Source organism: Macaca mulatta, chromosome 1 (genome assembly GCF_049350105.2).
Source record: "Macaca mulatta isolate MMU2019108-1 chromosome 1, T2T-MMU8v2.0, whole genome shotgun sequence".
Classification (NCBI taxonomy): Eukaryota; Metazoa; Chordata; class Mammalia; order Primates; family Cercopithecidae; genus Macaca; species Macaca mulatta.
In genome coordinates this window covers 4,727,240-4,871,418 of record NC_133406.1, presented here as the reverse complement: position 1 = coordinate 4,871,418, position 144,179 = coordinate 4,727,240, and the positions used below count along the sequence as shown (strand labels likewise).

The 144,179-nt window shown below is 44.7% G+C and overlaps 1 protein-coding gene and 1 pseudogene across 4 annotated transcripts; one reads left to right on the top strand and one right to left on the bottom strand.

The window, feature by feature from the left end:
• The first annotated feature begins 84,062 nt into the window (after positions 1-84,062).
• SPMIP3 (sperm microtubule inner protein 3) lies at positions 84,063-134,516 on the top strand. Of its 4 annotated transcripts, XM_077998168.1 has the most exons (7): positions 84,063-84,320; positions 84,617-84,793; positions 91,079-91,318; positions 103,748-103,816; positions 114,414-114,509; positions 118,781-118,953; positions 132,509-134,516. In XM_077998168.1, exons 4-7 carry the CDS (start codon positions 103,761-103,763, stop codon positions 132,625-132,627), a joined length of 444 nt encoding a protein of 147 aa, XP_077854294.1. In that variant the 5' UTR covers positions 84,063-84,320; positions 84,617-84,793; positions 91,079-91,318; positions 103,748-103,760; the 3' UTR covers positions 132,628-134,516. The 4 variants fall into 4 exon arrangements, with proteins under 4 accessions (XP_077854294.1, XP_028705074.1, XP_028705073.1 ...); XM_028849241.2 differs by lacking the exon at positions 118,781-118,953 and having other exon boundaries at positions 132,509-133,199; XM_028849240.2 differs by lacking the exon at positions 91,079-91,318 and having other exon boundaries at positions 84,181-84,320.
• Positions 134,517-137,434: 2,918 nt separating this feature from the next.
• LOC713637 (homeobox protein TGIF2 pseudogene) lies at positions 137,435-143,427 on the bottom strand (annotated as a pseudogene).
• Between the last annotated feature and the right edge of the window lie 752 nt (positions 143,428-144,179).

Genomic DNA, 144,179 nt, shown 5'->3' with positions numbered 1-144,179 from the left:
TGAGATCGCGCCACTGCATTCCAGCCCAGGTGACAGTGTGAGACTCCATCTCAAAAAAAAAAAAAAAATCTTCCCATGCCTTCAGGAGTAAATTCTTTACAACATTCAAGGAAATAAATAGTACCAAGCTTACACAACTATTCGAGAGAATGGAAAAGGAGAGAACACTTCCCAACTCACTGTTTGAGAGTGAACAAATTCATTACCAAGAAGAAAATTATAGGGTCAATTCTCTCATAAATACAAAAGAAAGAAAAAGAGAAAGGGAGAAGAAAGGCAGGAGAGGAAGGAGGAAGACAGGGAGGGGGGAGGAAGGAAGGAAGGGGGAAAGAAAGGGGAAAAGGAGGAAGGGGAGGGAGGAAAGAAGGGAGGGAAGAAAGAAGGAAGGGAGGGAAAAAGGGAAAAAAAGGGAGATAGGCAAAGTCAAGCCAATCAACATCAATAAAATATCCCAGAACATCATATCATCCATAGTGGGGTTTATTCTAAGAATGCAAAGTTGGTTTAATATTCACACATATGAAATAGGAATGTATCAGAGTTTAATTTCCTGCTTCATTGAATTCCTGCCATAGAATGTCTCTGTTCTTAGTAAATATAACGTGAAGTATTTAGGGGTAAAAGGACATGCTATCTCCAATTTAGTCTAAAGTGGTACCGAAAATAAGTAACATGCTCATATATATGTGTGTAAAGAGAGAATGATAAAGCAAATGAGGTAAAAAGTAAACAACTGGTAAATCTGGGTAAAGGGTTATAAGAGTTCCTTGCACAAATCTTCAATTTTTATATGTTTTAAAGGATACCAAAATTAAAAGTTATCCAAAAAATAGGGTAATTCACCTTGTAGACAGAAGAGAAAAATCATATGATCATTTCAATAAATGCAGAGGATAATTTGATGAAATTCAGCATTCATTATGACATAAATTCTTGGCAACCTAGAAATAGAAGGACACTACCTAAAACTGATGAAGGGCATCTATATAAAACCTACAGGAAACGTTGTATTTAATGGGAAAATGTTGAAACTTTTTCTCTGAGGCGAGGAATGAGATCACGATGCTACTGTCACAACTTGTATTCAACAGGACCTCCCGCAAAATACAAACCTATCCTAGAGAAACAAGGCTTCTTACTCACCCACCAAAAAAAGATGGAGCTAAATTTAGGTGGTCTTTGATAATCTGACGTTAGATGGGCCGTTCCCTCTCTCCAAAGGTGAAGTGGGTGAAGGGAAGGAAGTGTGCTTGGGGGAAATCCTTCCAGATAGAAACCAAGATCAAAGAGCAAGGGTCTCCTCTAACAATGTTCAAGGTTCTTTGAAGAAAGTTACAAAATACTATCAAAAGGCATAAAAGAAATCCTGAATAAATGGAGAATTAGACCGCATTGATGAATGAGAAGACTACATATCATAAAGATGCCACTTCTTCAGAAACTCTCCACAGTTCTCTAAATCTGATGAGTTCAGATAAAACTTGACATGCTGATCCAAGAAAAAAAAAAATGTATATGGGAGAACAAAGGCCAAAAATAGCTAAAGTCCATTTTGAAGGCAAAGAACAAGGAGCCAGGCACTCACCTGTACAAGGAGTGGCTCACACCTGTAATCCCAGCACTTTGGGAGACTGAGACAGGAGGATTCCTTGAGCCCAGGAGCTTGAGACCAGCCTGGGCAACATAGCAAGACCCCACCTCAAAAACAAAAATTATCAATGAAACTTTAAAAGAAAGGAAACAACCTAGAATATAGAAATAACTCTCAAAATTCAACCATAAAAGGACAGATAATCCAAGTAAATAATGGGAAATACTGGAACAGGCATTTCACAGAAGACCTACAGATGGCAGTGAGCATGAGAAGGGACTTTAGGTTTCCCTACCTATGAGGGAAAGGAATGTTGGAATCACAATGGGATATTTCTGCACAACTATAAGAGTGACTTATAAAATACAGCGGCAACCCACATGTTGACAAGGCTGTGGAGAAACTGGCTCACTCATACCCTGCTGGTGTGCACCAGCTCTTGGCATTTCCCACCCTCTCTGGTTTTGCCATCCCCACGGGTTAAGGGGGCATCTCCTTGCCATTTGGTACATTTCCCTGACGACTAGTGAGGTTTGGCATCTCCTGTGTCAAGGCCCATTTCACTTTCCTCTTTGGTAAAACGTCTTCCATTCATTTTCTAGTTGGGTCATCCATCTCATTCTTCTTGATTTGTAGGATTTTTGTTTGTTTTTACTAAAGACTGGATAAGTCCATATCTTCTCTCGCTCTGTGAGTTGCCTTTTTACTCTTGTGTGTGTATTTTTTAAAAACAACCAAAAAAGATTGTTCTCACAAGCTTGTACATGCAGAGAATATCTCTAGATGGACAGGCAAGAAACTGGTACTAGGGGCTGCTACTGAGGAGGGAAGTGAAGTGCCGGGGAAAGGAGGTATAGGAGATACACTTTTCTCTGTGTCCTTTTGCATACTTTTTTTGCAAATCTTCATGGGCAAATGCATGTGTTTTACACTTTGAGACAAAGGAAAGACACCAGATAGCCATCATTAAGTAGATGCTAACTTTTCCTCTAATTGTGTTTCACAATAGTTGCAGTGGCAAGAAAAAGGCTAAGGGTCCCTGTCCTAGCCAGTACCTTTCATGATTGAGCCTGTGCCCTCTGGTCCTCTCAGTTCAGAGAATGCATCCCCTGGCATTCTAACTGTGGGGCAGTACAGTGCAGCATGGTAGCAACGAGAGCAGCTTCTGCAGTCAAACTACCTGGGTTGTCACCCAGCTCCTCCACCATCTCTTGTATGACCTCGGCAGAGTTACCTGGCCTTTCTATGCTTCCGCTAAGGAACACGGCAATTCCTACTGTGGTCATTGTCCCTCGATGGTCCCCGCCTCTGTGGCAGAGGTGATGGGACCTCACTTCCACCATGAGGTGACAATGGACTGTGGCTTCCATCCTAGCACACCTTCCCTCACTCCCTTGCTGTGAAGAGAGTCAGGTCCCATGTTGCAAGCTGCCCAGTGGAGAGGCCCACATAGCAAGGAACTAATGTCTCCAGCCAGCAGCCAGTAAGGAACTGAATCCTGCCAAAATCCTGCTAACAGCCAGTGAGTAAGCTGCGAAGTGGATCCTCCCCCAGCCCAGCCTTGAGATGGCTCCATCCCAGGATCATCTTTGACTGCAGCCTGGCGAGAGACCCTGAGCCAGAGGGACCCAGCTCAGCCAGGCCCAGATTCCGGAGCCACAGAGACTTGAGATAATCAATTGTTGTTTTAAACCTACAGCAACACAAAAAGGAACAGAAAGACTAGGAAATGTCTCTCCTGAAAAATGCATCATTCACCTGTCCAAAGCAAGGGGTCAGACAGACCAATGGGTTATACAGAACCCCTTCCAGTGAGGGGACCCTATGAAGCTCTCAAAATACAACAGTAAATCCTTGATGTTTAAACAAAGTGCTCAAGGCAACTGGTGACTTGGTGAATTGAATTTCCTGGTTAACTGGATGAATCTTTCTGATGGGATCTTAGAGCTTCGTTGTACCTCACAGATCATTACACACATAAGGAAGCTGAAGCTGAGAATAATTACCTTCTGCAAGTCGTGAGGCTTTCTCATGGCAAACCCTCGCACAGTGCCTGCCACACAGTAGAAGCTCAATAAATAACTGTTCAAAGAAGGAAGGAAGGGAGAACAGGTGGCAGGGAGAGAGGAAGGGAATCTTTGCCTCTCTATTGGTGAAACTTCTTAAATTCTTGGCTGCAGTGCAAGGAAAGCTTGGACTCATAGTCAGGAGACTTGAATTCAAGTCCCAGCTTCACACTTAGATGTGTAGCCTGGGCGACCCCTTGACCTCGCACTTCCCACCTTATGCCTTACCTGCCCAGGTGCAAAACAGGAAAAAATAATACTTCCCATGTCCTAAAGTCTCAGTGAGATTCCAGTGAAATCTCATATGGGAAGCACTTTCTACATTGCAGAGTGGTATACAGATTTTGCTCTCCTTATTTCTAAAATGTGCTGTCCACTGCATTGTCTTAAAAAGCAAACTATAAGAACATCCAGGCCAGGTGCAGTGGCTCATGCCAGTAATCCCAGCACTTTAGGAGGCCAAAGGGAGCAAATTGCTCAAGCCCAGAAGTTCAAGACCAGCCCAGGCAACATAGTGAAACCCTGTCTCTAGAAAAATTAGCCAGGCTTGAGGAATGTGCCTGTAGTCCCAGCTACTCAGGAGGCTGAGATGGGAGGATCAATTGAGCCCTGGAGTTCGAGGCTGCAGTGAGCTGAGATCGCACCCCTGCACTCCAGCCGGGGCAACAGAGCAAAACCTTGTCTCAAGAAAAAGAAGAAGAAAAAGAGAAAGAAAACATCTCCCCAGCACACAGGAGAAGGCTGCTGTCTGCGGGAGGGAAATCCATTTGCATCTTCATCTAACATCATTCACTGACACAAATTTTAAATGAATTGCAACGTCATGTATAAATTACAGTATATGTACACTGTATAATATTACACAGTTAAGAAGAATAAGGCAAAGCTACGTGCACTCGCATGGAAAGATCTCCAAAAGCTGGTGTCCTGTGAAGACAACCAAGCTGTTGAATAATATGTACTGTATGCATGTATATTTTCCTATGTAAAAATAAATGCCACATACATGTGTGCACATGCGCACACACACACACATATGCCTCAAATTGAGAGGAAGTCTGAAGAATTCATCCATCAATTGTAACAGTAATTGTCTCTGGGAAAGGTAGCGCAATTGTGTGTGAATGTGGTATTTCCATTTCTCATGAAAACTCACACACACACGTTTCTTGAATTTTTTAATGTGTATGAATTAATTTCAAATTTTGAAAACAAAAATGTTAAAGTTAAACATAAATAATAAAACCATTGAAAGTTGTACATAAATACCTGATCTCCTCCACATGAGAAGGAAAAAACTTTGTGCAAGCAAAGTATAAAACATAAAAACATAAAGCAAAAAAACAATGTGAAAAAAATTATGAAAGAAAATATTTCTATTTTCAGACACAAGTGGCTCATGCCTCCCAGCACTTTGGGAGGCCAAGGTGGGTGGATCACTTGAGGTCAGGAGTTTGAGACCAGCCTGGCCAACATGGTGAAACCCCATCCCTACTAAAAAATACAAAAATTAGCTTGGCGTGGTGATACACACCTGTAGTTCCATCTACTTGGGAGGCTGAGGCAGGAGAATCACTTGAATCTGGGAAGCAGAGATTGCGGTGAGCCAAGATCGTGCCACTGTACTCCAGCCTGGGTGACAGAGCATGACTCTGTCTCAAAAAAAGAAAGTATTTCTAGAATTAATTACATTAAATGCTCTGATGTCAAAAAATAAAGAATATTTAAAAGTAAAGAAAAATGCTTAGCCTGGTGTGGTGGTGTGCACTTGTAGTCCCAGCTACTTAGGAGGCTGAGGTGGGAGGATCACTTGAGCCCGGGAGGTTAAGGCTGCAGTGAGCCATGTTTGTGCCACTGCATTCCAGCCTGAGCAACAGAGCAAGACCTCATCTCTACTAAAAATCAAAAACATTAGCCGGGCATGTTAGTGTGTGCCTGTACTCCCAGCTACTTGGGAGGCTGAAGCAGAAAGAGCACTTGAGCCCAGGAGTTCGAGGCTGCGGTGAGCTGTGATTGCACCAGTACACTCCAGCCTGGGTAGCAGAGTGAGGTCCTGTCTCAAACAGGAAAAAAAAAAAAAAAGTTAACAAAAACTGGAAAATAATTTAGCACCAAATATGACAAATATGACCAAAAAAACCCTTTATATTATAAAGGATTACAATGAAAAAAAGAAAAAAATAAATAAAAAGCAAGCCCTGTGCCTTCAGCCCGACTTTGGTGTGTAGCACACATTTGAAATTATCACCCATGCCCTTATTTACCGACTGGAAAACGGACATGAAGCTGGTGAGTCACATGCCCCAAGCAGACAAGCTGCACACCCTGGGCTCGCCTGTCCCAGCAAGGCCTCCTGCGAGGGGAGGGGGGACCAGCCGCTTTCCACCCACCCCCTCCATCACCTCCCCTGAAATCCTCACACCCTGCGTCTTCCCTGGATCTTGGCAGAACCCAAATTCCTATCCTATTTGAAATTCTTTCTGCTATTTCAGATTTCTCTTTGGGGATGAATTGAGGTCTGCCTCCAAAAAGGAGAAGTCCAGGTACAAGAAAAAAAGTCTCCAGAATTTGCCACACACGAGGTGGCCTCTGGATCCGCGGGAAGCTCAGTCCCTCTTATATTTTTATCTCAAATGATTTCACCACCCTTCCAGCCTCGCAGGGAGAACCCGTGGCGTGTCGCCGGCTGCTCTCTCTTCCTCTAGCTGGAAGGGGCATCGGGCCGGTTCAGCCCCAGAAGGAAAGCGAAACCGACAGGAGATGAACAGCCTCTCCAAAGTCGCGTGGACACGAGCCATCATTCCCAACCCACCAAAGGACAGGGCATCGGCCCGAGGACCCTGTGTGCATCCCAGAATGGCTACATTGGACATGAATTTTGAGAAAGAATCAGTCTCCGAGGTTCTCGATGGTGCTTTTGTTTCCATCGGTGGCTCTCCTGTGCCCACCCGGAGCGGAAGGCAGGGACTCTATGAGGAAGTAGGGGCTCTCTCCCCAGGCCCCACACACAGTCTGACAGCCCTGCCTCCCATGGGCACCCCCACCCCTGCCCCAGTGCTGACTGGGCGTGGGAGGACTCCTAAACCACCACCACCACCTGTCCTAACATCATGCGGAAGAAGGGGGGAATTCCTGCACCTAATAACTCAAATCTGGTAGTCAGGCTGATTTGGGACAGGGATAGACAGTTATTTTCAAAGAGAATATTGGATTAAAGTTTACAATTAAAAGATCTTGTCAGCCAGGTGCGGTGGTTCACGCCTGTAATCCCAACACTTTGAGAGGCTGAGGCAGGTGGATCACTTGAGGTTAGGAGTTTGAGACCAGCCTGGCCAACATGGTGAAACCCCATCTCTACTAAAAGTACAGAAATTTAGCTGGGCGTGGTGGTGCACGCCTGTAATCCCAGCTATTCAGGAAGGTGAGGCAGGAGAATTGCCTGAACCCCCGAGGCAGGATTGCAGTGAGCCGAGATCGCACCACTGCACTCCAGCCTGGGTAACAGGGCAAGCCTCCATCAAAAAAAAAAAAAACAAAACAACTAATCATCCCTTCAAGCACTTATAAACATCAGGCTCCTAGAGAGTGTATGGGAATTGAGTGTGGACAGATCATTAGTATGCCACCCTTGCCTCTGGAACAGGTGATGACTCGTAAGAATGAGCTGTTCAGTGTGGGGCAGGGGACGGAGCATGCATTAGGGTCAGACAGAACTAGGTAGAGTTCTAGACAGAGCTCTGCTGCTTCCTAGAATAAGACTTGAGCACATTATCTAATCTCTCAGTATTTATCTATAAAGTTGGCATAATAATGAAAATCTCCCCCAGATCTTGCAAAGTCAGTGACGTAGTACCGTGCTTGGCATAGCATAGTGTTGGGCACATATTAGTTAAGATTGCAGTCTCCAACCCTCCTCCTTCAGTTTCTTCATCTCTCAAGTTTGCTACTGTGTTGGCTTTACCTACCTATAGCCATGGACTGAATGTGTGTGTGTCCCCAAAATTCATATGTTGAAGCCTGACTCTCCAATGTGAGGGTATTTGGAGGTGGGACCTTTGGGGGATAATCAGGTCATAAGGGTGGGGCCCTGATGAATGGAATTAGTGCCCTTATGAGAACAAACACAAGAGCATTCTCTCACTCTCTCTCTGCCACATGAAGATACAGTGAGAAAAAGCTGCCTGCCAACCAGGAAGGGGACCCTCGCCAGACCCTGGATCTGCCTGCTCCTTGATCTTAGACTTCCCAGCCTCCCACCTTCAGAACTGAGGAATAAAATGTTGTTGCTTAAACCACCCAGCCTGTTAAGAAGCCCAAGCCAAGACACTATCTCACAAACCCAGACTGCCTGACATATAAACCCAAGAGCACCATAGAGAAACATTTCCTCATAAGGATTGTCAAGTCTCTGATTGAAAAAATCAAAAATTATATTTCTTAAGGTGGGTGGATAGACTGGGAATGTGAATGGACTCTACAAAAATGAATGATACACCTTTGCTTAGATCTGGAATATGCTGGAAAATACTAAGTCAAAGACCAAGTCCTCCTTTGCAGATGTCAGCAAACTTTGACCCAAGGGCCAAATCTGTTTCCCCTGCTGCCTGTTTTTCTTTTACACTGGAACACAGCCATGCTCATTCACGTATGTATTCTCTATGGCTGCTTGTGCACTAAAACCCCAAAACTGAATAGTAGGGACCGAGCATGTATGGCATGCAAAGACTAAAGTATTGACTATCTGCACCTTTCCAGAAAAAGTTTGCAAACCCTGATCTACTGAATACATTTGAATCTTCTATCATAAGTGTCCATAAATCTGAGGCTGAATGCTAGAAATTGAACTATTTAGCTCTAGAGTCAGTTAAGGTTTACAAGGTTGGAAATTGAGACCAAATGAATCTGAAGGTGAGAACCAAGAGGCTTCTGCCTCATTACTGTGTAGTTCTGAAGTGAACTGTAGATCAAAATAAGGCTTGAAAAGAAAAAAAAATAAAAATGAGTTTTTTAAATGCGAGGCAGCACAACGGAATTGAAACAGGACTAACCTGAGAGTTAGCCAGCTGTGCTGTAGTGCTTGGTCTGCCACCAATGAGGTGTGCGATGGGGGCAATCGCTTCATTTCCCAGGGGCTGTTACATGATTTGTAAAATGAAGGGCTCACTCATTCACCAAACATTTCTCAAACTCCTCCTAGGGGGAACTTGCTGTCTTAGACACGGACGTCTGGACCCGCTGATCTCTAAGATGCCTTTCCAGCTTTAGAGCTCCATTTAAAGTGTTTGGTGATACTGGGGCTTTGCGGAGTGGCGATGTGAGGCACCGGAGTTAACGTGCACACAGCGCTTTTGGTTCTGCGGTGTTTTAATGATATTCACCATGGTGGTAATTTATCGCCATCTCTTCTTTCCAAATAGATCGCGTATTAGTGTAAGTCCAGTCCACTGAGCCAGCTCCTCCCATCTGTGAGGGAGGAGGCAGCCCCCAGACAGCTGTGGACGGGAACTTCACCTTGAATTATGTAACAGTAGCAGGGGATGGGCAGATTGGCCTTCTCAATTATGCTTCCTTAGACTGGCATTTACATGAGTTTGCAGACCCTAAACGCTCACCAGCAGACACAGTGAGGATGGCTTTATCCCTGGAGTAATTAATCCATGTAGCAAAGGCATCTCCAAGGTGCTGCCAACAATCTTGGGATAATTGAGACCTGACAGCAAATAAATCCCCCAGAATCAGGACCGCTTTCACTATCCCAAAGCCCCAAAGTGAGAACCACCTTCCAAAAACTCAGAATCCAAAGCCTGTTAATCCCCTTTTGTGGCGAGCCCATCCTCCTGGACTGCCTGCCCTGCTCTCCTCCCCGATAATACCCATTCAGGGCAGTGACCCCAGTTGGCAACCCAGAGCCGCGTGGGCTGTGGTCAAACAACACCCAGATGAAAACTGCAGCTGATGACCTGGCCTTTCGGGTCAGTAGCTGCTGTGCACAGCTCTCTCCCTGCCTCCTGAAGTTCAAATGCCAGCCTGATTTCTATCTGGAAGCATCCCAGCCCAAACATGGAACAAAAGTTCCCTCTGACAAGCCCATTCGAGTTCCAAAGTATGTTTTTATGTTTGTTGGCAAATAGAACTGTCACCAGCAACAATAACAACAGTGTTTTCCCTCGACTGAAGCTACTTCATTTCTTCACATTTGTTCCAGGGCTGGAACTGGACAGATGAATAATGTAGGCTAGGCGGCTGGCCCAAGTCCTGACCTCGTGCCTCCAAAAGCAAACACAGAGGTGAAAATGGAGACTTGTTTGAACTCTCACTGCCTAATTTAAAAAAGGAAAGGAAAAAAGAAAAACAAACCTCCCACCATCCTATTTCATCAGTGTAGACACTGATGGCTTTTGTTTTGTTTTGTTTTGTTTTTCTTTTCTTTTCTTTTTTTTTTTTTTTAAATTTCATACTTTTTGAAACATGGAACTACAGCCCTCTACTGGTGCAAGGAATGAAGCCAATTTCTCAATCATCGAGGCTACCCTGCCATCTTGTGGCCATGTGAGGGATGCACAGGTGTAGATCAATTTCTCAGCATCATGAAACATAGTCTAGGTAAGCCGTTGGAAGGGTTCTTCAAAATATTTACATGGGCTTTCCTTTAAGACATTTCAGGAAAACATCTTGTATCGTTTGGGGAAAACATCAGTGGGATTTGGAATCAGAATGTTGGTTCCGCATTTAAGCTCTATCAATGATTTGTGACTTCATCCCTGAGCAAATCATTTCGTGTTTAGGAACCTGTTTTCTCATCTGTAAAATGGAGGTCATAATCAATGTTTGATTCTTGGAGTTTTGTAGTGTTTATGTAAGATCATGCATATGAAGAGTGCCTTGTCCACTTTAAAATCACATACACATGAATATCTTAAAAATCCCTAGAGAAATAGATTCTATCATCATACTTGGTAAAACTTTAGAAACTCGAAATCTCTTTCAATGACTAACCTGACTATAGTTGAAAGCCCTGGCCTCAGAATAAAGAGAAGGACTTTACACTGTCTTATGCTTTCCTAAAGATACATACTGCCAAGTTCTCTCCGTTTTCATTTTTCTGATTTAAGTCAAGTCCGTTTCTTCGGCCTTGCTTCACAGGGCCAGCCAATGAATAATGGGGAGTGTAGATGCGTCTTGGAAGGTGAAATAAGTTTGCTTACATGGAATCACAAAGGCTCATTAGTGTGGGGGCTTGGGTATTTGGCTCCCTCGTCTTTTGGAAAAAGCCCAAACCTGACACAGCAGCTAAAGGAGCCTTCATAGGATGTCGGTGCTGCACGATGCTGACGAGATGACTCATCACACACTAGATGGGTTTGGCCACTGCTTCTGTGCAGCTGTTTGCAGAAAGCCAAAAATTTCCGGTGCCAAGCTGGGGGCTTGGTGAACAAACCCAAATGTTACTGTCCTCATCCCTTGCTAAATTTCAGGTCTGCTTGGGTCCGTGGCCCAACCAGTGTTAAGTCTGCTGATGAAAGTCCAAGGCACTGTCCTCTGTGCCCTCTAGTTACTGTGTCCTCGAGTTACTGAATTTATCATTCATCTCACTGATGCATAAGGTAGGCTTAGGGTACATTTGGCAGCAGGATCAATAGTTTTGCAAAGAAAAAATAGATGCCAGCCAAAGGAACATCAAATCCTTGGGCGAATGATGAGGACAGATGACTCATGTCCAGGCCATCTTCCCTCCGGGCTGGGCTCCGCTGCCTCCATGCTCACCTTCTGTTTCCAAGTTTGGTTCACTAGGCCCATCCTCAGGAAGCCTCCTTTAGGATTCAGAATGAGTCACCAGCCCTCCAAGTGTGCTCGCTGGTGAGGATTATAGGAGTGGGAGGTAAGCTGTGTCTACAGGACATCCTAGGGCACATCTGGGGGATGGAGGTGAAAGGTTATCCCTCTGCCCTGCAGAATGAGGGTCCCCTCTCAATCTCCTAGAGGTGATGTGCCAGAACTCTGGAATCAGAAGGCACTCATGCCTCCTACCTAACTTTTTTTTTTTTTTTTAATACTGAGTCTTGCTCTGTCACTCAGGCTGGAGTGCAGTGGCGTGCTCCTGGCTTACTACAACCTCCACCTCTCAGGTTTAAGTGATTCTCCTGCCTCAGCCTCCCGAGTAGCTGGGATTACAGGTGCCCACCACCATGCCCAGCTAACTTTTGCATTTTTGGTAGAGATGAGGTTTCACTATGTTGGCCAGGCTGGTCTCGAACTCCTGATCTCAAGCGATGCGCCTGCCTTGGCCTTCGAAAGTGCTGGGATTACAGGTGTGAACCATCACACCCGGACTCTTCCACCTAACTCTTACAGGGCTATCCCAGAATCTTCCAGAGAGACCACCCTGTGGATGCAACCTGGGGTTTTCTCCTCCACAGGCCACGTCTGAAAATAGGAGGTTCTTCCTCTCTTCCACACTGCGAGAGAGATAGCAGTCAGGGAGAGAGATCGCAGTCAGGGAGAGAGATCGCAGTCAGGGAGAGAGATCGCAGTCAGGGAGAGAGATCGCAGTCAGGGAGAGATCGCAGTCAGGGAGAGATAGCAGTCAGGGAGAGATAGCAGTCAGGGAGAGAGATCGCAGTCAGGGAGAGAGATCGCAGTCAGGGAGAGAGATCAGTCAGGGATAGAGATCGCAGTCAGGGAGAGATCGCAGTCAGGGAGAGATCGCAGTCAGGGAGAGATCGCAGACAGGGAGAGATCGCAGTCAGGGAGAGAGATCGCAGTCAGGGAGAGAGATCGCAGTCAGGGAGAGAGATCAGTCAGGGAGAGATCGCAGTCAGGGAGAGATAGCAGTCAGGGAGAGATCGCAGACAGGGAGAGATCGCAGTCAGGGAGAGAGATCGCAGTCAGGGAGAGAGATCGCAGTCAGGGAGAGACATAGCAGTCAGGGAGAGAGATCGCAGTCAGGGAGAGATAGCAGTCAGGGAGAGAGATAGCAGTCAGGGAGAGAGATCGCAGTCAGGGAGAGATCGCAGTCAGGGAGAGAGATCGCAGTCAGGGAGAGATCGCAGTCAGGGAGAGATCGCAGTCAGGGAGAGATAGCAGTCAGGGAGAGATCGCAGTCAGGGAGAGATCGCAGTCAGGAAGAGATAGCAGTCAGGGAGAGATAGCAGTCAGGGAGAGAGACAGCAGTCAGGGTTTTCCTTCAGGAAGGTGCAAGAGGGTGAGATTTTCTTCAGAGATTTTCCATATTCTCTTTAAACACTTAACAGGAGCCAAATGAGAGTGGAATTAAAAGTACAATGGACAAATCGGAGCTGAAGCACCTACTGTCTAACAAGAGCAGAAGCGATGACGGCCACAGTAAGACTGCAGACCGCTATCGGAGTTTTCTGTGATAGGTGGAAAAACATTGGCCTTGGAAACTCACACATCTGGGTTTGAGCGCCAGCCACGGGGCCAAGAGATTCCAGAAGGCCAGAGGTGGGGACTGTCAGAGTGCACTGCTAGACTAACTGGATGTCTTCACATACACAACTGGCAAATGGACCCTTGTAAGATTGGAAAATTTGACAGCAAAACAACAGAGAAGGGGACACTGCCTGTTTTACATACAAACCAATGAATTAATTTATTTGAAGAAATAATCTCATTTTAGGATACTCTTTTTGATTTATTTAGGATGAACCTATTAATATAACAGGTAAAATAAGTTACCTGTCCTCTAAACTCAACCTCACAAAAGTGTGAGAAGGAGTAGGAGTCAGGGAATTAGAGGGAGGGGTGGAGTTTAGGCAGAGACTAGAGTCTCTTTAGACTTTCAGTTTTCCAGATCATATATAAATCACTTTTTTAAAACTTTTATTTTAGGTTCAGGGGTACATGTGCAGGTTTGTTTTTTTGGTTTGTTTATTTTTGAGATGGAATCTCGCCCTGTTGCCCAGGCTAGAGTGCAGTGGCGTGATCTTGGCTCACTGCAACCCCTACCTCTTGGGTTCAAGCAGTTCTCCTGCCTCAGCCTCCCAAATAGCTAGGACTACAGGCGCGTGACACCACTCCTGGCTAATTTTTGTATTTCTAGTAGAGACGGGGTTTCACTGTGTTGGCCAGACTGGTCTCGAACTCCTGACCTCAGGTGATCTGTCTGCCTGGGCCTCCCAAAGGGCTGGGATTACAGGCATGAGCCACCGCGCCCAGCTGTGCAGGTTTGTTATATAGGTAAACTGTGTGTCACTGGGGTTTGGTGTACAGATAATTTTGTCACCCTGGTAGTAAGCCCAGTACCCAATAGATACTTTTTCTGCTCCTCTCCCTCCTCCCACCCTCCACTCTCAAGGGGGCCCCCCTGTGTGTTGTCCCCCTCCTAGTATCCATGTTTTCTCATTGTTTAGCTCCCATTTACAAGTGAGACCATGTGGTATTTGGTTTTCTGTTCCTGTGTTAGTTTGCTTAGGCTTATGGCCTCCAGCTCCATCCATGTTGCTGCAAACGACATGATCTCATTCATTTTTATGACTCCATAGTATTCCATATTGTATATGTACCACATTTTCTTAATCCAGTCTGCCGTTGATAGGCATTTAGATTGACTCCATGTCTTCACTATTGTGAATAGTGCTGCGATGAACGTATGTGTGCATGTGTCTTTATGATAGAATGACTTATATTTGTTTGGGTATGTACACAATAATGGGATTAACGGGTTGAATGGCAATTCCTTTTCTAATTTTTTGGTAAATCACCACACTGCTTTCCACAGTGACTGAACTAATTTACACTCCCACCAGCAACGTATAAGCATTCCCTTATCTCTGCGACCTCACCAGCATCTATTTTTTTTTCTTTTTAATTATAGCCATTTTGACTCATGTGAGATGGTATCTCACTATGGTTTTGATTTGCATTTCTCCAGTGATTAGCAGTGTTGAGCATTTTTTCATATGATTGTTGGCCACCTGTATGTCGTCTGTTTAAAAGTGTCTGCTCATGTCCTTTGCCCACTTTTTAATGAAGTTGTTTGTTTTTTGCTTGTAATTCTAAGTTCCTTACAGATTCTGGGTGTTAGACCTCTGTCGAATGCATAGTTTGCAAATATTTTCTCCCATTCTGTAAGCTGTCCATTTACTCTGTTGATAGTTTCTTTCATTGTGCAGAAGCTCGTTAGTTTAATTAGATCCCATTCATCAATTTTTGTTGTTACTGATATGGTTTGGCTCTGTGTCCCCACCTAAATATCACCTTGAATTGTAATGATCCCCATGTGTCAAATGGGGATTATTTGAACCAGGTGGAGATAATTGAATCATGGGGATGGTTTACCCCATGCCTTTCTCGTGAGAGTCAGTGAGTTCTCACGGGATCTGATGGTTTTGTAAGCGTCTGGCCTTTCCTCTGCTGGCACTCATTCTCGCGAGAGTCAGTGAGTTCTCACGGGATCTGATGGTTTTGTAAGCGTCTGGCCTTTCCCCTGCTGGCACTCATTCTCGCGAGAGTCAGTGAGTTCTCACGGGATCTGATGGTTTTGTAAGCGTCTGGCCTTTCCCCTGCTGGGACTCATTCTCGCGAGAGTCAGTGAGTTCTCACGGGATCTGATGGTTTTGTAAGCGTCTGGCCTTTCCCCTGCTGGCACTCATTCTCGCGAGAGTCAGTGAGTTCTCACGGGATCTGATGGTTTTGTAAGCGTCTGGCCTTTCCCCTGCTGGCACTCATTCTCGCGAGAGTCAGTGAGTTCTCACGGGATCTGATGGTTTTGTAAGCGTCTGGCCTTTCCCCTGCTGGCACTCATTCTCGCGAGAGTCAGTGAGTTCTCACGGGATCTGATGGTTTTATAAGTGTCTGGCATTTCCCCTGCTGGCACTCATTCTCTCTCCTGCTCCTCTGTGAAGCGACGCCTTCTGCCACGATTGTAAGTTTCCTGAGGCCTCCCCAGCCATGTGGAACTGTGAGTCAATTAAACCTCTTTTCCTCATATTTAAATTATCTAGTCTCGGGTATTTCTTCATAGCCGCATGAGAATGAACTAATACAGTCACAATTGCTTTTGATGTCTTTGTCATGAAATCTTTGCCAAGTTCTATGTCCAGAATGGTATCTCTGAGGCTATCTTCCAAGGTGTTTATAGTTTCAGGTTTTACATTTAAGCCTTTAATCCATCTTGAGTTGATTGTTGTACGTGGTGTAAGGCCGGGGTCTAGCTTCAGTCCTCTGCATGTGGCTCGCCGGTTCTCCCAGCACCATTTGTTGAACAAGGAGTCCTTTCCTGATTGCCTGTTTTTTCAGCTTTGCCGAAGATCAGATGGTTGTAGGTGTGCAGCATTATTTCTATAAATCCCTATCTAATGAACAATTCTCAGGTTGTTAATAGATAAATGTAACTCCTAGGCCCAGCCCCTAGGGCTAAGTTGGCTGTTCACATTAAAATGGTGATCCTGGAGTCTGGCAACAATTAAACAACTGTGCTCACTCCTATAATCCCAACCCTTTGTCGGCCAGCCTAGAAAACATAGCAAAGCCCCGTCTCTACAGAAATAAAAAATAGCCGGGGCCGGGCACGGTGGCTCATGCCTGTAATCCCAGCACTGTGGGAGGCCAAGGCAAGCAGATCACCTGAGGTCGGGAGTTTGAGACCAGCCTGACCAACATGGAGAAACCCTGTTTCTACTAAAAATACAAAAGTCGCTGGGCGTGGTGGCACATGCCTGTAATCCCAACTATTTGGGAGCTGAGGCAGGAAATCGCTTGAACCTGGGAGGCAGAGGTTGCAGTGAGCCGAGATCACGCCATTGCACTCCATCCTGGGCAACAAGAGTGAAACTCTGTCTCAAAAATAAATACATACATAAATAGCTGAGCATGGTGGTATAATCCTCGCTACTCAGGAGGCTGAGATGGAAGGCTTGAATGAATCCAAGGTAATAGTGGGCTATGAGTGCCCCCCTGCACTCCAGCCTGGGCAACAGAGCAAGACACTGTCTCTAAAACAATAATATCCAGACGAATGGTGCTGTTATTTCTCTTCTTATCCACACATCTCTCATCGTTGGTTTTAAACATTTTTCAATGTCTAGCATTCATATTGTTAGGCCTAGTAATTCTCCTGCTATACTATAATCTCTCCTAAGTGTGAGAATCAACTTAACTGCTGGCATCAGAATTTTTGCTGAGAAAAACACGCTATAGTCAATGGTTGGGTGGGAAATGAGCTCTACACTGAAGGGTCTGCATGTCAAGCGGTCTCACCAGTGCCCAGGATGAGGTCACAGCTCTGCATTACTCAGGAGAAGGACCAGAGAGTAGAGAGTAGAAATGGGAAGGAGGAAGAGGACTGCTAAGTGGCACCATCTCTGGACCCCCAAAATCTTCAGCAGTGTTTTCTAAACACAGTATTGCTTTTTGTGAGTGATTTTCTGTTGTGAAATCCAAAGAAGGAGCCCGGTTTTATGGCAGGATAGACACAGCCTAGGAGCGGAAGGCAGCCCCCAGCAGGCCACACCCCCGTCAATTGGCAGCAACCTTCAGGATGACTTTGGCTTCCATCAGAATTGGGAGTTTTGAGACAATGTCACCTGGAATGTCATGATCTCAACTGACATCTGGGCTTCTCAGAGATTAGCCCAGGAATTGGTGTACAAGGATGTTTATCACAGAATGACATATAACATTGAACAATTGGAAACCTAAAGGTACAACAGTGATCTGGTTACATAAATTAAGGGCAAGCTAAGTGAGGAAATAATATGCAGCCATTAAAAATTGTGTTTTCAAAGAACATTTGATGACCTGGGAAAACCCTGCTATAAGGTCAAGAAAAGACAAAAAATTCAGAATATTACTGTTGGTATTAGTTCCTTTTTTTTCGTAAGTGCCTTTTCTTGACTTTAAGACTAAAATTTTGACATAGATGACCCCAGAGTTTGTGGGATTATAAGAGTTTGTGACTTCTTTTTTTCTTCTCTGTGCTTTCCAAACTCTCCATAATGAGTGGAGTAATTTTAAAATCAAGGAAAATAAACATGACTTTTAAAGAGTGGGAGTGCAGCTTGTTTGTGTTCTTCGGTTTACTTGGCAGAGACTCAGGAGAGATGAGCAAGAAGGATGTTGCCCTTAAGTAATGTTTGGTCGTGATTTATTTACACTGTACCTGTTTAGGTAGAGATAACAATTGCTTAGCGGAGATGAGAAGAGATATTATCTTTACGGGATCACCAGTGTTTTCAGGGAAAAAAGAAAGAAAGGAAAATCAGAGGGAAGAGATAGGAAACAGAGGGAAAAATATGTTTAGGCTTTTTTTTAAAAACAGACTTACAACTATCCAGTGATTGGCCGGTCGCAGTGGCTCATGCCTGTAATCCCAGCACTTTGGGAGGCCGAGGCGGGCGGATCACGAGGTCAGGAGGTCGAGACCATCATGGCTAACACGGCGAAACCCCGTCTCTACTAAATATACAAAAAATTAGCCGGGCGTGGTGGCGGCGCCTGTAGTCCCAGCTACTCGGGAGGCTGAGGCAGGAGAATGGCGGGATCCCGGGGGGCGGAGCTTGCAGTGAGCCAAGATGGCGCCACTCACTCCAGCCTGGGCCACAGAGCGAGACTCCGACTCAAAAAAAAAAAAAAAAAAACCAGAACTATCCAGTGATGTCTTCCTTTCTTTCTGTCTGTCTGTCTGTCTGTCTGTCTGTCTATCTGTCTATCTGTCTTTCTTTCATGAAGCCTTGCTCTGTCACAATACAGGCTGGAATGCAGTGGTGTGACCTCGGCTCACGGCAACCTCTGCCTCCTGGGTTCAAGTGATTATCTCACCTCAGCCTCCTGAGTAGCTGGGATTACAGGCGCCTGCCACTACACCTGGTTAATTTTTGTGTTTTTCACCATGTTGACCAGGCCGGTCTCAAATTCCTGACCTCAGGTGATCTGCCCACCTTGGCCTCTCAAAGTGCTGGGATTACAGGCGTGAGCCACCATGCCTGACCAATTTCTATTGCACATTTTTGTGTTTCTAGTTCTCTTTTACCAAGTCAAAGAAGTGGAAGTTGGATTATGCGTGTTTTGGCAATCATGCTGGAAAGAATTTACATGTGTGTGTGCACGCACAGTGAGGCAAGCCCTACTCTCTGTCTTCCACGAATTAACTGGTATAAGTAAGGACAAATAGTTTGGGAGACCTTGACCCCCGCACCTGCCAAGCCCCACAGAGTTGAGGAAAGCTTGATCATGGTGCACAGCAGAGTGGAATGTGATGGTTTTCAAATCTTCCTGCTACCAGGCTCAGAGTTGCATGAGGCCGGACCTGGCATATGATGATCCCCGAAATATTTAAGGAATAAATTGTATCAGACAGGGCTGGGTGCGGTGGCTCACACTTGTAATCCCAGCACTTTGGGAGGCTGAGGCAGGAGGATCACCTGAGGTCAGGAGTTTGAGACCAGCCTGGCCAACATGGTGAAACCCCATCTCTACTAAGAATACAAAAATTAGCTGGGCGTGGTGGCAGACGCCTGTAACCTCAGCTACTTGGGAGGCTGAGGCGAGATGATCGCTTGAACCTGGAAGGTGGAGGTTGCAGTGAGCTGAAGTCGCACCATTGCACCCCAGTGTGGGCAACAAGAGCAAAGCCCAGTCTCAAAAAAAATAAAAATAAATTAAAAATAAATTAAAAAAATATATATATATATGTATATATATATATTTCAGACACTCTGGGTCAGTCAGAAAATGCATCCAGCCCAGTGCCCCATCCCAAACTGTGCTACCACGAAGACATAGCTGATCTTCTTGATATTGACCACCAAAGAATAGGATCACACTCCCAAGACATCCCACAACTAATTTTGGAGACCATGGCATGACTTGGAATCAAGTACAAGTTACGCTGCTTCTGCCCGTGCAACCCTGGCCAAGCACATCACCTCTCCAGACCCCACCTTCGCAAGCATAGCTCAGGACTCAGGGGTTTTCAAGGTGGTTTCAAGCACTAATAGTCTATGATTCTTTGCCTGTAAAATTTACATGCGAGAGATCGTGTGCGTGTGTGTGTGTCTGCGTACGTGTGTGCATGCGTGCATAATGCTTATTTGCCCAAATGGAAGATAACTTAATGCATAGATGACAATTTCAGTGCTATTTAACCCTAAGGGAAAAATGAAAAGAAACACCATTTGTTGGGCATCTCTTGAGTCTCTGGGACTATTTTTGGGACTATTCTTAGCATTTGTGCCATATTACCACCTTTAATTCTTACAATAACCCTAATTATTCTCTTATGTTATTATACAGTGTGCAGTTTTGGACTCTGAAGCTCAGATGTGAAATATCTAGTTCATCTGGGCATTAACAGCCACAGATAAGAAACCCAGACAAAGCCCAAAACAGCAGATCCCCAGTTCAGTGTATTTGGGAGAAAGCAAATCCCCAAAGGGCAACATATGCTTGGTCACCTAGGGAGGCTAAGTTATATTGAAAACTAGGAAACCACTGGTAGTTCAACTTTGCTATTTATCTCAACCCCCCAGAATTGAGGCAACCTTGATCATGGTGCACAGCAGACTCTAATGCGAGACTTCGAGCAAAAGCCATCAACACTCTTTGGGCCTGAGTTCCCACGTCTATAAAAGAAAGGAATTGGGTGAGAGGATCTTTCCTACCTATTCAGTTTTTCAAATAGTTAAGAGTCTCATTCTGTTGCCCAGGCTGGAGGGCAGTGGCACGATCATAGCTCGTTGCAGCCTCTAACTCCTGGGATCAAGCAATCCTCCCACTTCAGCCTCCCTCAGTAGCTGGGACTACAGTTGCACACCACCACACACGGCTAGTTTTTTAAAAAATTATTTTTTGTGGAGATGGGGGTCTTCCTATGCTGCCCAGGCTGGTGTCGAACTGATCCACCCTCCTTGGCTTCCCAAAGTGCTGGGATTACAGGCGTGAGCCACTGCACCCAGCCCCTCTTCCATATTAAACGTCCATCATTTGCCCCAGACTGTCAGCTTTCACAGGGTGCCTCCAAATTCCAGAGACTGTATCTCGTTGAGCAACTCCACGTTCACCTTTCATGACTTTTCTGAGTTTACTTCCTCCTGGCATTACCAAGCGCTAGCCTCCTTCTGTCGAGCTGTGTGGTTCAATGACTGCTGCAGAGACTGCGAGCAGAGCCGGATGCCAGCCCCCATCTTCCAAGAGGCCCTGTCTTGCCTGACACAGACAGGGGCTGCATGCTGACCTGTCCCCACAGTTGCTCCGTGTCGCAGCCCTCCCTGGCAACCTTCCCCAGCGACTCGCAGGTGTTGCCTGCCACCAGCTCTCAGACACCGCCTGAAGCGTCAGCTGGCCCTGGTGCCTTTGCCATTGGGAATACTGGCACCAGCGCTGCAGAGTACACGGAGCTGTTGTACCCTGGGGCCTTCAAAGGTGCCTTGCACAGACGACGTCCCACAGGGAGGATAGTCTCACCCCATTTCACAGATGGGGAACTGTGACACAGGACCTCCTCATCTTCCAAGAAGGAACAAAAGCAAGGTGTCAGCCAGGGCAGAAATAAAAGCTCCAGCACTCTCCCAAAGCAAGGCAAGCACTCATCATCGGTCATGCGTCTTTTTACCTTTTGAAACTTTGTCGGATTTATATATAGCCTCCATCTTGTCCCTCTGAACTCAGCAGGGCTTGTAATCAGTCACTGGGCTGAACACCTGGAACTCTGTGGGGATTATCATTAGAAGGATGCGAGGCCAGGTGTGGTTTTGGACCAGAGACCTATTGGAAAAGGGAGGATTTCTCACTTTCCAAGTTTACTCTGCTCAAGTTAAAACAATTAACCTCCTTTCCCCTTCAAACAACTGTTCTCCACAGCTTTCTACCAGCAATCTTCAACCCAAAGACATAATGTCAAAAGTGGACTCTCTCCCTTTCAGAACCTTCAGATGAAAAGGCAGATCAGACCTGCCCTTGGGGCTTCTTTCTGCCATTGTTGCCTTCTCTTCCCCACCAACTTCACCCCCTCCTTCCAGACACCAGGGCCTCCAGAGAGCAGCATTTTCTCTAATGCTGGGGTCATGGAGCGATGGTAGCAAAAATGGGTTTTGCATAGTTAGGCCCCCATTGCTCTCCTTGCAAGAGTTTGCCAGGCTCGCCAGCAGGAAGGGAAAGGCAAATGGCAAAGGCATTCCCAGTTGGGGTCTTAGTTCTCTTGACGATGTAGCTCTCAGCACAGTCCCCTTCTTGGGCTGTACCCTCTCCCAGACACACACGCGCGCATACAAACACACACACACACACTCAAAAACTCTTGGTGACATGAATATTTTCAGGGAATCACATAGCTCTTCTTACATAATACTATAGCAAGCATGAATTGAGTCCTTATTCCATTCTGGGCATTGTGCTAGGTGATTTTCACGCACTAATGGCTTCATTAAATCTTCACAATAATCCTGTGCAGAAATACGTGGCATGAATTTGAGGCCCAAGAATTGAATGAAATAACCCAGGTCACACAGATAGTGAGTGGCAACGCCAGGGCTTAGACCCAATCTTATCTGACAGATGAGCTTGCTAGCCGTTGTAGGAGATCCTCTCTGTGACTTAGCAGGTCAACAATAGCTGTCAAGGCATTTCGGGTCTGTATGAGGCAGCCCTAGCCACCTCTTGGCACCTACGTGCCTGAGAGCGAAGCTGGCACTCACCCATCTCACGTACACTGACTTTTCCTGAGGTTACACGGAGGGACGGAGATGGCCTGCCACCCTCTGAAAACACTGTCCCATGTAGGATTTCAGATGATGAGAAACAGCTGGTCACAGAAAATTAGCTGATCATCTTGCAGACTTTATCTAACCCAGTGGTTTTCAAACCTAGCTGTACATGAGACAACTGGAGAGATTTGTTTTAAATCCTGAAGACCAGGCTGTACCAGGTCATAGAATGCGTGTTTATTTCCCCTCTGCCTTCATACGTTGACACCACCATCCTCAGTAGAATGGTGTTTGGAGGTGGGGCCTTTGGGAGGTCAAGAGGTCACTGGGGTGGAGTTCTCATGATGCGATTAGTGCCCTTATAAGAAGAGACAGAGGAGAACTTGCCTCCTCTCCCTCTGCTCCCTACCACGTGCTCTTCCGCAGGAAGATGGCCGTCTGTAAACCAAGAGGAGGGCCCTCAGCAGAAACCAACCATGCTGACACTCTGGTCTTGGACTTCCAGCCCCTAGAACAATGGGAAATATGTTTCTGTTGTCAAGCCATCCTTTCTATGGTATTTTTGTTATAGCAGTGCAGATTGACTAAGACATATCTCATGCCAATTAACATGTCGTTGGGACCCAGTCATCAGAATTTTTTTTTTTTTTTTTTTTTTTTACAGTATTGCTCTGTCACCAGGCTGGAGTGCAGTGGCACAATCTCGGCTCACTGCAACCTCCGCCTCCTGGGTTCAAGCAATTCTCCTGCCTCAGCTTCCCGAGTAGCTGGGACTACAGGTGCCCACCACCATGCCCAGTTAATTTTTGTATTTTTGGTAGAGATGCAGTTTCACCATGTTGCCCAGGGTGCTCTCAATCTCTTGACTTTGTGATTCGCCCACCTCAGCCTCCCAAAATGCTTGGATTACAGGTGTGAGCCACTGTGCCCAGCCCCATCAGAATTTTAAGATAATATTTAATATTTTCAAACAATCACAGATTTACCAAAAAAGTTGCAAGTACAGTACAAAAAACTTTTCCTGAACCAATGGAGAGTGATTTGCCAAGCTAATCCATCATCTTCCTCACACGTTCTAGTGTTTATTTTCTACAAACAAGGATGTTCTCCTATGTAGCCTCAATATAAGTAGCAAGATCAGGAAATTAACATTGTTACATCTCTGCTAACTAACCCTCAGATTCCATCCAAGTTTCCCCAGCTGTCCTAATAACATTCTTTATAGCAAAAGGATACAGTCCAGAATCCTTTGATCAGTCATTGACCAGGTGCCTTTAGTCTCTTTCTTTTTATTTTATTTTTTAGAGATGGGGTCTTGCTCTGTTGCCCAGGCTGGAGTGCAGTGGCACAATCATGGCTCACTGCAGCCTCTAACTCTTGGGCTCAAATGATCCTCCCTCCCCAGCCTCCCGAGTAGCTGGATTTACAGGCACACACTACCATGCTTGGCTAATTTGTTTTTTAATTTTTGTAAAAACAGGGACTCACTTTGTTTCCCAGGCTGGTCCTGAACTCCTGACTTCAAACTATCCTCCTGCCTTGGCCTCCCTAAGTGTTGGGATTATAGGCATGAGTCACTGCACCTGGCCCTTTTAGTCACCTTCATTTTGGAAGAGTTGTTCAGTCTTTCCTTGACTTTCATGACCTTGACACACTTGAAGATTATTTTGTAGGATGTTCCTCAGTCTGGGTTTGTCTAACATTTCCTCACAGGGAGATTTTGTTTACTCCTCTTTTGGCAAGAATATCACAGAAACGATGTTATGCTCTCATTGCAGCCAACTGGGTGGCTCACAATTTTCATTTGTCCCATGATTGCTAAAATTCACTTGGATCACTTGATTAAGATGAGGCGTGCCAGCCTTCTTCACTGTAAAGTTGCCCCTTTTCCTTTGTAAATGAATTAGTATTTTGTGCTGAAAGATAAGAGGTGGGTTGTGTGTGGGAAGACTGACCAGCCATTGGTTATTTTTAACATCATGATTTCAAAGGGCAGGTGATTCCGAACTACAATCAATTTTGAGAACAAGTGGCCTAACTCCTTCCTGTGAGGGCCCCCATGACATGAGTTAATTATAACAAGAGCTAAAATTCATTAGCTAACATTTATGGAGCCCTTAACTTTATATGCATCATTGACATCATTACAGCCACTTACAGTTATTATGCATTTATTCAACAAATTCTTACTGAGCACCTACTATGGGCCAAACACTGTTCCAGGAACTGCAAATACAGCCATGATCAAGAAAGACACAAACTCCCTTTTCTTGTGGAGCTGACACTCCAGTGGAATGCCACATGCCAAACACCGTGCTAATTACTTTCTGTTCACAGTAACGATGACAAGAACAACAATAATAATAGTGATTTACTTTTATTGAGCACTTACTGTGAACCAGACCCTTAGCTCACCCTTACAACAACTCTATGAGGCAGATACTTTTATTATATACTTACGAACTACTCTTTAAGTCAGGGGTAAAAAAAGGCTATAAGCCTCGTAGAAATGCAGTTCACACCACATTTGATACAGTAATGATGTTCCCTCCAGTCCCAGCAAAGATGGCTACAGACACTCAGGTTTTGAAAAGTTCTAGTGAATTAACAAAATACCACCTTACACACAGCAAGCTGGCAAAAATTAGAAAGTTGGACAATATCAAGTGGTGGCAAGAACATGGGAAAATGTGAACCTTTGAGCATTGTTGGTTGAAATATCAGCTGGGGCAGCCATTTGGAAGAGAATTTTCTATAGGTATTCCCTAGGACCCAGGGAAACTATGCTTGGCATATACCCTGGAGAAATTGTCACACAAGGTCACAAAGAGACATACACAAAAGGATCACACAGAGTTGTATGTACTGCAGAGTTGGAGGTAATCTGGGGGCCATACTAGGAAAACAGACAAGCAAAATAAGCTGAATACATTTGGCTAAATGCTTTGCAGTAGACAGAAGAAATCACTTAGACTGTACACATGTATAAATCTTAAAAGTATAAATGTTAAGTCAAAAATGTAAGAAACAGAATATTTGTAGCATAATAACATGTATAAGACTTTTTAAACAATATACAGCTGTGCGTGGTGGCTCATGTCTGTAATCCCAGCACTTCGGGAGGCCAAGGCAGGCAGATCCCTTGAGCTCAGAAGTTTGAGACCAGCCTGAGCAACACAGCTAAACTCTGTCTTTACCAAAAATACAAAGAATTAGCTATGCATCGTGGCATGCGCCTAGGGTCCCAAGCTGCTCAGGAGGCTTCAGTGGGAGGATCGCTTGAGCCTGGGAGGTCCAGGCTGCAGTGAACATCGATCAATTGCACCACTGCACTCCAGCCTGGGCAACAGAATGAGACTCTGTCTCAAAAAAAATGCCTATCTATACAAAATACTGCATATTATGGAGGATGTATACATATATCTGTGTGGTGGAAGGTGGATTGGAGGGAGAGGCATGCATTAAATATATAAGTCTGGGTATGCCTGGGAAGCGGAAGGACAATGGGATTGGAGCTGGGTTACAAAGAGGGACATAATAATTAACTTGAAAATAGAAGAGGAGCCTTGTAGGGACCATGATAATAGCATGCTATGAATTGATAATTGCGATCAATTTGATTCTGTGCCTGGGAGCAGAATAGAGTGGGGGAGGCAGTGCACGAAAATATTTGGGGAAAGGCTACATGAACACTCCAGAAAGAGCTTCTTTATACACAACCCTCTTCTAACCTATGCCCATGGAGAGACTGAGGTCTCTGGGACAGTCTCGCCTTTTCACGACCTATTTATCTCATGAAAACCATCCTATATCGATGTCATCCTGACCCCTACCTGAACCACCTCAGTACCCTCCTGGACTTTCCTTACAACAGTGTTCTATGATGCCCTTCCTGGTGATGGAGGGTCAAGACCTGAGGCTACTAGACGCTGGAAGAGACAAGGAAGGAGCCTCCCCTAGAGGCTGCAGAGAGCTGACACCTGGATTTCAAATTCTCCAGGACTATAAAAGCACATCTTTCTTTTGTAAACCACCAAGTTTGTGGTAATTTGTTAAGGCAGCCCTAGAAAACTAATACAGTTCCTCAATAAATACTTGTAGAATGGAAAAGCAAAGGTCTACAGGATAAATATCCAAACCCCTTAGCATAGGAGACAGCACCGTTTGGAAATTAACTGCTGCGTTCTGGTAGTCTCGCCTACCAGTGAACATGCCCTGCCCTCATGTCTGCCTTTGCAGGTGCCCTTTCCTCTGTCTGAGATGCTTTTCCCCACCTGGACCCCACTGTGCAAGGTTCTTCCCTTGTGGGTCTCTGCGCACCAGAGCTCAGGGAAGATTTCACAGTGTCCCAAGATATGGGTGAAGAAATAGATTTTTTTGGAGAAAAAGAAGCCATGGTCTTCTAACCCTCCCTCTGAAAGGCATGGGAGGGCCTGGGTGCCAAAGGGCCTGCAGGAGAGGAATATATGCCCTTCTGTCTTTTTGTGGACCAAGTGTGAGAGAGCAGCTGTCAATGGACTCAGGCTGGCAAAGGTCATTTGGGGCCAAGATGCCAGAGGCAGGTGCAAGTGGTTTCCAGGAGCTGTCTGGGGAGTGTTGCAGACCCCCAGCAGGGCAAGGAGGTGGGGAATACAGGGATGGAGGAAGCCTCTCTCCTCTACAAAGTTGAACTGGGATGCAGCCCCTCCTGCTGGGAGAAAGGTAGCACTAGATGATTTTTTTTTTTTTTTTTTTTTTTTGAGACAAGGTCTTGCTCTGTCACCCAGGCTGGAGTGCAGTGGCTCCAGCCTGGTAGAGACGGTATCTAAGTATGTCAACTGGGCTGGCCTTGAGCTCCTGGGCTCCAGTGATCCCCCCGCCTCGGCCTCCTGAAGTGCTGGGATTACAGGGGTGAGCCACCACACCTGGCTCTCCCAGCTGACTCTTGGTACAGGCAACAAAGAGCTCCTGGCTCACTTTGGTACAGCTGTGCTCCTGCATCTCAGTCCTCAGGGAAACGCCTCTTGTTCCTTAGGTATCAACCCAGCCCTGCCTCCTCTGGAGCTTCTCCCTGGCTCTCCCCTTTTCCATCCCATCTATTGGAGCTGACTTGGTGGCAAGGTCTCCACCTGTTTTGTTTTGTTTTGTTTTGTGTTTTTGGACAGGGTCTTGCTCTGTTGCCCAGGCTGGAGTGCAGTGGGGCCATCATGGCTGTTCACTGCAACCTTGAACTCCTGAACTCAAGCAATCCTCCCTCCTCAATCTCCTGAGTAACTAGGACTACAGGCAAGCTACCACGCTCAGATTGTGTGTGTGTGTGTGTGTGTGTGTGTGTGTGTACACCCATATATATATCTGTTACCCAGGCTGATCTCGAACTCCTGGCCTCAAGCAATCCTACCACCTCGGTGTCCCAAAGCGCTGAGATTACAGGCATGAGCCACCACGCCCAGCCAATCACCTGTATCCTGAATCTGTTTTCTTGATAACTTGTTTGGCGTCTGGCCTCATCTTTCCTGGAAGTAAACATTCCCTCAATTTTGTCCTCCTGTTTCTAGACACTGTTTGTAGGTAGCTAACCCTGCTCCGGGCCTGACTCCTCTCCTTTCCTTATAATCTTCCCATAGCTCTCCCACTTTCCCTGGTGATTTCAGCTCCTAATAGTACCCCCATCCCGCAGCACTCTGGACTTCCAGGAATCCCTCTGTAAATCCATGCACCCAGCACTTCCTCAGCAGGCATTGCTCAATGCCTGATTGCAGCCGGGCACTGTTCAGGGGAATAAAGTAGGAATAAACCCAACATATAGCTTACGGTCTAATGGAGGGACGGATGTTAAAGAAACAATGACCACAGAATTTCAAAGAGTAATGAACTGTATGAGATAATCAAAGAATACCATGGGCAAAAGAATGGCCCCTCATTTAGATAGCTGGTGGGGAAGAAAGAAGAAGGTGTCTTTGAGGAAAAGACATCAAAACTGAGGCAGGTGATGAATATGTTGGATGGAGAAAGAGAAAGAAAATCAAGAATCAAGTGCCACGGCCCTGAAGTAGGAAAAGGCTGGATGTGCCTTATGGAGAGAGGGGCAATTCGTGTGGGTAGAACTGACTGGGACACAGCCGGGAGAGATGCCCTGGGGAAGGCTGGGTCACGTCTGCAAGGCTTTTCCACAAGGTTACAGGTTTTATATTTCTTTTTTTTCCTTTTTTTTTTTTTTTTGAGACGGAGTCTTGCTCTGTCGCCCAGGCTGGAGTGCAATGGCACCATCTTGGCTCACTGCAACCTCTGCCTCCCAGGTTCAAGCGATCCTCCTGCCTCAGCCTCCCGAGTAGCTGGGATTACAGGTGCACACCACCACACCCGGCTAATTTTTTTTTTTTTTTTTTTTTTAGTAGAGGTGGGGTTTCTCCACGTTGGCTAGGCTGGTTTTGAACTCCTGACCTCAAGTGATCTGCCCCCCTCAGCCTCCCAAAGTGCTGAGGTTACAGGTGTGAGCCACTGCGCCTGGCTGGTATTTTAGATTTCATCCTAAGTGTAGGAAAGCCATTGGGGTCTCAGGTGGAGGAGAAGGAGGGCCATTCTCTGGTTTTTATTATACAAAGCTTGCTGGGGCTGCTGAATGGGCAGGAGTTTGGTGGGCACAGTGGGGAAAACAGGGCCCGTTTCCATAACCCCAGAATATGGGAGGTCTCTTCATGACTGCATTTGTGAGTCATGTGCCTTCATCCACCTGTATCTTGCTTTGTGATTGTGTTAAAAAATCACTCTGTTTCTTCCCAAGTTTAAAAAAAGAAAGCAGGGACAGAAGTATTAGCCCACTTCCCATTAATGGTCTGAACAGCTGCTGAAATACCCCTGAGTGCAATAAAGACACTGAATGGGATAAGAACAGGTATGACCATCTTTTCCTACCCAGCAAATGGTAATTTCGGTGGGTTGGCATCAACTCGTCTATTTGGCAAGAATCCTGTTGGGGTCTTCTGCTGAGTGGACAGTGTGACAAAGGGCCAAACAAAGGCACGAGGATGGGAAGTGGTCACAGTAGCAAGCAGCCCGGGGAAGAAAGGGCCAGACCCCAGCGTGTCCTCACACCAGTGGATACCTTCTGATGTCTTTACAACTACGTCCATCCTTTATACCACAAGGGTGCTTCTCCAACCCCATGGAATCATTTTCAGGTTTTAGAAGCCTCTTTCTGCTCTACCCAAAGTAATGTTCCCAGGACTTACCTGGGACTTCATGGCCCCCACACCAGAGACCAACTGGGATCCCTCCAGCCTCTCTGCCTTCCTTTTCTCACACGTCACCTGCAGCCCAGCACCCACCAGCTCCTCTGAGGGAGGCAGCAACTGAACTACAAAACAGGGGGGTGCCAACTACAGGTGTAAACTGTTTTCCTGCCAGTAAATCAAGACACATACACAGCATTGTCGGAGACCGTCTTCACCAGAGGCTCTTGTTGACTATCCTGTTTCAGCCATATGTGCTACAGAGCCCAGCAGGGTCATAATGATTTCATCATGGATACACATTAGAACCTTCTGGAATCCTAAAACCATCCATGCTTAAAATATAGTATATCCGTAAACGAAAATATTATTTGGCCATAAAAAGGAATGAAGTACATTTGGCCTTGAACAATGCAGGGGTTAGGGTCACTGAGCCCCTGCACAGCCAAAAATCTATGTATGTGTTTTGATTCCTCCTAAATTTAACTACTAATAGCCTACTGTTGAACAGAAGTCACATAGTCAATTAATACACATTTAGTATGTTGTATGTATCGTATACTGTATTCTTACAATAAAGTAAGCTAGAGAATAGAAAATGTTATTAAGAGAATCATAAGGGAGAGTAAATATCTTTCCTATTGGTTAAGAGGAAGTGGATCATCATAAAGGTCTTCACCCTCATCATCTTCATGTTGAGGAGGCTGAGGAGGAGGAGGAGGGGCTGGTCTTGCTGCTTCAGGAGAGGCAGAGGCAGAAGAGGGGAAGGGGGGAGGGGGAGGCAGGAGAGGCAGGCACACTCGGTGTAACTTGTATTGAAAAAAATCCTTGTATACATGGGTTTCACTCATTTCGAACCCTGATTGTTGAAGAGTCAACTGGACTAACATGTGCTACAACCTGAGTGAAACTCAAAACTATTACGCTAAGCGAAAGAAGCCAGTCACAAAAAACTGCGTTGTACAATCCCATTTAAATGAAAGATCCAGAATGGGCGAATCTATGAAGACAAAGTAGATTAGCAGTTGCCTAGGGCTTGGTGGGGAAGTAAATAGGAAGTGACTGCTAATGGATACTTTGGTTTCTTTTGGAGGTGATGAAGATGTTCTAAAATTACGTCGTTGTGATGGTTGCACAACATTGTAAATAACTAAAAACATACTGAACTCTACACTTTCAAAGAGTGGATTTTTTTTTTCAGACCCTTGCTCTGTTACCCAGGCTGAAATGCAGTTACGTGATCATAGCTCCTTTCAGCCTCGACCTCCTGGATTCAAGTGATCTTCCCATCTCAGCCTCCTGAGAGGCTGGGACTACAGCGCACACCAAAACACCCAGCTAATTTTCCAATTTTTTGTGGAGATGGAGCCTCGCTCTGTTGCCCGGGCTGGTCTTGAACTCCTGGGTGATCCTCCTGCCCCAGCCTTTCAAAGTGCTGGGATTACAGGTGTGAACCACCATGCCCGGCTCAAAGGGTGAATTTTATGGCATGTGGATTATAGTTCAGTAAAGCTGTCAAAATACATTGATGACTTTGCTCCACCCCACCCCAATTAAATCAGGATGTCTCGGGGCTGAAGCCCAGGTATCAGTGGGTTTTTAAAACTCCCCAGCTGACAGGGAAAGATTTATTAAGAGATGTAAAATCACAGCTAGATAGGAAGACTAAGTTCCAGTGTTCCATACCACTGTAGGATGACTGTAGTTAACGGCAATATATTACGTAGTTTCAAATAGCTACAAGGAAGATTTTCTGTTGTTGTAGAAACGGTCTTGCCCTGGCTGGTCTCAAACTCCTGGCCTCAAGCCATCGTCCTGCCTCAACCTCCCAAAGTGCTGTGTTACAAGCATAAGCCATTGCACCCAGCCATAGAGGGAAGATATTCAGTGTTCCCAACACAAAAGAATGATAAATGTTTGAGATGACGGGTGCGCTAATTACCCTGATCTGATCACTATATGTTTTAGATATATAGAGAAACAATACTATGTACTCATCGAGTATGTACAATTATTATATTTCATTTTTCTTTTTTTTGAGACAGAGTTTTGCTCTTGTCGCCCAGGCTGGAGTGTAATGAAACTATCTCAGCTCACTGCAACCTCCCCCTCCCAGTTTCAAGTGATTCTCCTGCCTCAGCCTCCCGAGTAACTGGGATTACAGGCATGCACCACCACGCCCAGCTAATATTTTGTATTTTTAGTAGAGACAAGGTTTCTCCATGTTGGTCAGGCTGGTCTTGAACTCCCGACCTCAGGTGATCCGCCCACCTCGGCCTCCCAAAGTGCTGGGATTACAGGTGTGAGCCACTGTGCCTGGCCTATATGTCAATTTTTAAAGTTAAATTAAATTAAACTTTTTTAAAAAGCTCCCGGGTGATTCTAAATATGTAGAGGTAGCTGAGAACCACTGGTCTGGTCCAACCCTCTGGTAGGCCCCTGAGGACACGGGGATCTGCAGAGCTGTTGTGACTCTCAATGTCATTTAGTGGAGGCAGGACTAGAACCCACGGTTCCAAAGCCAGGTTATCCCCAGCCCTTCTCTGTGCTCAGGCCCCTGATTGAATCCTGACCAGCCGCTCTTGGGCCTCCCTAACCCCCACGACATCTTTTGAATTGTTCTCTTTCCAAAATATTCAAACTGCTTCACTTGTTAATATTTCTCTTCTAAACCCACGGCCCTCTCCTTGACATTTCTCTAGCTTGTTCATGCTTCACATCTCCCACCTATTATGCAGGCCGGCTTCTTTCCTTCCAGTCAATTTCTTATCCATTATGAATTTGCATGTACAAGTGCCCGAATTTACATTTAACACACACAATCGGTTCTGCCTTCAGTTGAAAAGTTCTACCCATTCAAACTTTACAGTCGGAGAGGAGAATCTATTCATTGCAGGAGGCTAGATCCCTCAGGGAAGCCAGTATAATTGGCTGTTCATAATTCCCATTTCGAGTTATATGGCTGTTTAAACTTTGAGGAATCTTAACTACAAGTTAATCTTCAGGGTGAGACTATGAGAGGCTTATAGCTGATGTCACTGTTAGAGATGACCGATGTCCAGAAACTAGAAACCTGTTGCAAGCTGGGCTTGATTAGATAGCTTAAGACGAAAAATAAAAAGGCAAAGCTGAGTGCTTTCAAAAGAAGAGTTTAAAAAACTGTTTAATCTACATTTTTGTACATAATATGTTTTGTAAATACATTGGGGGTTTGTGCTTCCTTAGCACTAAGACACTTGTCATACTTTCTCATCTGGAAAGAGCAAAGAGAAGAGTAGTATTTATTTATATTTGTATTCTTTCTCTCCTTTAGGGCTTTAAAAGGAGAAGTGTTTTCTTCTTCATCTTTCTTTTTGTTTTTGTTTTAGAGACAGGGTCTCTCTCTGTTATCCAGGCTGGAGTGCAGGGGTGCGATCACTGCTCACAGCAACCTCCGCCTCCCAGGCTCAGGCAGTCTTCCCTCCTCAGCCTCCCAAGTAGCTGGGACTACAGATCCCTGTGACCACACCAGCTAATTTCTGCATTTTTTGTAGAGACGGGTTTTCGTCATGTTACCCAGGCTAGTCTCGAACTCCTGAGCTCAAGTGATCCGCCCACCTTGGCCTCCCAAAGTGCTGGAATTACAGGCGTGAGCCATCGCGCCGGCCTCGTCTTCGTCTTTCTATCTGCGGTCCCCTCTCCTCGCTTTCTCTATTGGAATCCAGCAGAGAATCAGGGCTCAACAAATGTTTTGGACGAAACCCACAGCAGCGAATCTCAGATGGAGGGAAGGGAGTGAGAAATGGGGATGGAAATAGCATAATCAATATAGTCAATATTATTACTATTATTTTGGAGACAGAGTCTCGCTCTGTCCCCAGGCTGGAGTGCAGTGGCATGATCTCGGCTCACTGCAGCCTCCACCTCCCAGGTTCATGCCATTCTCCTGCCTCAGCCTCCCGAGTAGCTGGGACTCCAGGCGCCCGCCACCAGGCCCAGCTAATTTTTTTTTTTTTTTTTTTTTTTTTTTGGTAGAGACAGGGTTTCACCATGTTGCCCAGGCTGGTCTCAAACTCCTGAGCTCAGGCGATCCGCCCGCCTCAACCTCCCAAAGTTATAGTCAGTGCTGTTATATTACAAGCCGCATCACTCAACAAGGATCCGTGGAGCTCCTCTTCTGTGCTGGGGACGGCTGCGGTGACTGAGGCTGGTTAGTCACTGGACACAACCAGTCACTCTCTCAAGCCGCCTCCGTTCTATAGAAAGCAAACCGCCCCCACGTTGCTGATGGGGAAGTGAGAACTCCCATGAATCCCAGGAAAAGTCAGAGAGATAAAAATACAAATGCTTGCCCCATTTTCCCACACTCCTCATGGCTCTTTCCACAGTTCCTTTTCCTCTGGTCATTGATGAGAGTGAGAAAAAAAAATGGCAAGGAAAAAAAGTCCTAATATCCGAATAGTCACATGAAGTTTTCATCACGCAGTCACCTGTTTTGTGTCATTTAACCTCACAACCTGTGGAAGTGACAGCATTGTTTCCCTTCCTTGGGTAAAGGAGCCAAGATCGCAGGGGACCTGCGATTTGTTCAGTCGCCCAGCGGATAAGACACAGGGCTAGCCGTGAACCGCCAGATCAGCAACGTCCCCGTCCTGTGCCTTCACGTCTTACCACATGGCCTCGCAATGAAACAAGCAAGCTCTGGAGTCCACAAACAGATCTTGAGACAAAAAAAAGAAAAAGAAAAGAAATAAAAAGCAAACAGGAAGCTCCGAGGACTGGGAGCGGGAAGGGGAAGATAGTATATCTCGGCCCAAAGACTGGAATCTTGGCTCGAACACTGCAACATCACTCTCAGAAATGGATGGAGGCCATGCGCGGTGGCTCACGCTTGTAATCCCAGCACTGTGGGAGGCCACAATGAGGGGATCACTTGAGGTCAGGAGTTTGAGACCAGCCTGGCCAACATGGTGAAACCCTGCCTCTACCAAAATAATAATAATAATAATAATAATAATAACAATAATAATACAAAAGTTAGCCGGGTATGGTGGCATGTTTCTGTAATTACAGCTATTCAGGACGCTAAGGCGTGAGAATCACTTGAACCCAGGAGGTGGAGGTTGCAGTGAGCTAAGATTGCACCACTGTACTCTGTCCTGGGCAACAGAGTGAGACTGTCTCAAAAAAAAAAGAGAGAGAGAGAGAGAAAGAAGAAAAGAAACAGATGGAAAATTAAGTGTTTATTTGAAAAAGAAAAAAGAATTGATGGAAAATATGGCTGCAAAAGCAGCAATGAACTGGTTGAAAGACTGAAGCTCTGTCGTTAGATTGAAAAGTGAGGTGATTCCAATATTCAAAAGCTTGGGACTTTTGTGGCTGACTGAGTTGTAGGCCTCATCCAAGAGATTGTCCAGGAATGGAGAAAAATAGCTTTATTTGAAGGCAGTGGTATAAAGAAAATAATAACAAAGTTGTTTTTTAATCCTAAAAGAGCAAGTGTCCAGGACAGCCCAATTTGTAAGGAGGTTCTTGAGTAAGGTCAGTAACAAAACCTCCTGGGAGGATGAAATGCATGCCACTCTGCCTCTCCAGCCTGTAGGGACTGACGGGCCCCCAGCAGCCACCCAAACTCTGTTTCATTGGCTCTTTTCCCAACATCCTTGACAGAGGAGATCTAACTTTGCAAAATCCTCTCCAAGTGTTTCGGGGATCTTGGGTTTTGTCGTATAAGTTCATAAAGAGTTCTCTCATGTTCCTTGGCCCTGGGCCCCTCTGTTTTTTGCTTGTGAAGCCCTTTGAGGGCTGCTGTACGTCACCGTCGCAGCTGTGTGGCAAGTCTGGAGTCACGCTGTTATAACCACCCAATGGGTGCTTCCTGCCCACTGCACAAACAAAATCCATTCACAGAGACCACAGCATTGCAGATCACGAGGTCAGGAGATCGAGACCATCTTGGCCAAAATGGTGAAACCCCGTCTCTACTAAACTACAAAAATTAGCCTGGTGTGGTGGTGCACACCTGTAGTCCCAGCTACTCAGGAGGCTGAGACAGGGGGATCATTTGGAGGTGGAGGTTGCAGTGAGCTGAGATCGCACCACTGCACTCCAGCCTGGTGACAGAGCAAGGCTCTGTCTCAAAAAAAAAAAAAAAAAAAAAGAGTTTAATTGACTCGAGGCCAACCATGCCACATGGGAGATGGAGTTATTACTCAAATCGACCTCACTGAAGTCTCAGACGTTAGGAGCTTTTGAAGGATAGTTTGGGAGAAGGGGTGGAGGTGTCCGGGCAATGGATGCTTGCTGCTGATTGGCTGGGGGTGCAATCATAGGGCTGTGGGAAATGGCCCTCCTGTGCCTGAGTCCCTTGTGGGTGGGGCCACAGGAGGGGTTGGTGGGTCTAGGTGGAGGCATTGGTGTCAGACATGAAAAAAAAAAAAGACTGAAAAGATATCCCAAAGGCCAATCTTAGGCTCTAGAATGGTGATATTATCTGCAGGAGTAATTTGGGAGGTTGCAAATCTTATGACCTCCAGAATAATGATTGGTAATCATGTATGTCTACACCTTAGCAGAATTCAGGCTCCTGCACCCCGCTAGCCTGGTGGTCTCTCATTACCTTTACAAAAGCAGCTGAGTTTGGGGAAAGGGCTGTTATCATTTAACTCCCAAAGTTAGCTTGGCCTACGCCCAGAAATATTAATAATTAATGGCCACTTGAAGGCTAAAGGCAAGATGAGGGTTGGCTAGATCAGATCTCCCTCACTGCCATAGTTCTCTCACTGACCTGATTTTTGCAAAGCGGTTTCATTGTGTTTCTTGTAAAGGTGGAGTAGAAAGTCCCTCTCCCTCCCTCCCTCTGTGTCACATTTTATTACTTGGGTAGTGAGCACTAAAAAGTGTGAGTCCTGGGTCTTGCGTGAAAAGCTTGCAGTTTCAGGCCGGGCGCGGTGGTTCATGCCTGTAATCCCAGCACTTTGGGAGGCCGAGGTGGGCAGATCACCCGAGGTCAGGAGTTCAAGACCAGCCTGACCAACATGGTGAAACCCTGTCTCTACTTAAAATACAAAATTAGTTGGGGATGGTGGCGGGCGCCTGTAATCCCAGCTGCTCGGGAGGTTGAGGCAGGAGAATCGCTTGAACCTGGGAGGCAGAGGTTGCAGTGAGCCGACATCATGTCATTGCACTCCAGCCTGGGCAACAAGAGTGAAACTCCAAAAAAGAAGAGAGAAAGAGAGAGAGGAAGGAAGGAAGGAAGGAAGGAAGGAAGGAAGGAAGGAAGGAAGGAAGGAAAGGAGGGAGGGAGGAAGGAAGAAGGAAGGAAGGAAGGAAGGGAGGGAGGGAGGGAGGGAGGGAGGAAGGAAGAAGGAAGGAAGGAAGGAGGGAAGGAAGGAAGGAAGGAAGGAAGGAAGGAAGGAGGGAGGGAGGGAGGGAGGAAGGAAGAAGGAAGGAAGGAAGGAGGGAGGGAGGGAGGGAGGAAGGAGGAAGGAAGGAAGGAAAGGAGGGAGGGAGGGAGGAAGGAAGGAAGGAAGGAAGGAAGGAAAGGAGGGAGGGAGGAAGGAAGAAGGAAGGAAGGAGGGAGGGAGGAAAAGCTTGCAATTTCTGCCTGCAGTGCTTCTCTGCAGAGACACAAGTCCATGACGCTGGTGTCATGGTTCCTTTTCACTCTCCTTGTTTTTGTTGTTTCAGTTCTTTTCCCCCATATATCAAACAGTCTCCCCCTCTACTCCAATCAAAAATCCCCGTGCCTCTTCTCCCACCACCCTGCAGACTCAGACAAGACTGCGTCTCAGCTTGCTCTCAGGCTGAGAGCACTGATAGCTTGGCTCTATCTAGCAGACAACAGGAAGCCTCTGAAGGGCTGTGAGCAGAGAAATCATTAGGAAGATGCATCTTGGCAGTAGTTCCTCAAATGAATTAGGCGAGAGTGAAACGTCTTGATTCTCAGAGCAGACTCAGCGTGGGACGGCACACTGGTGCCACCTGGAGGCGGCCGGCCTCAATTACAGACGCAGTTTACAGAAAGCTGACAAAACCCTTCTGAAACCGTATCTGAAACACAAAGTCATCGAGTGACTTTTTAGTGCTACACGAAGAGTGGTCTGTTTATTAGGGCTAAGCCAGCAAGGAACAAAACTTCAGGGAAGTGACCCTGCTAGAGACTCTAGGACTAGCCTGGCCCTCCATGTCCTCCCTGGGGAGAGGCTGACTTAAAAGGAGGTTCTTGAATTAGTTGTTTTTGTAATAAAATCTCCCAGGATAGGCTGGGGAGCCCCCACCCCACCACCACCACAGAAATCTATTTTGCAACAGATTTTCAAACCAACATATTTGCCAAAACACAGGCTTGTCATTTTTCAGGGGAAGGGGGAGAACTGGTTCTTACTTCAAGTGAAAACCACCACACAGGAAAGAGAATGTGTCGCTAGCACAGTGGCTCATGCCTGTCATCCCAGCACGTTGGGAGGCTGAGGTGGGCAGATCACCTGAGGCCGGCAATTCGAGACCAGACTGGCCAACATGGTGAAACCCTGTCTCTATCAAAAATACAAAAATTAGCCAGTCGTGGTGCTGGGCACCTGTAGTCCCAGCTATTCAGGAGGCTGAGGCAGGAGAATTGCTTGAACCCGGGAAGTGGACATTGCAGTGAGCCAAGATTGCACCACAGCACTCCAGCCTGGGTGACAGCGAGACTCCATCTCAAAAAAAAAAAAAAAGAGAGAGAGAGAGAGAGAATGTGTCCCCAGACTAGAGACAGGGTGTCACAGGTGACAATGGCAGTCAGAGCCTGCCCTGTTAGCCTGCTCGGGTTTTTCCAGTACTTTTTTTATTTTCACTAAAGATCCTGTGATTTGCAACACAACCTAGGCATTCACACGTAAGGAAAACTAGAAATTGAAATGAAGCAGTTTTCAGAATAAGGATTAGACTCCAGAATCCCAGATTCTTTCTGCTAGCATCCACTTAATGACATACTGAAGTATGGAATTCCTGTAATACTAAGTTATTTGTTTCTTCTTTCAAAAAAGGGGTAAACTATATTCCTTATCAGTTTTCTCCAAGTTACTAAGTCCTGGGAAGTTTATCGTGGCTGCATTTTCTCTTGCCCTTGGCTTTACCTCCTCCCTAATATCTAATGTTTTTTTAAGAAAGTTTCTCAGTGTAGAAAAACAAGGTCATTTCTCTGAGTCTTTGCCAAACCTGCACTGGACCTTTGCTTCTGGAGGAATGGGAATTTAAAAGGAGCCCAAGATGGTCGTCCGGATTTTCATAAAAAGGAAGAGCTTTGCTCACTCACTTGACACTCGCTGCAACCCTGTGAGGTTTATATTGTTACGCATGTTTTAAAGGGGATGAAATAGATGCTCAAAGAATAATCTGCCCAAGGACACACAGCTGGAAAGTAGAAAAATTAGGATTTAAAATCCCAGGGTTGCCTGACTGCAGATTCCCCTTGCTTCCCACAGCACTGGGCAGAGTTCCTCTTCCTAAAAGTCTAGGGAGGCCGGGCACAGTGGCTCACGCCTGTAATCCCAGCACTTTGGGAGGCCGAGGCAGGTGGATCACCTGAGGTCAGGAGTTCGAGACCAGCCTGACCAACATGGTGAAACCCCATCTCTACTAAAAGTGCAAAAATTAGCTGGGCATAGTGGCGGGCACCTGTAATCCCAGCTACTCGGGAGGCTGAGGCAGGATAATCGCTTGAACCCGGGATGCGGAGGTTGCAGTGAGCCAAGATCGTGCCACTGCACTCCAGCCTGGGCAAAAGAGCGAGACTCCGTCTCAAAAATAAACAAATAAATAAAAAATAAACACAAAAATAAAATAAAAGTCTAGGGAGACGAAACCCAAAGGGTTAAATAAAGCAGGGGGAGCCCTGAGGATAAAAGAAAAAAGGGTTGGATCTGGGTCTGCAGGGAGGGGCCAGGATGTGGACAGGGCCAAGGCAGGAGATGCCTACTGGGAAAAGGAAAGTCTGGGCCCTGGAGGGGGTGTGGCCACTTAGAAGTCAGATTTAAGGTGGGAAAGGAAACTTGCACAAGGTCAAATGGTTAGGAGGAGGCACTGGGAAGGAATCACGCCTTAAGGACTTTCTGAAAAGCCAGGCTCAGATTCTTTGCTCTGCCACTCTGATCCTTGACTTTCCCCACATCTGCCTCATTTTAACATTTTCATTGTATTTCCATATGATTTACTTTGTATTCTCCTTGTTTCTTCCCATTCCAGTCCACTGCCTTTTTCTATTTGGTTTTACTCAGTTGTGGCTATTCTAGAGGAACCAGGGGAAATACAGGCCTCTCTTCTTCGGACTGAATATCATGTAACATCTTCAACTTCATTCTTCCATTAAAGGCAAAGTATGTGCTACAAAATCAAAGTTCACATTCTGCAATCAGCTTCCAAGAGAGTGAAGTCGACTTTACCCTGTCTTTTCCATGTTTTTCTTCTAAACTACTTCTGAGCCTTTTCTTCCCTTCTGTCCCCTTCGGAGAGGTGTCAGTGTGGCCGGGACTGAGCTGTGCAGAGGTGGTGGGAGGTGTCCCATGGAGACGGTGCTGCACGGTTCCATGGAGCAAATAAGTAAATTGAACAAGTAAATGTAGAGAGGACCATGGGGGCTAGGTTAGAGCGGTGGCCAGAAGAGAAGGGGGAAGAATGGAAATAACCTTAAGGTATTGAATTGTAATCAGAAGTACATTATGAACTCATAATTTAAAAATACATAAATACAAAAATATAAATATATCTGTGCAGATATAACTATATGAGCACATATATAGAGAGGTGTACACACACACACACACACACACACACACACACTTACAAACAAATCTTAGCTCTATCAGCCAAGCAAGCCTAGAAGCAATATCATCCCAGCAGCAACGAGCACGTGGAACATCTAATCTTGGTTTCTAAATGTCATTCTGCACTGAAAGGAACCAGGAAATAACTGATTCCTGGGACGGTGCAGGAACTAGGTAAGCCTGGAATATCTGATTGTACTAGAAAGGGAAGACATTGCTCAAGAATGATGTGGACAGAGCCGGGTGTGGTGTGTTACAGGAGGCAGTTAGTCAGACATGAGCAGGGCAGAGAGGGCACGTCCCCGCCATGGCCCCAGGACCCGGGATCTCAGACAACCATAAGGTGATGGCCAGGCAGTTGTCACACTGTCTCTCTAAGATAATAATTGGTCACAGCTGTCTCACCAGGGAAAGGCAGTCTCCCAAGAGATAGCAAAAACCTGAAACTGGTGACCAGCAGCTTCCCAGTAAGATCTCGGGAGTTGAGTGGGTGAACACAAGCGTGTGCTCTGAGAGGCAAGTGGTGGGGTTTAACGGGTCTATGACCTTCCTCTAGGAACACTCGATTGGTAAGGGAAGAGCTCCTCAAGTGAGCGTGCGTACAGCGTCATAAACACGCTGTGCACATGGCCCTCCCAGGTGCAGACAGCCCGCCCCAAGGGGAGAATCAGGGGAGAAGGGATACAGCCCCCGTCGGAAGCACGCCAGCATAAAAAACCCCAAGTCAAAGGTTACACTGTGCACTCACATGTCTCTAGTTGCCTGCTTGGCCCTCTTCCAAGCATACTTTATTTCCTTTTGTTCCTGCTTTAAAACTTTTTAATAAACTTTTACTCCTGCTCTAAAACTTGCCTTGAGCACTCTCTCTCTCTCTCTCTCTCTCTCTCCCCCTCTCTCTGCCTTATGCCCCTCAGTTGAATTCTTTCTTCTAAGGAAACCAAGGAAGCAAGAATTGAGGTTGCTGCAGACCCGTGCAGATTTGCTGCTGCTAACATACTTTGGTGCTGTGACTTGGATATGTTCCCTAGTGGTAAGACCCCTCTTTGCCTCGCCTTCTTTGGCTGGAGGTGTTCAACCCCTAAATGCAGTTTTCTTCTCCCTCTTGCTCTCCTGCTTACTAACCAACCCCCAGAATTATTCCTCTCAGCCACAGTGGCTCTGCTTCCCCCGGCTGATCCCTCAGCTCACCCTGACAGGTGGCTCATGGAGGTGAGGAGGAACTTGGAGTCTGCACCAAGTAGACCTGAGATGCTAATGGCCCTCCTGCACAGGAGGCTGGTGAGAGTGGTAGGGCTAAAGCCTAGGGACCGTGCAGTGTCTGGGATTTCCTCTGCTTTTTCAACTAAAATCAGCTGTTTCCCAAAAACCTGCACTGCCTATTCTGTTTTCTCTGTGTGTGTTTTGAAATGGCCTTGTGCACCCACAAGACTATCTGCCTGCGGGGCAAGGCTGCCTTTCCCAGGTTTCACTTTGCACACTGCAAAACTTCCTTCTCTGCCTCACACACACACACTCCCTCTTACTCGTGCATCTGCGGCTCTTGCTGCACTCGCTGGGCAGCAAAGCCACAGGCTCCCTTGTGGATGTCTCCTGAGATTTGTACTTTTTTACCCCACCAGCTAGGACGACCTCCAACTTTTCCCCTGTCTGTTCGCACACTGCTGGGATGGACACTAATTGGAACCCCAGCTCTGACAGCTCCCGATGACCTTACCGTACACTTCTTGTTCCTGTTATGCCCCAGGACCTAGTTTTCTGGTGGCTTTTGAAGCAGTTTGTGCACCTGCATAGGACCTCACTCTGTGGCCCTTTAAGGACCCCACCTACGTGTGTGTGTGTGTGTGTGTGTGTGTGTGTGTGTGTGTGTGTGTGTTTGGTTAGCATCCCTTTGGCAGGAGGAAAAATTCTTCCTTTGCCATTTGTGAGTTCTTACCACCAAGCTCCAAGTCCTCCACAACTTCTTCTGTGTGAATAGAGCAAATAAACGTTGCCCTCTCAAATCTAAGGGCTGCTGTTTTTGCAAGCAAATCCCTTCCATGAGCATCCCTCTCGCTTCCTTGCACTTCTTCCTGTAGCCTCCATTTCTCTAATCGCTTCCACGCCCGTCTCAATATGCAGCAAGATCTTCAAGGTCATATTCAAAGGGAGGGAAGTCCAGCTCCCTTGAGGCATTTAGCTGAAAAACAGGCTTCTCATCTACTGAAAGAACATGGGAAATGGAAATCTGAGAAAAGAGATAACCAGTTTGTTGTAGAATGCTCCGGGCGAGAGTCACTGTGAGGTCATGGAGACAAGGATCTAGGCTGGCTCAAGCCTGCAGGTGCAAGAGACCCACAGGACAGAGATGAAGGTTTCTTCCAGGTGACCATTACCATTAAACAGAGATGAAGGCAAGGTTAGGGGTGCACAGTAAGACCAGTTCATTCCAGAACCCCAAGGATGAACAGGGGGTCCTTGGTTCAGGACCGTATTTCCTCTGTTCTCGAGTGGGTAATTGTGACAAGATGGGATGAAGGTTAAGGGGACATGGTAAGGCTGGTTTATTCCAGAACCCTAAGGATGAACGGGGGATGCCCTGTTCGGGATAGAGAAGTAAGAGGGGACACCTTCTTTTTCCTGTTTCCTTTTTTGTCTCCTCTGTTCTCTCTTCACAAATGGGTAATCACATCTTCATACCACGGGACGTGCCCCCTGGTTGTATCCTCCAGAACCGGGAAAAGTTTGATCCTCTTCAAACCTAAAAACAGAAAACGAGTTTTCCTTTGTAATACCATTTGGCCTCAAAACGAACTAAGAGAAAATTACAAAAGTCAGCCTTAGAACCTAGTGCCCCTGTGTAGGAAATCCTCCAATCAGCCTCCTCAGTCCTTTGTAACCAAAAGCAGAATAAGGACGACAGGGCTAAGGAGAAGGGGAAATGCAGGCACAAGAGGCAGGCTCAAGGACTGGCTGCTTTACAAGCTTGCCAGCCCACTCCAGGTTGCCCTAAGGACAGTCCTTCAGGTAACTGCCACTGGTGTGGGAAGCCAGGCCACTGGAAGGCAAACTGCCCTAATGAGATAAATGGGAAAAAGCCCGGCACAGCTTGGCCCTTTGCCACAGCTCTGCCACTGGAAAGGAACTGCCCTGAGAGCTGAAGGACCCCCAGGACCGGATCCCAATCCTTGATGGCCTTGAGCTGAAGGAGCTCTCTGCTCTGGCTGGCTTCTAAATCAGACATTGTCATCAGCAAGACAAAGCCAAGGACAACTCTAGAGGTAACAAGTAAAATTATAAATTTCCCTTTTGGGTTCAAGAGCTGCCTAGTCTATGCTAATCTCCTTCTCTAAGCAACTCTTCTCCAAATCCTGTCAGGTAACAAGGCAAATGTCACCCCCTCCCTCTAAAAGAGAAGATTCACTTCCCTTTGGGGCAAAAATATACTTTCCAAAATGGGTGACTGCTTACTATGTACCCAACCTCTGAATTCGCCTTCCTCTCTAATTGCCCTATTTCTCCCAAAAAGCTACCTAAATCTTAACTTCAACCTGTACCATCCTACTTCAGGGGTGTAAAAATAGCCCACACTTATTTGGATGAGCCCTAGCAAAAATCTAACCGAGCAATCTCTTGAGGGGGAACAACTTCTACAGTATGTAAATAATCTTCTCCTTTGCTTCCCCTTCACAGGACGCATACAACAACATGCAGTACAAACTGTAAATTCCTAACAGAAGGAAAATGACTTTTGTCTAATTCAAAGGTTATAAAGGTAAAGAGGTACTTTGGTTAAGGAAGGTTATAAAGAAAAGAAATTTTATATGAGAAAGGATCTTTTGTCATAAATTGGTGTCCTAAAGAAAAATAACTGATTGTTTTAAAAAAAGGGATGCTTAGGACAAGTGAGAAAGTCCAAGCTTTTCATAGATGATCTGTGTAAGTCATGAAAAGATTTGTGAAAGGGAATTTATAAAAGAAATATTTTAAATTTTTGTTTTTTTATTATTATTTTTACAATTTTTAATTTTTGTGAGTACATAGTAGGCATATATATGTGTGATGTACATGAGATATTTTGATACAAGCATACACTGTGTAATAATCACATCAGGACAAATGGGGTATCTATCACTTCAAGCATTTATCCTTTCTTTGTGTTACAAACAATCTAATTATAGTCTTTAGAGTTATTTTTAAATGTACAATAAATTATTGTTGGTTGTAGTTACCCTGTTGTGCTATCAAATACTAGATCTTATTCATTGTATCTAACTATATTTTCATACCCAATAATCATCCCCCTTCTACTCCTCCACTACCCTTCCCAGACCCTGGTAACCATCATTCTAACACAAATGTGAATTACAATATTCTAATGTGACTTTAGAAATGTTTCACTTCTCAGTAGTTTTGTGATGTGAACAAACATTACCAGAAACAAAAGATTCTATTTTTTCTAGTAAAATATCCTAGAGTAGAATTTCAGATATCATGTTGGATTCTTTTCATGTTTATTTGGATGAAAATAAGGTATGTTAAGCAAGTGTAATTATCTCATTTCTATACTGCTTGTATACTTTCTTGAGAAGGTCAGAACTATTTCTGCTCTGATAAAGATAATAATGTTATATACACCTTCACAGAGAACAAGCATGGCTTTTAACCAGTTAAATTAAATTGAAATTCATACTACTAAATAAATGAATAAATAAGTAAATAAATGGAGGAAGGAGAGAAAGTTCTTTCTTACAGTAGAATGCCAAGTAATTAATGTAGAAGGCATGATGAAAATAGCAAACCACCATATGACACTAACATGGTTATCATTTATTCAGATAGGGATCATCCACAAATATTAAAGCTGGTGGGTGGAAGTTGTTAAGGATCAGGATTTTAGCATAATTTTAGAAAATCTCCCCACAAAATGCTTATCAATTGCAAAGGTGAAAATGGTGACTCCATGGAGGAGAAACATGGAAGACACCAACATGACCAAGCAATCAAGATTAACATAACCAGCGATGGGACAGGACAACATCATGTGCTGTGATGTGCCGAGCCCAAGATCCTGTCCATCATTTTCCTGTCAAGAACTCATGGCAAAGTCTGACCAAAATGAAATATCAGATGGAACCAGGTCTAGGGCCATCCTACGGAACAAAAGGCCTGCACTCTTAAAAACTGAAGGATGTGGGGCCAGTTGCAGTGGCTCATGCCTATAATCCCAGCTCTTTGGGAGGCCAAGGTGGGCAGATCACTTGAGCCCAGGAGTTCGAGACCAACCTGAACAACTTGAAACCCTGTCTCTAAAAAAGATACAAAAATTAGCCGGATGTGGTGGCACATGCCTGTAGTCCCAGATACACAGGAGGCTGAGGTAGGAGGATCACCTGAGCCCAGGGAGGTCAAGGCTGTAGTGAGCCATGATCACCCCACTGTATTCCAGCCTGGGTGACAGAGTGAGACTCTGTTTCAAAATAAAAACAAAAACAAAAAACTGAAGGATGTGGAAGACAGGGAAAGACTAAGAAATTTTTCCATATTGAAGGAAATCTCCTTCCTTCTATTTGGACATGTGACAACTAAATGTATTGCATGCTCCTGGACCCTGAAAGGGAAAAGAGACATGGTGAGCTGAGCCAGAAAAATTTGAATGGGGTCTGTGGATTGGGTAGCAGTGTTGTGCCCATTATTATTTCTGCCTTGGAGGGTTCGTATAAGTTTTCTAGCACTGTCATAACAAATTATCACAAACCACATGGCTTTAAACAACAGAAATGTATTCTCTTGAAGTTCTGGAGGCTAGAAGTCCAAAATCAGGGTGTCAGTAAGCTTGGTTCCTTCTGGAGACCTGATGGAGAAACCGTCCCATGCCCCTCTCCTTGCTTCTGGTGGTTGCTGGCAATACTTGGGGTGCCTTGGTTTGTGGCAGCAGATCCCCAGTCTCTGCTTCCGTCTTCACGTGGGTATCTGTGTGTCTCTGTGTCTCTCTTTGTCTTCACCTTTTCTTATGAGGACACCAGTCTGTGGGATTTAGGGTCCACCCTAATCCTTGGATGAATTCAACTGGAGATCCTTCATTACATCTGTAATGACCCTATTTCAAAATAAGGTCACATTCTGAGGTTTCAGGAGGATGTGAATTTGGGGAGAACACTATTCAGCTATTACAGGGTTATATCTAAAAATAAATTCTGGAGTGTTTAGAGGTGCTGGACATTATGATTGCAGCTTCCTCTCAAAAGGTTCAGAAAATGATAAAAGGGGCTTCAAGAGTTCTTTGTGTACTGTTGAAAGACAAAATTACAACAAATTTAGTTTAAAGATCTTAACTGGCTTTTATGTATGATTCTAAAATCCAGCTACACCTTATTCTGTATAATAGAATGAGTGCTCCTTTAAGCAGATAATACGGTTTGGCTGTGTCCCCACCCAAATCTTATCTTGAATTGTAGCTCCCATAATTCCCACGTGTTGTCAGAGGGACCCAGTGGGAGGTAATTGAATCATGGGGGCGAGTTTTCCCGTGCTGTTCTCGTGATAGTGAGTAAGTCTCACGAGATCTGATGGTTTTATAAAGGGCAGCTCCCCCTGCACACACTCTTTTGCCTGCTGCCATGTAAGATGTGCTTTTGTTCCTCCTTTACTTTGCACCATGATGGTGAGGCCTCCTCAGCCATGTGGAACTGTGAGTCCATGAAACCTGTTTTTCTTTATAAATTACCAAGTCTCAGGTATGTCTTTATTAGCAGTACGAGAACAGATGAATACAGCAGAGCAGAGGAAGTTGGCTTTATAGACAGAAAAGGGCCAAGGAAAGCAGAAACAGAACAAAAAGTGGATTGGTTGTTTCAAACTTACTTTCCTTGTAAAGATTCAAGTAGGGAGGCTTCCTTGTCGTGCCAACTAAAGTGTCTGGGGGTTTGGCTATTATCTCTCTCACTCCTGATTTCTCAGGAGGTCAGATAAACAACTTAGTTTCAGCTTGGGGACGTGGCACTTCAACATGAAGGACTCTGTTTTGGTTTGGTCATTGGGCCTAGCGCAGGAGCTCAGTCCAAACCATATGGCCTCCTATAAATTTTATTTAACAATACTGTTCTTGCAACTTTTCTGTACACTTAAAACTATTTCAAAACAGGTTGAGTGTGGTGGCTTATTTCTGTAACCCCAGCACTTTCGGAGACTGAGGTGAGAGGATTGCTTGAGCCCAGGAGTTTGAGATCAACCTGGACAACATGGTGAAATCTTATCTCTACAAAAAATACAAAAAAAAAAAAAAAAAATTACCCAACTGTGGTGGCCTGTGCCTGTGGTTCCAATTACTTGGGAAGATGAGGTGGAAGGATCGCCTGAGCCCAGGAGGTTGAGGCTACAGCAGTGAGCCATGATTGCACCACTGCACTCCAGCCTGGGTGACGCAGAGTGAGACCCTGTCTCAAAAAACATAAATTATTTCAAAAAATTACGTAGTTTTCTGTTTGTTTACTTGTTTGTTTGTTTGTTTGAGATGGTGTCTCGCTCTGTCACCAGGCTGGAGTGCAGTGGTGAGATCTCAGCTCACTACAACCTCCACCCCCTGGATTCAAGCAATTCTCCTGCCTCAGCCTCCCAAGTAACTGGGATTACGGGCACCCGCCACCACGCCCAGCTACTTTTTGTATTTTTAGTAGAGACAGGGTTTCACCATGTTGGCTAGGATGCTCTCAATCTCTTGACCTTGTGATTCACCTGCCTCAGCCTCCCAAAGTGCTGGGATTACAGGCATGAGCCGCCTTGCCTGGCCTGTGTAGATTTTTTTAAACCTGTTATTGAAATTATTTGAAGATTTTCATTGAGAAACATTTGGGAGAGAACAAGGCAAGATTTCAAATGTTTGCAAATCCACAGGTTCTGCCACTGTCCTTGTTTTGTCCCTGTGTCCCCGCAGATTGGGAGTGGCCCTCCCCGAATGAGTAGAGAGTGAGAGCTCTCAGTCTTTTTATCTAAATGCCTTGTTCTTTGTCATTTTCATTGCTCTTCAGGAGCTTTGAGTGTTGATTTGGGGTGGATAAGATACCTGTGCAGAGGGAACTGATCTAGAAATCGGTCGTGACTATGAGAGACTTTGTTCAAGTCAAATGGAGGATTGGAAGTGTTGTCCATGTCATAGAACCAAGGACCCAGTGCTGAGCTCCCAGGGCTAGGACTGCCAACTCTGGAGAAATCCACAGCCATGCATAGTTCTGAGGACTGCCCATTGCCCTGTGTGTTGAAGGACTTCAGATTTTTATTTTTAAATTCAACTTTAGAGTTATGTTTAGCCTTATCACTCTTACTCTATCTTTCCTGGTTTTCTTTTCTCTTCTCCTTCTTCCATCTTCCTTTTTCCCTCTTCCCTCTTCCTCTTCCGCTTCTTCTCCTTCCTTTTCTCCTTCTTCTTCTTTTTGAGACACTGTCTCGCTCTGTTGCCCAGGCTGGAGTGCAGTGGCACACACATGGCTCACTGCAGCCTTGACCTCAAGGGCTCAAGCAATCCTCTCACCTCAGCCTGCTGTGTAGCTAGGACTACAGGTGTGCACCACCATGCCTGGCTAATTTTTAATTTTTTGTAGAAACAGGGACTCACTATATTGTCCATGCTGATCTCAAACCAGTGGGCTCAAGCAATCCTCCTGCCTCAGCCTCACAAAGTGCTGGGATTACAGGTGTGAGCCACTACGTTCAGCTTTCTTTTCTTTTTATTCCTATCAAATAAAGTAAAATGCAATTCCTTTTTGCCCATTACATATATTTCTAATCTCAATCTAAAATCTGTCTCCCCATGTTTCAAGCTTTTAATTTAGCTAATGAAAGCTTTCACCTTTTATTTCTTCCACTTTAAATCTAAGGCATTTCATCTTATATTTTTCATTACCTTTCAGATTTAGTAGATTATTTATTTTATTTTTTAGATTTCACTTTTTTTAATTTGTTTGTTTTACTGAGACAGGGTCTTGCTCTGTCATGCAGGCTGGAGTGTGGTGGCACAATCATGGCTCACTGCAGCCTCAACCTCCTGGGCTTAGGCGATCCTTCCACCTCAGCCTCCTGAGAGCTGGTGAGACGGGATTGTTCCCTTGACTCCCTTTGCAGGCAGGAACTGGAGTGGCTTGTTTCACTCAGCCCACCACTGGCCACTTCTCATGGGAGGTGGCATGTGAGTGAGTGAGTGCAGGAACTAGAGCGAACGAACTCTGGAGCCAGCTGTTCGCTCCTCTCTGGCAGCAGCAGGCTCTGTGCAGGCCCTGCAGCAGCGTCCAAGCATGTTACAACCAATTGCTCTTCAGTTCTGCCGTCTGGGGACAGCCAAGTGCCAACCAGCTCAGTGGAGGGTCGGGGTGGCAGCCCCTGCCCTCTTGGCACCCAAGTTCTTGTCCCATGTCCAGGAAGAATCAGGTCACACGAAGTGTTTGAAAGGTGATGAATGCAGAAGACTTTATTGAGCAGTGGGCGGCTCTGGGCAGAAAGGGAGGCTGGAAAGGGCATGCGAAAGTGATGTTTTCCTGAAGCTCTGCTGTCTTTGGCTGGGCCCCTCTCTGAGGCCACGCTGTCTGAAGTTGGCCACATCTATCTGTAGTCTCTGGTGCTCAGTTGCTTCTCTGCTCACCACTCAGCTGCTTGTATCCCCAACACTCAGCTGCTTGGATCCGCGACACTCAGCCGTTTGTGTTGCTCTGCCAGCCGAAGTCTTTTAGAGACACAGGATAGGGGCGGGGGGAGGCCCAAAAAGCCGCATTTGGGCAGAAAAATGGGATCAGCTGTTTTCACTTAGGGCCACAGTTCCAGGCTTAAGGCTGGGGTTAAGCCAGGAGCCCAGCCCTTCTGTATCGCTGAAACTAGAGGAGTACATCACCGTAGCCGGCTCATGTTGGTATTTTTTGTAGAAACGGGTTTTCACCATGTTGTCAAGGCTGGTCTCGAACTCCTGGGCTCAAGCAGTCCACCTACCTCAGCTTCCCAAAGTGCTGGGATTACAGGCATGAGTCACTTCATCCAGCCTGTTTTTTCTTTCATTTACCTTTAACCTTTGATCTTTCCTCAAGCTCCCACAGTCCCTTTATTAGCACACCCTAATTTCCTTTCCCTTTTCTTCTTCCTCTCATACAGTGATTGGCTTTGACACTGTCTGTAAAGGAGGGTGGTCTCAGGGGTGTTAGGAGTTCAGAGCTGATGACATGGAAGAGGTTTTTTCCTCTGACTGTCTTTTTTCCTCTGACTGTTCCTCTGACTGTTTTTTCCTCTGACTGTCTACTTTTTTCCTCAGTCTGGCTCACTCGATGGCCCCACAGCATCTTGGAGGATGCCTCAGAACCTTTGCTCTGCCTTTGAAGGCTTCATCTATTTCAGGGCCATAATCCTCACTGAACTGTTATATTTATATATATATATACACACACACACACACACACACATATATATATATATTTTTTTTTGAGACAGTTTTGTTCTTGTTGCCCAGGCTGAAGTGCAATGGCTCAATCTCGGCTCACCACAACCTCTGCCCCCTGGGTTCAAGTGATTCTCCTGCCTCAGCCTCCCAAGTAGCTGGGATTACAGATTTGCGCCACCATGCCCAGCTATTTTTGTATTTTTAGTAGAGACGGGGTTTCACCATGTTGGGTCAGGCGGGTCTCGAACTCCTGACCTCAAGTGATCCACCCACCTTGGTCTCCCAAAGTGCTGGGATTACAGGTGTGAGCCACCATGTACAGCCTATTGTTTATATCTTACATAATCTAATCCCTTGTGTTTTAAAATCAGTGGTGTTCAATATCTAACTCAATTTTGTTCAACAATCCACACCAGTGACACAGCTATGTGTCATGAGCCAGGACAGGAGCTCACGGCACAGCAGCTTGGCCTGGCGGCAGGTGACCCGGGGGCCCTGAAGCTTGGAGAGGGTCTCTGTAGGGGCACTAAGGGAGGCTTATTTTCCTATCTGTATCTCATCTGCTTATTTCCAAGTTGTAACACTCCCCTTCCTGGTGGGCTATGAAGGGAGTTTGGTGTGTGGCTCTCCCAGGCTTCCTTCCCTCCTTATGACAGTGCTGGAAAAACTGGCCAGTATGGCTGTTATTCTGGATGGTTTTTTAAATGACAATAATTGGTGCTGATGGGGGAGTTTCAAAGACTCTCCCTTTTTCTTCTTAATTGCAATAGATCTTACCACCAAGGCCAAGGAATCAATGTAGTTTGATTCTACATTAATTGCACATTCAGGTTCTGGGGCAGTGCCCACCAGATGGGTCAGTAGACCCAGTGGAATCAATGTGAGCCAGACATGGACCAGAACTGCATTTACTGTCTGAACCCCACTTGCCTCCATTCTAACGGGCGTGTCATGGCTCTGAGGATGAGCAATGTCGTTATGTAAGAAAGTAACCGTAAGGATCAATGGGGAAAGCCTGGGGAAAACATTACTACTTACAGCCCTGATGCTGCCGGGCTTCTCCTCTTGAGGATCCAGCCTCTTCTTCGGTCACTGGATTCTGGGCTTGAAAAATATCTCAGGCCCCCCCAAAAAGAACAAGGGATTGTAGCTTTTTAATTATTTTTTACAATTTTTTTTAGAGAGAGTCTTGCTTTGTCACCCAGGGCGAAGAGCTCACTGCAGCCTCAAATTTCTGGGCTCCAGGGATCCTCTGCCTCAGTCTCCTAAGTATCTAGGACAACAGGTGTGTGTCACCACACCTGGCTAAATTTTTTTTATTTTTTGTAGAGATAGGGTCTCACTATGTTGACCAGGCTGATCTCGAACTACTAGCCTCAAGCGGTCCTCCCACCTCAGCCACCCAAAGTGCTGGGATTACAGGCATGCACCACCATGGCCTGCCTGGAATCATGTATTTTTATTATGACAGCTGCCCTCATCCATCCTTTAATTTTTGCTTGTATAAGTTGATCAGTGCTCATCCACATGATGGCCCTCCAAAGCGCCCTAGGAACACCATGTCTATGAAGCATCTCCAAAGCTGTGTGTGAACTTGGTCCTTTAGCTGATCTTCTGATCTTGCCACTCACTATAACCATTGTGCCCCCGCACTTCTGACAGCAAAGTGTAACCACCTGATCCCTATTATTTGGGGATCCGATCATCCCCGTTGTCACAGAGATCCCAGTTCTATAATGACCATCAGTGCTGGTCTATCGAGAACAGCTGAACCACTGAGACTCGCCAGACTTTTCAACAATGCTGGTGTCCCTCTGCCCAGTTCATTCCCGATCACTTCAGGAAGTGGCATGTACTTCAGACTCTCCTGCAGAATATCTGGTGAATTTTCCAGCCTCACATTGTGCGAATATGCTCGAGTATACCCACTTCTCTGACCTTTGTGATCTTTTCTTCCACCGTGTGCCACAATAGTTCTGGCACATTGACTTGGTTTGGCATGGATCATTGCTCTCTCCAGCCTCCCCGAAGCCACACTAGCAACACAGTAGTTCTTCATCCTGGGATCCTTGCCAGAGTATTAAATCTTGTATCCTGAGAGAATGTTCTCATATCCATCAAATTTCCCTTGCCCAGCTCTGCACTCCACCCCTGTGTTAAAAATGTACCGAGGATCTGTTTTATTCAGGTACGGTGGGACAGCAGACCTGGAAATGACTGTCCTGAAGGAAGTTCATACTCACACATCCCTGAAACAGGAGGTGCAGCGCACCATGCAGGGCCAGTAGGGAAGGACCAGGGATGCTCAGGAGTGGTAAGAAGAAGAGGGAGAGCAGGCCAGAGCCTTCCTTGGGGTTTTCTCAGGAAAGCATGGGTGAGGCAGAGTAAGTATGCCAAGTAAGTATAGTGTTGGATAGTCTGAATAATTTCAGCTGGCTCTGGGCTACGGGGGTGATCCCTATTTGTCCAGTGACTGCCCTGGGGCAATTTAGGGCGAGGGGAATATTAGCTTGGTGTGTGAGAGTTTTTTTATTTTATTTTATTTTATTTATTTGAGACAGGGTCTCACTATGTTGCCCAAGCTGGAGTGCAGCGGCTAGTCACAGGCACAATCAGAGCACATGGCAGCCTCAAACTCCCGGGCTCAAGGGATCCTCGTGCCTCAGCCTCCCAAGTACCTGGGACTGCAGGCACGCACCACCATGCCAGGCTGGTGTGTGAGAGTCTGATAAAAGAGACGGCTGAGACTGTGGCTTTGGATTGGCTGGTTTGTGTATCAAATGCACGCTCACAGGGAGGTCGCCTGCTATCTCTAGGAATTAGCTGGCCCTGGGAGCCTGTCCAGAATGAAGGCCCCAAATGCCAGAGCATTCAGAGTACAGAAAGTAAGAAAAAACAGTCAGTACAGCCCCCAACCTCCCACCCTAACCCCACTCCCTGACTCTGCGCTCTCAGAGCCTAGCCCTGTCTGCACTCTGCTGGCTCCTGCCCACTGAGGTAAGCCTGACCCTGCAGCCCTTTCAGTGTATCGTTCTTTTTCTCCCTTCACAGGTCCTGCACCTCCCCAGGTGGGCTATAGAATATAGTTATTGACCTAATGGTTAAGAGGGCAGGTAAGGACAGACCCTGAAGAGGGTGCCTGCTGTCTTGCAGGGACATGGCCGCTGCACTGTGTTCAAATAAATGGGGTGGGTGCTAGCCCTTAGTATGGAGGAGGGAGCCATTCCCTGGGCTCAAAGGGTTCTGGGGAATCGGGATTTTCAAGTACATTGATGCATGTGTTTCAATCTCATATGTCCAGGTTCCACTTTCTGCTCATCAGAGCCCTGACCTGGGCAAAGCAGAACTACCTAGGATGAGAGTTCAACACTTTGTAGAATTCCGCTACTCTTATGGTTAAAAACTGGGCCTGATCCTCAGCTTTTTCTGCCCTCTGGTGACTGAAGATGAGGATTCCCTTATATCTTGCCAAGAAGGTCTCTGGTTTTCATACCTAGGTGGTCATTTGTGCCTTCACTGTCAGCCTTTCATCTTTCAAAGCAGCAGTTGCCCCTGCAACAGTCATCCAATTCCACTGTCCTTCATTCTCCCCATGTTTCTCAAATGTCTAATACATTTCAATGGCTACTGTATTCCCCTCCACTCATTTGCCATCCAAATTCACTACTGGCAGAAGTTTTAACAATTGCACCACTGCCTTTTACCAGGGCTAGGCTGTGCCTCCCCTACCAGCAGTTATGAAGTCCTCATGGCCAACCAGAAACACAGGTGACTCAGCTGCAGAATCCCATCTTAACATCTGCTTTCTTGGAATATTCCTTTTGAAATTAATTGTTTTAAATTATTTGTAGAGGCAGGGTCTCCCTATGTTGCTCAGGCTGGTCTCAAACTCCTGGGCTCAAGCCATCCTCTCGCCTCAGCCTCCCAAAGTGTTGGAATTGCAGGTGTGAGCCACTGCAGCAGGCCATGTCGAAATATCCTTGATGTCCCCAGTTACAGGTTGATTCCTGGGGAAACAGGGTCTAAGATGGAAGTTAGCATGCAGGACGCCTGCTGGAGTTCTCTTGGGATTAACACCCCAGGAGAAAGGGTGACCTCAGCTGACCCCGTGGGCCTTCAGAGTTGTCAAGATCTGGGGCACAGGGTCCGAGCCTTTACACCTCTGCAATGAACAGTCATCGGATACCGACTGCCCTTACAAAAGGACATGACCTTAAGGAAGAGGATCTCTGCAGCCAAGAGCAATTTCTGGAGAGGACAGACAGCTGAAGGCTCTCAGCCAGCAGCACTCCCAGAGTCCCTCAGATTTGCAGGGCAGTCTGGATGGTGCACCACGCCTCCCCATACCTTGCAATCTGGGCATGATTTATCTTAACTTATTCATCACCCATCAAGGTGCATGCTGCCTGCTTGGACATATGGTCTCTCTTTTATGATTATTTAACCTATATTTATATTTCATGCTTCATGGCAGAATTATTTAACTTAAGGGCCTTAAATATTCCTCACCCAAAACGCAAGGAAGGGGATGGGGAACATTATCTTCCCATGGGTCGTTTTTCTAGAGACAAATGTACTGACCTAGATGGAATAATTCTCATCTAATGAGCTCAGAACAGAATCTGGAAGGTCAGGGTACAGAAGGCTGATCATTTTGATTAGAAATACTTGAGAGGGATTGTTGGATAATCCCACTAACCATGAATCTAGAACAATGTGACACTGCGTTAAATTTAACATTTCACCTTGGCTATGCTAATCACTTGGTAAGTTAGTTACCGTTTGAGGTTCTAAAAGTACGTAAAAAGTCAACGAACCTGGCTCAGCAGCCGAGGCTGAGGCAGGAGGATCACTTGAGGCCAGGAGTTTAAGACTAGCCTGGGCAACACAGCAAGACCTCATCTGTTAAAAAAAAATGAATGAAACTACCCTTCAACCATTCTGGTTCGATTCTTAAAAAAGTTTTGTGGGGAGGGGTAGTTCCTTTTCACAGAGGGCATTGATTAAAAAGCATTGATCAATAATGAATGATGATTCATTTATTCATTTAGGGCCTGGCTAGGCCTTAAAGGTATTTTTCACAGGAAGTCTTTGCCACAGAGGAATTTGGCTTATAATTTCACAGCCACTGATAGGGTGTCCAGGTCACTTGGTTTCACTTGGTCTAGGCCATCCCAGGTGTGAATAAAAAGAAATGGTCTCAAAGTTCAGCCGAAACCCATGGGCCGTGAGGCTGCATAGGGCCATTTTCACACCCAAGACTGGAATGCTGTGCGTACGGGAGCCATTGTCCGTCCATGGTCTACAGCGATTCCAGTGCCTGCAGTTCGACCAATGCTCCCAGGGTGCTCAGTGCAGTTCACATCAGCCTGTGCGCAGCAAAGTCCAGAGAAGAGCCCTCAGTTTGTGGTTTTGGGTTGTTGTTGTTGCTGTTTTTTTCATTTTGCTTTTAAGTCAGAAGAAAAAGAAATCAATTTTTTAATTAAATGTTATTATAACTACAAGAGTATAGTAATCTGCTTGTGCGTATCTTGTGATTTCCCTCTCTCCCAAAGTTCTTAACAGTAAAAGAGCATTGATTTTTGAAGATATAAAAGAGAGGGAGGTCTAGGTTGTGAGTTGCATGAACCCCATTTGCACATTGATGCCTCTGAGGTACAGAGGCGTTTGTATCTGAGGGTGGCAAGATTTAACAAATAAAAATACAGGTGCCAATATTTAATTCAAATTAAACTTGAATTTCACAGAAATAATGAACAGGTTTTGGCATAAGTATATCCCAAATACTGTATAGCATCATGTAGAGTATGTTCCAGGTCTTGCAGGGGCCTGGATTTTATCTGGCAACTCTATCGTCTTTTCAAGTGAAAACTGTGGTTATGCAAAGGACCTTGCAAGGTGAGGAGACCAGCAATTTGCCTGCCCATGACAATCTGAAAAGGGGTAATGAGCTCCAAGAACTGTGGCAGGAGGATAACAAAGAGGAAGACCGCTCGACAAAATCAAACCACCTAGTCAAATACAAATACATGTCAAAGGGAGCTTACGACATTCTGTCACTCAAAACACACTGATAGAACTGGGTTGGCAGACAACTGAGACAGCGTGCAATTGGCAGCTTACAATGAACAAGCCCTGATTTACAGTCGGGGAGGAGCAGGGTGAGGCACGGTGGTGGTGGCCATGTTGATTTCCGGTGAGCAATGGAGGAAGTTAACGTTGCCCTGTGGTTTTAGAATTGTTAAAGGTTGAGCAAGCCTCCACTGTGATCACTCTACTCTCTATGGGAAGATTGATTCTCCACAAGAGGGGCCCTGACTCAGTGCAGAAGGGAGATGAGAAGAAGAATATAAAAGACATCAAGAAATGACAGCCCCGAAGAAGGCAATCATGACATCCAACCTACAAATCCTCTGAAAACTTAAACTTGCCTTCCCTGGCCAGGACACAGGCCAATGTATATTCACACATATCAAGGGTTTCCCTGATTTCTAAGTCCCTGAAGAGGTTCAGTGGTGTTCCCAGTTCTAGGTGTGATTTGACAAATTTCTAATGAGAAAATTATAAATGAAAGTGTTATTTTTGGCCATAAGCAATGATTTATACCTGTATTCCCAGTGCTTTGGGAGGCTGAGGTGGGAGGATTGCTTGAGGCTGGCCAGGAGTTCCAGACCAGACTGAGCAACAAAACCCCATCTCTACAAAAAATTAAAAATAAAACGTGAGGTGGGGCACAGTGGCTCATGCCTGTAATCCCTGCACTTTGGGAGGCTGAGGCAGGTGGATTGTTTGAGCCCAGGAGCTCAAGACCAGTCTGGGCAACATAGTGAGACCCCCCACCTCTACAAAAAAAAAAAATACAAAAATCAGCTGGGCATAGTGGTGCATGCCTCTAGTCCCAGCTACTTGGGAGGCTGAGGTGAGAGGATCACTCGAGCCCGGGAGGTCAAGGCTGCAGTGAGCCAAGATCACACCACTGCACTCCAGCCTGGGACACAGAGCGAGACCCTGTCTTAAAAATAAAATAAAATTAAATAACATAAAAATTAGCCAGGCATGATGGTACATGCTGAGGAGGCTGAGACTGGAGGATCACTTGTGGCCAGGAATTGGAGGCTGCAGTAAGCTGTGATCATGCCACTGCACTCTAGCCTGGGCAACAGAGTGAGACCCTGTCTCTTTAAAAAAAAAAAAAAGTGCTATTTTAAAAAAAGCTCTTGCGCCTCAGTTTTTATTATTTGCAAATCCCCACTTCACTGTGACTTTAGAATCTAATTCAGAAGAACAAGTTCTGTGACCTTGGAAAGTCACTGCTGTTTCCTTGGTTTCTGTCTCTAAATACAGGGGGATGAACCAGCTGATTATAAAGTTGTGTCTCATCAGCCTGGCTAACATGGTGAAAACTCATTTCTACTAAAAATACAAAAATCAGCCTGATGTGGTGGCAGGTGCCTGTAATCCCAGCAACTTGGGAGGCTGAGGCAGGAGAATCACTTAAACCTGGAAGGCGGAGGTTACAGTGAGCCGAGATCACGCCACTACTACACCCCAGCCTGGGTGACAGGGCAAGACTCTGTCTCAAAAAAATAAACAAATTAGAAAATAAGGTTGTGTCTAACATGTGCTTCTATGACTCCATGATCATGGAAAGAGTATTTTCTGATGGCCCAGTCTACATTTAGGAGAGGACATTCAACCTTTTTCTTTCTTTCTTTCTTTCTTTTAATTTTTTTGAGATGGAGTCCCTGTTTCTCAGGCTGGAGTGCAGCAGCGCCGTCTCAGCTCACTGCAACCTCTGCCTTCTGCGATCCAGTGACACTCCTGCCTCAGCGTCCTGAGTGGCCGGGATTACGAGCATCCACTACCACACCTGGTTAGTAATTTTAGTAGAGATGGGGTTTTGCCATGTTGGCCAGCTGGTCTCGAACTCCTGACATCAAGTGATCTGCCTGCTTAGACCTCCCAAAGTGCTGGGATTACAGGCATGAGCCACCGTACCCAGCCTCAATCTTTCTGTTTGAAAGCATCATTATCCCTCCCTCAGAAAATAGGGTGGTAACTGTGGCACGTTCCAAGTACAACTATAAATAGGATATTACTGGAAAGTAATTATGGCATGAAGAGTTCTAAAATGGTCCCCATGATCTCTGTCCCCTAATATTACCCTCAGGTTATATAGCAAGGATGAAGGACTTTTGCAGATGTTCCATCAGAATCACTGATGGATACAATTCTGCTCTTTGCATTTCATCCCTTTGGCCTAAGGCCCAGATGCCAATAAAGCTAGTGAAGAAAGTAATAGATAAACCTTGTAAGTCATTCATTCTTCACTGTGGATAGGGTTCCAGGTGACTTTAAATTAACCAAAAGAATATCCTGAGTGGGCCCGAGTTAATCATTGGAAGTCCTTTAGAAGAGGAGAGCCGGGGGTGGTGGCTCACACCTGTAGTGCCAGCACTTTGGGAGGCTGAGCGGGGCGGGGGCATCACCAGAGGGCAGCGGTTCGAGTCCAGCCTGGTCAACGTGGTGAAACCCCATCTCTACTAAAAATACAAAGATTACCCAGGCGTGCTGGCACATGCCTGTAATCCCAGCTACTTAGGAGGCTGAGGCAGGAGAATTGCTTGAACCCGGGAGGCAGAGGTTGCAGTGAGCTGAGATCACGCTATTGCACTCCAGCCTGGGCAACAAGAGTGAGACTCTGTCTGAAAAAAAAAAAAAAAAGAGGGCTGAAAGTTTCCCTGGGGTCAACCCTCCTGCTAGCCTTGAAGAAGCAAAGCACTGTACATTCTATAGCTGCAAGGAAATGAATTCTACCAACAAGCTGAATGAAGCAGATCCATCCCCAGTTGATCCTCCAGATGAGAACTGCGACCTGGCCACACATCAACAACAGCTTTGTGACACCCTGAGCAGAGGACTCTGCTAAGATATGCCTGGATTCCTGGCCAATTGAAACCGCAAGATAATATATATGTTGTTTTAAGGCAAAAATAACAAATAGAAATAAACATGTCATTATCACTCACGTATCTGGGTAATGTTCCTTGTGTGGGAAAATAGAAACATAAAGTAAAACACCTTAAAAGAAATGACTTTCAACTCTCTTTCTACCTTCTCTAGATTTTCTCTGTTCCCAGGTTAGGTTGGACTTTGGGGTTATTAGGAGCAACCCAGTAAGACTGGAAGCAGTATTTGTACAAAACCATAGCTCTCAATAATCACACCAGCATAATTTCTCACTTGGATTCTTTTTCTTTTTCCTCTTGCACTTAGGCCAGTTGAACTGGTTTGCCCAGCTTGGAATTGTTCATATATTTTTGATTAGCTTTTGAGAAGACATTTAAAGAGCAGTGGCAAGGTGGACTGGGGAAAGACAGGACAAGACCACCTCTAAGTGTGGAGAATGTCCACTGTCCAAACTCTGCGGCAAACAGAGGAACATTTGCTAGGGAACCATTCAAAAAACTCATGAATCAGAGATGATGGCTACAGAAGCACATTTACTTTATTCAAACATTTCTTTAGTGGTTTTAAAAACAAAGTTTGTTTTCTAGTTGGCGAACATACCACAACTATGACTCAATCCTGACTCAGAGCTTCCTGACCAGTCGACTTTTGGAGAGAAAAAAAACAATTCAGGCTGGTGAAGGTGGAGTCACACTGATTTGGCTTCCAGAAACCTCATTAAAACAGCCTTCTTCCAACAGAAAATGTGACTTTTCTTCATCATTTCCTTGTTTACTTTCTTTTATTTTTAAAAAAGTACATCCCTTTTGGAGGAATTTCAAGAAAGTTTCAAAGTTGAGCCAAGTATGCTCTCTGTGCCCCTATTCCCACATCTATAAAATGATGAGGATTAAATAATCAAATCCATGAGGTGCTGAGAACACTACCTGGGATAAAACAGCTGGTCAACTAGTGTTTGCCATTATTAGTATTTTACTAAAAAGCTTGCCAAGATCTCTTTCTGGTCTCACTTTCCTGTACCCTCCAAACTACAGGACTTACATGTCAGCCACGCTATATGCCTTACATACTGGTTGTTGTTGTTGTTGTTGTTGTTGTTGTTTGAGATGGAATCTCGCTCTGTCACCCAGGCTGGAGTGCAGCGGCTCAGTCTCAGTTCACTGCAAACTCCACCTCCCGGGTTCAAGCGATTCTCCTCCCTCAGCCTCCTGAGTAGCTGGGATTACAGGCACCTGCCACCACGCCTGGCTAATTTTTATATTTTTAGTAGAGATGGGGTTTCACCATGTTGGGCAGGCTGGTCTCAAACTCCTGACCTCAGGTGATCCACCCTCCTTGACCTCCCAAGTGCTGGGATTACAGGCGTGAGCCACAGCGCCCGGCCCATACTGGTTGTTAAAGGTTAAATTATGTTAAACGTTAAATTATGTTAAAGGTTAAATTATGTCCTTCTCACCTTGGCCCTAAAAATAACGTACATGTTAAAGTTCTAACTCCCAGTACTCCAAAATGTGACCTTATTTGAAAGCCAGGTTGCTGCAGACATAATTAGTTGAGATGAGGTCAGTAGGATGGACCCCTAATCCAATATGACTTCGGTCCTTATAAATAGGGGAAGTTTAGACACAAAGACACACACACACAGAGAAGACACTGTTCAAGAGACACAGGGAGAACACCAGGAGCACTAGGTGAAGATGTAGGCAGAGATCAGGGTGACGCTCCTACAAGCCAAGGAATGCCAGAGACTGCCACCAAACTGCCAGACCTGGGGGGGCGATGCTCCCACAAGCCAAGGAATGCCAGAGACTGCCACCAAACCCCCAGAGCTGGAACAGATTCTCCCTTGCAACCCTCAGAAGGGATAATCCTCCTGCTGACACCTTGATCTTAGACTCCTAGCATCCAAAACTGAAAGAAATGTCTGTTGTCTAAGCTTCCCAGTCTCTGGTACTTTGTTACAACAGCCCTAGCCAATGAACACACTTGTACATGGCTTAAATTTTCCCACCTCCTTGTCTATAACCTTTCATTGGAAAAACCTCCCTCATTGCTGCTGGGGGAAAATTGATCCATACGTCAAATGCCTTATTCGCCTGCTTAGATATCTGCAATCACAGTTAACTCATTTCCTATCGGTCTCTATATATGCCACTCATAGCTTACCACAATCCGTGTGTATTATTAGCTTATTGGAACTATGGCTGTCTATCTGACTAGGTATATTATATGTCTTGCTATATACATTGTATAGAGTATAAGTCACAACCCAATTATTTCTCTCTCTCTTTCTCTCTCTTTTAAGAGACCAGGTGTCACTGTGTTGACCAAGCTGGTCTTGAACTTCTGAACTCAAGCAATCCTTCCACCTCGGCCTCCCAAAGTACTGGGATTACAAGCATGAGCCACTGCGTCACTGTGCCTGGCCAACCCAATTTTTAAGGACAGATTTGTTTTTTTAAAGCTAACCTTAGGTACTTTTTAAAAAATCAGTTGATTAAAGGAAAACTTCAACCAAATTAAATGTAAAATAATTTAATGGAGTAATGAATGACTCACAAATCAGGCAGCATTTGAATGTGACATGTTTGCTGTGATGCTCTGTGCAGCCACATTTGACTCCGGGAGCTAGCACCCTCTCTACAGTTTCCTTGTCTTCTAAGTAGGGCAGACTTGTAGGTTTCATTTTGTAGTAAGATTCTCTTTTTTTTTTTCCTAGGGAATTTTTTTTTTCCAGCCTCTCTGTCGCCCAGGCTGGAGTGCAGTGGCGCCATCTCGGCTCACTGCAAGCTCGGCCTCCCGGGTTCACGCCATTCTCCTGCCTCAGCCTCCTGAGTAGCTGGGACTACAGGCGCCCGCCACCATGCCCAGCTATTTTTTTGTATTTTTAGTAGAGACGGGGTTTCACTGTGTTAGCCAGGATGGTCTCGATCTCCTGACCTCATGATCCACCCGCCTCAGCCTCCCAAAGTGCTGGGATTACAGGCGTGAGCCACCGTACCTGGCCTTTCTAGGGATGTTTTTCACTTAGAGTGTTTGTCCGTATTTTTTTGGAGTCACAAAGGGAAATACAGAGGAGATACAGTGAGATGGTACAAACTTCCTTTTGTGGTGAAGGCAGCCGTTCATTTCCCATCTTAAATGTGATCACTTTCCTGTTCCTAGTGTCCTGCTAGAAGGCCACGTTCCTTCCAGACCTACTGATACCCCTCTAATCTCTGATCGGCAATTCAATGTAGCATGCATTTGTTGGGGGCACCTTGGGGATACGGTGGGGAAATGTGTTTTAGTCATGGGCAGATATGGTAGCCTCATTCAGTGAGAAGTTGATGTGAGAACTGGTGGTCTCATGTTTCCCGTGTGTGTGTGTGTGTGTGTGTAATTTTTGGTAGAGATGGGGGTGTAGCCATGTTGCCCAGGCTGGTCTTGAGCTCTTGGCCTCAGCAATCCTCCTGGCACAGCCTCCCAAAGTACTGGGATTGCAGGTGTGAGTCACTGTGCAAGGGCCCGAAATCTAGATAAATGGCCCTATCTCCAAGACCAGAAATCTCGGCGTTACCTTTGATTCCTTTCTTCCCCCCATGACCACCCCATTGGCCTGAGCTGTGTTGATTCCACCTCCTATGTATTTTCCCAGCCTGTCTCCGTTCCTGTCCTTATTATCAATGCCTTAGCTTGGGACACCTTCAATTTTCACTTAGAGAGTGAAACTGTTTTCACAAGGATGTCCTTGCTGCCTGTTGCCTATAAACCGCTGTCCACACCCTAAAATGCAAGTTTAATCACATTGATTGTTTGTTATGTGCCAGAGAATGTGGAAAACATAGCACTCATTTAATCCTCATAACAAGTGAAATGATTTCGTTTTTCACAGTTGAGGAAACTACTGAGAACGTGAGGCACTTTCAAAACTTTCACAGTTAATAGATGAGAGAACCAAAATTCAAATCCAATCTGGCTCCAAAACATAACTAAGCACTACATTGCACTGCCCCTTTAATAACTCCCAGGGATTTCAAAATAAAATCCAAACTCATTAATGTGGTAGGCAGAGGCCTTCGAGGATCAGAGTCCTGGTTCTCATTTCCCGAATTTTCCCTCTCCCTACACTCCCACCAGACTGAACAGCTGGATCCTGCTCACTCACCTCTGTCCCTCTGCACATGTTGTCTGCTCTCTCTGGAATGTGTCTCTACCTCTCCTGCCGGCCTCCTTTTATCTTCATGGTTTATGTGTATTGAGCATCAATTTTGTGGCAGGTACATCAATTATCCTGTTTATTCATCATCATAATTCTGTAAGAGATACTCATCTTTGCTTGCTTGTTTTTTGTTTTGTTTTTGTTGTTATTGTTGTTTTTTGAGACAGAGTCTCACTCTGTTGCCCAGGCTGGAATGCAGTGGCAAGATCTTGGCTCACTGCAACCTCCACCTCCTGAGTTCAAGCAATTCTCCTACCTCAGCCTCCTGAGTAGCTGGAATTACAGGCCCGCACCACCACACCTGGCTAATTTTTGTGTTTTTAGTAGAGGCAAGGTTTCGCCATATTGGCCAGGCTGGTCTCAAACTCCTGACCTCGTGATCCACCTGCCTCGGCCTCCCAAAGCGCTGGGATTACAGGTGTGAACCACCGCACCCGGCCTACTCATCTCTGTTTTATAGCAGTAGAAACTGAGCCTTGAGAGGTTAAATAAATTTCCCACGGACTTACGTGATAAGTCAAACCAGGTTTGTTGTGGCCAACTTTTTACTCAATCACTTAAAAAAAATCATCTTTTTTAAAAAAGGTATTACATGCAAAAAAATCATCCATTTTAAGTGTGCAGTTTGATAAATTTTGGTAATTGTATGTAACCATGTAACCACCACTATTAAGATATATGATATCCAGCTCTTAATGGAATGGAAAGAAAAGATACATAATATTTCTTTTATTTTAAAAGTTCCTTTGTGCTCCTTTTATAGTTGATCCCTCCTTCTGACCCTCAAGCAACCACTGATCTGATTTCTGTTACTGCAGTAAAATCATACAGTTTGTAGCCTTTGTTCTTTTGTGTTTGACTTCATTCACTCAATGTCCTTGGAATTCATTTATATTCTCATATGTATTGATATTTTGTTCCTTTTTATTGCTGAGTGGTATTCCTCAGTATGAATATGCTAGAATTATTCATTTGCACATCAACAAATGGGCATTTAAATTTTTTCCAGTGTTTGCCTATTATGAATAAGACCACTTTAATCTTCATATACACATCTTTGTGTGGACGTATGTTGACATTTCTCTTGAGTAAATACCTAGGAGTGAAATCGCAAGGTCATGTGGTCAGTCTTTGTTTAACTTTACAAGACTGCCATGCTATTTTTCAAAGTGGCTATACTATGTGGCATTCTCACCCTGAGTTTTAATTCTACTTTTCCAATATTTATACTTTGTATTTCTTTTTCTTATCTAATTATACTGGCTAGGACATTCAGTACAATGTTAAATAGAAATGGTAAGTGCAGATATCCTGAACTTGTTCTTGATTGTAGATAGAAAGCATTGACAGCTGTAGGCTTTTAATACACATTCTTAGGTTGAACAAAGTCCCTTATATTTCTAGTTTCCTAAAGATTTTCATCTCAAAAGAGTGATGATTATGTCACATGTTTTTCTGCCTTTATTGAAATAATCATATGGTTTTTCTCCTTTATTCTCTTAATAGTGTAAATTACACAAATTCATTTTTAGATGTTAAATCAATCTTGCATTCCAAGGATAAATACCACTTGATTACAACGTCTCATCATTTTTATATATTATTTGATTCAATTTGGTAGTATTTCTGAGAACTCTTTTGTGTTTATGTTTATGAGGAATATTGGTCTCATGTTCTCTTGTGATCTCTTTGGTTTTCAAATCAGAATAATATTAGCTTCATAATATACCTTGGAAAGTGTTCTCACCTCTATTTTCTGAAAGGGTTTGTGTAGAATTGATATTATCACTTCCTGAAGTATTTTAAAGAATTCGTCAGTAAAGCAATCTACCCTTGGGGTTTTCTTTGTGGGAAAATTTTAAATTATAAATTCAATTTCTTCATTGATATACTGCTGTTCATGCTTTGTATTTCTTCTTTAGTCAATTTTGGTAATTTGTGTTTTTGAAGGACTTTGCTAAATTCACCTGGATTGTCAATTTTATTGGCATGAAATTGTTTATAATATTTTCTTATTAACTTTTTAGTTTCTGTAGGATCTGTAGTGATGCCTTATTGTTCATTTCTAGCATTGATAATTTGTGTCTTTTCTCTTTTTTTGAAGAATCAACTTTGGGTTTACTGATTTTTCTCTATTTTTCTGTATTCTCTTTTATTGATTCATGCTCTAATTTTTGTTATTTCCTTCTTTCTGTTAGGTTTGGGTTAAATTTGTTCTCATTTTACTAGTTTCTAGGCTTATAATTTATATCATTGATTTGACACCTTCCTCCTTTTCCATTATAGGCATTTGAAGCTATCCATCTTTCCCTAAGTACCACCTTTACTTCATCTCATCGATTTTTGATGTGTTATGTATTCATTTTCTTTTGGTTCAAAATATCTTATAATTTATCTTTTGATTTCTTCTTTGCTCTAATAATTTTTTAGAAACATATTGTTTAATTTTCAAGCATTTAGGCTTTTTCTAGTTATTTTATTTTTATTTGCTTATAATCTATTTCATTGTGGTCAGACAACATACTTGGTTTGATTTCAATCTTTTGAATATTGCTGAGACTTATTTTATTATCTAGAATATGAATTATCTTGGTAAACATACCATTTGTGCTTGAATTTACATGCTTCAATTGTTGGGGGGTTCCATCAATATCAATTAAGGTGGTTTGTAATGTTGTTTAGATTTTCTATGTCATTGCTGATTTTTTTGTCTAGTTCTTCCATCAGTTGACAAGAGAAAGAAGTGTTAAAATTTCTAACAATGATTGTGAAATTGTTTACTTACCTCTTTCATTCTGTTGATGTTTTATTCCTGTATTTGAAACTCTGCTACTCAGAGCATATACATTTATGTCTCTCCCAATGAAACACTATAAATCACTACAAAACGTCTCCCTTTATCTCTGGTAATGCATTTAGTTTTTAATCTATTTTATTTGATATTAATATAACCACTTCAGCCTTATTATGCTAACTGTTGATATGGTATTTCTTTCCAGATCTCTTTATTTTTCTACTTATATTTATACTATTATAATATAATACATTCTACTTATATTTCTACTTATATTTTCTACAATATTTATATCAAAAAGGAGTATCTTGTAAACAGCATATAATTGAGTCCTATTTTCTTTCTGTGATATCATGAAATACATATTTAGTTTTCCTCCCTGTTTTCTGGCATGTAATTTCTCAAACCATTGGAATCTCCAAAATGATAAGTGTCTTTTTGTATACTAATGATTTTACTGATGGCTGGGGTCTTTTGAACAGCCTCAGGATGGGGACTGGTTGCTAAGGGAACAAACCATGTGGTTAGAAGGTTGGAACTTTCATTTCTACCCCCTCCACCTCTAGTGAGGAAAGAGAGGCTGAAGGTTGAGTTGATCACCAACGGCCAATGAGGTAATCAATCATACTTACTTAATGAAGCTTCCACAGAAAACCAAAAGGGCTGGGTTCAGAGAACTTCTAGATAGTCGAACATGTGGAGATTCCTGAAGGGTGGTGCATTTGGAGAGGGCACGGAGGCTCCATGACCTTTCCCACATACCTTGCACTGTGCATCCATCCATCTGGCTGTTTATTTGTATTCTTTGTAATATCCTTTATAATGAACAAGTAAACATATATGTTTCCCCAAATATTGTGAGCAGTCCTACCAAATCAATTGAACTCAAGAAGAGGGTCATAAAATCACCAATTTATAAGCTATTGATCAGAAGTACAATCAGCTCTCTGCATCCCTGGGTTCCACATTCCTGGGTTCAACCTACCATGAGTTGAAAATATTTGGGAAAAGAAAACCAATAAAGAAAATAACAATATAACAATAAAAAACGCAACATTTAAAAATACAGTATGACAACTATTTACATAATATTTACATTGTATTAGATATTATAAGTAATCTAGAGATACTATAAAGTGTATAGAAGGATATACATAAATTATATGCAAATACTACAGCATTTTATAAAAGGGACGGGAACATCTGCAGATTTTGGTATCTCCAGAAAATTCTGGAACCAATCCCTGCAGATGTCAAGGAATGACTGTGTAGGTGACCACTTATTACTTGCAGTTGGCATTTGGAGTGGAAGCAATCTTGTGAGACTGAGCCCTCAACCTGTGGGATCTGATGCTATCTCCAGGTAGATAATGTCAGAATTGAGTTGAGTTATAGGACACTCAGCTGGTGTCCACTGAAGAATCTTCCTTGGGCATTGGTTGCTAGTGAGGATTGCTGACCAGAGGTCATAGACATGATCTGTATTGGCAAGTAGAAGTAAAACAGAAGGGTTGTTTTTTCCTTTCACACTTTCATTCTGAAAGTCTCTGCCTTTTGTTGGAGTGTTAAGTCTATTAATTTTAAATGAACTACTGATATGGTTTGATTTGGGTCTACTTTTTTGTTATTGTTCTTTGCTTATCTCATCTGTTCTTTATTCCTCTGTTCCTACATTTTTGCCTTCTCTTGGAGGAAATATCTCAAAAAATGTTAATTATATTTTAGCTGTCTGCATGGATTTTTAGCTAAACATTTCACTTTTTTTTTAGTGGTTGCCCTAAGGATTACTATATGTATATGGGCATATATATACACACACACACATATATACATACATATACATATGCTTGTGGGCATGCATACACACACACACACACACATATATACACAACCTTTCATAGCTCTCTTACAGTTAATACATACTATTTTCTGTAAAGTATAAAAATCTTACAACTTTGTAAATCTGTATTTTCCCTTTATTCTTTATGTTATGGTTATTACATGTATTATATCTATACAAATTTAAAACTCCAAAATACATTGTTATAATTTTTCCTGTAATCAGTTATATTTTATAAAGAAATTAAGAGAAAAAAGGCAAAAGGAAAAATAAGTTTGTATATCCCAATTATTTGCCATTTCCAAAACTCTTCTTTTGTTTCTGAGGATCCACATTTTCCTCTGGTATTATTTCTCTTTAGCCTGAAGAACTTTCTTTAGCAATTCTTGTAGAGAACATCTACTGGTAATAAAGTCTCTGTATCTTTATTTCACCTAAATTCTTAAAGAATATTTTTGCTGGATATAAAATACTGGATTGACAGTTTTTTCCCAGCACTTTAATTACACTGTTTCACTTTATTCTAGCCTCCAGAATTTCTGATGAGGAATCTGAAATTAATTAGATCATTGTTCCTCTGTATGTAATATATTATTTTCTCTTGCTCCTTTGTTTTTGTTTGTTTGCGTTTTGGGTTTTTTGTTTGTTTTTTGTTTGTTTGTTTGTTTTTTGTTTTGGTGGTGGTTTACATTGTTTTAGAAACAGAGTCTTTTTTATTATTTATTTGAAGAGACAAGGTTCTAGCCAGGCATGGTGACTTATGCCTGTAATCCCAACACTTTGGAAGGCTGAGGTGGGAGGATCACTTGAGCCCAGGAGTTTGAGACCAGCCTAGGCAACATAGTGAGACCCTGTGTCTACAAAAAATTTTAAAAATTAGCCAGGATATGGTGGTATGCACCTGTAGTCCCAGTTACCTGGGAAGCTGAGGTGAGGGCATTGTTTGAGCCCAAGAGTTCAAGGCTGCGGTGAGCTATGATTGTGCCATTGCAGCCCAACCTGGATAAAAAAGAGGAAAAGAAAAGAAAAGAAAAGAAAAGAAAAGAAAAGAAAAGAAAAGAAAAGAAAAGAAAAGAAAAGAAAAGAAAAGAAAAGAAAGAAGGAAGGAAGGAAGGAAGGAAGGAAGGAAGGAGGGAGGAAGGGAAGGAAGGAAGGAAGAGAGGGAGGGAGTGACGGAGGAAGTAAGGAAGGAGGGAGAGAGAGAGAGAGAGAGAAAGGAAGGAAGGAAGGAAGAAAAGAAAGAAAGAAAGAAAGAAAGAAAGAAAGAAAGAAAGAAAGAAAGAAAGAAAGAAAGAAAGAAAAGAAAAGAAAAGAAAAGAAAAGAAGGAAGGAAGGAAGGAAGGAAGGAAGGAAGGAAGGAAGGAAGGAAGGAAGGCAGGCAAGAAAATCTCATTATGTTGTACAGGCTGGTCTTGAACTCCTGGATTCAAGCAATCCTTCCACCTCAGCTTCCCAAAGTGCCAGAATTACAGGCATGAGCCATTGTGACTGATCCTCTTGCTTCTTTGAAAATTTGCTCTTATCTTTTTCTTTCAACACTTTGATTATGATGTGCCTTGGTGTGGGCTTCCTTGTGTGTGCATTAGTGGGTTGTTTTTTAGTTTGTTCAGCATCTTTGTTTGCAAATTTATATCTTTCGTTGAATTGGGGAAATCTCAGCCATTTTAAAATCTTTCTGTACCATTCTTCTTTTCCTCTCTTTCTGTTATTTCAGTTACATCCATGCTGGACTGTTTGATACCTTCTAACAGATTCCTGAGGGCTCTGTTTATTTTTTGTCTCCTCTAGGTTTACACCTTAGATAATTTCTATTTATCTCTCTTTATGTTCACTTACTCTTTTCTTTGTCAAGTTCATTTAGATGTTACATTCATTTAGGACACTTTTGTTTCAGAAATTTTATTTTTCAGTCTATAAGTTCCATTTGGTTCTTCGTTATTGTTTCTATATCTCTGTTGAGATTTCTTCTCTGCTAAAATTTTCATTCATTGAAAACGTGTTTTTTTTTTTTTCATTTATAACAGCTATAATCGAGTTTCAAAATCCTTGCCTATTCATTCCAACATTTTTCCATCCCAGGCAGAATTTTTCTTCTGAGAATTAGTTCAATTTTCTTGGTCTTTGTGTGTCGGGGAATTCTGGATTGTATCTTAGACACGATGAATGTTCAGTCTTAGAGGTTCTGTGTTTTGTTTTTCTCCCCTCTAGTGAGTGTCATTTCCACTGTTTTAGCAGGTAACATTCTGGGTTTAATTATAAACTGTTTTAAGCAGCAGCTGTGGTTTCAGTTGAGACCTTTGGTTTGTAACTCATCTACCTTGAGTCTGTCCCATTTGTTCCTGCTTTAGGAGTGAGTCAGAGATATGGATACATTGATTTAGGAAAGTCGCTCTTCGGCACTTGCCCTTCCATGACTTCCTGCCCCTGTTCTATTTAGCATTTAGTGTTTTCTGGCACCACCCTTTTGGCTCCCCAGGCCAGCTGTCAACCCAGGCTAAAGCCACAAAACTCCCAGTCTCCCCTCCTCGCCTGCTCCGAGATAACTCTCCACTGGAATCTGTTGGCCTCTGTTTACTCTCCAGTACCTCCAGGTAGTCACCTTGGTGTTATGCTCAGGTCTTGCCATCGTTTTCTGCATAAAGAGTCATCCAGTAGATGTTAGTTTTTATATCTGGAAGCAGAATAGACACATTTTTCTTACTTTGGGTCAGTGTTCTGAACTCGATTTAGGCATTCCCTGGGAAACTATCCCTGGCTTTTAGGTCTAGGAGAGGTTTAGCCTCTGTATGCTTTCCTAGCACCCTGTGCTAGCCTCCAGCGTTCCATACCCATTCACTCATCCATTCATTCATTCACCAAATAACCGTGTTCCTAAGTCCTGAGAGAACCACATGAATAAGAAAGTGTCCTTTCTCAGATATGAACAGACACTTCTCAAAAGAAGACATTTATGGAGCCAACAGACACAAGAAAAAATGCTCATCACTGGCCATCAGAGAAATGCAAATGAAAACCTCAATAAGATACCATCTCATGCCAGCTGGAATGGCGATCATTAAAAAATCAGGTAACAACAGATGCTGGAGAGGATGTGGAGAAATAGGAACGTCTGTACACTGTTGCTGGGAGTGTAAATTAGTTCAACCATTGTGGAAGACCGTGTGGTAATTCCTCAAGGATCTAGAACTAGAAATACCATTTGACCCAGCGATCCCATTACTGGGTATATACCCAAAGGATTATAAATCATGCTACTACAAAGACTTATACACATGTATGTTTATTGTGGCACTATTCACAATAGCAAAGACTTGGAACCAACCAAAGTGTCCATCAATGGTAGACTGGATTAAGAAAATGTGGCACATATACACCATGGAATGCTATGCAGCCATAAAAAAGGATGAGTTCATGTCCTTTGCAGGGACGTGGATGAAACTGGAAACCATCATTCTTAGCAAACTATCACGAGGACAGAAAACCAAACACCGCATGTTCTCATTCATAGGTGGGAACTGAACAATGAGAACACTTGGACACAGGGCAGGGAACATCACACACCAGGGCCTGTCAGGGGGTGGGGGGCTGGGGAAGGGATAGCATTAGGAGAAATATCTAATGTAAATGACAAGTTGATGGGTACAGGAAATCAACACGGCACATGTGTACCTACTTAACAAACCTGCACATTGTGCACATGTACCCTAGAACTTAAAGTACTAAAAAAAAAGAAAAGAAAAGAAAAGCATGTCCTTACTCAAAAAACTTACAACCAGCGGAGAAAGAAAGATGAGAAAATCAGAGGGTTACCATAAAATTACGGCACCTGAGCCAAACTTCACTGGTCATTGAAAACTTTCCGGAGCACAGGAATCGAGGAGTGCTGGGGAGAATGAACAGTTAGCCAGGCAGACAGCACTTGTGTACGTGTCTGTCTCTTTTCAGATTCTAGACTCCTGGAGGACATAGTCCACATTTTGCTCATATTTTATGCTCAATATTTAATGATTATTTAAGTAAACAAATGAGTAGAATTTTACAAGCGGTAAACGAAATAAATGTCATAGCAAATTGGAGCAATAGAGGCATGGAAACAAACTTTCCAGTGTGTTCAGGGAACTACAAATCGTCTTTGGAATGTGGCGTCTGCGGGGAGCTGCAGTTGATGAGTCTGCAGCCAGCTGATAGAGGACCACATTGACGATTTGTTGGTGGACTCCTTTCTCCGAGGTTTCACGTTCTGCAATTTCAGTTACGTGAGGTCAACCACAGTCTGGAAATATTAAATGGAAAACTCCAGAAATAAACAATTCGTAAGTTTTTCAATTGCATGCCATACTGGGTAGCCTGAGGACATTTCATGCCATCCCACTCTGTCCACTCGGCACGTGAATCTTTCATTTGTCCAGCATTTCCCCACTGTCTGCACTCCCTGCCCTTTCATCTCCAGCAGCTGTCTCAGTTATCAGATGAACTGTTAAGGTATTACAGTGCTCGTGTTGAAGCAACCCTTGTTTACTTCATAATGGCCCCAAAGTGCAAAAATAGTGGTGCTGGCATATTGTTATAATTGTTCTCTTTTATCTTGAGTTATTGCTTTTTTTATTTTTTATTTTATTTTATTTATTTTTTTGACGGGGTCTCACTCGGTCACCCAGGCTGGAGTGCAGTGGCACAATCTTGGCTCACTGCAACCGCTGCCTCCTGGGCTCAAGCAATCCTCTCACCTCAGCCTCCTAAGTAGTTGGGACTACCGATGCAGGCTGCCATGCCTGGCTAATTTTTGTATTTTTTGCAGAGACAGGTTCTCACCATGTGCCCCTCGCTGGTCTCAAGCTCCTGAGCTCAAGCAATCCACCCACCTCGTCCTCCCAAGGTGCTGGGATTACAGGCGTGACCCCCATGCCAGGCCAGTTACTGTTATTAATCTCTTACTGTGCCTCATTTACAAATTAAAGTTTATCCTACGTATGTATGTATAGGGAAAAACATGACTATCACATTAGGGGCAGGATTTAAAAAGAAAAGATAAATAAAAATAAAAATATAGTATATATAGGGTTTGGTGCTCTCCAAGGTTGGAGGCAGCCACGGGGGCTCTTGGAACATATCCTCGTGGATAAGGGGGACTAAGCAGCAGGCCAGTTAGCAGAAACAGCCACCTCCACACAGCCACCGTAAGGAGTGACTTCTTGTAAGGAGTGACTGTGAGCAAGTAATTCCCAAAGCAGTTTCCTAAATTCCACAGGTGTCAGTAAAAGGGACTTTAAAAAATACTTTTAGCTTCACGAATAAGGAATGGATTAATTCTCTGCAAATATTTAAAACCTTTGAAGTCCTTTGCAAGCCCCGTTCTTCTGCTTGGCTGCTGAGGGCCACGCCTGTTCCTGAGGATTACCTCTCCTAGACACCAGCCCGCCTTCCACCACACCTCAGCCCTGGGAGGCCTGGTGACCAACGGGGAGTGCCGGGCTCCGAGGTAGAGAGGTGACACTCAATCAGCTGAAGTGTCCTAGTCTATGAAAAGGGTAGGATTTCTCTTTGCCGAAGAGACAGTGTGGGAAACTTAGGAGAAAATAGCAGGAAAAGACATTGCTGCCCAGGTGAACACACATCTCCAGGTGGGGTTTCCTCGGCCTCTGAGGCCTTGCATCTTTGGACGTTGAAGGCGTCCCTCATGCACCACCTGGAATGGATTCTGCGAGTGGAGCTGCACTACTAAATGAAAACTTTCCATTACATTATTGTGAATAATGGACTTGGGTACCTTTTTTAAAGCAAAGGATGTAACATTGCAGGAAAGGCAAAGTAGAATTAAAGAAGAGGAGAGGTAACCATTTGTTTTTCTTTGATGCACCTAAGTAATTTTTTAAATGTTTTAACTCACAAGGTTGAAAACTGATGGCTGATAAGATAAATTGAACTCCATGTTTTGTTCAGCTTGATCAGTGCACTAGAATTTAAGAAAGCTCCCATTAAAAATCTGGTTTCTCTTGAAGTATGGGAAGACCTGGCAACACTGGGCCATAGCCCCACAACAGCACCAAGAGTCCAGAGCTGAGTGGCAGCTGCTCCCTCTGGTGGGGTTGGATGCCCTCCAACCCCTGCAGGGCACCCCTGTTGTGGTCACTAACCACGTCTGCTCACTTATGCATATCTGCCGGGCTCCTGGAGCATCTAAGTTTTCTGATCCCTGCCTCAAAGACTTCCCAACTTCTGCAACCTTCGTCCCTTTCCTTTCCTGGTTTCTTTCCAGCCATTTCACTCACAACAGGCAAAAGTGGTTTTCCTGCCCTGAGAATCTTTTTAAATTATTCTTGCAAAACAGACCAAGCATGGTGGCTCACGCCTGTAATCCTAGCACTTCGAGAGGGCGAGGCGGGCAGATCACTTGAGATCAGGAGTTTGAAACCAGCTTGGCCATCGTGGTGAAACCCCGTCTCTACTAAAAATACAAGAATTAGCTGGGCATGGCGGTGTGTGCCTGTAATCCCAGCTACTTGGGAGGCTGAGGTAGGAGAATTGCTTAGATCCGGGAGGCAGAGGTTGCAGTGAGCCGAGATCATGCCACCACTCCCACCTGGGTGACAGAGCGAGACTCCATCTCAAAAAGAAAAAAAAAAATCATTATTGCAAAGCATATTAGATAGATCCCTGATAGGGGTCACTGACCTTCCCATGAGGTATGAACAAGAAAAGACCAAGGGTTAGGGTTAGGGTTAGGGTTAGGGTTAGGGTTAGGGAAGTGAGGTTTTGCTCTAGATCTGCCCGCGGCCTGTGCTATAACCACTGTTTACTCAGCGACTAGCACCACGCCCAGCATGCTCCATCGGTAAGCTCCGAATGGGTGGAGTAACTTTACTGTGGTCTTACGCAGTTTACTCATTTAACCAAATGGTCTCCGAGGTTTGTCCAGCCCTATTTTCTGTGATTCTGTGGGCAAAGATTTCCTGGTGGCTTCATATGACTGAATGCAAGAATAATGGGCAGGGACTGAAAACTCCACCCAATGTCTGTTTGCTTGTTGTTTCCATAGGTTATTGGGGAACAGGTGGCATTTGGTTACATGACGAAGTTCTTCAGTGGTGATTTGTGAGATTTTGGCGCACCCATCACCTGAGCGGTAAACACTGCACCCTATTTGTTGCCTTTTATCCCTCATCCCCGTCCCATCCTTCCCCTCAAGTCCCCAAAGCCCACTGTATCATCCTTACGCCTTTGTGTCCTCATAGCTTAGCTCCCACATATCCGTGAGCACGTACGATGTGTGGTTTTCCATTCCTGAGTGACATCACTTAGAATAATAGTCCCCAGTCTCCTCCAGGTGGCTGCAAATGCCGTTAATTCATTCCTTTTTGTGGCTGAGTAGTATTCCATCATATATATGTATACACCACAGTTTCTTTATCCGCTCATTGATTGACGGGCATTTGAGTTGGTTCCATGAGTTTGCAATTGCGAATTGTGCTGCTATAAACACGTGTGTGCAAGTATCTTTTTTGTTTAATGACTTATTTTCCTCTGGGTAGGTACCCAAGAGTCGGATTGCTGGATCAAATGGTAGTTTTACTTTTAGTTCTTTGAGGAATCTCCACACTAAAAACTCTGCCCAATGTGAATTCCACTTGCCTGTTAATATTTGTTGCTTCTGTGTTAAGTCTGGGTGCATGGGAGTTTACAAGATGTGGAGTTTGGCTTCTGCAAATGATGAACAAGAAAGTCAATAATTTTAAGACAGTGGGAGTGCAATAGGATCACCCCACAACCCTGCCGGACCTCCAGGTCCAGACCTGTGCCATTATCACTTCGTGCTCTTTCACCTCTGACCTTCCTTTCTGAGAAACTCTCAGTGAGTCTTGGAGACAGAGCTCTGATCACCGTCTCGGGATGGCACTTCTGCTGCTGGTCATTAGATGAGCGGTGCCTCTACAATTGTATTGGTCACAAATGGACCAGCTAAATGGACCACAAAAAATCGTCCACAAATGGACCACAAAAAAGCCAGCTAAAGTGCTGGCTTTCCTGGGAGATTCCGTCAGCATCCAGAGGCCTAATATCAGCTGCCCTCCCGGATGCTGACTTTGCTCAGAGGAATGAAGAGAAGGGCTGGGGAGGTCAAGAGGGGAGGCTCCACTTGCTGGGGCTGGCCCTGCCTGTTCTACAGTGGTTACCAGGCAACTCTGAGGTTACATTCAACTCTCTTGGGAAGGTAATTGCAGGTATGCACTTTACTTTCATATGACTTTTTTTCTGGTTTTTGTTTTCGTTTTTGAGACAGGGTCTCACTCTGTCGTCCAGGCTGGAGTGCAGTGGTGCAATCAGAGCTTGCTACAGCCTCAAACTCCTGGGCTCAGGGGATCCCCCGACCATAGCTTCCCAAGCAGCTGGGACTGTAGGTATGTGCCACAATTCCCAGCTAGCTTTTTTAAATTTTTGTTGTCCAGGCTGCTCTCGAACTCCCGGCTGAAATCAGTCCTCTCACCTCAGTGTCCCAAAGCGCTAGGATTAAGGCATGAGCCACTGTGCCCAGCCACTTTGATATAATTGTATCTCTACATTAATGAATTGTGTTGAAAACTCTGTCTCAACAGAAGACAGGTCAAAGTTCAGTCAGACAAGAGAGGAGATGGTCCCAGAGGGACCGGCCTAAGGTGAGGTGTCTTGCAGGCACAGCACCGCACCCTCACTTAGCCCTCCGGTCAAGGCAGTTGTCATTTCTCTGCAGGCTGCTAGAACAGTAGGTCCATGCACTGAGGAGAGAGGGCCTGCCAAGAGGAAGCCCGGGCCTGGGGCCACTCAGCCCAACATCCTGGGTGTTGGAGCCCACCCAGCCTCACCGCTCAGCCACTTAGACTCATGCACAGGTCCTAGGATTCATTCTGATCCGAAGCAGGAGGATGTGACAGCCTTGACCCCAACTCTCGGGGCTCAACATGCAGCCCATGGTATTTGTTGTCCAGCATTGGTGTGGTGCCTGACAATGATAACCAGCGTCCGGCTTATCCCTGAGACTGAGCCTCCCCCCTCAGTGTGTGCTCTGGTTCTTATTGTCAGCCCCTGGATTTGTCCTTTTTCTAGTAGCTGCCCAGCACCCCCCACGCCTCCTAGATTGGAGGCCCTGTGCAGCCTCCTTTGGGGAAGAAGAAGGATGTACAAACATTTGCCAGGTGACTTTAGCGTCCCAGCCAGAATTCCAGACCCTGGGCCACAACTTTTCCTTTTATATCCTCATGGCAGTTGTGCAAGGCTGATCTGGTCCCCCGTATAAATGAAGAACGTTGATGCTATTGAAGCTCAGAGATAAGGACATTTCCCAAGGTCACCCGGCTGGGGAGTGGAGGAGCAGGGTTTGGAGGCCTGGTCAGTCTCACCTGAAAGCGTCATGTTACTCCTGCTGCACTCGGGCCTTTCCTGGACTGAAGTGCGGCTCCAAACTGCATCCGAGTCTGGGCTCTCACTTGCCAGCCGCCTCACTAAGGGCTGCTCCTCCTGGATTTGCCACGGCTCTGTCTTCTCCCTTGTTTGGGGTCCCTCACTGTGGTCAACCTTGCATCCCACGTGGCCAACCAGCCCTGGGGAAGAAGCAAACTCTGGGCCTGAAACCAACTTGGCCACTTCATAGCTTGCTCCGTGACCCTGAACAAATTTCTTAGTTTCTCTGCGTGTCAGTTTCCTCATTTGTATAAAACCTACCCCATAGAGTGGCTGTACAGATGTGAATCTGAATACCCTTTAAAATCCGGAATTTAAAAGCTTTTTTTCCAGCAATATAGTGAGATACTATCTCAAAATAAATAAATAAATAAATGAATAAATAAATAAATAAATAAATATATAAAAAAGTAAAAGCTTGTTTCTCTGACCATGAGCCTGAACTTAATGTTTAAAACTCTTTGTTTTAGGGCCGTGCGTGGTGGCTCCCGTCTATAATCCCAGCACTTTGGGAGGTCCAGGCAGGCGGATCTCCTAAGGTCAAGGGTTCAAGACCAACCTGGCCAACATAGTGAAATCCTGTCTCTACGAAAAATAAAAAAATTAACCAGGTGTGGTGTCACATGCCTGTAATCCCAGCTACTCGGGAGGCTGAGGCAGGAAATCACTTGAACCCGGGAGGCAGAGGTTGCCATGAACCAAGATCGCACCACTGCACTCCAGCTTGGGCGACAGAGCGAGACTCTGTCTCAAAAAAACAAAAACAAACAAACAAACAAACAAAAACTCTCTGTTTTAAAACTCAGCTTGTGTGTGTGTGTTTTGTTTTTTTTTGTTTGTTTTTGAAACCAACAAGACTGAGATGACACTTGCAGAGGTTTTCACAGATGATACTGCTATTGGAATCAGTAAATTGTATTGTGTATAACATAGGATATAACAATGTCATGCTGGCGTTTGTTATGAATGCAGCCATTAGGCAACAAAGGCAAAGGAAAATCACCGCGTTCTGTAAGCACATTTTGTAACAATGCCTCTTCCCAAGAGGGGCCCCCCGCCCCCAGGCTGACAATTTTCTTCAGGCTCCATCAATGTTTTCCGTTGTTTAAAGACACACATTAATGTAAAGTCTCCTCCCATTCTCTCTGTAAATTACAGCATTCAGAAGAAGTGGCAGCTGCTGCAATTAAGACACAGTTAATTGCCTATCTCCTTAATTGCAATGATAGGATTTTGACAGTTTGGTAAATAAGAATTGTTTGGTTTCCTCTGGCAACTTCAGCCTCAGTCGGTTCTCTCCTGCAAGTGCTAAGTCACCCAGTCTGGGGACAAAGGGCTGTGGTCCAGCGGAGACGGGGACGGGATGGGGCAGGAACTGCAGGTGAGAGGTGGGCAGTGTTTATGATTCACCTTAAGTATCCGCTCTCTGTCTACAAGAGCCTCCCCACCATTGCCCATTCTGTCGCCCAATAAGATCCTCCCAGAGTTTTCTCCCAGATGAATCAGTCATCACATGAGCCTATGAGACGGGAAAAAACAGAAGCAGAATGCCCGCATTGTGGGGCGATGATCTCCTGCTGCTGATGGGCACAGGAGGACGTGATGCTGTCAACTGAGGATACAGAAGCCCAGAGATAGTAAACATACCTAAAGTCAGGGGGCTGTGGTGTGCAAAGCCAGGATCCCAACTCCGGTCTTCTGACCCACAGCCTCCAGCACACTCCACAGAGGCAGGGATTTTGGGGTCACCCAGACCTGGGTTCAGAGCCTACCTTTGCCTTTACCGCCTGTGTAACTATAGGCCAGATACTCAGTGTTTCCAGGCCTCCGCTGCCTCCTTTGCGAATTGGATTTTGTAGTACCCACCTCATAACACTGTGAGAATTTAAAAAAATTATCTGTTGGGCATGGTGGCTCATACCTGTAATCCCAGCAATTTGGAAGGCCCAGGTGAAAAGATTGCTCAAGCCCAGGAGTTCAAGACCAGCCTTGGCAACATTTGGAGACCCTGTCTCTACAAAAAACCACAAAAAGTAGCAAACAGTAGCTAGTCATGGTGGGACGCATCTGCAATCCTAGTCAGTTGGGAAGCTGAGGTGGGAGGTTTGCTTGAGCCTGGGAGGTCGAGACTGTCGTGAATCATGATTGCACCACTGCACTCCAGACTAGGGGACAAAGTGAACCCTGTCAAAAAAAAAAAGAGAAAAAGAAAAATAATCTTATGAGGAGACTTTAGCAATATGTCAGGCTTATAATTAGGACTCCACAAATGGAAGTTATGTAGTAAGTATGAATCTTGTTCCAAAACTTACATAAATAACTTTGTTTTACATTTCTTTATTTTCCATAAACTTAATTTTGACTGTGGTCTACCTTCCAGCTTCCCATTTCAGGTATTTCCCTCCAGGATCTTTCTACTTATTGATGACACCATATCAAGGAGCCAGAGTCCAAATAGTCATCGTAAGAAAAACTGCACCGAGTTTTCACAGCCTCCTAGGAGACCAGGAGAAATTATTGTACTTGCCTGCCATCCTGTGTGTGGCTGCAAAAAAAAAAAGGCAGGGGCAAGAGAAATAAAACAAGTTTCCATAGTAAAACAGTACATAGCTCATCTTCTACCGTGGTTATGATTAGCACTGAAACATGACTGTCAGCTCTGACTGTGTTGTGACAAACATGTTATTGTCAACCTTTGCTTCCCAGAGGCCACACAAGGCTCGGGAACTGGGATTTCAGTGACAATGGCATCTGGCTCTTTCTCAGTACCCCTGTTGTGTTTTTTCTTTTTTTATAACTCCCATCTTTCCTAAGTATAAAGGTAAAGGAAATATTGGTATACAATATCTAACATTTTTTCAACAAGTGCATGAATGAAGGGAGGTGACTGGGTAGAAAATTCCTATTTAAAAACAAAATTCCTTTACAGGCAGGTAGATCTTGTCCTGCTCAACACATATGTGAGTCTGGCTCTGCAGAGACGGGCTTCAAGGCCGGGTGTGGTGGCTCACGCCTGTAATCCTAGCACATTGGGAGGCCCAAGCAGGTGGATCACCTGAGGTCAGGAGTTCTAGACCAACCCAGCTCACATGGCAAAACCCTGTCTCTATTAAAAATACAAAAATTAGCTGAGAGTGGTGGTGCGCACCTGTGATTCCAGCTACTCGGGAGGCTGAGGCAAGAGAATTGCTCGAACATGGGAGGTGGAGGTGCTGAGATCCTGCCACTGCGCTCCACCCTGGGCCACACAGCAGGACTTGGTCTTGAAAAAAAAGGGGGGGGATGGGCTTCAACAAGATGGAAGCTCATTGCTCTTTCATCTAAACCAAGTCCCGAGGAAAGCAGTCAGGAGCTGGTTCGGTGGCTCCACAAGCATCAGGGAACCAGCTTTCTCCAAATGTATTGTTCCACCATCCTACATTCCCGGTTCCCACCGCAGGGACCCAGTGTATTGTTCCACCATCCTACATTCCCGGCTTCCATCGCAGGGACCCAGGACTACTTGAAGCCCCGCACCTTGTCTGCATCTCCACCAAACAGGACGGAGAAGACCATGCCTTTTAAAAATAGCACAAAACACTCCCCCTTGCATTTCCTTGGCCAAAATTAGACACATACCCACACTTACATGTGACATACAAGGACCTGGCCACCCAGCCTGCTGCTACTAATGCATGTTTCACTGAACACTACAATCTTCATTCAACAGAGGCTGCCAGATGCCAGCGTCCCAAAGCAGGTACCCACAGATACTGCACAGTTTCAGCCAGCCCAGTGCTTACCTAACCAGCAAAACTAGATGTTGCCAGTCAACACAACACTGAGACACTGCGATATTCTGACATGAGACATACGCAGTCCTCAGTCTCTTGGCTTTAAAAACCGACTTGGCCTTTGGCCTCCCTTGAACCAAATCCCCTAGAACCTACAATCTGTGTAGATCAGGTTTCCTACTCAAGAATGTAACTTTCCCACTCACTGCACCATCTGTACACTCTTAGTCTTTCTGTATTTTTTTCTTGAACGAATGAAAGGGAGGCTGAGGAATACAGTCTTTAGTTGAGTCACCCCTGAGCACAGCTAAAAAGTGAGGTTCTGTAAGGACAGAATAGATATGAGGGACAAACAGCAGTCTCTATCACACCCATAAGTTGGTTTTAAAAAAACATGGTGGCTCACGCCTGTAATCACAGCACTTTGGGAGGATCACTAGAGGCCAGTAGTTCAAGACCTGTCTGGGCAACATGGCGAAATCTCATCTCTACAAAAAATTTTTACAAATTAGCCAGTCACGGTGGTGCGCACCTGTCGTCCTAGCTACTCAGAAGGCTGAGGTGGGAGGATTGCTTGAGCCCAGGATTTCAAGGTTGCAGTGAGCCCTGATCACACCACTGCCCTCCAGCCTGGATGACAGAGCGAGACCCTGCTTCTATAAAAAAAAAAAAAAAAAGTAGAGTTTAAAGTAAAAATAACCATAGCCCTGCTCCCTCCCCAGCAGGCTTCGGATGTATTCCTGTAGTGATGCTGTGGATTTGAGACACTCCTACCTAGATCCTAAGCAGTCAGATGACCAAGTGGCATCGGGTATAAATGAATGGTGCCATGGACCTGTGCATTTGTCACCACACATTCAGCACCAGCAGCCCACTTGGGCCTGAGCTAGCGAGGAGGCCTGTGCCTCTTTAACCCCACAAACTTCAGGTCAGTAAAAGGAGCACTGGACTTGGAGTCAAGATCTCCAAGGTGAATCAGAGCTCAACTATCTAGTAAGCGACTGATTTTGTGTAGGCGCCAGAAACGGAAATAATAAGGACAATGAATGCACGATGAGAAGTTATCACGGACCAGGCGCTGTGCTAAGCTAATGCACATTGATTCTTTATTCCCTGTAATAATCCTACAATCTAGATAATAATGATCTTACTGCCATTTTTCAAATGAGAAAATTAAGGCTCTGAAAGTAAAGAATGACGAATGAACCAGTAAAGTAGTAGCATGAGAATTTAAAACCCGGGCTCAGACACGGCAACATGGTGAAACCCCATCTCTACAAAAAATTTAACAATTAATGAGGTGTGATGGCACATGCCTGTAGTCCCAGCCACTCTGGAGGCTGAGCTGTGAGGATTTTTTGAGCTCAGGAGGTCAAGGCTGCAGTGAACCATGGTTGTGCCACTGCACTCCAGCCTGGGTGACAAGTGAGACCCTGTCTCAAAATAAAATAAAATAATGAAACCAGGGCTCTGTGGCCAGACTTCTTGCTCTTAACAAACTTCTGCTGCTTCTCACAAAGAAGAGAAGATACGTGCCAACCTTCAGGTGTAACTGGGCTGGCACACAGGGAGACAGTACATCGTGATCAGTGGTGTGGGAGAGGGATTACAAGGTCAGGTGGAGGGGACACTCCCTAGATGAAGAATGAATAGAAATCAGCCAGGCAGACAGGCGATGTGTCTGCAGCCAGGAAGCAGCACGCGTGACAGCATGGCTGCGTCGACTGCGTAGTGGCTGCTGGGCTGCAGACATTGTTTCCCATCACAGAGAATGGAAGGGGAGGGTGGAAAAAGATAGTTCGTTTTTCAGCGAGGAAAACATTCTGTAGCAAACCCCCAACAGATGTTTCCTTACATCTTGTTGGTTATGTTGGTTAGAACTAAGTCACAAAGGTGCTCTGAGCTGTGAGGAAGGAGAGAACCATGAGCATAGAACTGAAAGGAATGGGAACTGGGTGTCGCATTGTGCACCTGGAGTACTAGCTACTCAGGAGGTTGCACCTGGAGTACTAGCTATAGGAGGTTGGAGTGGGAAGATTACTTGAGCACTGGAGTTTGAGACCATCCTGGGCAACATAGACAGACCTTGTCTCAAAAACAAAACAAAACAAAAAACCCAGAGACCAAAAAGTGAACAAAAAACCACACACACACATACGCGCACACACACACATGCACACATACACACACATACACACACATGCACGCACACATACACACACATACACACACATGCACACACACACATACACACACACACACACACATGCACACACACATACACACACACATGCACGCACACGCACGCGCACACACACACACATACACGCGCACACACACACATATACACGCACACAAAAGGGAACGGGATCTCGAAACTTGGCTGAGATCAACCGTGATCATTCTCTTGGGCTGGGCCTACTGCAACCTGAACAAAACTGTGGTTGTGTTAGCCAGGAAGATATGAGGGCTGCGCCGTGGGGAGGGGACCTACAGGCTCAGCTCAGTCTTTCAAACAGGTCCAAACAAGAGGTGATAAGGAACTGCACCAGCAGATGAGTTGAGAGCAGCACCGTGAGACTATCAGGAAGCAGAAGCGAAAGTACTTGGTGAGCTACCGAAAGCGAAGGCGGAGGAGAAGGATTCTTAGGCTATTCCCAAACTGTGTGACTTGGGTGACTGGGATGTCAGTGATTTAATTAACTGGGGGAGGACGGTGAGGACTGGGGAACACAGGCTAATGAGATGCATAAAATGATCTTATGACTTAGGAGACAATCTGTTGCTTGGGGGATCCTTCAGAGACTTCCTGTCTCTTGATCTGCTGGGCAAACAAATAGAGAAAGCAAGAAAAGCCTTTTTGTATAAGCCTCATACAATGGAAAATGTCCCATCTCTTAAATAGAAAGCAGCTGGAGTGGCTGCCTGATCTTATTTCCCTGGTGGCTGTGTCTATGTGACCTGACCCGGACAGACAGGGTGTCATGGAAGCTGCGTCATATCAATGGCAGTGCCCGAGGGACCATGAACCCCTGCTTCTGGGATCCCAAGACCTGACCTGGCACTGCCTCTCTGAGGCATGGTAAGTCCCATCCTTCCTTCAGTTCTATAGTCCACTCCAATAAACCGCCTTCCAAGAAATTAACTTTTTATCAAGTTAATAGTAATTATTTCATAACTTAAAACCAAAAGAACTTTATTTAAGTCCTTGATAAGATCTTTAAAGGTATACGGTATGCCACAAATGCCCACATGCGGTACTTGTGTCACAGTGTTTCCTTAGAATCTAATCATGAGCAAAGGAGAAAAAAATTGACTCTACAGCATTCTACAACTGGCACGGACTCTTTAAAGCAAGTTATTATCATGAAAAGCAAACAAAAGAATGAGGGGGAATAGATTAGAAGAAGCCAGAGCCATAACAACCAAATAGAATGTGATTCGATCACAGGTCACTGAAAAAAAGAGACGAAGAAAAGATCAACTTTGAAAAACATTTTTTGGGTCATTTATGAAAATTCAAATTTGGACCGTGTATGTGAAGGTATTATAAAATTAGTGTTACTTTTCTTAGATGAGACAGCCGACTGGGGTTAACAGAAAATGTTCCTATTCTGAGGAAATGCATGCTGAAATATTTAGAATTAACTGTCATGATGTCTACTTTCAAATGCTTCAGGAAAAAAATATATAATGTGGTGAAAATATTAAAAATTGGTGAAACTAGGTTGAAGGTACATGAATGCTTATTGTATTCTTTCAACTTTTCTGTAAGTTTGAAATTTTCTAAATAAAATATTTGATTATACAATTATAAATGGTCAATTTACAATAGAGGAAAGTGAAAAAAATGCTTGAGGAGAATACCCAATATGCCATTGTCCCAAAGGACAGTTTATGTTAATGAGTCAGAGTGAGAACTCCCAGTCTACATAGTTTTTGAGGTTTATGGCTGTCCTATATAATTATAACTAACATTTGCAAACCACACAGTGCTGTCACATTCTGCTTGTAATCTCGATGTGAATGAGCATCATGTGGTAGGTTTTATTGCCCTGTTTTATAGCCAAGATGCAGAGCTGCACTTTTGGTCTATGTTCGTCTCCACGTCTCCTAGAATTTCCTCACTCCTGGCTGGCCAGTACAGGAATGAATACCTCGCAGGTTCTCCTTAAACACTATGTATTGAGTGTCTGAAAAAGAGACATTTTTAAATTGTCATTGAGAATATTATGTCAGATAGTTCTCCAAAATGTGGCTTTTGTAAATTTAAAAACAAAAATGTTTTTTTCTTTTGTTTTGTTTTGAGACGGAGTCTCCCTCTGTTGCCCAGGCTGGAGTGCGGTGGCGCGATCTCAGCTCACTGCAAGCTCCGCCTCCCGGGTTCATGCCATTCTCCTGCCTCAGCCTCCGGAGTAGCTGGGACTACGGGCACTCGCCACCACGTCCAGCTAATTTTTTGTATTTTTAGTAGAGACGGGGTTTCACCGTGTTAGCCAGGATGGTCTCGATCTCCTGACCTCGTGATCTGCCCACCTTACAGGCGTGAGCCACCACGCCCGGCGGACTTTATCATTTTTAAAGAGTTCAGGCCAGTTATGTTGCAGAATGTTTGAATTTGTCTATTTCCTTATGACTGAAATTCAGATGATTTTCCTTTGACTCATCACTTCTTTCCTCTCTTGGTGGGCCAGGCACTTCCCCTGCAGGTCATGTTGCTGCTCCATGTAATTATCATCTGGCGGCCAGCAGAGGAAATGGGGTAAACCCTGAGGCGGTGGTGAGATGGCCCCTGCATTATCTTCAAGCCATCAAGCCAGGGAGGAACAATAACCCTGCACAGAGATGAATCTGAGTTTGCAAGCTATCAAGTGCACTGACCTCTTTGTCCTCAACCACATCTGAGGTCACCAATCCTTTCCAAATTCAGCCATGATGTTGGTAGAGCAGATTTGCTGGGTTCTTCTTGGGGGCCCCACTACCCTTGTGTTTAAATCCTTAGTCTAATTCTCATCTTTTCCTGCCCCCCCTGCTGCAGGAAATGAGAGCCTCTCTGTATGCTGCAAAGGGGGAGCCCTGCTTTCACACTTTGCCTAAATTAATGATGATGTTTGCCGTCTCACTGCAAAGCATAGATTGTATTCATCAGGAACTATCCAGTTTCATTACTCTCATAATTACTTCTCCAACCTCTCAAATGCCTGAGAAACTGCACCTGCCAGTTGCTTCCTCCTCCTCCTACTCTGTCCTTTTGTACTGTAAGTGAAAATTTTTTTTTAAATGGAGTTTCACTCTTGTTGCCCAGGCTGGAGTGCAATGGCATGATCTCGGCTCACCACAACCTCCACTTCCCGGGTTCAAGCGATTCTCCGGCCTCAGTCTCCCGAGTAGCTGGGATTACAGGCATGTACCACCACGCCCAGCTAATTTTGTATTTTTAGTAGAGATGGGGTTTCACCATGTTGGCCAGGCTGGTCTCGAACTCCTGACCTCAGGTGATCCGCCCGCCTTGGCCTCCCAAAGTGCTGGGATTACAGGCGTGAGCCTCCATGCCTGGCCTAGGTGAAAGTTTTAACAGTTACTTTCCTATAGAATGCCAGAGGCCAGCCCTACTCCTCCTCACCAGTAAGGAGGACTTTACTGATAGCCTGCTGGTGGGCGACGGAATCCCGAAGTTCATCTTAGAGTCTGCATCCTCGGCCCGTTCCCAGACCAGCTCTTTCCGATCAGGAAACACTGGGAAACACTCTGACAGGGAGATTGGTGTGGCGGTGGTTTACTGGAGAAGAGAGGCACAAGAACTATCTCCACAACGGAACGAAGGCAGCAGGATTGAGTAGAGGGAAAAATCACTCAGACGCAGCAAAAGCTCTGCCTCAGCCAGTTGATTCCACAGGGAGTTTGAAGCTGGGATGACCCTTCGCAGTTGTCCCAAACCCAGGCAAGGGGGTTTGTCCTTGTCACCCTCATATTGACAAGTCATTGGATACGGCTGCCTGCAGTGGGGAGCACACATCTTGGACATCAGTTTTGTTTATTTGTTTTTGCCTAAGGGCAATTCTTGAAGCGCAATTTAGTTGTGAGTTATCAAGAGGCAACCTACAGTCTCAGCAGGTATGGACACAGCGTGGTCCCTAAGGGGAGTCGAGGCAAGGCACCGCGTTTTCCACTGCAGGGATCCCTGTACTTTCTGTGACTAGAGGGCTCATCTGTTTGAAAGGCACCTTCAGACTGGAGAGGTGGAGGAGCCGGCAGGGGACAGAGGAAGGGCAGGGAATCTGCCGTGTCGGGTTGGCTCCATGTTCGAAGGTGGAAAGTGGATGAGGAGCACGCAGCACAGTTGCTCTGTCCTAGAACGAATTCTGGCTAACTAGCCAGGGCTCCCTCCTGGGAACTGAAATACACGTGGCGCCCTACCCCAATCTTAACTGCGATCTATTGAATGAACTCAAATAGTAATAGTAGAGTCTCTGGATTGAAAAATCTCATACTATTTTAATGTTCCTACTTTTTTTGTATTTTCTGAATTATGAGAACATGTAATTTTTTTTATTTACTTACTTATTTATTTTTATTTATTTATTTTTGGGGGACAGGGTTTTGCTCTTGTTGCCCAGGCTGGAGTGCGATGGTGTGATCTTGGCTCACTGCAAACTCTGCCATCCAGGTTCAAGCAATTCTCCCACCTCAGCCTCCCGAGTAGCTGGGATTACAGGCATGCACCACCATGCCTGGCTAATTTTGTACTTTTAGTAGAGATGGGATTTCACCATGTTGGTCAGGCTGGTCTCAAACTCCCGACCTCAGGTCATCCACCCCGTCTCGGCCTCCCAAAGTGCTGGGATTACAGGCGTGAGCCACTGCGCCCAGCCAGGACATGTATTATTTTAAAGATTTAAAGGTTCTATGCAGATGAGGAAGGTCTCCGAGATCTCTGACATCACCAAGGGAGAAATATGAGATTAAGTGGACAGAAGATGACTCCAAACAGTGAATTAATGGTGGATCCTGGGGAAGAGTTATTTAACGAATGTGCTTCCAAACATGAAGATAAGACTTGGATGTATTGTAAGAAAAGGTGATGAGGCTGACCTGGATGGTGGTCAATATGGCCTGGCAATATTTTGCCTTTTGAGAGCGTCAAAGGACAATATGACATGGTGGAAAGATAGACCAATAGTGTAGTGTTCACATTTTGCAGGACAATCCCAATGCCGCTTATCTAAGGAAACACTAACTTTGCCATTTACAAAACCCAGCGGGGAGACTGGAGGACATTTGAAAGCTGAGGGGAATGGAGAACTAGGTGTTAGAGGTCACCAAGCACGGCACAGGCTTGAAGAAATGTCTATCAATGAGCGTCTTGATGCAAAAGCAGCCCTTGTCGTTCAGAGGCCGTTCTGATGAGCAGTCCACACAACCTCTTCTACTGTGTAGATTCGTCATAATTTCGGTTTGACTCTTCAGTTTAGTATTTTAAAATGCACTTAAATTATATATTTATATTTTATATACATGGCGTATATAGTATGATCCCAGTTTTCTAAAATTATTTGTCTATAAAACCCCTCTCTCACTCTTAACCTCCATCTGTTTATATTTCTAGAATGAAATCTAAACTGATATTCACCAATTGTGGACAATGATAATTTCTGACCAGTGAGATTTGTGTTCTTTTTTTTGTAATTATTATTTATTTATTTTTTGAGACAGTGTCTTGCTCTGTTGCCCAGGCTGGAGTACAGTGGTGTGATCTCAGCTCACTGCAACCTCCGCCTCCCAGGTTCAAGCAATTCTTCCGCCTCAGCCTCCCGAGTAGCTCTGATTACAGGTGCACATCACTACACCCGGCTAATTTTTTGTATTTTTAGTAGAGATGGGGTTTTGCCATGTTGGCCAGGCTGGTCTCGAACTCCTGACCTCAAGTGGTCCACTCACCTTGGCCTCCCAGAGTGCTAGGATTACAGGCGTGAGCCACCACGCCCAGCCTGTGTTCATTTTTAAACTTTCTTCTTTGAACATTTTGTTATATTGACAGGTATATCTTACATAAAGAACATGGGAATTTTTTGTTCATTTTTTTTCTCAGTGAAGAATATGGGTTATTACTCTTAAAACACCTTTGACATCAAATAGCTGGATTCAAATCATAGATTCATTACAGCCTGGTTGTAGGACTGTTAGGCAAGTTCCTTAGCTTCTCTTAGCCTTCATTTCAAATAGAAATACTTCATTTTCAATAGAGAATCTCCCTCCATGGTGGTCATGGAGATTCTAGATGGTGTGTGTCTAATAGCTAAAACGACGTGAGGTGCTTACTCAACAGATCAGACCCAATTTATCATTTCTCTTAGTGTGGTTCCAGTTTGTTGCTTCTGTCCTCATATATTGAAGTTTTCCTTAGCTTATCTGCTTTCAACAAAATGCTGTGTCACCAAGACTCTGTTATTACATTATTTCATGCCTGTTCCATATAGACTAAGCTCCCAGCAGGAACCCAGCCTAGCCCCGGTCTCTCCTGAGTGCCATCTGGAATCTTATGGAAATATTTTACATTCTCACTTGCAGACTGTATTTAACTGAGAAGTGTCCCTGTTTCCAGGACAACCTACTGTAGATAATGCCACTGTTGGCTGGGCGCGGTGGCTTATGCCTGTAATCCCAGCACTTTGGGAGGCCGAGGAGGGAGGATCACGAGGTCAGGAGATCAAGACCATCCTGGCTAACACGGTGAAAGTCCATCTCTACTAAAAAATACAAAAAATTAGCAAGGTGTGGTGGTGGGCGCCTGTAGTCCTAGCTACTCAGGAGGCTGAGGCAGGGGAATGGCTTGAATCCGGGAGGCAGAGGTTGCAGTGAGCCGAGATTGTGGCACTGTACTCTAGCCTGGCAACAGAGCAGGACTCTATCACAAAAAAAAAAAGAGAGACAATGCCAGTGTTTTGGTTTGGTTTTGGTTTGGTTTTGACAGGTTGGTCAGAATAAATATTTTTGCCACTTCTTTTTCTCGGGTTATGGCTTGCTTCTACGTAGTGGTGCTATTGTGACACTTCATGGATTGGTTTGAACCATATTTTTAAATAATTAAAATTCTCCTTTGATACCTGCAAAGAAGCAGGTTGGAGCCTGATCTAGCCTTGGACAAGGCAGAGCTGGCCTCATCTGCCCCTCGTGCCAAACTATACTTCCTCAATTCTAGCTTGCAAAGGGCAGGACTCCTCAGTGTGGCACCACCCAGATTTTCACCTTACGTTGTCCTTGGGACAATCTTTACAGAAAAGAAAGCTCTAGTGATTAGATAGCCTGGATTATTTGCCTACATGATTTTCCTTTTCACACTAATTTTTGCCCTTTCTTTCATGCGCAGCTGGGCTGTCTCTAGAGACCAAAGTGATCTCTACTTTTTGTAAGCCTAAGACCTGAAAAGCATTGCCTGGCAAACCTTGTAAGCCATCGTGCATCACAATACCCTTTGAATGATGTAGAGGAACCAGGCCCCGCCACTGCCACTCTGCGGTTGATCCAGCAGCAGGAGGCAGCTATAATCACCACTGGCCTCAGAGTACTTTTAAGAACAAGGAGGTCTCTGCCACAGCAGCCGAGGCAGGTAAGAGCCGTGTGGTTGTTCCTGCCTGTACCTCTCTCGCCTCACTTAGTGGCTGCATTACTACATGGTTGACTGCATTTCAAATATTTTAGAGACAGGAACTCACAACATAAAGAAACTTTATGGCAAGCCTTTTGGTAAAGCAAAAATTTCTTTTAGAACGTGAATACTCATCCCTCTCAACTTCGAATTCTTGTCATAGTTTTAACTCAATGTGTCTTTTCTTTTTCTCAGAAATGGGTACACCTATGTTTAATAAGATATCTGGTTCTCTGTGATACAAGAATACCTAGGTTTTAAAAACTGTTAACGAGATGAACAGGTCACTGAGTCAGCTGATCGACTGATTCTTTCATTTATTCACTCATTCTGAAGTATGCATCAAGCACTCCTTGGAGAGCGAACACTTTGCAAGAGAATGAGATAGGGAAGGACAAAGAGAGTGAAGATCATGGCCACCAAAACGAAGTGGTCCCCGACATCTAGGAGCTCATGTTTTACCTGAAGAGACAAAGTGCTGTATAAAATGGATGTCTTGGCCAAGCATGGTGGCTCACACCTATAATCCCAACATTTTGGGAGGCCGAGGAGGGAGAATCGCTTGAGCCCAGGAGTTTGAGACCAGTCTGGGCAACATAGCAAGGCCCTGTCTCTATTTAAGAAAACGAACAACAACAACAACAAAAATCCTAGATGTCTTGTTGTTTGAAGAATTTCTGGAGCCTTATCCAAAGCCTGGCAGAGAGTTGTCACTAATTTTTCTTAAATAATAGAATAAATTAATTCAGAAACCAATAAACCAAAAAGGAAAAGACTCAGAACCAAAATGCATAGGAGAATTTACCAGGGGCTCTGGGAATTCAGAGGAGGGAAATGGGCCATTTGAAACTCAGAAGAGAGGCCTGGTAGAGAACTTATGGAGGACCCGAACAAAGCCCTGAAGAATGGGCTTAAAGAATGAGTATTCAGGCAGCAGAATTCACTACAGAACTGGTGAGAACCAGGGGAGAGGGGAACCGACCTTCCTGAACTGGGAAAACTGGCTGCCTGAGTAAACAGAAGCAACAGGGGACTGACAAAGTAACTCAGTTGCTGCGAGCCCTCTTCTAAACAGCCTCTAGGCACAGATGCTCAAAGGCAGTTAGAAAGGTCGTCATGCTCTTAGCAGGGTGAGTCACGTCAGTCCTAAAGCACTTCCCCACCCATGCCTTCTCTACACCCTCAGGTCACTAGGGCACTGCTTCCCCCAGAGGCTGAACTTCCTCTAATTTCATGAGCACAGATGCAACACTTACAAGGAAAAGGGGCATTATAAAATAAATGCATCCAGAAAATCAACTGATACAGTTTACTCACCAGTTCAAATGCCATTTTCTGACTATTCCACAGGTTTCCATTGACTCACTGAATTTTCCAAATCTTACTAGATATATGACATCAGAGTCTTGGGACCCTAACTCGAATATCCTTCCTCTGTCCCTTCTCTGGACAGATTAATTCATAACTTGCTAGTTGTCTTTCATGGGGGCCCATAAGTTGATTAAATTTGCTCAATAATTGTGACTGGTTTCACTTGACATTGTACTGGGAGTATCCAAACTGATTTTTTTTTTTTTTTTTTTTTTTTGAGATGGAGTCTCACTCTGTTGCCCAGGCTAGCGTGCAGTAACATAATCTTGGCTCACCGAAGCCTCCACCTCCTGATTCAAACGATTCTCCTGCCTTAGCCTCCAGAGTAGCTGGGACTACCGGTGCGCACCACCACACCCGGCTTATCTGTGTATGTATATTTAGTTGAAACAGGTTTCACCAGGTTGACCAGGCTGGTCTCAAACTCCTGACCTCAGCACTTTGGAAGGCCTGCCTCATCCTTCCAAAGTGCTGGGATTATAGGCGTGAGCCACCATGGCTGGTCTGATTCAACAACACTTTTTAAAATTCTTTCCTATCATAAAAATAGACGCCAATTTTAAAAATGTTTTTCAACCAAGTCTTCAGAAAGTCATTCTCCTTGAGGAAAGCTTTTCAGATGCTTCATATCAGGGAAAATGTCCAGGTTTTCTGAAGCAAATGTGACTTGTCTGCTCTTAGAGTCTATTTTTTTAGACCTCTGAAAGCGGAGAGGGAGACGCAGCCACCCAGCTGCCTGGAAGGTAATCTGGTACGAAAGGATTCTGTTTTAGTAGTGACTGTGCTTTAATTTTATATGCACTTCTGTGGCTCTGTGATTAATATCTGACTTTATCTCCTTCACCAGACTGTAAGCAACACGACGGTGAAATCACGTGTCTTTTGCTAAACACATTTCCTGTAGCTGCCTGGCAGGGTCAGGCAAAGGTAGTTGGTTAATAAATCTTTGCTGAATGGATCAGTCGATCAGTGATGCTACAGTGGAAGGGGCTTGAGCCTTGGAGTCAGACAGACCTGGCTGTGTGAACTTAAACATGTGGTTTAACACTTTCTATAAACTAAGAGGAATCATGAACATCGTGCAGGATTCTTTCAAGGACTGGATGAAATAGCCCATGTGAAAGGTCTGGTGGATGGTGGGTGTCGGCTGAGGTTCTTCTCCACCCCTCTCTACCAGAGGGTAGTTGTTCTTTTTCAAAATCGCTTCAGCTATTTTAGTTCTCTTGCATTTCCAAATAAATTTTATTCTTTTAATTAATTAATTAATTAATTTTTTGAGACCGGGTCTCACTCTGTCACCAGGCTGGAGTGTAGTGGCAGGATCTCAGCTCACTGCAACCTCTGCCTCCCGGGTTCAAGCGATTCTCCTGCCTCAGCCTCCCGAGTAGCTGAGATTACAGGCAGGTGCCACCATGCCCGGTTAATTTTTGTATTTTTAGTAGAGACAGTTTCATCATGTTGGCCTCGATCTCTTGACCTTGTGATTTGCCCGCCTCGGCCTCCCATAGTGCTGGGATTACAGGCATGAGCCACCACGCCCAGTCCCAAATAAATTTTAGAATAAGTTTGTGTATATCTACAAAAAATCCTGCTGGGATTTTGTTAAGATAAAGCAGATCATTGTACAGTGAATTGTTATCTTTATTATGTTCTCTTCCAGTCCATGAATGTAGTCTACCTCTCAGGTCTTCTCTGGTTTCTTTCATTAGCATTTTGTAGTTTTCGGCATACAAATCCTGTATATGTGTTGTTTGATTTTCACATATTTCATTTTTAAGCAATTGTAAATAGTTGTGTTTTAAATTTTTGTTCCAATTTTTAATTTATACCTAGAAATATGATTTTTTTACATGTTAATCTTGAATCCTACGATCTTGCTAAGCATAGCTGTTGGTTTTAGGAATTTATTTGTAGATTTCTTGAGATTTTCTATGTGGACAATTATGTCATTTGCAGCTAAGGACATCTGTATACCTCTTATTTCCTTTTCTTCTTATTGTACTGGCTAGGACTTGCGGCACTATGTTTAATATGAGTAATGAGAGTAAACATTCTTGTTTTGCTACCGATTTTAGGAAGAGAGCACTCAGTCCTTAACCATTATGTATGACGCTAGCTGTAGGTTTCTGTAGATGTTCACTATCAGATTGAGAAGGTTCCCTACAGTTTGCTAAGAAATTTTACCACAGATGGGTGAATTTTATTAGGTTCTTTACTATTATTGTATGTTGTACAAATTTGATTTAATCCATATTATATAATGCCAAAAACGTACTGAGAAAGTTGACAAATCTTACAGATTTGTTCCTGAAGTCAGCATGTTGAACATTAACTTTGAGGAAGTTTGTTGCAACGTGCATTTTTAATTCATTTATCTTGGTTCACCTTCTGAACACCAATGTGATAAAAAGTTGTATTGTTAAATTTTAATTTCTGTGCGCGGAGAGTCTCACCTCAGTGGTCTGGGGGCCAACATTAGTTAATGGAGGTGGCTGAATCCTCCTGGGAGCCACGAAGCTGCACAAGCCTTGACTCATTCTTAGCAATGTACCTTAAGAAATAAATTCAATAGAATGAAACGTATTCATAGAGATGTTCAGCATGACCAAAATGTCCAAAATTAGGGTATTGGGTTAAATAAATTATAACTCACTCAGTTATTCAATGAATATTTGTCAGATGTCTACCATGTGCTAATTATTATCTTTGACCTGACTGCTATAGCAGTAGACAAAATAGACAACCCTGCCCTTTCTTCTTTTCTTTTCCTTTTTTTTTTTTTTTTTTTTTTTTTGAGACAGAGTCTCATTCTGTCACCCAGGCTGGAGTGCAGTGGCGTCTTTTCAGCTCACTGCAACCTCCACCTCCCAGGCTCAAGCAATCCTCCCGTCTCAGCCTCCCAAGTAACTGGGACTACAGACACACGCCACCTGCCCAGATAATTCTTGTATCCTTTGGACAGATGGGGTTTTGCCATGTTGCCCAGGCTGGTCTCAAACTCCTGATCTCAAGCGATCCACCCACTTTGGCCTCCCAAGCGCTGAGATCACAGGCATGAGCTACTGCAACCACCATGGAGATTACTTTCTAATGAGGGCAGGGTGAAACAAATATAAATAAGATACATAAGTAAACGTACAGTATGGCAAATGGGGAAAAGTGTTTTGGAGAAAAACAAAGTAAAGGCAGGGAAAAGGAGTTCAGAAGTGGGGTGGAGTGGAGTCTTATGTTAAATAGACTGGTGGATGGCCCTCACTAAACTACACAAAGGAATGTGAAATATTAAAATTAAGAATACTCAGCCGGGCACAGGGGGCTCATGCCTGTAATCCCAACACTCTGGGGGGCCAAGGCGGATGGATCACGAAGTCAGTAGTTCGAGACCAGCCTGACCAACATGGTGAAACCCTGTCTCTACTAAAAATACAAAAATTAGCCAAGTGTGGTAGCGTGCGCCTGTAATCCCAGCTACTCAGGAGGCTGAGGCAGGAGAATCGTTTGAACCCAGGAGGCAGAGGTTATAGTGAGCCAAGATTGTGCCTCTGCACTCCAGCCTGGGCGACAGAGCGAGATTCCATCTCGGAAAAAAAAAAAAAAAGTAGTCTAGCAATGTGGAAAAAGTTTTATGATATATTGTTCAATGAGAAACAAAGAATATAAAATAGGGCCAGGCACAGCGGCTCAGGCCTGTAATCCCAGCCCTTTGGGAAGCCGAGGTGGGAGGATTGGTTGGGCCTAGGAGTTCAAGACCAGCCTAGATAACAGATAACATAGTGAGACCCATCTCTACAAAAAAAAAAAAAAAAAAAAAAAAATTATTTAATTAGCCGAGTGTGGTGGCATGCACCTGCAGTACAAGCTACTCAGGAGGCTGAAGGTGGAGGATCACTTGAGCCCGGAAGGTTGAGACCAGCCTAGCCAACGTGGTGAAACCCCATCTCTACTAAAAACAAGCAAAAAAAATTAGCCAGGCATAGCGGTACACACCTGTAATCCCAGCTGCTCAGGAGGCTGAGGCAGGAGAATCACTTGAACCCGGGAGGTGGAGGTTGCAGTGAGCCAAGTTCGCGCCACTGCCCTCCAGCCTGGGCGAAAAGAGCCAGACTCTGTCTCAAAAAGGAAAAGAAAAGAAGAGAAAATTAAAAATTACAAAATAGAATATCTGCTGTGGTTTAAATATTTCTGTATGGGCCAGGCATGATGGCTCACACCTGTAATCCCAGCACTTAGGGAGGCCGAAGTGGGTGGATTACTTGAGGTCAGGAGTTCAAGACCAGCCTGGCCAACATGGTGAAATCCTGTCTTTACTAAAAATACAAAAATTAGCTAGGCGTGGTGGCGCATGTCTGTAATCTCAGCTACTCAGGAGGCTGAGGCATGAGAATTGCTTGAACCCAGGAGGTAGAGGTTGCAGTGAGCTGAGATCGTGCCACTGCACTCCAGCCTAAGTGACAGAGTGGGACGGTCTCAAAAAAAAAATTTAAGTATGTATATGTGTGTGTGTATATATATATATAGACACACACACACACACACACATATATATACACTATAAAAACATGAAAATAGTTGTTTACGTGTAGAATTCATGGATGGCTCTAATATTGTCTTATGGCATTATTTACTCTGGGCATACTATGTTTTCAGTGGTAAATAAAAACATTCAAAGATTTCCTAGGCATAATTGAAATTGAGTGAATGGTAGGGCAAGGGTACAGATAGCACTTTTGTTTGCTTTGGAAGAATTTTACTTGGGGCACATCTAAGTGAGGGTCTTTTATTAAGGCAACTAAACAATTACATATTTAAGGGAGATGAAAGTTATGTTGTTCCTGGTGCTGAGAACAACAGTTGTACAGTACTGGCTGTGACTATGAAAATGATGGTAAGTTTACCATATGTTCATACTTGAGTTATTACATTTGGATTTGGTATGTGGCTATATTTTTTAAGATGGACTAAAATAAAATGTACTGATATATCTTATCGCAAACTACACTTCTTTATGTGTCCAAGAGATTATGATTAACGGCAAAAAAAAAAAAAAAATGTGATTTGGTATCCCTTACATAAGGTACAGGAAATTCTCTGAAGATCGGTAACCACTCCCAGACAAGGTCCTCTGATTATCGTAGGAGCATTGACTTGGACTCAACCACCACTGCTAATGCATTCCTCTAAAAACATTTGCATGGCATGGCGACCAGAGACAACCCACAGAATGGGAGAAAACATTTGCAAACTACCCACCTGACAAGGGATTAATAACCAGAATGTATAAAGAGCTTAAACAATTCAATAGGGAAAAGAAAATCTGATTTTAAAATGGGCCAAAGGGCCAGGAGCAGTGGCTCACACTTGTAATCTGAGCACTTTGGGAGACCGACGTGGGTGGATCACCTGAGGTCAAGAGTTCAAGACTAGCCTGGCCAACATGATGAAAGCCCACCTCTACTAAAATTACAAAAAATTAGCTGGGTGTGGTGGCGGGCGCCTGTAATCCCAACTACTTGGGAGGCTGAGGCAGGAGAATCACTTGAACACAGGAGACGGAGGCTGCAGTGAGCCAAGATCACGCCATTGAACTCCAGCCTGAGCAATGAGAGCAAAACTCCATCTCAAAAAATTAATTAATTAATTAATTAAATAAAATAAGCAAAAAATCTGAATAGACATTTCTCAGAAGAAGACACATAAATGGCCAACAGGTGTATAAAAAAAAAAGTTCAACATGGCCGGGCATGGTGGCTTATGCCTGTAATCCCAGCACTTTGGGAGACCGAGGCAGGCAGATCACAAGGTGAATCTGGCCATCCTGGCCAACATGGCGAAACCTTGTCTCTACTAGAAATACAAAAAATTAGCTGGGCGTGGTGATGCATGCCTGTAGTCCCAGCTACTAGGGAGGCTGAGGCAGGAGAATTACTGGAACCCAGGAGGCAGAGGTTGCAGTGAGCCAACATCACACCACTGTACCACTGCACTCTAGCCTAGAGACAGAGTGAGTCTAAAAAAAAAAAAAAAAAAAAAAAAAAAGTTCAACGTTACTAATCATCAGAAAAATGCAATGGGATATCATCTCGCCTCACTTAAAATGTCTTTTGTCCAAAAGCCAGGCAATAATGAATGCTACTATGGAGAACAGTGTGGAGGCTCCTCAAAAAATTAAAATAGAACTACCATATGATCCACCAATCTCTCTGCTGGGTATATATCAAAGAGAAAGGAAATTGTTATATCAAAGAGGCATCTGCACTCCCATGTTTACTGCAGCACTATTCACAATAGCCAAGCTATGGAATCAACCCGTGTCTATCAATGGATGAATGGATAAAGAAAATGTGAGAGAGATATATATGCATGGAATATTATTCAGCCATAAAAAAGCATGAAATTGGCTGGGCACAGTGGCTCATGCCTGTAATCCCAGCACTTTGGGAGGCTGAGGCGGGAGGATCACCTGAGGTCAGCAGTTCCAAGACATGGTGACACCCCATCTCTACAAAAATACAAAAATTAGCTGGGCATGATGGCAGGTGCCTGTAGTCCCAGCTAGTCAGGAGGCTAAGGCAGGAGAATTGCTTGAACCTGGGAGGCAGAGGTTGCTGCAAGCTGAGATCACGCCATTGCACTCCAGCCTAGGTGACAGAGCGGACTCCGTCTCAAAAAAAAAAAAAAAAAAAAAAAAGCACGAAATCCTGTCATTTACAGCATGAAGGGAACTGGAGGACATTATATTAAGTAAAATAAGCCAGGCACAGAAAGACAAATGTTGCCTGTTCTCACTAATATGTGGGAGCTTGAAAAAATTTGAACTTGCAGAAGAAAAGAAATTGAGTTTGTGGAGATGGAGAGTAGAATGCTGGTAGAATGATGGTTAGCAGAGGCTGGGAAGGGGAGTGGGGAAGAGGGGATAAACGGTGGATGGTTAATGGAACAAAAATACAGTTAGAAGAAAAAAGATCAGTGTTTGGTAGCACAACAGGTGATTATTGTCTGTAATTTATTGTACATTTCTTTTTTTTTTCTTTCTTTTTTTATTTTTATTTCTTTTTGAGATGGAGTCTTCCTCTGTTGCCCAGGCTGGAGTGCAGTGGCTCCGTCTCGGCTCACTGCAACCTCTGCCTCCTGAGTTCAAGGATTCTCCTGCCTCAGCCTCCCGAGTAGCTGGGATTATAGGCATGCGCCACCATGCCTGGTTAATTGTTGTATTTTTAGTAAAGATGGGGTTTCACCATGTTGGCCAGGCTGGTCTCGAACTCCAGACCTCAAGTGTTCTGCCCACCTCGGCCTCTCAAAGTGCTGGGATTACAGGCCTGAGCCACCGCACCCGGCCTGTTCTACATTTCAAAATAACTTAAAAAGTGGAATTAGAATGTTCCTAACACAAAGAAATGATAAATGATTGAGGTGATGGACACCCCCATTATCCTGACTGGATCATTACTCATTGTATGCTTGTATAAAAATGGCACATGCACCCCATAAATATGTTCATCTCCTATATATCCAAAAAAAGCATGGCAACCCATGACCAATTTATTCCCGTACAAGACTGATTCAGAATTTCTAGGCACTGAGCCCTCACTCTATCTTCGAAAGGATAGTTGGGGCTGTCTTTGTTGGGAGCGCAAGAACCCTGAATACCCTGCATTATTCTGTCCAGCCTATCGCTTCTGTCCAGCCTCTCATCACTTCTGTCCAGCCTATCGCTTCTGTCCAGCTTATCGCTTCTGTCCAGCCTCTCATCACTTCTGTCCAGCCTCTCATCACTTCTGTCCAGCCAATCATCACTTCTGTCCAGCCTCTCATCACTTCTGTCCAGCCAATCATCACTTCTGTCCAGCCTATCGCTTCTGTCCAGCCTATCAACACTTCTGTCCAGCCTATCGCTTCTGTCCAGCTTATCGCTTCTGTCCAGCCTCTCATCACTTCTGTCCAGCCTCTCATCACTTCTGTCCAGCCAATCATCACTTCTGTCCAGCCTCTCATCACTTCTGTCCAGCCAATCATCACTTCTGTCCAGCCTATCGCTTCTGTCCAGCCTCTCATCACTTCTGTCCAGCCAATCATCACTTCTGTCCAGCCAATCATCACTTCTGTCCAGCCAATCATCACTTCTGTCCAGCCAATCATCACTTCTGTCCAGCCTCTCATCACTTCTGTCCAGCCTATCGCTTCTGTCCAGCCTCTCATCACTTCTGTCCAGCCTCTCATCACTTCTGTCCAGCCTCTCATCACTTCTGTCCAGCCAATCATCACTTCTGTCCAGCCTATCGCTTCTGTCCAGCCTCTCATCACTTCTGTCCAGCCAATCATCACTTCTGTCCAGCCAATCATCACTTCTGTCCAGCCAATCATCACTTCTGTCCAGCCTCTCATCGCTTCTGTCCAGCCTCTCATCACTTCTGTCCAGCCTCTCATCACTTCTGTCCAGCCAATCATCACTTCTGTCCAGCCTCTCATCACTTCTGTCCAGCCTATCGCTTCTGTCCAGCCTCTCATCGCTTCTGTCCAGCCTCTCATCACTTCTGTCCAGCCTCTCATCGCTTCTGTCCAGCCTATCGCTTCTACTGAAGTAAACTCTGCAGTCACAAAGCTTTCGGAGTTCGGGTTATCAAATTAACCCAGAGCTCAGGTGCATTTACAGATTTTCTCTTTCATTGTTTCTTCCTTCCTTCTCTCTCTCTCTCTTTTTTTTTCAAATAATCACAGCAGTAAAAGTACATTATAAATGATTAGGCTCTGTTGGATAGCCAGCTATTCCATTATAATGTAATGCATTTTAAATCTTCAAGTTGCTTTGAAAAACACACTCAGGTGAAATAAAGCAGCTAGCCAGCCAGCAGGCAATGAGTTAACCGTTGTCTATGAAAGGGAAGAGGAGGAGACATCATACACTTTTTTTTTCCAGTCCTTTCTGTCTCCTGGTTACGGAACAGTCCTAGTTTTGTGTTGGCTGTTGGTCTGGGTGCCTTGTGATTGTTTTGATAGAGCATAAGAGTTTAAATAAATATTTCTGCAGCCAGAGGGTTCCAGCCCTGGTTCCTTGGTAACCTCATACAAGTTACTTGACTTCTTCAGTACCTCAATTTCTTGGGAGTAAATAGCGATAAAACTCTGTGGGGTTGCTAGGAGGCTAATAGGAGTTAATACCTGTTACTTGATACATAATCCATGATTGTCAATAGGAACTCACATTTCTCCTTTCTCAAAGATGTTTTCAAGGACACGGAACACTTGCACACATCACTGCCTCGTTTAACCCTGCAGAGAGCTATTGTAATCAATGTGGAGAATGGGGAAATGACTTGCCTCAGGTCACGTATGTCTCAGTCCAATGTTCTCCTGCTACACCACTAGCCATGTTTGTGCAAACCACAGGCCCACTTGTCTTTATGCATACATAATAGATAGGCAGAGTGCAAAATTCCTAAGGTAAATGGTAAAACGTGTGCCTTTGTCCCCCAGCCACTCAGTTTTCCTTCCCATTGTTTACTCCTTTTCCTGTGATTTTTCTTTTTTTTTTTTTTAAGACAGAGTCTCACTCTGTCACCCAGGCTGGAGTGCAGTGGTGTGATCTTGGCTCACTGCAACCTCCGCTTCCTGGGCTCAAGCGATCCTCCTGCCTCAGCCTCCTGAGTAGCTGGGACCACAGGCAAGCACCTCCACACAGCCTTTTTCTTTTTTTGTATTTTTCATAGAGGTGGGGTCTCACCACTTTATGTGATTATTTAAATGTAGTAGTTTGCTTGTGGCAAGCCATATTCTCCAGTAAATAATCAGATGTGGGCCAGGCCCGGTGGCTCATGCCTGTAATCCCAGCACTTTGAGAGGCCAAGGTGGGTGGATCACCTGAGGTCAGGAGTTCAAGACCAGCCTGGCCAACATGGTGAAACCCCATCTCTACTAAAAATACAAAAATTAGCTGGGTGTGGTGGCAGGTGCCTCTAATCCCAGCTACTCAGGAGGCTGAGGCAGGAGAATTGTTTGAACCCGGGAGGTGGAGGCTGCAGTGAGCCAAGATTGTGCCATTGCACTCCAGCCTGGGTGACAGAGTGAGGCCCTGTGGGGAAAAAAAAAAAATGTGATAAGAAATTTTAGACTAGAAACAACATACATGTTTAGTCTAGGATCAGTGTGGGAAACAGAAAGGGGTTAACATACAAAATGAAGTGCTTAAAAAAATCCTCAGAAGGGCTGGAGGAACAGGCTCTGGGTGGGGCCCCCAGGAGGCATCTGGAACATCTCCCCCAAACTGACCCATCACCGCTAAAGCTATGTCAGTCCAGATCAGGAAGCTGCTTCCAGGAGTATTGAGTTCAAGAACCTACTCCCAACACCACCGCCTCTGCCACCCAGGAAGCTGGAATTTGAACCTTGGGACACAGACTTCAGCCACTGCCTTCACAACAGTTGCTTCTTGTCTGCCCCAAAGCTGGAGATGAGACACTGGACATTTGCTGCAAAGAAGTGCTATGTCTCCACAACCTTGCTGGCCAGTAGAGATCACGGCAGCAGCCTCTGCCTCACGTCCACCTTCCAAATCCCAAGCAAGCACAGCCGATGAAAGGGCTCTCACTCCTAGCTGGGATTCTTGTCGTGAGGGACTCTGGGAAATGTTGTGCTTAGCTTGCAAGAAATGAGACAGGATCTTAAGGCACAACTGATCAAAGCAAAAACAAAAGAACAATGAGGTGAGACAGGAGACTATGCCCAGCTAACGTTAGCGCAGTACCTTTGCTTTTTATTTTCTTATTGATTTATACTTATTTAATTTTTTTACCTTTGATTTTTAAAGAAAAGCATATCTGTATTTGCCTTATGCTTGCCATTTCTTTTTGCTCCTTTACTAATCTTGTATTTCCTTCCCTAAATAGCCTGTAAGCATCATCCTTCCACCATGTCAAATATTTTTACCGATTTCTTTCAAGATGGACTTTGCGGTACTAGATAGCTCACCCATGGAACTATGTGTAAACTGGCAATATGATCCTTTACTCTACATATTTTTTTCAGATTCCCATCCATCATGACAGCCATCCGACTACGAGAATTTATTGAGCGTCGCCCACTGATCCCGCCAAGGTATAGTTCTTCCAGAGACACTGCCTCCAGGGCTGAGGCCAGGCAGCCAGGTGCCTGGGGAGTTAGAACTGCACATCCTGCTGCTCAGTGGTTGAGAGACCACTGCCAGGGAGTTCTAGGGAAGCTCTTTGGATGTTTCTTGATGAGCAGGTCTATGCAAACCCACTAGCAAAAGTCAGAGGAAGCTGAGACGCCAAAGAAAGAGACTGATAAATCCAGTTTCTTACAAAGAAATATTTAACAGGGTCTTATGAACAGAAGCCACATATGTGTCTCGGTGGCAGTGAGATGAGATGGTGGATGTCTGCACCATTACCCCCGAGACCCAGGGTTTAGATACCATAGGGAAAGAGTGATACAGAAGGGATGTAGGGGACAATTGAAGTATGATAACACCAACGCTGTTTGGCCGAAGGGCAGAACTTACAGTAAGTACCTGCTCTGATACCAGGAACTATAGAGAAACTGGAAATCTTAGAGGCCTGGGGTGATATGATTTGGTTGTGTCTCCACTCAAATCTCATCTTGAATTGTAGTTCCCATAATTCCCACGTGTCATGGGAGGGACCTGGTGGGAGGTAATTGAATCATGGGGTGGGGCTTTCCCATGCTCTTCTCCTGACAGTGAATAAGTCTCACGAGATCTGATGGTTTTATAAGTGGGAGTTCCCCTGAGCAAACTCTCTTGTCTGCTGCCATGTAAGATGTGCCTTTGCTCCTCCTTTGCCTTCTGCCATGATCGTGAGCCCTCCCCAGCCATGTGGAACTGTGAGTCCATTAAACCTCTTTTTCTTCATAAAGTACCCAGTCTCAGGTATTTCTTCATAGCAATAGGAAAATGGGCTAATAAAAGGGGTTAATCAGAAGCCAACATGGTGAATTAGCATCCAACACAGAGTTGCTCTAGCCTCTACTTTGGGTTTAGGGAAGTTGTGAGAAAGAGAAACCTCACACTCACTGCAGAATCCAAGCAAACAGGCAACTCCAAATTCCCAAAAGACCAGAAGGATATTGGTTTTTGCTTGGGAAGAGCTTTACTGAGAAGTCTGAGCCACGCAGGCCTACATTTTGGATCGGACCATTTTACTCTGCTTGGGGTAAAACAAACTGCCCCTGTGCTTCGGCACGATGAGAGCTGACAGCACAGATGGAAACTAAGGAGCCGTTTCAATCTTTCTTCAAGGTCCTCTATGGCACAAGAATAACAAGCCCTAGATATGTTTTGTTGTACTAAATTTGATATCAGATGAGTCTGTAAATCCTAACCCCGCTCTCCCTTCACCATCTGTGATGGAGTCTGCAGAAGTGGAGTAGCTATAAATTTGTGACAGAAACCTCACACTGTGATTTGGGCGTCAGCCTCTTGTAGCCCCATTGGCTTCGTGGCTTTGAGCAAGCCTCATGTTTATTTTATTTTATTTTTATTTATTTATTAGGGACAAAGTCTCGCCCTGTTGCCCAGGCTGGAGTGAAGTGGCTGGATTATGATCTTCCAACTCCTGGGTTCAGCTGATCTTCCTGCTGCCTTAGTCTCCTGAGTAGCTAGGACTACAAGCTGTCTGGCTAATTTTTAAATTTTCTGTACAGACCAGGTCTCACTATGTTGCCCAGACTGTCTGGAACTCCTAGCCTCAAACAATCCTCCTTAGTATCTCAAAGTACTGGGATTACGGGTGTGAGCCACAACACACCCGTAATGTTTATTTTAATATTGAGTTATTTTAGTCATGTTTGGTCAAAAAAGAGAAGTCTTTCTTCCAGAAACTACAGAAGGAGTGAATGGATGGATGTGTCCTTCTTGGGTACACCTTAAGAATTTGCTTTTAAGACCTGGCGCAGCACCTCGTGCCTGTAATCCCAGCACTTTGGGAGGCCAAGGCGGGTGGATCACTTGAGGTCAGGAGTTCAAGAGCAGCTTGGGCAACATAGTGAAACCTATCTCTACTAAAAATACAAAAATTAGCCAGGCGTGGTGGCACACACCTGCAATCCCAGCTACTCAGGAGGCTGAGGCAGGAGACTCGCTCGAGCCCAGGAGGCGGAGGTTGCAATGAGCCGAGATCGTGCCACTGCACTCCAGTGTGGGCAACAGAACAAGACTTTGTCTATTAAAAAAAAAAAAGAGAGAAAAAGAAACAAATAAAATAATTGGAAGTTGTGATAAAGGCTATAAAGGAAATGAAAAAGGGTGTGAGAGAGAATAATGAAGGCGGAGAGGCAGGCAGAAGGAGAATGCCTTCTCTAGCCAGGGTGTTCAGGGAACAGCTCTCTGAGCAGTTAACAGCCGAGCATGATGCTGGGTGATAGGGGTAGGGGGGCGGGAGAAGGGAGTGGTCTGGGGAGGAGGAAGTGCAGGTCCAAAAGCCCTGAGTCATGAAAGACGCCATGACACGGTGACACGGGGGCTGGAGCTGGGAGAAGGGTGGGGAGGTAGAGGCAGGAGACGTTCCTGGAGGGCTTTGTGGCCCACAACAGTACATTTGAGTTTTACGCTATTACACACGCAATGGGTTGAAGGGTTTTATGCAATGGAGGACCCTGATCTGATTTACTTTTTATGAAGCTCGCTCTGAGAACAGATTGTCTGAAGACAACAGTGGGGGTTATTGCAGAGAGCAGGGGGAGGCAATGGTGATCTGGGCCAAGGGGCAGCCGTGAGCTGGAGAAAAGCCGTCCCATGGGAGATCCAGCCTGGAGGGGGAATGCACGGACTTGCTGATGGATTGGACCCATGTGCTGGCAGGTCAGGAAAGGCATCAAGAGCTGTCCCACGGTGAGCACTATGGGTGGAGGGTGGGGGCACCGAGACTAGTTCAGGTGCGGGAAGAGTGGGAGCCGTCAGTGTGCCTGCCCCCCGACCCATGTGCGGCTCTGAGGACAAGCCCCAGAGAGCTGAAGACAGCCCAGCCTTAGGCCTCCAGGGGCCCCAGGGCCTGCTGCGCTCAGTTCCACCCAAACCCCCACGACTCCAGGCCAGGTCCAGACACCACAGAGCACCAGGAAGGAGTGGCCAGTAGAGGTTTGTTTCCATTTTCCCCAGAGGAGACCAGAGTTAAATAGGCCCCACAGTGAACAAAACAGATCTCAAACACACCCAGAAAGAGCAAAGCCGCTGGGGAGACAATCAGGAAATACTGGCGCCAGCTCTGTTCCTCTCTCCCCTGCTTCCTCCTCATCCGGGTTTCGGGAAGGAAAGGGTTTTGGTTTTTTGTTTTGTTTTTTTGAGACAAAGGCTTGTGCTGTCACCCAGGCTGGAGTGCAGTGGTACGATCTTGGCTCACTTCAACCTCTGCCTCCTGAATTCAAGCGATTTCTTGTGCCTCAGCCTCTGAGTGCTGGGACTACAGGCGCCCGCCACCATACCTGGCTAATTTTTGTATTTTTAGTAGAGACGAGGTTTCACCATGTTGGCTAGGCTGGTCTCGAACTCCTGACCTCAAATGATCCACTCGCCTCGGCCTCCCAAAGTGCTGGGATTACAGGCGTGAGCCACCGCACCTGGCCTATTTTATCTGTTTCTTTATTTCCTGCCTGTCGCCACCCCCAGAATAATAATGGTAAATACTTCTGAAGCTCTTACTCTGTGCCAAGCACTGTCCTAGGTGCATCTGAACTCCTTTAACCTTCACTACTGTGAGTTCCGTATGAGGGAACCAAGGCACTGTGTGGTTAAATGACTGTCCCAGATCCCACAGCCAGTGACTGGCGGACATGGATCTTAAACTCACGTCTGTGCTTATGGTCAGTGCACTTTGCTGCATCTCCAGGTTAGCCCCCTGGGCCGGGCTTACTTCCTTTTCTCTGCAATTCACTATCATGACCTCTGCCTTGCAGATTATCATTCCCAGTAGGCCCTGTAGGCACGGTTGTTGAAAACATTAAAATGAATGAGTGAGCAAAATTATCCAGTCATTTATGTGTGGTTTGTCCCCTGGTGACTGATGGCACCTGAGCCTGCCCTTGCGTGGTTTTGCACAAGCATGTATCCAATTCATCCTTAAATGCCCAAGCCTCAGAGCTATGCTATGGAAAACCAGATTAAAATCAGCAGGGACACTGAATCAAAGTAAATGTTAAATGGTTCACACTTAGCAGTGGCCACATAAAATTCTTGTATTCATAATCATATTGGCTGGGCGCAGCTGCTCATGCCTGTAATCCCAGCACTTTGGGAGGCCAAGGCGGGTGGATCATGAGTTCAAAAGATCAAGACCATCCTGGCCAACATGGCGAAACCCTGTCTCTACTAAAAATATAAAAAGTTAGCGGGGTGTGGTGGCACACACCTGTAGTCCCAGCTACTCGGGAGGCTGAGGCAGGAGAATTGCTTGAACCTGGGAAGGTGGAGGTTGCAGTGAGCCAAGATTGCACCACTGCACTCCAGCCTGGCGACAGAGCCAGACTCCTTCTCAAAAAAAAAGAAAAAAAAGAAAAAACCTACTATATACAACTGTTTACTGGTGCCATCCCCTGGCTACAGGCTGGAGGCCTGTCACTCAGAGAAGGGCTGAGTGTGGCATTGGTTTGTGGAACGCAGGATACTCCTGAAAAGATCACTTTAAGTGGGTTAAATTCAGTGTGTTGTAGAAGATCAAAGATACAGAATTCATGTGTGATTTAAATAGATTTTTAAAACTTCGATCGAAACAGTCTCTGAAGATCCAGAGGCAGCCGTGTGGCCAGCCCATCCTGCGTGGGATGATATTGAAGCAGCGTCATTTTTCTGGGGTACGACCCATGGTTCACTGCCTCACGCCAACGAAATCAAGGACGTGAACACACAAGGAGCGAGGTTAAGAGCGGAGGTTTGATAGGCTAAAGAAAGAGAAAATCTCTCTCTTGCAGAGAGAGGGAGGCCCAATGGGTCTTCTGGCCCCTGGTGAAGCACAGGTTTTATAGATGAGCTTGAGGAGGTGGTGTTTGAGGTCTGGTTTACGTAGGGCACAAAAGATTGGTTGGACCAGGTGTGCCATTTGCATAACATGAGAAGAACTGGTTAGGACTAGGTGTGTTTGCATGGCATGTGAAGAAGCTGACCACCCCACCCTAATATTTTATTATGCCCATGGGTTCTCTACCTGGCTGGGTCACGTTCTGTTGCCTGTTTTTGTTTTTACTATATACGTGGTGACAGAGAAAAGGGAAGATGGAGCCTCCATGTTGAACATGCCTGGCCCCCAGGTAGCCCTTTTCTATGGACACAGCTGCTGGCATTCACCCTGCAAGTTTCCAGCTTGCTTATTCATGTCCGCAGCTCAATTTTACAGGCTGCTCTTTGTTAGAAAAGAAATGACTTTGGGGCTGCTTTTGTTAAAAGGGAAATTCCACCGAGGACTCTGTTGCCTTTTCCATCTGACTAAATAATTTCTGTCTCCTGTATCCACATCATCACCTTGGGAGATGTCAGCCACCAAGTACAAATGTCTCATTTACTCTCATGTACCCATTAATGGAGAAGACAGTGTCATTCCCATTCTACTGATGAGGAAACTGAGGCTCCCCACTTCCTTGAGGAGATTCTTCTGGAGCTGGTAAAACCTGGGAGATGAGGGCACAGGTCCGGGGGCTTCCCAGTCCTTCCTTCAGTTCCGTCTTCTGGACTTACTAGCTTATGTCCGTAGCTAAGTTATTTATTTCCCCCGAGCCTCAGTTTCTTATCAGGTATAGTGCTCACCACATTGTCTGTGATTAGATAGTTGCCTAAATATGGCTTTCCTGACCAGATTATGAACTCCTGAGTGGAAAGACAATATTATCATCACTGTGTCCCTAGCACCTAGCACACTGGAGACACAAAAGAGCTCACAGTGAGTACTTTTCATTGAGTTAAAAGCATCTTCCAGCCAACATTGCTGTGTCTTTATGGCTTTTCCTATTTTTTAGTGTACAATGTCTATTTGCTGTCTGCCCCAAAATGAGAGAATCACAGTTTGTATGAAAATAGCACCGGATTCCTATTTAAAAAAAAAATCATCACACATACCCTTGGGTGGCAGAATGCGACATGGAGTTTGGAGACCTGGGTTTGATTCACAGTGCTGGCACTTCCTCGTTTAAGTGGACTTTACTATTTAAAAAGTCCGCTTAACCTTTCTGGGGCTTGGGCTATTCTTATAAAGCAGAGAGTTAATCAGGTCTACCTTGCGAGGTGACTGTGAGGATGAAGTGAGATCATTTCTGTAAAAATGCTCTGTGGAGCATGAGTCCCAACAGAGCCGGAACAGAGCAGAGTGCGGTCATAAGAGCACAGGCTACCTGGGGCTGTGGGGCCAGGCTCTGGAGGACAGACACCCGTGGCCTCTCCTATGCATGTTGAATGTTGACTGTGGCTAAGCCCAGATCCCGCTCCGGTTATAGCCACACTCCCAGGGAACAGGTTTGCTCTCATGTGGACTGAATACACCACCTCAAAGAGCCAAGCCATCAGGGACTCGAAATCATGCACGGTGCCTGCACCCGCCCAGAGAGAAGGACAGGGCTTTCTACAGCTGGTTAAAACCCAGGTCAACAGAATCACTCTGAGCAGAGCCCTGAGCTGGGCTGGGCTCCACAGCCAAGTCTGAAGAGTCCACACGTGCTTTCCGCTGAGGCCGGGTAACGCACGGCCTCGGGCCTGGCTAGGCATTTCCCCTTAGGAGGTCAAAACTCTCTTCTCCACCCAGCCAGCCCTCCCTCCACACCCATCTCCTTACACGCACCTTCCCATTGTCTCTCCACTCTTCCCAAAACCTGCCAAGAGACACTCCCGAGGGGTGGCGGCAGGGAGTGTTACTTGGTGCTGGTGTAAGGATTCTTTATCCTCAAACCAGCTTTTACTGACTGCTTCTAAGGAGCGGCGCTGAGTTTATTCACCTGTATTCAGCAGCTGTGTGTTTGTATGCACGCCATGGTCAAAACCCAGCCCACCGCCAACAGCCCAGCCACTGTAGAAACCAACATCCTTTAGGTGGATTCTTAAACGGTAGTGTGGCCCTGGGGTAACATTCCAAGGTGGTGCTTCAGAAAATGGATAGGTGCCTAAGAAAGCTACGTGTCCCACCCCCGTGCATTCAGAAATGGCATTTGTTCCCTTTATTGTGCCAGTTCATCTTTCTTCTTATGACTTAATACCCCATTGTTATTTACCAGCCAGGACTCAGTCAGATTATCCCAGGCACTGAGCAGGCCCAGACAGCCTGTGGTTTTTCTGCAAATCAGAGCTCCCAGAGGTCCTCTTTGCACAGACAGAGACAGAACTCGCCCTGCTCAGCACTTGCCTTTCATACTAGACAACCGGGCCCACTCTGGCCCTCATACACTCCACTCAGAACCCAATTCTGTCCACGTCTTGGCGCCTATAATTCCCTTTGCTTGGAATCTCCTCCCCATCCCCTTTGCTTACTCCTCCCTCTTCTGTGTCCTATCGACCCTTTATTCAGATCACTATTTCAGCATGTGAAGAGCTTTTTGAGGACAAGGGCTGCTTCTTAGTCAGCTTTGTATCTGCAGAGCCTAGCACAGTGCAGGGTGTTTTGTGTGCGTTCGATAAATGTTGGTTGAGTCAAACTGAAGGCATAGTTTCAGTTTTCATCCATCATCTGACACATATTTAGTGAGATATTTTATGCAAAACAATGTGCTACTTTCTACTGACTCTGAATTTTTTTTTTTTTTTTTTTGAGATGGAGTCTCACTCTGTCACCCAGGCTGGAGTGCAGTGGCGTGGTCTCGGCTCAGTGCAAGCTCCGCCTCCCGGGTTCACGCCATTCTCCTGCCTCAGCCTCCCAAGTAGCTGAGATTACAGGTGCCCACCACCACGCCCGGCTGATTTTTTGTATTTTTAGTAGAGACGGGGTTTCACCGTGTTAGCCAGGATGGTCTCGATCTCCTGACCTCGTGATCCGCCCGCCTCAGCCTCCCAAAGTGCTGGGATTACAGGCGTGAGCCACTGTGCCTGGCCTCCTGACTGTGAATTTTTATGGCATCTACTGACTGCTCAGAATCTGTGGGACATCCCGAAAGACCCCACATGTCCAGGCATCACAAAATAAAGTCACCTTCCCAGTGATGGCCACTTACTGTGTTCCCTCTCTTGGGGAAAGGCAGGATTCTTTCCAATGCTCGAAGACGCAGCTTTGTCTTGGACACTTCCCTGTCTTTTACCCTCTATCCTATCTCCTAAAATATCCTCAATCAGCCCTATCCTCTCCATCCACATTTCCATCATATCAGAGCTTCATCATGGCCCACATAAAGCACTACAATCACGTCCTAAGCAGTCTTTCTATTTTTAGTCAGATGGTCTTCAAATTTGTTTTCTGGCTGGGATTCGCACCTGCAATCCCAGCACTTCGGGAGGTCAAGGCTGGAGAATCACTTGAGCCCAGGAGTTCCAGACCAGGCTGGTCAACATAGTGAGACCCTGTCTTTTAAAAAAAATTGTTTTCCACATTGCCATCAAAAAAGATCTTTCTATATCATGTCATGAATCTTGTTCAAAATCTCACAAAGTAGCCTGGGCAACATAGTGAAACTACAAAAAAAAAAAAAAAAAAAAAAAAATATATATATATATATATATATATATATATATATATATATATATGCCAGGCACATGGTACATGCCTGTAGTCCCTCCCAGCTACTTAAGAGGCTGAGACAGGAGAACCTCTATGATCCTAGGAGTTAGAGGCTACAGTGAGCTATGATCACACTGTACTACAGCCTGGGCAACAGAGTGAGACTTCATCTCTAAAAGCAAACGAAACAAACAACAACAAACCTCACAAAGATTTCCTATCACCTCCATTAGTAGTCCTCAAACTTTCAGACACAATACCCCCTTTTAAATAACAGATATTTTGTAATATCTCTGCTATTCTTCTGAAATAAAATCTGTAAATAATATAAACCAACCACATATAATTTAAAAATATTAGGTTGGTGCAAAAGTAATTGCAGTTTTTGCCATTGAAAATAATGGCCATTGAAAGTCATAGCAAAAACCCCAATTACTTTTACACCAACCTATCTCATTACAGTTGTATAACTATAATATAAAAGGAAAAGCAATGTACTATAAAATGAGATGTATTTCTGGCCAGGCACTGGCTCATGTCTGTAATCCCAGCACTTTGCTAGGCCGAGGTGGGCAGATCACTTGAGGTCAGGAGTTTGAGACCATCCTGGCCACCATGGTGAAACGCATCTCTTCTCAAAACACAAAAATTAGCCTGATGTGGTGGTGGGCACCTGTAATCCCAGCTACTCGGGAGGCTGAGGCAGGAGAATAGCTTGAACTCAGGAGGCAGAGGTTGCAGTGAGCCAAGATCGGGCCACTGCACTCCAGCCTGGGTGACAGAGTGAGACTCCATCTCAAAATAAATAAATTAATTAAATAAATTAAAATAGGTGTATTTTAAAGCATAAAACCTGTGCACCATTGCCCTCCAGCCTGGTCTCCCTCAGCCCCGCTGTATTCCACTTGTACCACCCACCCTTGTCCCACTCCCTCTTACGTTCACCCCACAGAAGCACTCCCTCCCAGTCCCCACATGTTAGCTCAGTGATGCTCCCAAAACACCTCAAAATTCAGCCTCCAGACAGGGCTCGAGTCCCCCTCCCCGGCTTGCAAGCACCTCGTGCTTTGACATCACAGCGCTGCTTCACATTTAGTCTTTACAGACTTATTGTTACAGTTAAAAAAACAGATGAAATTTTGTAAACATCAAAAATAAAAAAATACAGTATGATGAGCCCCCATTTACCAATTCCTACATTTCTTTTATTATTTTTGTTTTTATTTATTTTTTTCAGACAGAGCCCTCCATTTACGGATTCCCACATTTCTCGTTTTTCTTTGTTTGTTTGTTTTTGTTTTTTGTGAGACAGGGTTTCACACTGTTGCCCAGGCTGGAGTACAGTGGCACAGTCTCAGCTCACTGCAACTTCTGCTTCCCAAGTTCAAGCAATTCTCCTGGCTCAGCCTTCCCAGTAGCTGGGATTACAGGCATGTGCCACCATGTCCAGCTAATTTTTTGTATTTTTAGTAGAGACCGGGTTTCACCATGTTGGCCAGGTTGGTCTCGAACTCCTGAGCCCAAGTGATCCGCCCAACTTGGCCTCCCAAGGTGCTGGGATTACAGGTGTCCACGGCGCCCAGCCCAATTCCCACATTTCAACCGTTATCAACATTTGCCCCACTGGTTTTATTTTTCTTTTATTTTTCTTTTCATTTAACTTTATTTTATTCCAGAAATATGCTTGCCCACCTGCTGGTTTTGTATATCCACTTATTTCTTTTTTCCTAATATTTTGAACTTAATACCTGATACACTAAATATTTCCTTATGAATCCTGAACATAAATAACATTTTATTACAGATGCAGGAGGTTGTGGTGGGAGGAGGGAGGCCTGCAAGGCCCATACACTCAGCTATGGTAGAAAAGGGTTCGTTATGCATGAAAAAGACTCTTACCAGGAAAGTCCATGGGTTTTGGGGGCTCAGTGCCAGGAACTGGGGACAAAGACCAAATACGTTTTGTATTATGCCGCAGCTGGCATTCTTCTGGAATGAACTAATTGTAAGAACGGCTTTCTTCTCACTTTCTGCTCTAGTATATTCATTGCTCACCAAGGAAGAGACCTGCAAGGCTATTACCCTGGGCAGCTGGCAAGACTCCATTTTGATCATGGTGCAAAGAGAGCTCCCAGGTGAGACACCCTCCTCAGTCTCAATTTCCAAGAATGTCATGAAAGTTACAATGATAAAAAGTGGTGGGCAGGGGGAAGATACACTACTCCTCATAATAATGATGACAGCAAAAATAAGTATTATTTAGTGGATAGAAGAGGTTTGGAAGGAAATATACCAAATTGTTAATTTTTTTTTTAATGAGTGGTGACATTATTCTTACTTTATATCTTACTGTTTTGAGACAAGGTCTCGCTCTGTTGTCCAGGCTGGAGTGCAGTGGCAAGATCTTGGCTCACCACAACCTCCACCTCCCAGGTTCGAGCAATTCTCGTGCCTCAGCCTCCCCAGTAGCTGAGACTACAGGCACACGTTACCACATCCAGCTAATTTTTTTGTATTTTTAGTAGAGATAGGGATTCACCATGTTGGCCAGGCTGGTCTCAAACTCCTGGCCTCAAGTGATCCACCCACCTTGGCCTCCCAAAGTTCTGGGTTTACAGGCATGAGCCACTGCACCCAGCCCATCGGCACTTTGACCTTATTTTATAGTTAGAGGAGGCTGGAAACCACAGGGGTTAAAAGCAGCAAGTAGAATAAATTACAAAATGTTTGACTTTGGGCAATTTTCATTTCTTATCCACGTATCGATTGCCTTATCTATTAAATAAAATAACTGGAGTGACATTCCAGAGCACTGTAAGCACTCGACGTATGTTTGCTATCCTTTGACTCAACATCTAGTATATATTACACATTTCTCTTAATTGCCTGTGACATAGTCGGCTCCTGGGTATCCTCCATGCAAGAAGGGAGCCACAGCATGTGTGGCTTCAAACAGCGCAGAGTCTAAATGTAATCGATGATCAAACAAGAAGTAGCTTTAAGGGCCATTCTGTTTTAATTAGATGAATGAAGTGGAGCTCAGAGAGGTGACATGTTTGGCCTGGGGTCACCCCGTTAGTTGGTATAAAAGTTGGGCTTGGTGGACGGGCACGGTGGCTCATTCCTGTAATCCTAGCACTTGGGAGGCCGAGGTGGGTAGACCACCTGAAGTCAGGCGTTCAAGACCAGCCTGACCAACATGGAGAAACCCTCTCTCTACTAAAAATACAAAATTAGCTGGGCGTGGTGGTGGGTGGTGCATGCCTGTAATCCCAGCTACTCAGGAGGCTGAGACAGGAGAATCACTTGAATCCGGGAGGCAGAGGTTGCAGTGAGCCAAGATCACACCATTGCACTCCAGCCTGGGCAACAAGAGTGAAACTCAAACAAACAAACAAAAAAAAAGTTGGGCTTGAATCCATTTACATTTTCTGGTTCCCAGTTCAAGACTGTTTGTTCTAACTCAAATCCATACTATATTAAACCAGTAGGGCTATGTTTTCTGCCAGAGGATAGACAAGAAAGGAAATGATAGACCCCCACTGCCAGAGCTGCTCATGGCCCAACTCCACAGGACACCCTCCACGTTGTGTGAACCCTGACATCGCTCTCCTCCACTTCCCACCGCCACCTCGCCTGGCACCCAAATATCAGTCCTACCAGAGGACGGCTCAATTAAAGGGAACCTTGATCTGAAAGACTTGTGCCTGCCCAAGGTTAGCCTTAAGTGGAAAACTCAATGCAAATGTCAGTCTATGAGCTCATTAAGCTTCTAGTTAAGAAGAAAAAAGAAGACAAGCAAAACAAAACAACAACTAGGAAATAATGACGTTGGCAGGATGAGACCTAAGTTCAGCTCTTGTAGTCATGGTATAACTTGATAGGTGTCTAACGGCTTACCTTCCCCAGATATATTCCTCCACCAACTTGATGTCCTTCAGTATTGGAGTCCTTCCTTTGAGTGAAAGTCTTGTCTTCAGAAGGGCATTGATGTATTACTTGAAAAGGGAGAATATTCTGGTGCTAGAGAAACACCCAGTCAGAGGTAGAGGCAGGCTGGCAGTCCAGCAGAGGCAATCTAGGAGCAGTCACCAGGGCCTGGTTCGGCACTCAGAGCCATCAGTGACACAGAAGTGACTAGATTGGTAGTGATGGTCACACAGAATCCGAATTCACAAGAGACTGATGCATTCCCCAGGCCGCTAATGTTTTGATTGACAGTGGGAGTCATTCTTTCGTAGGAAAAGGAGGACCCTCACCATCATTTAAGGCACCTACTTTACAAGGTCACGTACCTGATAAGCATGAAATAAGAACAAGTGGAGGTGGGTGGGTATTCTCAATGATTCTTTAGGCCCATCCACAACAGAGCACCTTCCAATCATCCAGCATCTCAACCCGTTCAGTACCCCATGAGCATGGTCAGATGCTTGCTCTTGCTTTTTCTGAACGTCAGGCACAGCCACTCCATTCTTAAAGTCCAAGAGCACACTCTTTCTTAAAGAAGGCCCGTCACAATCGAGGTTACCCAATCAGGCAAACATAACTCATGATGAAGCAGTCTTCGTCTCCTCTGTGACGCTGTGTGATTAGTTCACAGCGATAAACTCACAGAAGGCTATCACCCCCTTTAGATTTAGATGTTCCTAAATCTCAGCTAACACTTAATAGTTTTCACATCAACAGCAGCTCATCTCACCTATTTTATAGTTTAAAAACATAAACGTGTATGAGAACATTTAGAAAACATTCACAATCAAAAACGGAATGATTGAAAGTTACCCACAATATCATCACCCAAAGATAATCATGCAGAATCATCCAGATCTACATCAAAATAGGACGGGATGGGTATTTTGAAACCTTTTTATTTTTGGTAATAGCTGCATTGAGATAATCCACATACCATATGATTTATCCATTTAATTCAATTGAATGAATTCAATTCAATTCAATTCAATGCATAATTCAACTGAAACCTTTGTTTAAACATGTATTGTGGGCTTTTTTCCATTTCAAAAGTTATAATCCTACTACGTCATCCTTTTTTTTTTTTTTTAAGATGAGTCTCGCTCTTGTTGCCCAGGCTGGAGTTCAGTGGCGCAATCTCAGCTCACTGCAACCTCTGCCTTTGGGTTCAAGTGATTCTCCTGCCTCAGCCTCCCATGTAGCCAGGATTACAGGTGACCACCATCCCGCTCAGCTAATTTTGTATTTTTAGTAGAGACGGGATTCACCATGTTGGCCAGGCTGGTCTTGAACTCCTGACCTCAGGTGATCTGCCAACCTCGGCCTCCCAAAGTGCTGGGATTACAGGCATGAGCCACCACATCCAGCCGTACAGCATCATTTTTAATGGTGGCGTGGCATTCCCACATATTTCTGTGTCATTGTCTAAATAATTTCCTATTTTTTTACATGCAAGCTGTCCCACTCTTTTTATTATCATAAAAACACTTGGACAAGCATTCTTAGAGCTAAGTCTTTGTTGGCATCCTAATTGTTGGGACAAAATATGTGCAGATTTTCAAGGTCTTGATATATATCACCAAAGCTGGGCCAGTGAAAGTATACTGCCACAAACGATATTTTGCCATTACATTTTAGTTGTTCTTTGCTTTTCTTTTCCAGAGGATACCTATTTGAACAGGGGTACAGGAAGGTTATAACTGATTTCAAGTCCATCAAACCCCAAGAGGCACATAGTAGTTAGTCTAACTAGATGTATTGATTCCTATTTTAATTTATTTTATTTTATATTTTATTTTATTTCTTTGAGACAGGGTCTTGCTCTGTCACCCAGGCTGTGTCTCGGCTCTCTGTGACCTCTGCCTCCTGGGCTCAAGGGATCCTCCTACCTAAGCCTCCCTAGTAGCTGGGATTACAGGTATATACCACCACACTTGGCTACTTTTTGTATTTTTTTTGTAGAGACGGGTTTTCGCCATGTTGCCCAGGCTGGCCTCGAACTCCTGAGCTCAAGCGATCTGCCCCCATCAGCCTCCAAAAATGTTGGGATTACAGGCGTGAGCCACCACACCAGGCCTGCACTGGTTCCTTGAAGCAACAAACATCCACAGAACAGTTACACTGGGAAAGGGCACCAGGGACCTTGGAGCACGGGGAGTGGCTGTGCATGGGCAGATCTAGTGGAGAGTGTGATATGCATCACCTCCTAGGACCTGTCATTGGAGAGAAGGAGGGATGCTAAAGGGAAGAACAGAGAACAGAAGTCCCTGAACCATCTACTACAGCTTTGCCAGGGCTGGTCGTAGAGCTATGGGAGTCTTGTCAATACTCTCTTGTTAGCCTCATGGCCATTTCCAGGGAATGGATTCCAGCTGGTAAGAAAATGGACGGCTTTTTCCTACTGGGTTTTCAGCAAACTGTTTCTATTTCCATTTAGACCGCTCATAGACTTGACAATTCCACCCAAGAGAAAATATCACTATCAGCCTCAATTAGACCAACAAACGCTCATTCGATACATTTGCTTTCGAAGACATTCAAAGCCTGCTGAGCCGTGGTACAAAGAAACCACTTACCAAAGAGACTATTCTCTGCCGTTCTATGAGATTGGTAAGTCAGGCCAACTGCTCTTAACTCTCTGAGATTAACCTTGCCTGGGCCACAGATCAGCATCTCCCATGGGCTCGCTGTCTCAGGGAGCCTGTTTGGGACCAGTCGAGTTGGAGGCATGGATATGTGTGTGTGTTTCTGCGTGCAGGAAGAATTGAGGGGGCCTCCCAAGGCGCCTCCCTATCTAGCTCCCTGCGGAGGAGACTTCAGGGATGAAAATGCATATATCCTTTTTAACACGCAGTCTCAAGTCTGACCACTCTTTTCTTTTTTTTAAATTAGACACAGGGTCTTGCTATGTTGCCCAGGCTGGCCTTGAACTCCCGGCCTAAAGCAATCCTCCTGACTCAGTCTCCTGAGTGGCTGAGACTACAGGCATAAGTCACTGCACCCAGCTAATTGCTTAATTCTTTTTTGTAGAGATGAGGGTCTCACTATGTTGCCCAAGCTGGCCTCAAACTCCTGACCTCAAGTGATCCTCCCGCCTCAGCTTCTCAAAGTGCTGGGATTACAGGTGTGAGCCACCACACCTGGTCTTCACTGAGTCCCTTGTCACATAACAAAGTCATTATTGTGCCTAAACATAGTGTTAACGGAACTTTTCTTATTCCCAATTTCAAACTTTACAACAATGATTTGACATTTGGAGGTATGCTTCAGACATTCTAAGTTCCCCTTGTAATATGTGAGGCTGCAGCATGTAAAAAAATACTGAAAGGGGGCTGGGCATGGTGGCTCCTGCCTGTAATCCCAGCAATTTGGGAGGCTGAGGCAGGCAGATCACCTGAGGTCAGGAGATTGAGACCAGCCTGCCCAACATGGAGAAACCCCATCTCTACTAAAAATACAAAATTAGCCAGGCTTGGTGGTGCATGCCTGTAATCCCAGCTACTCGGGAGGCTGAGGCAGGAGAATCTCTTGAAACCAGGAGGCAGAAGTTGCCGTGAGCCGAGATTGTGCCATTGCACTCCAGCCTGAGCAACAGGAGCAAAACTCCATCTCAAATAAATTAAATAAATACTGAAAGGGACTGAGGCTCCCGACATACAGGACCTTGGGGGAGGACATGTAGACACCAATTTAAACATTGTTGTGTTCCTGCTGTCACTGGTGCTTTGAATTTTAGTTCTTGGGATGAATTACTTCATTGACAGACTTTTTTTTTTTTTTTGAAATGGAGTCTCACGCTGTCGGCCAGGCTGGAGTGCAGTGGCACCATCTGGGTTCACTGCAACCTCTGCCTCCTGGGTTCAAGTGATTCTCCTGCCTCAGCCTCCCGAGTAACTGGGATTACAGGCCCACACCACCATGCCTGGCTAATTTTTGTATTTTTGGTGGAGACGGGTTCTCACGCTGTTGGCCAGGCTGGTCTCGAACTCCTGACCTGAAGTGATCTGCCTGCCTTGGCCTCCCAAAGTGCTGGGATGACAGGCGTGAGCCACTGCGCCTGGCCAACAGACTTTTAAAATGAGTAAACCTCAATATTTTGGAGGCTCTTACACTGTGGTAGGCACATATTTAGTCCTGAAAGCAGCTCCCTGAAGTCAAGTCCTACTATTTTCCCAGTTTTACCGTAGGAAAAGCCAAGTCAGAGGCAGTTTATTAATGAGCCCCAGGTCACACAGCTAGGCGGTAGGAGAAGCAGAATTCAGCCCCAGGTCATTTCAAGCTGTGCTTGAAGACACACAGCCTCTGTCACACCTGAGTGTCACCTGTACTGCTATTTATTTAATAGTTTTCTTTAAAGAGAGTCACTTTCTATTTACTTAAAATACGGAATGCCTGGGCTGGGCCCCTGGGCCCCAGGGAATAGCAAATACAGCCATCAGGAAGAGCAGGACTGGGCGGGAGAAGTGGATCTTGGGGGAGTTGAGCCAAGGATAGGGGTAGCAATAGATGGAACCACCAGGGGAGCCAGGGGTTGCCAGCAGGGGTTTGGGATGAGAGGCTTCAAGCAGGGCAAAGCTGGGTTCTGGAGGCTCAGAGAAGATTGGAGCCTGACCACGTCAGGAGCTGAGGGACTGGGGAGGAGGCTGGAGCTGAGGTCAAGGTCACTGGGAAAGGAGGTGCTGGGAGGGTGTGCAGAGTGGTGGGGGTTGCCGTCCCAGGGGACCCTGGGGAGCGTTGTGGCCATGGAAGCCAGGGATTCGTGGGACATGGGTTCGGGCTGAAGTATGAAGCTTGGGGCGGCAGAAGTTGCTGGGGGTTGAGGAGGGGCTAAAAAGAAGGGATCAGAAAACGTCAGTGGGGTTCCCGTCCCCACAGAACTGGCTGAGCAGGTTGTCCTTTCAAGACCAACTGGGAGTTTGAAATCTGTTTCCTTTGCATGAGGAAATCCAGGTGGGCCTCCAGTTTCCAAAGTGACCTTCAACAGGACCTTCTTTGCAACTCCTCTGCTATGAGATCTCATAGACAGACAGACAAACAGATACAAAAGGCGTTCTCCCTTGCTTAGTTTAGAAAACAGTTTTTAATTCTTTCCAAACCTATGGAGCTAAATGAATTTTACAAAGCAATGAAATGCTTACCATCTACTATATATTGTGCCAGTTCATAGAAAGTCCAGGAGATGATTTCAGTCCTGCAGGGAACTCACAATCCAATTGGGAAGATGAAGCTTGGGGACTGACTAAATACCAAATAGGGGAGCAGGAGTTAAAAGATGAGGCCAGGCACGCTGGCTCACGCCTGTAATCCCAGCCCTTTGGGAGGCCAAAGCAGGAAGATCACCTGAGGTCAGAAGTTCGAGACCAGCCTGGCCAACATGGCAAAACCCTATCTCTACTAAAAAAATACAAAAATTAGCTGGGTGTGGGGGCATGCACCTATAATCCCAGCTACCTGGGAGGCTGAGGCAGAAGAATCACTTGAACCCAGGGGGTGGGCGTTGTGGTGAGCTGAGATCGTGCCACTGCACTCCAGCCTGGGTGATCGAGACTCCATCTCAAAAAAAAAAAAAAAAAAAAAAAAAAAATGAGATCACTGGGACCTAGAATAGCCAGAAGAGCAGCGTGCAGGAATGGGGACCGGAGCTGGGCCTTGATGGGTCAGGTGTGCACAGTGGAGAAGAAACAAGGACAGCAGAGATAGGGACCCTGAAACTAGGGACAGTGCACAGGATAGTGTGGCGTGTACGGGAGTGGAGAGGACTCCAGTGAGACGAATACTGGCTTGACTGGGCAGCGTAGAAGGGGCAGTGAAAGATGATATGCGGACTGGCAGAGTAGTAGGAGAGAATACTCGAACAGAAGAGCAGCTGAAGGAGTGTGGGAAGCTGAATTTGGACAACCAGAGCCATTGTAGGATCATAGTCAAGGGAGTGACCCAATCAGCTTTAGAGGACATGAGTCTATCAGTTCCGCTCAGGATGGGTTGGAGAAGGCATGGACTGCAGGTGAGAAGAGCAGCTCACTGTGGCAGTGATACAGTGTGAACGGCATGAAGCATTGGACAGGATCCAGGCATTGCAACACTGCAGGCCTGGAGCATTCTAGCTACGTGGTGTTGGGCAACGTACTTAGCTTCTCTGAACCTTTTTGCTCCTCTGTAAGATGAAGAATCAAAGTCTACCATTGAGGATAGCTGTTAGGATTTAAGGATGTCTGCCATGTGCCTAGAACCGCGCTAAGTGGCATACTCACACACGTACGTGTACACACTCCTCGCTGCAATTAGTGGTAACAGTCCCCGTGAACTAGGTAGTAGTAGAATTATTGTTAGCCCCATCTAGCAGAAGAGGAAACAGGCTTTGAGACTTTAAAAACTCTACTCAAGCAAGTAGCTGGTAAGTCATCAGTCCAGCCCAAGCGGAGATATGTTACCCTCCAAAGCCCACGCTTTTCAATTAAATGAGGGAGGTTTCAGGGGAAATGGAAAGAAGACTCATATGGCAGAGCATTTGGAGTGAAAAAGGACAGTGCGAACAGAAAAAGAAACGGAGAGAAATGAAAGACAACTGTGCACCCTCTCATTTGTGCAAAATCGGTGATGCTTCCGATAGAAAGAATGGATTGAGGCAGAAGAGATGCAGTCAACTTGGGATCTAGGGACAATTAAAAACACAGTACCAGAAAGTGGTGCAGCCTGGGGACCATAAGAGGAGAAACAGCTTCAGACAGTCCCCTATTTAGTGAGGTTTGCAGCTGGACCAATTCTAGAGATGATTTTTATTTATATATTCACCCTTCATTTATTGAATTATGGATTGAATGTCTATTTGTTATCTATTGCTGAGTAACAAATCATTCCAAAATGTAGTGACTGAAAACATTAATGATGATTTTTTTTTAAAATGTTCTCATGGTTTCTGTGGGTAGGACTTTGAGAACTGCTCAGTTGGGCATTCTGGCTCAGGGTCTCTCTTAAGGTTTCGGTCGGATGTCAGTGGGGGCTGCAGTCTTGCCTGAAGGCTTGACTGGGGCTGGAGGACCCACCTCCAAGGGGGCCCACACACGTGATTGCTGAGGTGGTGCTCGCTGTTGGCTGGAGACCTCAGTGCCTTTCCATGTGGGTCTCTCCATGGGGCTGTGCGAGTGTCCTGACAGCATGGCAGTTAGCTTCCCTTAGACAGAGCAATCTGAGACCACGGTGGAAACCTCAATGCTTTTTATGACCCAGGCTCAAAAGTCACACACTGACACTTCTTGGTCAGGCACAGTGGCTCATGCCTGTAATCCCAACACTTTGGAAGGCCAAGGCAGACAGATCACCTGAGGCCAGGAGTTCGAGACCAGCCTAGCCAACGTGGTGAAACCCCGTCTCTACTAAAAATACAAAAATTAGCCAGACATGGTGGTGAATGCCGGTAATCCCAGCTACTCAGGAAGATGAGGCAGGAGAAACATTTGAACCCAGAAGGTGGAGGTTGCAGTGAGTTGAGGTCATGCCACTGCACTCCAGCCTGAGTGACAGAGCAAGACTCTGTCTCAAAAAACAGAAAACAAAAGTCATACACTGTCACTTCTGATGTATCCTGTTAGTCACAGACAGTCAGCTCTAAAGCAGTGTGCAGAGGATTACACAAGGCATGAATACCAGGGGGCGAGAATCACTGGGGTCCGTGCTGGAAGCTGGTGACCCCAGTATGATTTAGTTGTTTGTTGAGCAACTATTATGAACCAGACACTGCTATCTGCCGAGTACAGTGACCAGGGAAGACAAGATACCTGCTTCCACAGAGCTGACATTCTGGTGGGGGATATAGATCATAGACAAGTGCATTTTTTTTTCAAATCATAGATTGTGGTAGTGCTATATGGGAAATAAGCAGGGAGATGAGGATAGCTAAAGGAAGTTACTTTAAATAGGGCAGTCAGGGAAAATGTCTATGCAATTTTAGCTGAGCCCTGAAAAATAAGAATGAGTCATATAAAGGGCATTTCAGGCAAAAGTAACAGTAAGTGCAAAAGCCTGGAAGCTGGGAAGGGCTTGACATATTTGAGGAACAGAAAGGAGACCAGTGTCATTTGGTGGGTAACGAGTTAAGAGGGATCAGGCAACTGGATTTTATTCTAAGAGCAATAGTAAGACATTGAAGGATTTTTAACAGAAGAGTGACATCTTATATTTTAACAGCATTATTTGTATTACTCTGGCTGCGGGTTTTTTTTTTTTTTTTTTTTTTTTTTTGAGATGGAGTGTTGCTCTGTCGCCCAGGCTGCAGTGCAGTGGCACAATCTCAGCTCACTGCAACCTCCACCTCCTGGGTTCAAGCAATTCTCGTGCCTCAGCCTCCCAAGTAGCTGGGACTACAGGCGCGTGCCACCAGGCCCGGTTAATTTTTGTATTTTTAGTAGAGGTGCGGTCTCACCATGTTGGACAGGATGGTCTCAATCTCTTGACCTCGTGATCTGCCTGCCTCAGCCTCTCAAAGTGCTGGGATTACAGGCGAGAGCCACCGCGCCCGCCCTCTGGCTGCTGTTAAGACACTGTTTGGAGGGGAAAATGGAGGGGAAACGTTTCGCAGGCAGACCACTGAGAAACAATTTAGTAGGTTAGACCAGAGATGATGGTGCCTGGGACCAGCAGGGAAGATAAAGAGGAGTAAATGGATTCCAGAGATATTTTGGGGATGGCATCAACTGGACTTGGTATATATTTGATGCCAAGAACACTTTCACTTACTCATACGTATCCCTTCAGTAAATAATTTGAAGGCCTATTTAAGTGCCAGTCAATGTGCCAGGTTTTAGCAATACCACGTGAAGCAAAAATAGACACAAGATTTCTACACTCAATAACCATGGATGGGTGTGGTGGCTCATGCCTGTAATCCCAGCACTTTGGGGGACCGAGGTGGGAGGATAGCTTGAGGACAGGAGTTTGAGACCAGCCTGGGTGACACAGTGAGAACCCACTTCTACAGAAGACATTTAAAAATTAACTGGGCGTAGTGGCCCCTGTAGTCCAAGCTACTTAGGAGGCTGAGTCAGGAGGATTACTTGAGCCCAGGAGTTTGGGGCTGCATGAGCTATGATTATACTACTGCACTCCAGCCTGGGCAACATAGCAAGACCCCAACTCTAAAAAATAAATAACTGTAAATAATCATAAAAGTCTACCTGCCTTAAATGCTATGAAGCAGAGTTTATATAGGGTATAGTAAGCCAGAGAAAGCTTCCCTTAGGAAATGATGAGCCAAGAGCTGAAGGATAAGCTAAAAGTTAACTGGGCAAAGAGTGGGGAAACAGGTTCACAGAGAGTACAGCATGTGCAAAGGCCCTGTGGCAGGAAGGAGCATGACACGTTTGAGGAACTAAAAAAAATAAGGGTGTGCTGGAGTATAGAAATCAGGAGGGATCATGGAGCAGGGTGTGGTGGAGGGACGGCAAGACCAGAGTAAGAAAGAGGTTACAGGTCATATTCAGGGTTTGGCCTCTAGTCTGAGAATAAGGGGAAACTGTTGAAAAGTTTTAAGAAGGGCAGAAGTAATGGTTACAATTTCATTTTGTGAGGGATAAAAGACTACAAACTGGGTTCAGTGTATACTGCTTGGGTGATGGGTGTACCAAAACCTTACAAATCACCACTAAAGAGCTTACCATGTAACCAAATACCATCTGTTCCTCCCAAACCTGTGGAAATAAAAAATTTTTTAAAATTCATTTTGAAAATGTTACTCTAACTGTGAAGAAGAAAAGGAGGGGCAGGGTGGGGAGCAGCATGGGGCGAAGATTGAATGTGGAGAGTCAGGAGGAAATTGCAGTGGTTAAAGTTTTTTTCTTTTTTTGAGACAGGCCTCCCTCCCATTGTCCAGGCTGGAGTGCAGTGGTGCAATCTCGGCTCACGGCAGCCTTGACAGCCCAGGCTCAAGTGATCCTCCTACCTCAGCCCCCCGAGTAGCTGGGACTACAGGCACGTGCCACCACACCCAGCTACTTTTTGTATTTTTTGTAGAGACAGGGTCTCACTATGTTGCCCAGGCTGGTCTCAAACTCCTGGGTTCAAGCAATCCACCCACCTCAGCCTCCCAAAGTGCTCGTATTACAGGCATGAGCCACCACACCTGGCCAGGTTAAAGATTCTTAATTTTGGTTACATTGCTTGGAGTTTTAAAAAATCTGGACACCCAGGCTATACCCAATACCAATTAAATCAGGATCTCTGGGTGGGGTGGTAAAGCGGGGGTCCCAGGCATCAATCGTTTTTAAAACTCCCCAGATAGATCTAATTAAACTAAAGAGCTTCTGCACAGCAAAAGAAACTACCATCAGAGTGAACAGGCAACCTACAGAATGGGAGAAAATTTTTGCAATCTACTCATCTGACAAAGGGCTAATATCCAGAACCTATAAAAAACTCAATAAAATTTACAAGAAAAAAACAAACAACCCCATCAAAAAGTGGGCAAAGGATATAAACAGATAGTTCTCAAAAGAAGACATTCATACAGCCAACAGACACATGAAAAAATGCTCATCATCACTAGCCATCAGAGAAATGCAAATCAAAACCACAATGAGATACCATCTCACACCAGTTAGAATGGCAACCATAAAAAAATCAGGAAACAACAGGTGCTGGAGAGGATGTGGAGAAATAGGAACACTTTTACACTGTTGGTGGGACTGTAAACTAGTTCAACCATTGTGGAAAACAGTGTGGCGATTCCTCAAGGATCTAGGACTAGAAATACCATTTGACCCAGTCATCCCATTACTGGGCATATACCCAAAGGATTATAAGTCATGCTGCTATAAAGACACATGCACACGTATGTTTATTGCAGCACTATTCACAATAGCAAAGGCTTGGAATCAACCCAAATGTCCATCAGTGACAGACTGGATTAAGAAAATGTGGCACATATACACCATGGAATACTATGCAGCCATAAAAAAGGATGAGTTCATGTCCTTTATAGGGACATGGATGCAGCTGGAAACCATCATTCTCAGCAAACTATCGCAAGAACAGAAAACCAAATACCACATGTTCTCACTCATAGGTGGGAATTGAACAATGAGATCACTTGGACACAGGAAGGGGAACATCACACACCGGGTCCTATTGTGGGGAGAGGGGAGGTGGGAGGGATAGCATTAGGAGATATACCTAATGTAAATGACAAGTTAATGGGTGCAGCACACCAACATGGCACATGTATACATACATAACAAACCTGCACGTTGTGCACATGTACCCTAGAACTTAAAGTATAATAATGAAAAAAAAATTACATAGATCTATAAATTGAACAATTTAGTAACATATTGCTAAATTCGAAGTTATAAAATAACAATGGTTTTAAAGGTAAAAATTATATATGTGTTAAAAATTCTAGAAGAATAACAAAAATCTTATCAGTGATTATTTTTAGGAATAGATTGGAGGTAGTTTTTTTTCTCCTATCTGAATTGTCAAATTGTCAACTTTCTTACATAAAAAATATAATTATTAAAAAAAAAAAAAAAAAACTCCCCAGATAATTCCATAGCACAGCCAAGTTTGAGAAGCAGTGATTTAGGCAGCAGATGACGGGTGTTAGCAGTGTAATAGTTAGCAGATGTATCTACATTTGAGAGATGCATAGGTGGCAATGATTTTATAAACAACAACAGGCCAGCAAAGGGCTGGTCTGCAAGAGGCCTGACAAGGATTCCTTGGGGAAGAGTTTTTCACAGAATAAGAGAAAGAATATTAAGTTGTTTATCAAAGGTATAGGCTGTTTATCCTAACGATTTGGCCAGTGATTGTTTGTTTGTGATGGAGTCTCACTCTGTTGCCCAGGCTGGAGTGCAGTGGCATGATCTCAGCTCACCACAACCTCCGCCTCCCAGATTCAAGCGATTCTCCTTCCTCAGCCTCCCGAGTAGCTGGGATTACAGGTATCCGCCACCATACCTGGCTAATTTTTGTATTTTTAGTAGAGAAGAGGTTTCACCATGTTGGCCAAGCTGAACTCCTGACCTCAGGTGATCCACGCGCCTCGGCCTCCCAAAGTGCTGGGATTACAGGCGTGAGCTACCGTGCCCTGCCTAGATTTACAGGGCAGAAGATATATCTAGATTAGCAAGGATTTACATTTATGTTCAGTTCTCTGAGGTGTCTGATTAAATATAGACCATGATAGAGCATGGTTATTGCTTAAGAAATTCTTCCTCAGTTAAGGAAATTCTTTCTCAGTTAAGATTATTTCTCAGCACACATAATTTCATTGATTTCCTTAGGAAACATTTTTCGGGCACTGACTATGTGCAAGACACAGTGGAGGGTATGTAGAAGGCACTGTCCTCAGAGAATTTATAGCCTGGGAGGATAAGATGGCCCCTCGGTGGAAAGTTACCCTTGTATGACTCACCCTAGTGCCAAATAATTCAAATAACTCATTTTTCTGAAATAAAATATATGCCTTTACCGACAGCGTGACCCTTAGGCTCTCTGACCCTCAATATTCTCATCTGTGAAAAGAATAAAAATAGTATCTACCTAATAGAATTGAGATACCGATATAAAGAATTTAAGCATTGTGCCTGTATGTAATATTACTATGCCTTCAAAAATGTTAGTTACTATTAGTATTGAACAAGAATAAACGTGTCCCATAATCAATATCTGTAAAAGACCAATACAATGGAATTGCATATATCACTGAGATTAAGTTCTAAAATCGGTACACAAGGTAAAAATCATGCATGATCAAAGTTATCCTTGAAAAATATCTTAGACTGGCCAGGTGTGGTGGCTCACACCCGTAATCCCAGCACTTTGGGAGGCTGAGGTGGGTGGATCACTTGAGGTCAGGAGTTCGAGACCAGCTTGGCCAACATGGTGAAACCCTATCTCTACAAAACACACACACACACACACACACACACACACACACACACACACACACACACACATTAGCTCATGCCTGTAGTCCCAGCTACTCAGGAGGCTGAGGCAGGAGAATTGTTTGAACCCCAGGAGGCGGAGGTTGTAGTGAGCCAAGATTGCACCACTGCACTCCAGCCTGGGCAACAGAGTGAAACTCCATCTCAAACAAAAACGAACAAAAACTCTTGATTGTTAAAGAGTGATATTATATGAAATCATTAACGTATTTGGAATACATGGAATTCTCAGCAAGGTGGTTAAAGTTTCTCTGTGGTTATCAACTAATTGTTCATTTTATTTTCCAACAATGACTTTCAAAGGAGTCACCACCACAAATCCACGTGAACAATAATTACATTTTGTCAGATGATAAGGAAATCCAAAAAATCATTTCACACTTTCTTTCCATAGCATCCCCAATCTGTGTAGCACGTTTCAGAGTTGATAACACCCACGGTTCTCACAACATTGACTGTTGAGTTCACCTGGCTGAACTGTGTATGATTCAACCCATCGTACAGCCTACAAGGATCACGAAGAGTTGCTGAATGGAATTCCTCACACTTCTAAATCACTTTAATACATTTCCAGATATAGTGTAATTAGAAGGCCATCATTGCTATTTGACTCCATAAAAAACCTTGAAAAGTCATGTTGTTGCTGACTACAGACAGGATCACACTCGATTAAATCTAAAAATCCTCAAAGATTTCATTTCTAGTCATACTCCTTGGGCTAGTGAAATGTTATCCATTCTTAATATCCAGAAATATTTATTTCTTGAGATACTGTTGAAGCACTAAGGAGTGTAGACTAGAACAATGAAGGATTAATGATTTTGGAGTCTGTTCTGTGTCAGATGCAGACTGTACCTCTTACAAGCGATGTATACTTGGGCAAATTAATCTTTTTGAGATGGCGATATCAGAGTACCACTGAGAATTACTCTAAATATTAGAGTAATGTAATAAACTCTAATATTCACCTAATAATATAATAAAGTTTTGTTACAATGCAGCCGGGTGCAATGGCTCACGCCTGTAATCCCAGCACTTTGGGAGGCCAAGCTGGGCGGATCACTTGAGGTCGGAGTTCGAGACTAGCCTGGCCAACATAGCAAAACCCCATCTCTACTAAAAATACAAAAATTAGGGATGGTGGCAGACATCTGTAATCCCAGCTACTTTGCTGAGGCAGCAGAATCACTTGAACCCGAGAGGCGGAGGTTGCAGTGAGCCAAGATGGCACCTCTGCACTCCAGCCTGGACGACAGAGTAAGACTTCATCTGAAAAAAAAAAAAAAAAGTTTTTTTACAATTTGAAACACTAGGCTTTGGTTCCTTGAGCAATACTTGTATTAAAGTGAAGCCCTCTTTGAACTCTTATTTTCAGATAAGCAAAACTGTTAATGATTATAGATTAGAGGTTATAAAATACAAGGGAACACCAGTGGGTATGAATTTAGGAATGGCAGTATCACCCAAGGTAGGAGAGATAAGACATGTGAAATCTCAAGTAAGACCAGTAGTTTTGAGTTCTGCCTCTGCCATTTCCTGGCTGTATGACCTTGGGCAATGTACTTGTCACTCTGTTGCTTCTGATAGCAAATGGGATGTTGAAACAGATTCAAGTTGAAGAAAGACTAGTTGAAAGTGTTTTCTTTGGCTGCTGTGTGGAGGTTGGGTTACAGCAGGAGTGTAAGGAAGAGGAAAGGATATCAGTGTTTTAGGTGAGAGTCCAGGTGGCCTGGGCCAGGGTGTGATGGGGGCGTGGAGAGAAGTAGGAAGTGAAAATTAATTGGATTTGGTTGGTGAGAGAGTGGTCAAGGGTGACTCCCAGGTTTCTGGTTTGTGTTATTATAAGTAACACAGAAGAATGGATGAACTTCATTGATTTCTTTGCTTTTCTCTTCTTTTTTTTTTTTTTTTTTTTTTAAACTTTTGAGATGAAGTTTCCCTCTTGTTGCCCAGGCCAGAGCCCAGTGATGCAATCTCGGCTCACTGCAACCTCCGCCTTCCGGGTTCAAGCAATTCTCCTGCCTCAGCCTCCCGAGTAGCTGGAATTACAGGCACCTGCCACCACGCCCAGCTAATTTTTTGTATTTTTAGTAGAGATGGGATTTCACCATGTTGTCCAGGCTGGTCTCGAACTCCTGACCTCAAATGATCCCCCCGCCTCGGCCTCCCAAAGTGCTGGAATTACAGGCTTGAGCCACCACGCCTGACCTATTTTCTATTTGTTGTGATATCTATTATACCTGCAAAAAATGTTTTGTACATATCCAATTTAAAGAGTAATAATAAAAATACTTATTTATCCCTTAGGTCAGTTGTGAAAAATAATTTCCTAATATACTTAAAGCCTTTGAGTCTCCCATCCTTCTACCCAGACATACCCTCTATCCTGAATTTGTGTTAATCTTGCCTTTGCTATTGACTGTTTTTACCATATACATATCTATTCCCAAATAACATACTGATTGATTTTGTACGGTTTTTAACTTTGTTTATTCTGTTTTGGAGTTCATTGAACTTTTCTTTTTTTTTTTTGAGACGGAGTCTCGCTTTGTCGCCCAGGCTGGAGTGCAGTGGCCGGATCTCAGCTCACTGCAAGCTCCGCCTCCCGGGTTTACGCCATTCTCCTGCCTCAGCCTCCCGAGTAGCTGGGACTACAGGCGCCCACCACCTCGCCCGGCTAGTTTTTTGTATTTTTAGTAGAGACGGGGTTTCACCATATTAGCCAGGATGGTCTCGATCTCCTGACCTCGTGATCCGCCCGTCTCGGCCTCCCAAAGTGCTGGGATTACAGGCTTGTCATTGAACTTTTCTAATCCAAAGGTGTATAGTCAATAAAATTTGAAAAAACAAAGAAATCTCTGAAAAAAGAGAAAAAAGAATTGAGGGATGGCAGCAAGTGCAATCTGATACAAAATAATGCACTGGTGAGGTAAGACTAAAAAGGTTTGGGGGTACAGAATGAAATGTCAACATGCAAATTTATGTAATTTATTTCATTTTATTTACATTTTGGCATAATTCAATAATATGCCTCTTAATCAGAGACTGAACCAAAAAAACAATAATTTGACTGAGTCCTTTTTCCCATATTTTAAGTGAATTCATTTGTCTTAAACCCCAAAAGTTATTTTGTTATTGTGCACAACTGCTAAAAGGACAGTGTGTTAAAAATTAGGAGCGAGTAGTCTTTAAATAAATCCTTAATTTGTTTTAAATTCCAGATTGGAACCAGAAATTAGCCACAGTTTCGCTGAATCCTCGACCACTTAATTCACTGCCAGAGCTCTACTGTTGTGAAGAGAGAGGCGGCTTTGAAAGAAATGCTTTTAAACTAAAATAACCATGGCATTTGAACAAAATAACGTTTGGCATTCTTAGGTGGCTCTTTTAGACTAAGTTAATGGCAGCAGAACTACTTTCAATTTAAGTGTGTATACAGATGGCTATAATCCTAAAATATTTACATGTTGCAAATTCTTTGCAGATTAAGTTGGTCAGCTTAGAACAAGGATTCAAGATCTATCCTTAAGAGAACTTGAATTTTAGCCCCACTCCCTCTTATTGCTGATGCTGGCAAGCTATCTTAGATTTAGGCCAATGGTTACACGTGGGATCAGGTAAGATCATTGCGTCTGCACAATAATTGCATCACTGTTGGGAAAAATAAAAAAAAAAAAAACCTGGGGGACTTGGCCAATTAGGAAGAAAACTAGCACTGGAGACCCTCAAGGGGCTCTGGATGGAGAAACCCAGGTGTAGTCTGGGGCTGCAGGGAGATGAAGAGGGTTAACTGAGAGTCTGTACACAGGAGTTAGTACCCCTATCTTGGCAGCAAGAAAGCCTGACAGCTAGGCATCAGCTCCTCAGGCAGAAAACTAAAGGGTCTTCTCTAAGGAGAGGAAAGGATCCCAAGGAAAAAAACCTTACATTTGGCTTCTAGGGACCCCTGCCCTCCCCCAGTTCCCCAGCATACTGGTTAGCTCCCTCCTCACTCACTCCAAAGTAACACCTATCGATGGATAAACTTCTCCAAGAATGCAGAGTTCCATGTAGCTTTCCATCGCCTTAGTTTTAGATGTGAAGGGCTAATCAATGATCAAATGATAGGGTTCTCTGGAGAAACAGAATATGTGTATGTGTATATATATGAAATGAAGATTTGTTTTGATGGATTGGCTTGTGCAATTATGGAAGCTGAGAGTCCCAGGATCTGCCATCTGCAAGCTGGAAGCTCGTGAAAGCTGGTGTTGTGGTTCCAGTCCAAGTTCGAAGGTTGGGGAACCAATGTTGTCAGTCTCGGACCAAGTTTGATGGCCTGAGAACTAGGCGTGCTGATGTCAAAGGACAGGAGAAGCTGTATGTTCTGGCTCAACCAGAGATGGCAAATTCATTCTTCCTCCATCTTTCGGTTCGATTAAGGCACTCAAGGGATTGGATAATGCCTGTCCTATTGGTGAAGGACATCTGCTTTATTCAGTCTACTGACTCAAACACTAATCTCCTTCAGAAAACCCTTCACAGACACGCCCAGAAATAATGTTCTGCTAGCTAACTAGGCATCCCTTAGCCCAATCAAGTGAACAAATAGAGTTAACCATCAGGCCAGGTACAGGGGCTCACTCCTGTAATTTCTGTGCTTAGGGAGGCAGAAGTGGGTGGATCACTTGAGGAAAGGAGTTTGAGACTAGTCTGGGAAACATGGTGAAACCCCATCTCTACAAATAAATACAAAAATTAGCCAGGCATGGTGGCACATGCCTATAGTCCTAGCTACTCAGGAGGCTAAGGTGGGAGGATCACCTGAGCCTGAGGGGTTTGAGCCTGCAGTGAGCCAAGATCACACAACTGGACCCTAGCCTGGGTGACAGAGTGACACCCTGTCTCGAAAAAAAAAAAAAAAATTAACCATCACAAGTTTACCCCTTGTCAACTTGGCACCTATAAACATCTTAAACCATACTTAACTTCCAAAAAAGATAATAACAAGGTCATAATCCTGCCTAACATGATATTAACATTCTGCATATAACTGAAAACGCGCTAATCCCAGGGTGTTTACCTCCCAGAAGAGGAGGTAAAGTCTTTTAATGATGTTTACTCTTTTCCTGATATTCCATAACTTAAATACTATGATGTAGCATTAACAATACTCAAATACTATATATAAGGTCAGTACATCTTATATGATAAAGGAATGAGAGGAAATAAAGCAAACATTTTTGCCTAAAATATGTATGTATACATACAAACACGCTTATTAAAAAATGAGGCCGGGCGCAGTGGCTCAGCCCTGTAATCCTAGCATTTTGGGAGGCCGAGGCAGGTGGATCAGCTGAGGTCAGGAGTTTGAGACCAGCCTGGCCAACATGGTGAAACCGCATCTCTACTAAAAATACAAAAATTAGCCAGGCGTGGTGGTGTGTGCCTGTAATCCCAGCTACTCAGGAGGCTGAGGCAGGAGAATCACTAGAACCCAGGAGGTGGAGGCTGCAGTGAGCCGAGATCGCACCACTGCACTCCAGCCTGGGCGACAGAGTGAGACTCTGTCTCAAAAAAAAAAAAAAAAAAAAAAAAAAAAAAAATTAGGACATACGGCAATTACAGTCCTTATTCCTATAACTGGCCACACAGTTGCAACTGGTATTTATAAAATGCTGCCTTCTCCTACTATTCATTCTGTATCCCTTTTGACTTCAACACACAACTCAGCAGTCATGGTTCTTTACCGGGTGGAGTGGCCTAAACCTCCATTGCTGAAGGATCTGGACATTAGTAGTCCTGCCTGGATTGGGTTGGGGCATGGTAATGCTGAGAGACATCCTAAGTGGTCCATATCCCAGACATATTCCTCCTTTGTGGAGGAGTGGAGTAGTAGTTCAATTTCCCCTTGCTCGTCCAGATCAACCGCCCCAACCAGCAACATAACTTCCTGCTTAGCTTGCTGACTCAGAGGCATGAGGATCCTAAAATGGCTGGGCAGCAGCGTTAAGTCCAGTCCAGCGGGTTCATTGTGTCTCCTGGTGGAAGCATTCCTCCTTCTGGAACGAAGGTCTCTAGGCCAGCAGAGCATGACATCCTGGGAAACATTTTGCTAATGGGTAAGAGTGAGTGATGCAACTCCCATTTCTACCTCTTGATTCCTGGATCTGTGAATCCTAGCTATGGGAGAGCGAGCACCGTATACCGGACACTGATTCAGAGCATTTGCAGCCTTCTGGAGAACCTTGCTGCAGCCCTGCAAGCTATTGCCACCTAGCTGCACTGCAACTGATTCTTCAAAAGGCTATTCCACAGCTCTATCGAGCCAGTGGCTTCTGGATAGTGAGGAACATCGTAAGACCAAAAAAATTCCATGAGATAAGCCCATTGCTGCACTTCTGCTGCTGTAAAGTTGGAATTCTTTAATCAGAAAGCAATGCCATATGGAATACCATGATGGTGGATAAGGCATTCCGTAAGTCCACAGATAGCAGTTTTGGCGGAAGTATTATGTTCAGGAAGACAAATCCACATCCAGAGTATGTGTCTATTTTAGTAAGGACAAACTGCTGCCCCTTCTATGATGGAAGTAATCCAGTGTAACCAACCTGCCACCAGGTAGCTGACTGATCGCTCCAGGGAATGGTGCCATACTGGGGGCCAGGTCGGCCTTGGTGAGTTGAAGTCCATGTTGCTGAGCCCATGTGTAACCTCCTTCCTTGCCACCATGGCTATTTTATTCATGAGCCCGTTGGGTAATGACAGTGTTGGCTGGGGAAAGAAACTGGTATCCACGGAATGGGTCATCCTATCCATCTGATTATTAAAATTCTTCTCTGTTGGCTGGGTGCAGTGGCACATGCCTGTACTCCCAGCACTTTGGGAGGCAGAGGCAGGAAAAACTGCTTGAGCCCAGGAGTTTGAGACCAGCCTGGTCAATATAAAACGTCATCTCTACTAAATAAATGAATAAATAAGCCAGGCATGCACCTGTAGCCCCACTATTCAGAAGGCTGAGGCGGGATGGTGGCTTGAACCCGGGACTTTGAGGCTGCAGTGGGCTATGATCAAACTTCTGCACTCCAGCCTGGGCAACAGAGCATATCTTGTCTCAGAAATACAATTAATTAATTAACAAAATCCTCTGTTGAGGTTCTCTTCAATGAACATTCACATGGGATAGATATCTTTGTGTTTTTTGCCCATTTAGACAGATCTATCCAAATACTGTTCCCTAAATTTCTTTCTTTTTTTTTTTTAAATTATAATAGAGCGGCTAGGTGTGGTGGCTCATGCCTGTAATCCCAGCACTTTGGGAGGCTCAGGAGGGTGGATTTGAGGTCAGGAGTTTGAGACCAGCCTGTCCAACATGGTGGAACCCTGTCTCTACCAAAATACAAAAATTAGCTGGGCGTAGTGGCGGGTGCCTGTAATCCCAGCTACTTGGGAGGCTGAGGCAGGAGAATTGCTTGAATCCGGGAGACGGAGGTTGCAGTGAGCCGAGATCATGCCACTGCAGTCCAGCCTGGGAGACAGAGTGAGACTGTCTCAAAAAAAAAAAAAAAAAATTATAATAGAGATGGCGTTTTGCCATGTTGCCCAGGCTGGTCTTGAACTCCTTTTGTTCTGTCCTTTTTTCTTGGTAAACCAAACCAACGACATAACAACTATTTGAAATTTTACACTAATGTAGAGATTTTGCTGGTCCCCCAAATAAAAACACTATTTCCTTGCAAAACAATCCCCGATTGCAATGGTGGGTCACTCCCAGTTCATCAGATCCCATCAAGCCATGCATTCTCATTCCCCACACCTGGGCTAACGACTGCCATTAATGCAAACCCCAGCAAAAAGGGATAAACAGTTTAGCAAAAATCTACACACTCAGCTGGAGTCAGTTCTGTTACATCCGCGGGGTTGCTCTTTTCTTTTGTCCATGCTTATGAACTTGGAATGTCCACACCTGGCTTGACAGAGCAGCACAGGGGCAGCTTGGACCCAACAGAGGCCTGAACTGGGCAGGTTTCCTGACCCAGGAAACCAGGCAGAACAAAGGTGTCCCAGGGTTTCTCTGGAGCAGGAGCAGCAGCACCATGCCTGTCTCCCATCGCCTGGTCTCCTCACTGAGGGGAGGCCTGGAGAAATGGCAGAGTCAGCAGAGAAGAGGGCCCCCATCACAGCGCAGCGATGCCAGCTGGCGTCTTCCTGCTGAAGCCCTCTGGACGGAGGACATGATCCCAATGTTTGGCAGTGATCCACAGAAAACCCTCTGTATGGAGGGGACCCAAACGGGAACCCAAGACTGCTGGTTTCAGCCTCGAGCACCCCTGTCGACACACACCTGCTTGAGGTTTTCAGAGACGAAAGGAGTGTGGAGGAATGGGAGTGATGGGTGCTGCTGCTTCTCAAGCTCCATCTCAGCAGCCCTCTGTAGTTGGAGGACTGGAAGCAGCTGGAAGCTGCTGAAGCCTCTTTGTCTTGTTCTAGGGATGTGGCTGGTGGCATGTTGGAGAGTCCCCTGTGGGGCTTCCAGCCTCAGTCCTGGTCAGCAGGGTGAGTGTGCTACCAGCAGTCATAGGGTATTGGGGGGCTCCAGCTCCCAAGGAGGGAAGGGGGGCAGCTTTCCCCGCTGGCCTGAGTGGAGCAGCACCCAGCACACAGACAGGGAGGGCACATCGGTGGGAGCTGGGACAGACACAGCCAGCCCTGAGGGGCTGCTGCTACTGGGCAGGGCCACATCTGAGGCCTCACCCCTACCTCGGGAAAGGGTAAACTGATTCGCATCTTTGCAGTCTGGGAGACGCCACCGCCAGCATTGATGAACCAGTTACACGTCTGCAGTGCTGACAGGTTGGTCTGACCACAAAGGCTCGGCTTCCCCAGCCCCAGGGGGCAGACAGTACAGAGGTGCAAGTATAGCCAGTGCCCGAGGATCTCCACTGACTCCTTGGATAGGTTCCCCCTGAGCTTCCTTTTGCCTGCCAGGGAGAGGAGGCCTTCGTCTTCACCTAGATCACTGTCCAACGTGGTGCCGAGGAGCCAGGCTGGACCTGGGGCAAGCCTTGCAGAGACAGTGGTGAGCCATCTCTACTGACTGCTTCTTGGATGTTCTCCTTGGTCAGGCCCCTTGGCCTGGTACCAGACTCAACCCCTGAAAATCCAGATGAACAAGCAAGGCCCTGTCCTTCACTTGGTGCCGTGACCCTGGGCAAGCGTCCTTCCCTCTCTGAGCCTGAATCCCCTCTTCACTTTTCCTAGCGGTTTTCGGGCCCATGCAGCCTCAGGCTGGGCGTGGGGCATCAAAGGCTGGAGGTGTGACTCACCTACCCAAAGGCTCCCCTACCTGCCATTGACAGATCTGCTGGTCACATGGCCCAAGTGGCAGAGCAGCTTGCACAGCACCCTGGACCTGTTGTAGAGTCTTCTTTTGCCCTGGGCCCCCCTCAAAACTCACAGCTTTCCAGGTCACTCAGTAAATGGCCCAGTGTGACACACCCAAATGAATATGCTGCCTCCAAAAATCCAAAGAGGCCCAGCAGGCACTGTGCCTCTTTCTCGGTTGTGGGAGAAGTCAGATGAAACAACTTAATCTTCACCTTAGGAAGGATATCTCTTACCAAAACAAGTATATGAAAATATCTGGTATCAACTGAAGTGTTTCCATTCCATTGTTGTAATTAACACCACGAATGGACTTCCTAAACTGATTACCCCACTGTGGGAAACAAATTGGATTCCTACTTTGTTGGATTCTCTTTCCTGATTTTAACAATTTGCCATCCCATTCTCTGCCCTGTGATTTTTAAAAAGCTTATTCAATGTTCTGCAGCAATGTGATTGTATGCTGGCTACACTGCTTTTAGAATGCTCTTTCTCATGAAACAAATAAATAAATTTGTTTGAAATGACGTTCTAAGGAAAGAAGGAAGGAAGGAGAAAAAAGAGAAAGAAAAGAAAGAAAAAAAGGGAAAGAAAGAGAGGAAGGAAGGAAGGAAGGAAGGAAGGAAGGAAGGAAGGAAGGAAGGAAGGAAGGAAGGAGAAAGAAAGAAAGAGGAAGATATATTTCGACACCACACACCACTGGACCCCTAGAAATTTCACTGAGGTAAAGGTCCCTGAATTTCAGTTGGATTTACTGCACACTCTTTGACATGGTAATGTCTTACCATATGTCTACAGTTATTGCTACTTCTTGCTCACTATGTCCAATCAGCATAATGTCATTAAAGTAATGGACCAGTGTGATATCTTGTGGAAGGTAAGGGTGATCAAGATCCCCATGAACTAAATTATGACCTAGGGCTGGAGAAGTGATATGCCTCTGAGGCAGGACAGTGAAGGTGCACTGCTGGTCATGTCACTGAAAGCAAACTGCTTAGGGTGGGCCTTACGGAGAGGGATGGAGAAAAGGCATTTTCCAAGACAATAGCTGCATACCAGGTAGCAGGGGATGTGCTGATTTTCTCAAGCAATGACACATCTGGTACAGCAGCTGCAATTGGAGTCACCATCTGGTTAAGCTTATGATAATCCACTGTCATTCTCCAAGATCCATCTTCTTCTGCACAGGCCAAATAGTGTTGAATGGGGATGTGGTGGGAATCACCACCCTGTCACAGTTTCCTTAGGTAATGCAGGGTTTCCTCAGTGCAGGAAAGGCTGACGTCACTGTGAGCAGGAACGCCACTGTCACTGGGGTTGGGGAAGTCACTTCCACTGGGATGGGGGGACCGCTGGCAAAAAAGACTCATCAGATTTTAGGGGCTCAATGTCTCCAGCTTTATCTAGGCCTTCCCAAACATCCCCATTTCAATTGACAGGATTCCACTATTTCCTAATTAATGCCTCCGCTTTAAGAGCGGATGCTGTGGGGCTGGAAATTCAACATGTGCTGAAATTCATCAAGTCCCAGGATTTGATTCTCAGCAATTTCAGTGACCTTAGGAGCAATAACCAATGCTATTTTACTCCTTAGTTTTCAAAAAATGTTCAAAAATATAATATACGGAACCCTTGAGGTCGCTTCCTTTTTTTTTTTTTTCCTGAGATAGAGTCTCGCTCTGTCGCCCAGGCTGGAGTGCAGTGGCACAGTCTCGGCTCACTGCAAGCTCCGCCTCCTGTGTTCACGCCATTCTCCTGCCTCAGCCTCCCGGATAGCTAGGACTACAGGCACACGCTGCCATGCCCAGATAATTTTTTGTATTTTAGTAGAGACGGGGTTTCACCGTGTTGCCCAGGCTGGTCTTGAACTCCTGAACTCAGGCAATCCGCCTGCCTCGGCCTCCCAAAGTGCTAGGATTACAGGCATGAGCCACCTTGCCTGGTCCCCTTGCTTCTTATAAGGAGTTGATTAGGGAGTATCCAAACATGAACTATTAGGGCTCTCTTTACTACTGGATACAGAGTCATCAGCCCCTTTAAATCCAATTAGATTACACAGCAAATTTCAGAAGCCCCAGAAACAATTCAAAAAACTCATTCTTAGAATTTTCTTATTCTAGTACAATTCTTGGTACCAAAATCTGCATTCATTAGGGTTCTCCAAGGAAATAGAACTAATACAATGTGTGTGTGTGTATATACAGATAGATAGATAGATAGATAGATAGATAGATAGATAGATAGACAGACAGATAGATAGATAGACAGATAGATAGATAGACAGACAGACAGATACAAAGAGACGTATGAGGGACTGGCTCACATGAACGCCACGACTGGAAGGTCCCACAATCTACCATCTGCAAACTGGAGGCCAAGGAGAGCTGGTGGTGTAGTTCTAGTCCAAGTCAAAAGGCCTTACAACCAGGGGAGCCAATGGTGTTAAGTCCCAGCCCAAGTTCAAAGGCCAGAGAAGATGAATGTCCCAGCTCAAGCAGAGAGCAAATTCACTATTCCTCTGCCTTTTTGTTCTATTAAATATGTGGACACTCAACAGATTGGATGATGTCCATCTACACTGGTGAAGGCAGTCTTTACAGTTCATTGATTCAAACGCTAATCTCTTCCAGAAACACCCTCACAGACACACCCAGAAACAAGGTTTTAACCCGAGGGACTGGGCATCCCTCATCCCAGTCAAGTTGACATATTACCATCACATAACTTTATCATTTGACATGAGATTTGTCAAAATAGTTATATCCGTAAAATGCAAAAGAGCAATCTTCCTAATTTCCCTTCGAATTTCTTATTTGATCTGTTGGTTAAGAGTGTTTTGTTTAATTTCCACGTATTTGTGAATTTTCTAGTTTTCTTTGTTATAGATTTCTAGCTCCATTCCATTGTAATCAGAGAAGATACTCTGTATGATTTCAGTATTTTTAAACTTGTTTTGTAACCTATCCTCTGTCCTGGACAGTGTTCCATGTGCACTTGAGGAGACTGTGTATTCTGCTATTGTTGGGGGAAGTGTACTATTTAATTTATAATGTTAATTAAGTCCTCTATTTCCTTATTAACGTTCTAAATGTTCTAATAATAATAAATTTTATTATTAAAATGGGGTACTGAAGTTTCTATTATTGTGGAACCATTTCTCCGTTCAAATCTGTCAGTGTTTGCTTCATATATTTTGGTGGGGCTCTGTTGCTTGCTGAGTATGAATATGTTTATAATTGTTACATCTTCTTGATGAACTGATCCTTTTATCAACAGATAATTCCCTTCTTGGTCTCTTGTAACAATTTTAAATGTAAAGTCTATTTTGTGTGATAACTTTTTCCATCCTTTCACTTGCAACCTATTTGTATCTTTGGATTAAAGTGAATTGCTTGTAGATAGCATACAGTTGAATTTTTTTTTTTTTTTTTTTTTGAGACAGAGTCTCGCTGTCACCCAGGCTGGAGTGCAGTGGCGCGATCTTGGCTCACTGCAAGCTCTGCTTCCCAGGTTCACGCCATTCTCCTGCCTCAGCCTCCCAAGTAGCTGGGACTACAGGCACCGGCCACCACGCCTGGCTAATTTTTTTGTATTTTTAGTAGAGACGGGGTTTCACCATGTTAGCCAGGATGGTCTTGATCTCCTGACCTCCTGATCCGCCCACCTCGGCCTTCCAAAGTGCTGGGACTACAGGCGTGAGCCACCATGCTCGGCCTGAACTATCTTTTATATCTAATTTCCTTCATTACTGCCTTCTTTTGTCCTGAGCTGATTTTTTTTGTAGGGTTCTGTTTAATTTCCTTATCATTTCTTTTGTGTATATATTTTAGATATTTTCTTAATGGTTACCATGATGATTACAATTAACATCCTAAATTTGTAACAATATTATTTTAATTGATACTAACTTCAATAACATTCAAAAACTCTGCTCCTATACAGTTCTTTCCTGACCTTATTGTTGTCACAAATTACATTTTTATGCAGTGTACCCAAGAGCATAAATTTGTAATTATTTTTTATGCATTTTGCATTTGCCTATTATATCATGTAGAATAAAAAGTGGAGTTGCAAAACAGAAATACATTAATACTGGCTTTTACCTTTTTAACTTTACTGGAGATCTTTATTTCTTCACTCAGCTTGAAGTTACTGGCTAGTTTCCTCTCATTTCAAACTGGGAGACTCCCTGTAGCTCTTCCCCTGTAGCTTTTTTTTTTTTTTTTTTTTTTTTGAGACAATCTTGCTTTGTCACCCAGGCTGGAGTGCAGTGGGGTGATCTCAGCTCACTGCAACCTCTACCTCCTGGTCAAGTGATTCTCCTGCCTCAACCACCCCAGTTGCTGGGATTACAAGCACCCACCACCACACCTGACTAATTTTTTTTGTATTTTTGGTACAGACGGAGTTTCACCATGTTGGCCACGCTGGTCTCAAACTCCTGGCTTCAAGTGATCCATATCCCTTGGCCTCCCAAAGTGTTGGAATTACAGGTGGGAGCCACTGAGCCTGGACATGTAGCACTTCTTGATGGGAAAGGCCTATGGGTAATATTCTTCCTCCACTTTTGTTTATCTACTTATGTCTTAATTTCTCCTTCATATTTGAAGAATAATTTTGTCAAATATTCTTAGTTTTTTCTTTTAGTACACTAAGTAAATGTTATCCCATTTTTTTTTCTGGCCTCTATGATTTTTGTAAGAAATCAGCTTTTAATCTTACTGAGGATCCCTTCTACATGATGAATAACTTCTCTCTTGATGCTTTCAAGATGCTCCATCTTTGTCTTTTGATAGTTTCATTATGTGTCTCATTGTAGATCTCTTTTGTGTTTATTCTACTTTGAATGCACTGAGCTTCTTGGATTTGTAGATTCATGCCTTTCATCAAATTTTGGAACTTTTTGATGAACTATTTCTTCAAATATTCTTTCTGCCTCTTTCTGGGACTCCCATAATGCATGTTGGTCCACTTGATGGTAGGCTCCCTTAGGCTTTGTTCACTTTTCTTCATTTTCCTTTCTGCTCCTCAGATTGAATAATTTCAGTTGTCCTGTCTTCAAGTTCACTGATTCTTACTTCTTCCTGCTCAAATCTTCTGAATTCCTTTAGTAAATTTTTTCATTTTAGTCACTGTACTTTTCAACTCCAGAATTTCTATCTGGTTCCCTTTCATCATTTCTCTTCTTGGATATTCTTTTGTTCATACATCATTTTTCTGGTTTCCTTTAGTTCTTTGAGCATATTTGAGACAGTTGATTTAAAGTCCTTGTCTAGTAAGTCTGAGGTATCATCTTTCTGAGGGATGGCTTTAGTCTTTTTCTTTTATTTCCTGTGAGTAGATCATACTTTCCTGTTTCTTTGCAGTTTGTTGCTGTTATTGAAAATGGACATTTGAATATTATAATGTGGAAACTCTGTAAATCAGTTTTTCTTTTCCCTAGGGTTTGCTGTTGATTGTTGAAGGCTAAGATTGTATTACTGATTTTTCGAACCTTTTTTTGTTTTTGTTTTTGCAAAAACTGTACTCCTT

Coding starts and splice junctions, on each gene's coding strand:
- SPMIP3 (XM_077998168.1), top strand. CDS start 103,761: ATGACAGCCATCCGACTACGAGAATTTATTGAGCGTCGCCCACTGATC. Junction 103,817..114,413: donor CGCCCACTGATCCCGCCAAG/GTATAGTTCTTC, acceptor TTTCTGCTCTAG/TATATTCATTGCTCACCAAG. Junction 118,954..132,508: donor TCTGCCGTTCTATGAGATTG/GTAAGTCAGGCC, acceptor TTTAAATTCCAG/ATTGGAACCAGAAATTAGCC.